Source organism: Tenrec ecaudatus, chromosome 15 (assembly GCF_050624435.1).
Source record: "Tenrec ecaudatus isolate mTenEca1 chromosome 15, mTenEca1.hap1, whole genome shotgun sequence".
In the NCBI taxonomy this organism is placed as follows: domain Eukaryota; kingdom Metazoa; phylum Chordata; class Mammalia; order Afrosoricida; family Tenrecidae; genus Tenrec; species Tenrec ecaudatus.
This window is the reverse complement of record NC_134544.1, coordinates 14,813,847-14,935,742: the sequence shown is the minus strand read 5'-3', so window position 1 is coordinate 14,935,742 and position 121,896 is coordinate 14,813,847. Positions and strand designations below refer to the sequence as shown.

Genomic DNA, 121,896 nt, shown 5'->3' with positions numbered 1-121,896 from the left:
TTGTGATTTGCAGCCCAATGCATAACCACTACACCTCCAGGGCACCTTCCTTTTCCCTTCAGGTCTAACTGCAGGAAATTTTGTTCGTACTGCCTTTCTGGTGTACTTTGTGTAAATGTTTAAGAAAGTCTTGTATGGTCCTACTCTCTGTAAGATCACGCCAATTGAAGAGCCTAGCAGTATACAAAGAAAAAAGACTTATTTTCTAATAGTATGTATGTAATTCCTTATGTTCAATGTTTTGAGGAATGTAAATTTTCTTTCCTCTAGAGTCTTCAGTAATATCTCGGACATTTTTTTGAAATAAACCTACACAGGACCATTTTATTGGAGTTTGTGTTTTCATATTTAAAGTTGAAAATACTTTAAATATCTTTATAACATTGATGCTTAGTATAATCTGAAAATTAACTTTATGACTCCATGGAAATTTTATATTCATTTAAAAAATTCATTTTATTGGGAGCTCGTACAACTCTTATAACAACAATCCATACATACATCCATTGTGTCAAGCACATTTGAACATTTGTTGCCATCATCATTCTCAAAACATTTGCTTTCTACTTGAGCCCTTGGTATCAGCTCATTTCTCCCCCTTCCTCCCTGGCCCCCTCACAAACCCTTCATAATTTATAAATTATTATTTTGTCATGTCTTACACTGTCCAACGTCTCCCTTCACCCACTTTTCTGTTATCCATCCCCCAGGGAGGGGGTTATCTGTAGATCCTTGTGATCGGTTCCCCCTTTCTATCCCACCTTCTCCTTACCCTCCTGGTATCGCTACTCTCATGATTGGTCCTGAGAGGTTTATCTGTTTTTGGATTCCCTGTGTTTCCAGTTCCTTTCTATACCAGTATACATACTCTGGTCTAGCTGGATTTGTAAGATAGAATTAGGATCATGATAGCTGGGGGAAAGGAAGCATTAAAGAACTAGAGGAAAGTTGTATGTTTCATCATTGCTATACTGCACCCTGACTGGCTTCTCTCCTCCCCACGACCCTTCTGTAAGGGGATGTCCAGTTGCCTACAGATGGGCTTCGGGTCTCCACTCCACACTCCCCCTCATTCACAATGATACAGTTTTTTGTTCTTTGATGCCTGCTACCTGATCCCATCGACACCTCGTGATCACACAGGCTGGTGTGCTTCTTCCACATGGGCTTTGTTGCTTCTGAGATAGATGGCCACTTGTTTACCTTAAAGCCTTTAAGACCCCAGATGCCATATCTTTTGATAGCAGGTCACCATCAGCTTTCTTCCCCACATTTGCTTATGCACCCACTTTGTCTTCAGTAATTGTGTTGGGAAGGTGAGTATCATGGAATGCCAGTTTAACACAGCAAAGTGTTCTTGCATTGAGGGAGTACTTGAGTAGAGGCCCAATGTCCATCTACTACCTTAATGCTAAACTTATAACTATATACACATAGATCTATTTCCCCATCATATATAAATATATTGTATCCTCATTTTTGATGATGACTTGACAGTTCTTTATATTTTTTAGTGTGTACACCTGATACATCTAAAAAAACTAAACTCCCTGCTTTTGAGTCTATGCAGACTCACAGCAACCTTATAGTGTAGCGTAGAGCTGCCTTTGTGAGTTTCCGACACTAACTCTTTACTGAAGTAGAAAGCCCTGTCTTTGTCCAGCGGAGTGTTAGCCTAACACATAACCCACTGCTCTTCCAGGGTCCCTCTGATAGCTCTCCTGTGCGCACTAAATGATGAACCTGGCAGTGGACACTTGCACAGTCACCTTGCATGAAATGGATAACTCTGGTCATCTTCCTAACAAATCTATCAGCCTGCCCTCAGACAGCATGAGAATTACGCTATTTTCTCTACTTCTTGGAAAACTTTATGGAAAGTACATTAGCGTGAGCTAGAGCACATTAGCATAGAAAGTATTATGAAAGTCAAAAGTTGAATTACAAGCTTAAAATCACTGGAGAACAGATGCACTGGTAACTGGATAGACTCTCCCATGTTCCAAATGCATTTGTTATTGTTGATGTTTTTGTTTCTAAGGTGCCTTTGAGGTTCAGAAGTTCTCAAGTTTACCAATCTTTCCCTCTACACTTTACCCAAGATCATGAAGCTACTCTCCCATGTTGCCTTCAGAAGTTCTGTTGTTCTTTCGATGAAAGAACCTACCCTCCTGGTATCACTACTCCCATTTCTGTTCCTGGGGGGTTATCTGTCTTGAGTCTGTATGTCATGAGCTCTTATATGTACCTGTGTACATGCTCCAGTCTAGCCAAAACTGACAGGCAGGACTGGGGTCATGATAGTGGGGTGTGAGAAGCTTCAAAGAACTAGAGGAATATTGTGTGTTTCATCAGTGCTATACTGCATCCTGTTTGACTCATCCTTTCCTTGTGATTCTTCTGGGAGGGGATGTCCTATTACCTACAGATGGGTTTGGGGTCTGCCATAGCCTCGTGGAAGGTTCTTCTCTTTGCTTCACAAGGACCCACACTGCTGGACCCCCTCATGCTGCATTGCCCACTTCTTCAAACCTTTCAAGAAGTGTTGATTCTAACTTTTATAGTTACAGGCCAATGGTTCACTAAAAAAAATTTTTAGGTAGCACCAGGAGCCAGTTATTTTCAAGAAATTTCAGCTCTTATTATTTTTCCATGAATAAATTTAATGACTAAAGAGCCTAAATATTCAAACTAAGTATCAAAGGCAGAGCTAGTTATTATAAAGATTAAATGTACATTAATAAACATTTAAGGATCCCTGGTGACCTAGTGGGTTAAGAGTTGGGCTGCTAAACACCAGGTCAGTAGTTCGAAACCATCGACCGCTCTGCAAGAGAAAGATGAGGCTCTCTACTCCCATCAGCATTTACAGCCTCTGAAACCCACAGGGACAGTCTTATAGAATCGACTCAATGGCAGTGAGAGCAGACACTTAAAAGCCTCCAAGGGTAAAATCTTTTTTCAAAAATGCATTATTTAATAGAAAATTTCTAAGCCGAACATGTGGTTTTGTCAGAAGTTTGGGTAGATCAAGAACTCTGACCATACAACGGGTGGGGCACTTAGCTGCTAACAGGAAGGTGTGCTGTTCAAGCCCCCCTGTGGCTCCTGAGGAAGACCGGAATCCACTCCCATGAAGATGACAGCTCAGGAGATCCAGGGGAGCAGTTCCGCTGTCATGGGGTGGCAGAGATCGATAGCCAACTCATGTCACCAAACCACCACCACAACATCGTCTCCTATGTTGGAAACTTGGGGGAGGCTGCAGTAGGTAAAAGCGACCATTGAAAAGCAGTTTCAGCTCTCCAACAATTTTAGATGTAAACTAAACCCATTGCTGTCAAATTGGCTCTAACACACAGTGAAGCCCCCTGGGGCTTGTGAGACTACATCTTATTGGGAGTGGAATATCTTCCTATGGTGTTCTACCCACGTCTCTAGCTCCCACCAGTGACTGGATGGGGTGATGCAAGCAGGACATGTAAACACTAAGAGAGAGGAATGGTCAGTTTTCGTTACCACCACCGGCGATAAGGATGAGCCATGTTTGAAGCAGCAGAGAGACGACAGCCAGATGCAGAGCTTCCAAGTGCATGTTCGAGATCTCTTGTTTGAAGTGACAGGCCATCGAGACCAGATGCCCCGCAGACGTGGCACAAAAACCCGGAGCATCGCTGATACGATGGGGTATCTTCTCCTGACCTGGCCGGAGACCATGGAACTGCGGGACAGAGCTACAGGTGAGCGGGCTTCCAGGCCCATGGAGGCAAAAGTAAGGAGACCACATGGTGGAGAGGCTGAGAACCAGAGAGGAGACCCATGACTTTATCCTTACTGTTTGCTGATCCTGACTTGTGGTAACCGATTAACTTCCCTACTAAACGCCCTTAATGATTGTTCTTTGAGTTCTCAGTAGCCCTTGCAACAGATGATCAATCCCAGCACAGACGCAGAGTGGTGTGGGGGGACCGGTTGGGGTCAGAAGAAGGAAAGGAGGAGGGGTCATGGAGGCCCTGTCTGGCCCTGCCTCGTGGCTCTAGGGAAGCCTCAGGGGGTCAGAAACAGCCCCTCCATTGCCGTTCATCACACAGTCTCCTCTTTCTCCCTAGGAGAGGTCTTCTTTGGTCGGTGGTTTTGTGTAATTAGTAGCACGGAACCCCCTTAAAGAGTAAAGCTCACCGTCTTCATGAGCTATTGCGGCTCTGGCAAAGGCCCCAAGTGGGTGGCTTGAATAAGCCTTCTGGAGGCTGGGAGTCATGATTCAGCATGCCAGGTCTAGGGAAGGCTTTCTCTCAATGTTGGCTTCTAGTGTAGAAAAAGGTTCTTATCTCTTTTCAGCATCTGGAGGCCAGGAATCCCTTGAAACCTTCATCAGTCCTACTCTAGGTCTAGGTGGTTCTCAACATAGAGACCCTGGGTCCAAAGATCTCTGCCTGTTCCTGGCTTTTTTTTTTTTTTTGGTGCTAGTAGGTCTTTCCCTCTCTGCTCCCTCCTCTCTCCATCTCTTGGTAGATAAAAGGTGATGCAGATCACACCTTAGGAAAACCCCCGTACAGAGGATCAGAGTTGTGAAACTGAATGAGGGATGATTGCATAGTTACGTAACCGCCACATCACATCATGACGTAACTGCCAACACCTGGAGAACCAAGTTCACATGAGGGGAACTGGGAGGGATAGAATTCAATCCATGACACAGAGCAGGAGAATATAAGGAATCATATCCACAGTCTGTAAAATAGTTCCTACAAATAAATAAAATGAAGAATTCCAATGGGAAAACAGGGGTGGGAAACCAGCACTTCACAGAACAGTTATATCCAAGTAGTCAATCGACATATAAAAGAAGTCCCCAGAAAATTTCAAAATGAAACTTTTATAGCAGTGGAAGAGGAGACCTTTGTGGACAGTGACCTGAGCCTACATGATATGTAACAGTGGACACGTGACGTTAGCATTTGTCACCTAGGACCACACAACACCAAGCGTGGATTCTAGTGTTAAAGCAGCCATGTTAGTTCATCAGCTGTAGCAGGACCCCAGGAAGGCAAGATTTTAACAGACGCAATGTACAGGAGGAGGAGCCGGCTACATGTCCATTAAACTGCTAACTGAAAGGTCAGCGATTCAACCCCACCCACCACTGTTCAAGAGGAAGCAGAGGCTGCCTGCTCCTGTAAAGGCTGAAAAGCCTTGGAAATGCGCCTCTGAGAGTCCCCGGGAGTCGCTGTGAGTCAGAAGGGGCAGTGAGTCTTACTGCACAGCAGGGAGGAGGGGTAAGCGAGCTCTGCCTTAGTTCAGCAAACTGCTCTAATAAAACACCATACACCCCAGGGACAATGTCTGATAAACTTAGAAAGAGAGGAATAAAGAGACCATCACACACCCACTAAAACCCACTTGTCACTTTATTCTCACTCACGGCAACCTTAGAGGACAGAGCAGAACCGCCCCATTGGGTTTCCAAGGCTGTGAGCCTCGATGGGAGTGACATGCTCACGTGGCTCCCACAGAGCAGCTAACCTTTCAGTTATCAGCCAGACGTTTCACCCATAGTGCCCCCCCCCCACCCCTGAGCGTCCCATCAGAACAACCCAGACATAAGGAGCTGACAACTCAAGCAACCAAGTGTTGGCATGGATGTAGAGCATTTGGGACGCTCCCTACACTGCTGATAGGCGTGACCCTGGTGTGTAGCCATTGTGCTCTTAGTTATCTAGAGCAAACCTGCTTAAACTGGGGGGTCCTGACCCCGTATGACGTCGCATAACTGGATGAGGGGGTCACAAAAAATTTGGCAACAATAAAAGTTTTCTGAACACACAATGGACCAACAATTAATTCAAAATCAAGTGCACACTGAACCCCAAGCGTTTCTGGAAGCACTTGCCCGTGTTGGAACCTTCTCATTCAAAAAGAGGTCTCAAGTGGAAAGGTTTAAGAATCCCTATTGCTGGACCCGAAGTATCACGAGTGGCTGACTGCGAAGAACAGAAACGCGTTTTCTCAGTTTGCGAAGCTGGAGGTCTGAATTCAGAGCGCCTGGCCTCTGTTCCCTACTCCCTGTAGCCCTTTGTGTGCTTCCTCCAAGTGGACTCCGTTTGCAGCTGGGAGGCGATTCGGTTTAGGCTACATCCTCCCCTGAAACGGCTTCATTAAGGGAACAAAGAAAGTCCTACACCCATACAGAACTACACCCACAGAGGTCCCCTCTCAGAGAGTAGACCAGCCCCACACGGCTCCCAAGATTGTACGGCTTTATGGAAGCAGACCGACACATTTTTCTCCTATGGAGGAACTGATGGATTTGCACTGTCAAGCTCTTTTAACTACTGCAACTCATTCTAATATGTATTTGGAGGGAGGATGCAATTCAATCCACAGGAGGCAAAACCCAAACCCAACTCAAGGCCTTTGAGTTGACACTGACTTGTAGTGACCCTGTAGGGCTGTAAAACTCTACAGAAGTAGAAAGCCCCATCCTTCTCCCAAGGAGCAGTTGGTGGTTTCAAACTGCTGGCTTTATAGTTAGCAAGTAACCACTACACCAGCAGGGCTCCTACCAGAGGCAGTAGTGTCTACTACAATTGAACCTAAGGATCCCGTGGGCCTTGCTGGTATGGCCCGCTGCATGTTGAGCTGTTAACTAAAGGTTTGAAACCACCAGCTGCTCAGAGGCAGAAAGGTGAGGCTTTCTTTTCCCGCCGAGAGATAAGTCTTAGAAGCCCACAGGGACCGTTTTTCTCTGCCCTAAAGGGTCTCTAATGAGTTCACATTGATCAAGGGAAGTGAGTTTGGTTTTTTGGATCCTAGTGACTTAGCAATTCCATTCCTAGGTACATACACAATTAACACATATAGATACTCACCCAAAGGCATACCTTTAATATTCATAGCTGCATTGTGTATCATAGCCCCAAACTGAAAAGAGCCCTAATATCTTTCATCAAAGCAACCTTGGTGGTGCTGTGTGTTAGGCATTGGACTATTAACTCAAAGGCTGGCAGTTCAAACCCACAGCTGCTCTTTAAAAGAAAGTTGAGGCTGTTGGCTCCCATTAAGATTTATAGAATTGGAAACCCTCGAAAGGGTTGCTATAAATCAGAAGCGGGAACCCTGGTATCATAATGTACAGGGTTATGCATTGGGCTGCTAACCACAAAGTCAGCAGTTCAAAACCACCAAGGGAGAAAGGTGAGGCTTCCTACTTCCTTAAAGAGTTAGAATCTTGGAAACCCACAGCATCAGTTCTTCTTGTGTCACTGTGGATCACAATTCACTCGAAGGCAGGGAATTTGGCTTGGTTTAGGTTTTTATGAGTCCCAATTGACTTGATGGTAGTGAGTTTTTTTCCTTTCATGAGTTAAGATGGTAAATAAATAGTGATCTATCCCTAGAGTGGAACGTATGCCATAAAATGGACGAATCTCACAACTACTGGACAAATGTCATCCAATAAGTGAGACTGTAATTTCATTTATATAAAGCGCAAAAGCAGACAAAATTAACCGATGGCATTAGAGTTTAATCGAGACAGATGAGGGGCAATGACCAGATGGGAGTGGCAGCAGAGTTCTGCTTCCTGACGGAGGTACATTACTGAGCTGTGCCTGTGCTGTTATTTTAGGATACTTCATACTCCTACATACTTTGTGTATGTTGTACTTCAAAAACACGGCTCAGCCATTCGAATGTACAGTCACTGGGTGAGTGTTCGTGGTGAGAGGCCTTGTGGCCACCCTATCCAGAAACTCCAAGCAAACTGACTGCCATCAAGTTGCTTCCAACTCATTTCGACCCTGCAAGATAGCGCAGGGTTTCCTGGGCTGTTCGTCTTGACAGGGGCAGGAAACAAACCCCCCCCTTCCTCTCCAGGAGCAGCTGGTCGGTCCCCAACTTATCACCCAGGGCCCCCACCCCTTTCCAGAAAACCAAGTCAAACTCACTACCATCGAGTCAAGGCCAACTCATAGCAGCCCCTTCAGAGAGAGTCGAACTGCCCCTGTGAATTTCTGAGACAGTAACTCTTGACAGGGGTAGAAGCCCCATCTTTCTTCCATGGAGTGGCTGGTGGTTTCAAACTGCCGACCTTGGGGCTAGCAGCCCAGCCCGTAACCACTGTGCCCAACCCCATGCAACGGTGGAAAAGAAGCTTCAGGAGGGATGTACAGGATGTTTTCCATCCCTGTCCCTCTTATTTCATTGCAGATAAAGTGATGTTTTACTGGTAAGGAAACTGCAGAAGAGTCGATGGTCCCTGCTAGTTGTCCTTGTGTCGTTCAGAACTGCATTTACTTTGACTACTGAATATGTTCACAGCTCAGTTTTCGTGTCATAGTTGGGCGGCCTGGCCTCGGACTTCGGGCTGAGTCAGCCACAATTTGCTTTTGTGGTTTAGAAGTCTCTTCTAGGAGAGAGGTGAGACGGAGCAAATCCTAGCGGGGTAGGAAATAAAACACACACGCGTGGATTGAGAAGCTTCCATTCTCAGACAGACCCACGGGCGGGAGGTTTAGTTAACAACCTCTGTCTTGATATTTTTCTCTTGAGCTCTGTGCCCAGGCGCGGTCACTGTTTCCACATCACCACTCCAAGAAGAGCACAGAGAAACACCGACCTGCTTGCTCTTGCTCAGATGAGAAAGCGTGTCCTTCATAACATGCTTTTATGCCTCAGTTTCCTGTGCCTGTGTCCCAGCTTGGGAGAAAGACGAGGTTTCCACCCCAGGACGGCGTGACGGGCTCAGAAACCCACAGAGGCGGTTCTAGCCCGTCCGAGAGGGCCGCTGTGCCTTGGCATCAACTGGAGGCCAGGAGCAGGGTTTGGGGATGCAACATAATACTTACTGGGAACAAAAGGGAGGGCCACATTTTGACGTTACCTTTTCAATTCTGAAAACTAGAGCATTTATGCAGAAGTGGGGAGATACGGGGATTTCCAGGGTGCGGAGCAATCCTATCCAAATAAATGAGTGTTCATATCAACCTGTGATTCCCGTGATGCAGAACCTGCTTGGGGTTTCTCCAGAAAATGCTCTGTGAGACAACTTGTAAAAAGAATATTTGCTTCCATCAACATCAATGCAGCTATAATTTAGAATCTACCTTTAGATTATTATATATACCCCAGATTTCATTGTACGTGTGTCTTTTTAAGCTTTGTTGGCATATAATTCACACAGCACATAAGTCAACAGTTCAATCATCTTAGCAAGCGAGTTGTCATCTGTGAATAGGAACCACGGTAGAGAGAGTGTACTTTCTTCACTGGAGAGAGAAGGACATGCTAGGGGCCGTCTCTATTTGGCAGAATCGCGCTGTTCAAATGGGAGAGTCCATCCTCCTGTCAGCGGTCATGGCTTTGATTAATCAGTGGGACTTCACATTACTGCTTAAAACGCATTTGAGTTGATTGAGGGGCAGTTCTGTGCATATACAAATAGAGTCGTTAAAAAACAATTCTTCGGTTGTTGGAAGTTCACCTTAACTGTTCAAAGGGTTTCCAAACCCAGCTCACTCGCCTCTGGGGCTTTCCAAACAGAAGTCTGACAGGCCCTGGTCTTTTTTGAAAATAGAAGGTGGGGGAGTCATGTTGTGGGGGAATTGTGCCAGGAATAAGCCTTGGTAGTTCTCAGGAAGTGCCACTGTGGCGGGGCCTCTGCCACAAGTCAGTTCCTTTTACAAAATCGTCCCCTCACCCTTCTTTCATGGCTGCCGCTTTTCCCAGAAAACCCGTGAGCTGAGCAATTTCTCTGACAAGAGTCAGCACCACGCTAGATCCCTGAGGCAGAGCTTCAAGATGTCTCACATGTTCCGACTTCTCCCAACTGCTGTCCCACTCCCTCCATCATCTCTCTGCCTCTCCCCTTGGGCTCTCCTGATGGTCATGGTCGGAAGGTTTGGAATCTGCTGTAGCATCTCACAGAACTTGCAGCTAACTAACTGGTTGATAAGGGAAGTCACAGTACCACTTAGGATCCCGATCCACTTAGATGTTCTTCTCGCTCTCTGCTGTCAGGCCTCAGCAAGCGTTACACAAGTCTCAGCTCTGTGGGTCAGCAAGCCCCTCCACAGCCCTTTGGCACGGGCCTTCTTGTTCCTGCCACCTGGCCCCACAGTCACTCTTGCTACTCCGCTCTTGCTGTGTCCCATGCTACAGCTCCCCAAACGATGATGGCTAGAAGGACCACGTTACGTAATTCACAACCCTACAGGCCACCCGTGTCTCTTGTAGTCATTGCCCCCATCATACTTGCGATGCAGTGCATCACGATAGAACATCTTATGACTCCCATCAAATGGTTGCATGGGACTACGCAAAGGAGGTACTTGGAGTCCAAAGAGACTGGATAGCTTGCTTATAATGCATGGCATCCTCATGGCAAACAAAGTATAGAGAGAGCACTAACCAGAGGATTGGTCAATTTTGCCAGCCTGGTAGAAATCACTCATTTCATAGGTGGAAAGTGGAGATTGACTACCCCCGACGAGTAGCGATAGAAGCAGAGAATTCCCTGTCTCCATGGGTTCCTCAAACTTCTTGAGCTGGCCTGACCTTCACCCAACTGTTATGAAGTTCTTTAGGTCAGCCAATAAGTGACCAGAGAGAACCCATCTACCCATAAGCCTTGGCACAAAGGAACCCATGGAGACATGGGCCAAGACGCTAAGGACCAGGGAGAGGTGTGCCTAAAGACACGGCTGAGAAGACTCTACCGAAGAATGGTATCTTGAGTCTTGTCTGGTCCTGAAGTGTAACCTGTGACTTGCCTAATAAGGCCCATAATTATGAACGCTGTCTGTGAATGTCTTGTGGCCGTTGCAACAAATGATCAAATCCAGCAGAGGAATAGAGAATATTGTGGGAAGGATTTTGGTGTCAGATTTGGTAAAAGGGTTGGAATACGGAGGCGTGTCCGATGCTTGCCTTTTAAGAGTTAGCTTTGAGCTGTTGGTTTTGGTAAAGTTAGAAGAGGAGTCATAATGCCCCCCCACCCCCCACACTGTTTTGTAGTTGATTTCAGAAGCTGGCTTTGTTGCACTGGTTGGTAGACTTATGGAAGCTTGTGGCTTTGTAAGCAAGAATGAATAGAGAAGTAAAACTTTTCATTCTTAGATGGTTACCTGTAATGGCTAAAGGGAAATGGAGAGCTGTTATGCTGGATTACAGAACACGACAGCAGAAAAAAAACAACGTTAGGGGAGGTGGCACCAGCCTCCTCCACTCCCCTCCTTTTCCTCAGTTCCCCCAGAGAAGTGTAGGAGTCTGTCCGATGGGGATTCTGCCTTTACCCTTTTCATGTTCAGTGTGAGCACACACTCATGAAATCAGGTAAGGCAGCTCTTCATGACTCTATCTTTCCCTATTTTATTTAATCAATTATTATTATTAGTTAGATATCTCCCCCTATTTTAGATAACCAATGTTTTCATTGCCCTTCCAATTCTCTAGCAAGTCATTCCTCTGAGGATAGTATGCAACGTGGTATGTTCTCCTGATACGATGTTTCTTGGTTTGCTGCAGCACTCTATGGGTTGTAAAGTGTGTTACTTTGTTGGATTAGAACTTGGTGACCTAAATTGGAACAAAAAATAAAAACAGTATCTTTTGTTCCAATTGAGCATGGAGTGTTTGCACCCACAAAGCTCAGTCCAATGCAAGCCACCAAACTGCAGTAATCCACACCAGCTCACAGTATCAAACAACTTCATTTGGTCAGGTTCTGGTCAGTTTATCCTCATTCACTGTGGACTCTGTGAATGGGGACCAGGAATCCATGCACCTCCTTGCACTTGAAACCAGGTAGCCCCTTCTTTTTCTGTCTCCCTTTGACTCTCTCTCTCTCTCATCTTCAACCCCCCTAAGCTAGGTCAATGGGCAGCATTTGTAGGCTCAGGAGTGAAAGTAAGTTTTCTCAGGTGGAAATACCTATGTCCTTGACTTAGCATGAGAGGGAATTCACACCAAAGCCTAGTTTGTGATCCAAGTGAGTTTTTATAAAGGACAAGAAGTTTCAGGTTTTACACAGGCACCCTCAGGTCACTTCACGCCTGCATGTGGACACCGAAGGCCAGAGGAGACCACTGCACTGCCAGCTGAGGGACAGCTGGTGGGTGTCTGGATAAGGGGGTCCAGAAGAGGGCCTCGGGTTTCGGATTCTGGCTTTTTCAGGCCCTCCACTAGGAGGCGTGGTCATCAGTACTGGTTGAACCCATTGGCTGCATTAAGCTCACCTGGCACCGATTGGGACCCACCCAGGTGTACCACCCACCCAGGTGACCACCCCTTCCTGGCTGGGGGGAGGGGCTGAATTTTGGAGCATGCCAGTGGACACCCTGGTCCCTGTTCTGAATACCTAACATCACCCCAAATGCCTGCACTTCAGACCTGCCAGTTTATTCTTTCTCTCACCCCTAGTCTAGGTCAACAGATGCCGAAGGAGCATGTTCACACTCAGCCTGTCTTTTCATTGCGATACCTCTCCTACCTTCACTCTTGGAATGGATTCAAGTGGTCAAGTGAGCATACCAAGTTGTCTTCTCCTTGGCTCCAGACTCAGAAGGGGGTTCCTCTGGTGGGCACTGACTTTTCCTGTCTAGATGCATACAACTATAAAGTTATTGTTTGTTCATAATTCAAAAAGCAAAGCAGTCTCCCCTCCCCCCTCAATCCTTGCCATTCAAATGCAAATGTCCTACTCTTGTAACAATTTTGGTTGACTCTGCAGACCTCGCATGCAAATTTCCTGACTGGAAAGACTAGGTGGGACTTAGGTTTTCAACCTCAGCCTCCAAAAGTCTATACAGAAAACTGCAGCCAAGTCTGACTCAGGGACCAATATAAAAAAGAGCGCCCTTATCCACAGAGCTTCAGTAGACACGTTTCTGCAGACGCAGACTGCCACCCTTTCCCTTTAAAAGCAGCCATGGGGTTCAGCTGAGTGCTTTAACCAAAGTGCCACAAGAACTAATGTATTCAAACCAAAAGTCTATGTTTCCTTCAGGTAAATCATAGTTCCCTTTTAGTATATCCAATCAATTAATGATAAGGTGACATTACACGCTCTCTGTAATCTATAAGACCCAACATTCATTACCATCTTTTAAGATTTGTTTTACAACAACCATTTCCATTCATTTAATTCTGAGTCATGGCAACCCATGGTTATGGAATAGATCTGTTCCCTAGGATTTTCCTGGCCCTCATCTGCACATAGGGGTTCACCTGGCCGTATTCCTAACCAGGGACATACTTGCAGATGTCAGGTGGATCTTGGCTGAAAGCAGAGAATACCAGAAAGATTTTTTATGCTTTATTGACTATGCAAAGGTATTTGACTATATGGATCACACAAATTATGCATAATATTGAAAAGGATGGGAATTCCAGAGCACTTCATTGTACTCAGGCAGACACCGTCTTTGAAATAAACAAATGTACAACGCATGGTTTAAATTCGGGGAAGGTGTGCAGTAGGATTGTATCTTTTCAAGATAATCATTTAGTCTGCAGGCTGAACAAATAATTTGAGAAGCTGGTCTATATGAAAACGAATATGGCATTAGGATTAGAAGGCTCATCAAGAACATGCAGGTGATACAACCTGGCTTGCAAAAAGGGAAGAGGCTGAAGATGCAACACTAAACTCTTCCATGTAGATACATCTGAGCATAAAACAATCTTCACAACTGGGTCAGTAAGCAGCTTTAGGATAAACAGAGAAAAGATGTAAGTTATCAAAGAGTTCATTTCTATTGAGTTTGCAATCAACACCCACGGAAGCAACAATTAAGAAATCAAGCACAATGTATTGCATTAGGCAAATCTTTTTGCAAAAGAGCGATTTAAAGAGTTCAAAAAGAATACACTTTGAGGATTAAGGTGCAGCCTGGCCCAAATGATGTGTTTTCAATGGCCTCTTTGCATGCAAAAGCTGGGCAGGAAATACAGAAAACCAAAGAAAAAGCAGTGCCCGAACACACCAGCCAAACTCACACTTGTGGAGCTGGTGAAATATAGTCACTGCACCTCGGGCTGCCCGAAGAACAAATAGATTGTCTTGGAAGAAGCACATAGCGCATGCTCAAAAAACTGTGGTGAGACTTTGTACCTTGGACATATTACCAAGAGGGACCAATCCTTGGAGGAGAACAGCAAGCTTAAAATAGAGGGTCAGCAAAAAAAAAGAGGAAGCTCCCACATAAGATGGATTGACACAGTGGCAGCAGCGAGGAGCTCACACATAGCAGTGATTCTGAGGCAGTGAGTTTAATCTGGTGTTCTTTGTTTTGATATGTTGTATGTTTTTTAGGCTTTATATGAACTTAGCTGGGTCAGAATTCCCAGTGCTCTGGAAGTTAGCACCTAGTACACCCCCATGATGCCACCAAAGACATTGTGATCACTTCTATAGTGGAATCCAAGGGCAGTCAATCGGTTGTAAAAAGATTGGGATGGGATGCAACACATTTTCTCAGCTCACAGCCCTGATGCAACCAATTAAAAGCTGTTTCCTCTGGGCTGTGGCCTGCTTCCAACATAAGTGGAGACTGTGGAAAAGCTTGCTTGCTTCTCACTGGGCCTGGATTCTGCATCTGGCCATCAATCTCCAGTTCTTTGGACCTGTCAATGACTTGCCATATTGCTTGTCTCCTGGGAGTCATTAGTGGCCTGCCAACTTGGGATTCATTCACCTCCACAACCACCAGCCTGCCATCTTCCAGCCAATAGTGGGTACATCAGTCCTTGCAGGTTCTTGAGTCAGGAGAAGCCTTTAACTTAACATATAACCCATGAACTTGGAATCTGCTTAGACTGAGACTTGTCCTCTTCTGAAACTCTGTGAGCCATTTGCTTGTTACACATTTCTCTCTCTTTTCTTCTTCTTCTTCTTCTTCTTCTTCTTCTTCTTCTTCTTCTTCTTCTTCTTCTTCTTCTTCTTCTTCTTCTTCTTCTTCTTCTTCTTCTTCTTCTTCTTCTTCTTCTTCTTCTTCCTTCTTCTTTCTCTCTCTCCCCCCCCCCACACACACGTATGTTTTGCTTCTCTAGAAAACCCAGCTCAGGACAACATGGAACAAATAGTTACTTATACAAAGGGGTACGAGGCAGAAGTGGCCTAGAGGGAAGACACTCTAAGGCACAAGTGACAAGTGTGCCTTGGGCAGGTGGCTACTTCTTTATCAGGAAGTGGGCAGAGGGGTGTGCCTGGTGCTGACCTGATGCTGAGGAAGTGAGGGCAGCTGTGGTGGCTAGCAACCTAGGTTCTGGAGGAGAAGCAAGATTGTGGCGGCTGTCTGTCCAAATAACTTTGAAGGTTTAGGACAGCGCTAATTAAAGGGGATTGTGTGGGTCCTCGAGAGAGTCGCCGGGATGGCAGTGGGCATGAGTTTGGGTTAGGAGGCAGTCTACTGTGGATTCTGCCAACAGCAGGCCAAGGAATCTCCAATAACAGATGCGGAGCTTGCCAATCCCGGGTGGCGTTGCTTCACCTTTGGAAGTCTCTGCCTAGAAAGGTTGAGCGCATGGGCTCCAGGTGGTCGCCTCCCGATCCAGGCCGCCTAGCTGCCTTCCTTCCCCTGGAAGCGGTCCAGAAGGCCTGGGGTGCAGACCGGGGCTGTCCCACAACCGTGAAACTAGGTCAGAGCGGCGGCAAAGCTGTCAGTAGTGGGTGCCCGCTGACGGCCGGAACCCGAAGAGCCAAGGTTTTAGCTCCAAGCCAACTCACACCCGGAGAGCTAGCAGGACCGAGGGTCGGAGGAACCAACCCTGTAGTGCGGTGCGCGCTGCCCACGTCTCTACCCGCGCAGTCCGCGGCCCCTTCGGCTCTGGGAAGCCCAGATGGCCGCAGAGCGCGCCACAGCGGGGCGAAGGCGGGGCGGGGGCGCGGGGCGGGGCATGTACCGGCAGGGCGGGGCGGGGGCGGGCCAGAGGTTGAAGGGCGGGGCGAAGCAGGTACCCACCGGGCAGAGCGGGGGCGGGCCAGGTGCCGGCAGGGCGGGACGGGGCGGGCAAGAGGGCGCGGGGCGGGGCAGGTGCCGGCGGGGTGGGGCGGGGCGGGGCAGGTGCCTGCGAGCCCAGAGGGACAGCGGCCGCGCGGCCAGAGAGGCGGCGGTGCCCAGCCCGCTGCACCACCATGGCTCCGCGCGCCCGCCGTCGCCTGCTGCTGGTGCTGCTGGCGCTCGGCGCGCTGCTCGCCCCTCTGCAGGTAAGAGCGAGTCCTGGGGTGCCAGCCGGCCCCTCCGCGGCCGTGAGCTCTCCGCGCGCACCCGGTGCGCACTCCTATCCGGCGCTTGGGGAGGGAAGAGCGGACGACCGGGCCCGCAGACACCTAGCTCTCCGCCTCCGGGACTGCACGAGTCTGGCGTTCGGCGCGCGGGAGCCGGTGGAACCCCGGGGAGGTGCAGGAGCTGGGCCGTGGCGGGCGGCGATGGAGCGTGGAGGGGTGTTGGGGCGCAGAAGGGAGAGGTTGGAGGGATCCCAACTCCGGGACACAGACTCTCCGGAAAGCTCCAGGCTCTGGACGTGCCATTTATCCTCCGGCCCTCTGCGCGCCACTATAAGCGAGGGAGAGAAATGGTGGGGCAGTGCCCAATCAGGTGGCCATGCCGAAGTTAGCTTTCTGCGCCGGTGCGCTCCCCTCCACCGCAGGCGCCCATGGGAGCCCGTGCTCAGTGCACGTCACTTGACTGCACAGCCTCTGCTTGACTCAGTTTCCTTCCTGCGCCGCCGAAGGGTGTTGAGCCTCGGTGAAACCCAAGGTGCTGGTTTATTCGGAAAATAGATAAGGTTGCTTTGCTGAGGTCTTGTGCTCCCTTCGCCCCTCACGGAGTTTTCAGCTCCTGTGCAGGTAAACCGTCCATGGTGGTGTCAGGGTGAAGCATCTCTTTCGTGTGATTGGCAAAGGCAAGGGGCTTGGAGGACAGTATGCTGAGTGCTGTCCATCAGAGAAGGACAAATATTGTGTGAGCCCACTGTCAGGAAAGAGAAAAATCAAGGAGAGGGTTTCATACCGACAGAATCAGACTGATGGTGAGCGGGTGGGGGTGGGGCGGGAGGGAAGGGGGAGTAACAGGGTAGAGGGAAGAGGGGGGTCAATACTCCACAAGCAGGAGAAAGGCAGACAAACCACCACGGGGAAGTTTGGTGAAGTGGTTTAAGCTGTTGAGCGCAGAAAGGATAAGCTTTGTAAAAACACAACAGAAACAACTCATTGCCTTCCAGAGCATTCTGACTCTGGGAAACCGAAGCACAGGGTGGAACTGCCCCCGTGGGTTTCCGAGGCTGTAAGTCTTTCCAGGAGTGGAAAGCCTCATCTTACTTCTGCAGACTAAGAGCTTGGTTCTCCATTGCTTTGGCCACTCAAGGACCCAGACGCTGCAGGGATTCCTGTCACTGCACCCAGCACCCTTCTGCACACTCGGAGCACGGCCCACCCAGAGCCAACTGCAGCCTTGAGGAGAGGCAAATCAATACTGCAGGGTTCCCTTCTTTGCCCGCCATGTTCCCATCCAGAAAGAGCCCAGTCCCTGCCTGCCCAGTTGGTGACCCTTGGCCCACAGTCCCACTGGGGAGCTTCACGTCTCGCTGGTACAAGGACTGGACTCAATGGGGTGTTCTAGGAATCTGGAGACTGTGCTGAACTGCTTCCCAGACACTCCTCGCTGCTGACTTCTCTCAGAACAGATTTCCTACCCAGCAGGCTCCTAACATCTCTCTAGAACCCTACTGTTAATGCGGATAACCACACATTGTAGAGCTGGGGGTTGTTGGTTAACCTACAGTCTTGGTTCCCTATGCAGGCTCTGCACTGGACTCATGCTGTCTACCTGGTAAGAGGAGTCAGTGGACAGTGTTACTGTTTTCGATGTTCCTGGAGGCCCAGCCAACAGTATCTCAATCACGTACACTGGGAAGTACCTCATTAGGAAACCTATTGTTGGTTGTCTGGGTTTCACTAGTTTCAGATGGACCTTCTCGGGTGGCATTGGTCTAGACTACACTCAGTTCACTTTAGCAGCAGGCCCAAAACCCCGTGGACACATGGGAGAAGCCCTGGAGAAGTTGTATAGGGTGTGGAGCCAAGCGGGGCAGGGGGAAGCAGACAGAGAAGGAAAACTTGGGCAAAAATATTGGGAAGATCCTGCCACTGGAGCAGACAATTCTAATGAAGATGTCATTCTTTCATCTCCAATTTTGTAAGTCTCTTAGAATCGCAGAAGCCTCATTGCCATGAGGTTGACAGGGTAGAAACGATCCTGTGGGTTTCCGAAATTATAATTCTTTACAAGAATAGAAAGCCCAGTCCCAGACTGGTGGTTTCGAACTTCTGACCTTGTGGATAGCAGCCCAATGTGCAACTACTATGCTACCAGGGATCTTAGAATAGTTGACAGTCAAGATGGGCGGGGAGTGGGGGGGGGCGCATGAACAAATGGAATTTTTCATTTTAGACACTTGAAGCGTCATTTCATGTGTTTGACAAGGTGCACAGGGTGTGGCTTTTTAAAAACGAATCGACCGGGGTGTCATGAACACCTAAGAAAAACCTGCCCAAGCACACCAATGAATCTTATCTTTTTGAGTGACACGAAAAGGCCTCTCCATTGCTGTTACACAAACTGCGTACGTACATACAGACTTGTGCACACATAAAAGCACGGCGATCTCCTTCACAGCAAGGGCCGTGGAAGCCAGTCTGTTTTTCAGAGAAGCTGTCCACCTGCCGTCTCCCTTCTCTTCTCTCACTGGCCATTTGAATCATGCGCACTATGAGTTGTGCCGACACAGGAAGCGGCCACACGGCTAGTTCCAATCAGACAGCGTTCAGGGGCTGCTCGTGTGGTTATCTGGTTTGCCTTTAGCCTCCCTAGTGGAAACCCAGCACTTCAAAACGCAGAGCTCGCTGCAGCCAGGGCTACAATGTTAGCCTCTAAAGAGATGGTTCGGAGCACCCTGGGGGTTCAATTCCTGCTGCTTTTGCCCACCTTGCCCATCGGTTCAGAAATGAGAAGCTGCATTGACAATTCTTTGATGGTCTTAACAATCACACTGTGAATAAGAACTGCCTGGAGGGCAGTGACTATGCAAAACAGCTGGCCGAGGCAGCTTCCTGAGGGTACCTCAAAACCTGTGACAGCAGGAACCTGTGTAAAGCAGAAACCTGTCAGAGCAGGAAAAAGCCATTATTTTACCCTAAGTGGAATGGATAGAAAAGTGGTCAGACTGTACCGTGAAAAAGGCGGGAACTTGGGAGGCCTGGAAAAATAAAGCAGCCCCGCCATGTTCCGGCACGCACAGGCTTCAGTGTATTAGTGGGTTGGGTGTTGGGCTGCTGACCACAAGATCAGCAGTTTGAAACCACCAGCCGCTCCTCAGGAGAAAGATGAGGCTTTCTGTTCCTGTCAAGATTGATACCATCTGAAACCCACAAGGGCAGTTCTATAGCATCGCCCCGAGTCAGAATTGACTTGATGGCAGTGATTTTTTTTCTGAGTATGCAAACAATGACGCTGCATTCACAGAGGTCACAGGCTGGAGAAGCGGAATATGAAGGTTGAGAGAGACTGTGATAAGAGAAGGCAGAGGGAGTGCTCATAGTTGAGGGAATTGGGAACCTGCCGAGGAAGGGGATTGTGGAATGGCTTTGAAGGGTGAGGAGAGGAATGGTCTTACAGGCTGAGGAGGAAACAGCTTGGTGGGTAGAGAGGAGGGCATGAAGGGTTTGGACCTTAAGGAATCTTGAACACACACACACACACACACACACACACACACACACACACACACACAGGAGGGCATACTTTTTATTTCTTTATGGCTACCACACAATGCTTCAGTCAGGAAACCCCAGCAGACCTGGGGCAGTAAACTTTTATAGATGGGAGATAACTCATGTAAGGCCCCATTGAGGTGGCAGAGGTAGACTAATCAGACAGAGATAGGCCTGGGGACCTGGAAAGGCCTTGGGGGGACCCCTGGAGGAAATCCCCGAGAGTGGAGGGCGGGGCTGCCGGGTAGGTGCTAGGCTCCGCTTCCCACCTGCCAGCCCACCCCAGGCTCTGAGGAAGCCCTGCTTGTGGGGAGACCATGGACAGTAGCAGCTGTGGGCTTGTCCACAAATATTTTCAACCGCTGCCCAGTTCCTTCCTTCCCAGCCCTCTCCCAGCGTATCCTGCTATCCTGCATGTTGATCAGGAAATGGGAGCTTGCCTTCGCCCTCATCTGCCAGCAGGGCTGGAGTTGAAGCAGCTGAAACAATGAGGAGGGTCAATAAGTCAGCGTGTGACGAGCCCAGGCCCAGGGGAGTTCCAGCCAGGCCTCCTCTTCAGTGTTATTTTAAGGAGGTAAAAATGCCCCCCATGGATGGCTCCTAAAGTGCCTGGGGAGGAAGTGCCCACGTTGGGCGCCTAGTGGCCTGTGAGGAGGACGTTCAGACAGGGTGGCTGACTTTGGCTTCTCAGACTATCTGCTGACCCCCTGCTGCCTCCTGACTCTTGGAGGTCAGCACCCTCACCCCACCTCCAGACAGCCCAGTGGAGCAGTCTCCAGTCGTGAATTTTATTTTCCCTGTAAGCACCTGGTCTTCTCTCTCTGAGGGTCTCCTTGAAGTCTCCCTGTGGCCTGCCTTTAGTCTCCACTTCCAGACACACAGTTGCAGCTCATCCTTTCTGACCCCACAGCACTGAGCTTGGAAACATGGAGAAGGAGACAGCGCGGAGACTGACTCCCTGCCAAGTGCTTTGCAGGCTTGGGAGGGTGGATGTTGAGCGGGGAGTGGGGGAGAGTGGGATTCTCCATGGTCCTTGGCTTCTGTCAGGCTGTTTCCTGCCAGAGGGCACCCCTCCTCGTCCCCCCTTAGGCTTGCCCTCTGTCTCAGTCACCCGAAGTGCCCAGCCCCCACCCCCGCCTGGGGCTGCTGTTCCCACAGCAGCAGGTTCCAATCACAAGGTGCTTTGCAGAGAAACCAGAATAGCGCCGTCAGCAGTTTGCAGGACATTCTTTATGACTGGCTGATGATAACTTTATACCTCTGTGTCCTGTGAGCCTTTTTGCCCTCTGCTTCTCAGGGTGGGCCCCGTCCAGGGGGCAGCACTCAATGCTGAGAGCTGCAATGGCATGTGTGGCATAGGTGTCCATGTATGCCCCCAAGTCCAGTACCTGCTCCCTGTGGATGCCCGGCAGCAGGCTAAGGAGACAAACCAGGAGTCCAACCCTGGCCTCTGAGCCCACCGTCCAGACACCTGGGGTGGTCCAGACGTAGGGTCCCTGCATCCTCTCTGGCCAACGTCAAGACAAAGAGTGCCGGCATCTGCCTGGATTGGCCGGAAGGCTGCCTCCGCTTCCTTCCCCTGCCCGGGGTGTCGAAGGCACCAAGTAAGAGGAACAAGCGAGGGGACAGCCAGGCAAGGCACTCACCACTGGCCGATGTAGGGTAATTGGTATTACATCTGGTTGTGGAGCAGGAAGTGTGGCCAAGGAATTGGCCACCCGGAACTCTAAGGTCGTGATTTTTGGACCATGCTGGTGTAGGACAGAGAACCAGGTGGCACAGATCTGCTAACCCAAAGTCTGGTGTTTCCAAGCTACCAGCAGCTCCGAGAAAGAAAGATCTTCATGATCCACTCCTATGAGGATTATAGCCCTGTAGAACCAGAGGGGTGGATCACCTTAGTGATGGGTCATTGTGAGTCAGAACAAGTGGTCAGCCCCTAACAATAGCAAGGCATAGGGTGTAGGGAGCCAGGAGCCCGCTCTCTGGCTGCAGCATGGTTTGGGAACTTTATCTTGATTCATTGTAAGCTGGGGAGGGACGTGATAAAAGGTGTGAATTTGGGGCTGTCTGGTAGGAGCCCTGGTGATGTAGTGGTTACATGTTGGACTTCTAACTACAAGGTCAGTAGTTTGAAACCACGAGCCACTTCTCAGGAGACAGAGCAGGCTTTCTACTCCTGTAAAGAGTTATGCAACATACTGGTGTGAAGCAGGGAACCAGTAGAGAGGTCTGAGGGGCTGGCCCCAATCCCAACTACGTGGACAGCCCCTTCCCCCCAGAATAATTCACTTCAGAGGACAGCACTAAACTACAGCTCACGGAGAGGGACATGTCTGATCAGAGCACACCGGAGCAAATGAAGAGGGAGGAAGAGAGAGTGGAGTACATCCTGGCCCACCAAGCCCTGAGGACGATATCCCTGCTCAGAGCAGCCAATGCACAGAGAGAACCATAGGGCTGACCCCACTACGAGATGCAATGTTCCTCACTGACCCATAGTGCTATGGGGTAATACTGGAGACACAGTGTGGGAGTTGTGGCCAATCAGACCCCACCATACTGAGGCAAAACACTAAGGGTGTGCAGCAGAACAAGGGGAACAGAGCAATGAAGTCCCCAGGGAATACCAAAAGTAGACTTTGGGGCCAGGGTGTGGCAACCCTGAGGATTCGACCAGAAAGCACTCCTAAAGGTCAACAAAGAGACCTTGAAATATTTATAGGCTTCTTTTTTGTCATTGTTGGTTTTTGTTGTTTTCTTGCTTGGCTTTGTCTTTGTGTGTGTGTGTGTGTGTGTGTGCATATCATTATCTCTGCATGTCTACCTAGATAAGATAGGTGGGATAAACAATCTGGAGAAGAAAACAATGGACTGAAGGTTCCAGGGGACATGGGAGAGGGGGAGGCGGGGGGAAAGGAAGTAGATGTTAACAAACCCAAGGGCAAGGGAACAACAAGTGATCTAAAATCAGTGGCAAGGATGGTGTAGGAGGCCTGTTAGGGCTTGATCAAGGGCAATGTAACTGAGAGGAATTACTGAAACCCAAGTGAAGGCTGAACATGATAGTGGGCCAAGAGGAAAGTAAAAGGAAATAGAGGGAAAAAATTAGGAGTCAAAGGGCATTTATAGAGGTCTAAATATAGGCATGTACATATGTAAATATATTTATATATGATGATGGGTAAATAGATCTATGTGCATATCTTTATAGGTTTAGTATTCAGGTAGCAGATGGACATTGGGCCTCTTACTCAAGTACTCCCTCAATGCAAGACCACTTTGTTCTATTAACCTGGCATTCCATGATGCTCAGTTCACCTTCCCAATGTGATCACTGAAGACAAACTGGGTTCATAAGCAAATGTGGTGAAGAAAGCTGATGGTGCCCGGCTATCAAAAGATATAGCATCTGCAGTCTTAAAGGTTTGAAGATAAAGAAGCGGCCATCTAGCTCAGAAGCAACAAAGCCCACATGGAAGAAGCACACCAGTCTGTGTGATCACGAGGTGTCGATGGGATCAGGTAGCAGGCATCAAAGAAGAAAAAACCTTATCATTGTGAATGAGGGAGGGTGTCGGGTGGAGACACAAAACCCACCTGTAGGCAACTGGACGTCCCCTTAAAGAAGGGTCTTGGGAAAGAGATGAGCCAGTTAGGGTGCAGTGTAGCAACGATGAAACACACAACTTTCCTCTAGTTCCTAAATGCTTCCTCCCTCCCAACTATCATGATCCCGATTCTACCTTACAAATCTGGGTAGACCAGAGCATGTAAATGGGTACAGATAAGAGCTGGAAACACAGGGAGTCCAGGACAGACAAAACCCTCAAGACCAGTATTGAGAGTAGCCATACCAGGAAGGCAAGGTGAAGATAGGGAACCGATCACAATAATCTATAACCCCTTCCCACGGAGGTGGACAACAGAAAAGTGGGTGAAGGGAGACATCGGTCAGTGTAAGATATGAAAAAATAGTAATAATTTATAAATTATCAAGGGTTCATGAGGGAGGCAAGTGGGGGAGGGAGAGGAAAAATGAGAAGCTGACACCAAGGACTCAAGTAGAAAGAAAATGTTTAGAAAATTATGATGGCAACAAATGTACAAAGGTGCTTGACACAATGGATGGATGGTTGCACTGTGATAAGAGTTGTACCAGCCCCCAATAAATGATTTTAAAAAAAGAGTTAGAGTCTCGGGAACCCACAGGGTCAGTTCTCTCCTGTCCTGTAGGGTTGCTTGTAGCAGTGGGTTTGGTTTTGGTTTTGTTGGGGGAGTTAAGGGGCCAGCCAGGAGGCCACTGCATGAGTTGAGGGAAGAGCTGGTGAAGGGTGGAAATGAGGAGCAGGTGTGGCGGCGGGGGGGGGGGGGCGGGGGGCAGTGGCAAAAGAAAGAAGCCAATTGCAGGAGCAATTTCGGAGACAGCAGGGCTGTTCCAGGTGTGGAAGATTCAGGGACAAAGAATGCAGATGAGTGGGGGTGGGGCAGTGGTAGAGGTCAGGACACATTAGCTGCTCAATGAGTTATATTATTCACAGCTCACCAAGAGAATTTCCAACTGTGTCTAAACAAGCCGGTGGCTCAGGTTCGCTTGAAGGAGGGTCCCCCTGCTCACTCCCAGCCCCACAAACACATCCACAAACAGGCAGCCTGAGCTTGTCCATCAGCTGGAAGGTCCCGAGCATTGATTTGTGGGAGGCAGAGACACCGCTCTCTAGACTGTGTGTGCTGGTAAACAGCCCTGGGCTCCAGGGTGAGCTGGAAACGGTGGGCCCTGGAATGTAGAGCGTCATTTCCTGGGAAGGGGCTGGGAATAGAAGGCCAGGATACGGGCAGCGGGCACACACTACTGGAGATAAGCAGCAGGTGTGACCTGACCCGAGTTGGAGAAGAGTTATTAGGAATGAAATCTGCCACCAGCCCAGAAGACCTGTCCACAACAACTGGAGTGAAAGCAACTCCCTGTTGTCAAATAACCCACGTCTGAGTTATCTGGGGGCTGCTGAAATAGAAATGCCACAGACAGGTGGCTTTGACAAACACATGCACTCACAGTTTAGGAGGCTAGAAGTCCAAATTCAGGGGGCCAGGTGTAGCCCCTCTCTCTCTGTGTCAGCCCTGAGGGAAGGGACTTCGTTCCGTGAGCATCTACTCCTGGCCGGTCTCCACGTGACTTGCTGGTGTCACCTCTCACGTCTCAAAAGAGATGAACTCAAGATACAGCCTACCACACTCATCTCAAAGGGATTCGACCCCTTGTACACTCATGAGTGGAGCCTAGACAGAGCAAGCACCATGCCGGAAGAAAGCAAAAGGTCATTTCAAAGACAGGAAAGAAAGAAACGACCATCATGGATGCCAGAAGACGCTCTGAAACTTGCTCACGCATGTAGAGAAGCCAAGTGAATGGAGGAGATGATGATGTAAAACCGCTGGACGAACTTCAGAAAGTGGTTGGAAAAGACCAAGTAAAATACTGTGATGAGAGGCCGAGAGGAGATGGCGTCAGAAAGCTAACAGGGAAGGACACACTTGGCAGTTCTCAAGCTGAAAGAACTGAAGAAGAGGGAAAAAATAATAGAAGCCTTGCAGTGCAATATGGAAGGATCCTTTGGGCAAAATGGAACGGTGAGCAGTGCAGGAAGCATCAAAGGCAGATGGAAGGAGTACACAGAGTCACTGCACTGAACATTATCCATCAGTGTTCAAGCATTTCAAGACAGTGCACGTCTGATCACGAGCCGAGGGCAACAAAGGAAGAAGTAGAAGCTGCTACACTGAAGCCCTTGACCAAAAAAATAGGCTCTATTTCTTAAAATTGGCAAACAACTGCATGGTTAACTCATCAGAAGAGATCAGTTTGTGTGTGTGTGTGTGTGTGTGTGTGTGTGTGTGTGTATGTGTGCCCATTTCAGAGAGGTGATCCAATGGAATTCAGAATTTATCAAGAAATAACTTGATTATCACATTCAAGCAGAAATTTGCTGGAGATAATTAAAAAGAGATTGAAGTACTTACATTGGCAGGGAACTAAGTGCTAGGAATCCAAGCCAGAGTCAGAAAGGGATGTGGAACAAGGGATACCATTGCTCATGTCAGATGGATCTTGGCTGAAAGCAGAGAATGCCAGAAAGAAATCTGTTTCATTGACTGTACAAGGCACGGTGTGGATCATAACAAACTACGGAGCACATTATGAAGAATGGGAATTCCAGAACATTTAATTGTGCTCCGGCAGACGCTGGACCTGGACCAAAAGGCAGTTGTGTGAACAAAATGAATGGCTGCTGTATGGTTTCAATTCCGAAAAAAACGTGTGTGTGTGTGTGTGTGTGTGTGTGTGTGTGGCCTTTCACCTTAGATTCAGTCTGTATGCTACAAAAAATAAATTGAGAAGCCGGACTGCCTGAAGAAGAACGTAGCCTCCAGATTGGGGAAGACTCATGAACAATTTTTCATATGCAGAGGAGACAACCTTGCTTACAGAAAGTGAAGAGATCCAAGGGGACAACCTTTGGTATAGGTCACACCTCAATATAAAGAAAAAAATGTTTACAACTGGACCGATAAGCAATATCATGATAAATGGAGAAAATGTTGACATTTTCAAGGATTTTATTTTACCCGGATCCGCAATCAATGACTATGGAAGCAGCAGTAAAGAAATCAAACAATGCATCACGTTGGGCGCATCTTTTTCAAAGGGTCTCTTGAAAGTATTGAAGAGCACACATGTCATGTTGAGAATGAAGGCATCCCTGGGTCTGTTCAAGTGTCTGTGTTGGGCTGGGTTGTTTCAAGTCCTGGCTCCAGTGCTAGTTTGATCCGTCTTCAGTCTCATATAGCTATGAGTTGATGATGCAGAAAGGTGAATCAGGAACCAGAGGGATCACAGGCCGGTGGGTTCAGAGTCGAGTGGATCCGAGGTTGGTGAACATGGCAGGGTGCTGGCAGCTCCCAGATTGACTCCCATGTGTAGAATACCAGCAGGCAGGGAGAGGCAGAGAGAAGTTCTCACTGTCTCTTGTGGAAAAGGCCTCACCCCCAAGGAGGCATCATCAGACTCAACTGATTCACTTTCACAAAGGTACAAGATGACATCAAATCTCACCACCACACTGCCTCATAAGGAACAAGGAAAACTGAAGAGGACTTGATGTCTTTGAGTTACAGGATTGACAAAGAATGCACTGCCAGAAGATGGTCTTTGAAAATTACAGCCAGAAGGTGTCATAGAAGCGAGTCTAGCCAGACTCCATCTCGCCTACTTTGGACATTGCCATCCATCAGTAGGGTCCCGCTCCTGGGAAAGTAGAGGGTCAAGAAAAGAGGAAGCTCTCAACAAGATGAATCAAATCAGTGCCTTCCACCGTGGGCTCCAAGCTCGCAATGATTGTAACTATGGTGGCAGGGAGCAGAATTTCTTTCTGTGATACTCAAGGTCACTGTATGCTGGAAGCAACTGGAAACCCACAACAAACCCGATATAGCAGTAAACCCTATACTAATCCCACCTCACGGCATACAGTGCACCCTACACGAATCCTGCCTCATCCTATACAGTACACGCTACACCAAGTACACCCTACACCAGGCCTTCCCCACTACAGACAGCGCCTCCTCCACTGAGCACACGCTACACTGATCTGGCTCATAGTACATGATGAGTGTACACTACATCCTACACCAATCCTGCCTCATTGCATGCAGTACACCCACACGGATCCTGCCTCATTAACATAACAAAGACCGCCTGCTCCCAAATAGGAGTTGGCCACAGGCATACAGGTGAGGCTTGGCAACACTTGTTTCTGGAGAACACGGTGCAGCCCACACAGCAAGCTGGAATCATGCAGGAAGTGACGGAAAGAGATGCAATCCTGGTCCTTCATGGTTCCCAGGTACTTGTTCATTTTCTCGGCTGGAGGTGGGGCTGGGCCTGAGTTTCTGCTGAGCTCCTTCCAGGAAACCAGGGCACTAGAGCAGGCCCTCTTGGGGTGGCCTCTCTGAAGTAGACTTTTCAGAGAGCAAGAATCCACAGTCACACGTTGTCCACAACCAATCCCCAAGAAAACAATGGAGGCAGGCAGCGCTGTCTTCAACAAGAGAATGCACACTCTTTTATTTCAGTTTGTATGGAGGTCTGCTCTAACCCCAAATTGTCAGTTCGAACCCACAAGCAACTCCATAGAAGAAAAGGCTGGTGGTCTCCCCCATTGCTGATGAGACGATGCCAATGCATAGCCCCTGACAGAACAGAGTCAACCTCCCCAAGAAGGGCCAACCTAGAACATCCCAGAGGGCAGCCCTACCCTGCTCCGTGGGGAGGCTGGGAGTCAGAATCAGTGGCACCCAACACCATTCGCATTTGTGCTTCGACAGGTCTGTCTGCCCACCCTGGTCTCCGAGTGTCGCCTGTCCCCTGCCCCTGAAAGAAACAGGGTTTCCTGTGGACTCTTGGCTCGTAAACATGGTTTATTGTTTTTGAGCATTTTTCCAGTGGGGTGCTGTTGCCCGAGACAATAGCTATTGCTCTCCCTTCCTCTCTGCCTACTGTCTCTTATGCACCCCCTCTCCCCCAGCTCAGGCTGTCCCCCAATCCCCAGACCAAATCTGAGAGCTTCCAGGTTTCCAAGTGGCAGGATGAACAGACTGCAAAATCGACCGTTTCCGCTCACCAGACTCACCAGAGTAATAATAACTTATTACATTTGCTGGGGAGTGTGGAGAGTTACACGAGCCACTTCCTCAAGTCTCCAGAAATGTGAAGGCTTTCCATTCGAAATGAGGAAGGAGCAGGCTCCTCAGCCTTTGGTGAGTGTGACCGCCACCCTGGCCAGTGGGGAAAGCGGACGTGGGGGCAGCAGCAAGGCCCCTCCATGCCACAGCTTGCTTGGGCTTGGGTTTCTCAGCACATCCTCCAATCCTCCAGCTGGCAAACAGACCCCCCCCCCCCGTCATGTCTCCCCTGACATTGCTGATTCTAAAAAAGAAAAAGAATCATCACTTTTCTCCACGTTAGCAACTAGCACTGCCAGCAGCTAAACTCACATCCTGTCCAAAAGGGAGACCTCCTTCCCTCAGAGGACCATCTGCTCCCCACAGCCTCTCAGCCTTCCACTCTGGTCATTGAGAACTTCCTCCGGGTATCAAGTTTGGTGCAGATGGCTCACATTGCTCTCCACGGCCCCTTTCATCGTGGACGCAGCTCTAGTGAGAGGAGAGCTGGTGGCGCAGTGGGTCAAGCACCGGGCTGCTGACCAAGAGGCCACCAACTGCTCCCAGGAAGACAGATGAGGCCGTCTGCTTCCGTAAACATCCACAGCTCTGGCAGCCTCCCAGGTCAGCCCTCCTCTGACCCAAAGGGTTACTGTGAGCTCGACTCTATGTCAGTGGGCTTGGGTTAATGTCAGGACTGACCTGTGCTTGAGAGGGGCCAGTCCCTAGAGAAGAACATCGTGCTTGGTAAAGTAGAAGGTCAGTGAACGAGAGGAAGACCCGCAAGGAGCTAGATTGACACCGTGGCTGCGACAGTGGCCTCAGATGTCACAATGATCGTGAGGATGGTGTGGGACAGGCGGTATTTCATTCTGTTGTACACAGGATCACTGTGAGTCGGAAGTGACTTGATGTCTCCTGACAACAGTGGTGGCCAAAAAGGGTCCCTGGCTGGTGCATGTGGCTACTTCCCTCAACTGCTAATTGATAGTCTAATTAGAGGTGCTTGGAAGAAAGGCCTGGCGACCTACTTCTGAACAGGCAGCTATGGAAAAGCCCTATAGGGCCCAGTCCTACCCCAATACACATGGGGTCTCCATGGGTCAGAATCGGCTCATGGGCTATAGAGTCTGGAGTGTCAAGCAAAGATGCCTACAGTAAACCTAAGTCCACTGAGCTACAAGTTGGCCCCATTTCCTCCTGTGTTGGGGAATGGGGGAAAAGGTAGGCTGGTCAGTGTCTTCATTTTAATGTGTCTATTGTTGAAGATTGCTCGCCCGCAACTTCCCCTTCCCTGGGTCATTCATTCCAGTTCCTTTAAACCTCTGGGCAAGCTTTTCCCCACCATCAGAAACCTCCTTGGCACCCACTGGTCCACCCCCACCCCCACCCCAATCCAAAATCCAGCCAGTGTTTCATTTGGAGAACCATTGTATTGAGCCTCATGCACTGCTGCTGAGTCTCTTCCGACACAGAGATCTTCTGGGACAGAGTAGAACTGAGACTGTACATCTTAATGGGAGCCTCGTCTTTCTCCCGAGGAGCAGCTGGTGATTTTGAGCTCCTGACCTTGTGGTTAGCAGGCCAATGTGTAACCACTACACCACCAGGGTTTCTACATTATACTTAGAAGGGGGCTTGGAAAAGTGTTTGAAAACAGATGACTTCCCCCTACAGAAGGGCCGCGGGGAGAAGACGAGCCAGTCAGGGTGCAGTATAGCAACGAAGAAACATACAACTTTCCTCGAGTTCTTTAATGCTTCCTCCCCCCACTATCATGACCCCAATTCTACCTTACACATCCTGCTAGACCAGAGCATGTACACAGGTACAGATAAGAGCTGGAAACACAGAGAATCCAGGACAGACAAACCCCTCAGGATCACTATTGAGAGTAGCCATACCAGGAGGGTAAGGATAAGGTGAGGGGATATAAGGGGAACCGATCACAATAGTCTATCTATAACCCCCTCCCAGGGGGATGGACAACAGAAAAGTGGGTGAAGGGAGACATAGGTCAGTGTAAGATATGAAAAAATAATAATTATAAATTATCAAGGGTTCATGAGGGAGGAATGAGAAAAAATGAGAAGCTGATACCAAGGGCTCAAGTAGAAAGAATATGTTTTGAGAATGATGATGGCAACAAATGTACAAAAATGCTTGACACAATGAATGGATGGATGGATGGATGGATACCCAATAAAATGATTTAGAAAGAAAAGAAATGAAAAACGGGATGACCCAATAATGGAATTTTTCCAGGAGGTGTGGGGTAGCGTGCTGTCTTGGAGGACAGACAGAAGCCATACTTTTTCTTCCTTGTATTGTATCTTGTGTGAAAGCACCACAGAGTGGGGCCGGAGACACCGGTGGTGAGCTGGGCAGATGGAGCTTGATTGGAGCATCTCAGTGCTGAGACTAGGAGCAGGAGAGGCCCAAGCAGCAGTAGGCTTGAAAAGACCAGGGAAGGAGGAGAAGGCAGGCTGGCTGGGGTGCATGGGGCTGAGCCTCAAAGGGCCCTGCGAACCAGCCTTGTGTAGAGCAGGGGCTCTCTGGAGCTCTGGACCCTGCAACAGCACCCCCTGGGCCCATATCCAAAGTGCCCATGCAGCAGCCCCGGGCCTCCTGCGTTAGAAACTTGGCGTGGTCTCTGCATGGGTGGAGCAGCCTCCTGTACACCAAGGCCGCAGCTCCGGGAGTCCACGGAGGAGCCGTGACAGCACAGTCCAGGAAGCACTGGATTGCTGGCCCACAAGGTGGTCTTTGGAAGAAAGACGAGGCTGTATGTTCCTGTCAAGATGTACAGCCTCAGAAAGCTGATGTGGCATCCACTCGGTGGCAGTCGGTTTGGTTTTGAATTAAATTCAGCTTTGTGCTTATAATACCTGCTGCCACCAAGTCGATTGCTACTTACAGGGACCCCGTAGGACGGAGGAGGAGAGTCTCCAAGGCAGTAGTCCTTATGGAACTGGACCGCTACATCTTTCCCACAGTAACCACAAACCACCCTCCCTGCTGCCGAGTCGGTACTCACTCATGGTGGCCCCAAAGCACAGGTAGGACTGCCCCTGTGAGTTTCCGAGGCTGTGACTCTTTACGGGAGCAGACAGCCTCCCCTTTCTCCTGAGGCTCGTGGGTTTGAACCGCTGACCCTAAGGTTAGCAGTCTAACGCTTACCCGACTGTGCCACCAGAGCTCCCTCAGTTTACCGACGTTCCCGCCATTTGTGTGCTGACGTGTGCAAGGGGTTTGTATGTGGCTGCTGTTGGATGCCCTGAGTCGGCTCGGACTCCCAGCGCCCTCTGTGTGATGGGAGACGTTGCCCGGTCAGCACATCCACGCAGGGCCGCGCCTTACACTGGTCATCGCTAGTCCTGGCCCCACCGTGCAGAGCAGAGGCACAGAGAGGCAGGCACCGTGCCCAGATTTGGACAGTTAGTGGCCGGGCTGGCCAGCTCTCCTAAGCATCCACTCTTCGATGGGGTAGGAAGGAAAGCAGACCTCCAGGAGCAGTGGGAGAGATGTGGCAGTCTGTCCACACGTGGTGGTGGTGGTGTTGGGGTGGGGGGGTGGGGGAATTGTGTCTTTCTAGCAGACAGGCAATGCTGCGTCTTCCAGGAGAACGGAGAGACGAGACCGTTGATCTCTGACTCAGGAGGAAGAGGAGTGTGACAAGTTGAATCATCGCTGCCACTTCCCAAAGCAAAGGCAGCTCCAACTCTCCAGCCCCCACCCCCACCCGCTCCCCTCCCCGTACACCAGATGAAGTGGTCACAGGGATGAGCCTTTGTGTTCCTCCCCCCAAGCCCTCCCCCTAGGGTCTGGCAGAATGTCTGAAGGGGAGGTGGACCAGGCCTCTGAACCATGGCAGGTGCTGTCAGCGGGTTCACGGCAAACCCTCCTGAAGGGAGTTGTTGTTTTGTTTTCAAAGTTGTTTGTGGCTTGTTGTCATTATTGGGTGTCCTGAAGTCAGCTCTTTCCCCAAGTCACTCCGTGTGACCTAGTAGAATGCCCCCCAGGGCTTTCTACACCCTCCTTTCTGCGGGAGCAGAGTGCCAGGGTTTCCTCTGCACAGCTGCTGGGAAAATGTGAAATGATGACCTTTCAGTGAGCAGCCCTTGCACACCCAGCCTCCTTCTGTGTGTCTAGTGTAGTAAAGGATCCTGTGGGTTAGGTGTTGCTAACCACAAGGTCGGCAGTTCAAACCCACCAGCCACTCCTCAGGAGAAAGTTAAGGCTGTCTGCTCCTGTGGGGACTGACCATCTGGGAAGCCCTGGACAGTCTCTGTCCATCTGAGTGGACTCAGCATCTTGGTCTCAGGGACACCAAGGTCTATTGGCATCAGCTTACGATGACAATGCTGTGCATCCTACTCTGGTGAGCAGCGACTGGGGTCTTAGAAATTCATTGAGTAGTCACATAAGATGCACCAATTGGTTGGTCTCTCCCCGTCCAATGGAAAGAAGACTGGTGAAAATTGAAAGACACGTGGAGACATTCGTCCACGAGATTCATAGACCACACGAACATGAGGTCCATAATCCCGAGACCAGATGAAGGAATCTGGTGCCCAGCCAGCCCTGCCAACCACTCTGAAAAGGATCACATTGGATGGTTCTGAATCGAGTGGGAGAAAAACGGGGGCCGGAAACTCAGAATCCTAAAAGAGCCCAGGTTGATTGGTCTGAAAGAGATGGGCAGGTCCTCCTAAGACTCTTCCCTGAGGCACTTTGCAGGTGCAGACCTGAACTACCCGCGGTGTCTGCATCATCATTTCCCATCAAAAGGGCAGCATTTCACCCCAGCAGCGATTTAGGAAAGAGGGAGGAGGGGAAGCAGGAAACTGAGGGAGGAAGTGGGATGAGCAGGCCCCCTGAGGGGCTTGCAATGGATGAGCTGAAACTGTGTGGACATGGCTGTGTGTGAAATGCATGATCCACTCTACGAAACCTTCCGCTAAATCGCAAGAAGCATTTTGGTTTTCGGTTTTAGAAGGAGCCAAGCAATTGGACACCACACAAAGAGGACAGGCAGATAAGCCTGGGGTGCACAGTGCTGCCTACCTCGCCATGAGCTGGAATGGTGGTTCACAGGAACTATCATGTCAGGGGGCTGGGGACCCCTTCTTGGCCTCAAGGAAACCCATTGGAGCAGTGGTTAAGTGCTCATCTGTTAACCAGCAGGTGGTCACCTGACCCTCCCGGCCACTCCAGGGCTAGAACACGTAGCTCTCTAGTGTAAAGGCCACAGCCTTGGAAACTCTAAAGGGAAGGCCTAGCCTGCCCTGAAAGATCATTCTGAATCAACTTGGCAGGAGTGGGTGTGTTTTGTTTTGCTTTTTGGCGCACGGGGCGGGGGGCTTTTCTTTGACTTAAATGACCTGGGCTACTTTTTTAAAAAATAGGAGGTAAAATATTAAGAGCAAGCGCTGTCATTTCAGCCACTGCAAAGCAAAAGGCAGTAGCAGTCATTCTCTTCCCAAGGGGTAGACCCATCACTGCCATCGATTCCCAAAACTTGGCCTTGGCCCCCAACAGAGAGTCTGCACACATTAAGAAGCCCCTTCCATTCCCCAGGCCCTCTCCCGAGCATCTGGGAACCACTGACCTGGTTCTGCGTCTGCATTTGGGCCCGGGCATCTGTGTGGATGTGCCTCCACTGTGGCACAGATTTGCATCTTTCCATTAAGATTGATCCCCAGCAAAGAGTGAATGACAAGGAGAGAGAGGAACTGACGTGGAACCCTGGGTCCCTGAGTCGGGTAGGGAGGTGCCGTTAGGGTTGGTCTGAGAAACAGCATTGTGTTTCTGGTACACAGTAGGAAGACATCTACAGGGACCTGAACCTGTGACAATGGGCGTAAGATCTACACACCCAACTGCCCAAGTCAGCGGTCACACACGCGAGCCCGTGTGTGTCAGGGAGACTGTTTTCCACAGGGTTCAATGAATGACTGGCTTAAAATATAAGCTTCTTAAGAGCATATCTCCAGGCCTTTCTGTCATGGCCCCTCTGGGTGAATCCTCCCTCCCACCTTTCTCGTCGCTGCCAGGGACGTTAACTATCCGCACTCTGAGCGATGCCTGTAAGATAGACAATACAGGTAAGCTCCGTGGGGACACAACTAGAATTTGCATCTTAAGCCTTTACCTGTGAATTTCCCATGGTCCCAGGGTTTGTTTGTTTCTTTGTTTTTTAAACAAAAACGAAATGCCCAAAGGCTCAAGTACAAACTGTTTGGGAAATGATGATGGTAACATATGTACAAATATGCTTCATACAATGGATGTATGGAATGATAAGAGCTGTAAAAGCCCCCAATAAAATGATTTTTTTAAATGAAAAGCAACCATAATCACAAAGTGGCCCCTTGGTTTTCCGTGCCGCCGTTGGGGGGTCGTTGAGGTCCTGAAGGTGTATAGAATGCCAGGTGACCGAGGCACAGGAGGATACAGCCACCTCTGAGCAGCACAGGGCCGCCCTTGCCCTCAGAAACAGGAGTGCCGAGTGCCACCAATGCCGCATGCCTGCTCCTCGGGGCATGGGGAGACCCGGGCAGCTGTGTTGTGTGTTACTTAAGAAGACGTGCTTCCTGTCCCTGTTGGAAAACAGATTCCAGATCTTGATGTCGCAACTCCCTGCCCCGAAGGTATCTCTAGTTTTCCTTCAAACTGGTGGAACCGTTCCAAGTCGGTGCTTGGGCGTGTGACTCAGACTTTGACTTTGATAGACTGTCTCCTGTGAAGGCGCACCGGGAGGAGGGTACAGTGGGCCTTCAGGAGATCCCGTCCCTTAATTTGAGGAAAATCTTCAGTATTCTTTTTTTCTGGCTGCCCAGCACTGTTCCACTCTACCGATACCCCCCCTCCTCCCGCTGAGTGGGTTGACCCATGACCCTGGTGTGCCTAAAGGGTGCAGTAGGATGAGGGACGATAAGTCCCCAGCCCCAGCACAACGTCAGTGATGGGAGGGGTGGTTCCCATGGCCCCACAATGTTGACCGACACGTGGACAGTGTTTAGGAATGTTACAAAGTTAGGAAACTCAGTCTTCCAGGTGATCTCTGACCTTGCCTCTCAGAGCACCAGCTTTGCCTGGGAACTGATTAGAAATGCAGACTACTGCCTGGGGACCTAACATTTATGCATGTTGCTTCATTTCACAGTACCATGATGTAAACACTGGCCTGGCAGGAAGGATCCCCAGTGGCACAGTGGCTAAAGTGGTCAGCTGCTAACCAAAAGGTCTACAGTACGAACCCACTCCACGCTCTTCAGGAGAAAGATGAGGCTTTTGTCTTCTGTAAAGATTTATGCCCCTGGGCACCCCCAAGGGGCAGTTCTGCTCTGGCCTGTAGGGTTGGTCTGCGCTGACATGGACCGAGGGGCAGTGGGTTTGGTTTGGGGCTATGAGGCCTGGCTAGAGTGGAAGTCTGAGTCCGAGGCCGGTGCTGAATAAACACTGGGTGATTTAGTTTATTAAAACAAAACAAAAACTAGGTCACCCGTGGCTCCAGCAAGAGAAGGTGAGGTCGGTTTTGATTAAAAGAAAAAGGAAGTTGGTAGGTAGGTCCGAGGCAGTCCAGGGATTGTGCTGCTGAAGGTGTTGAAAAGCAGAAGAGATGGACAGTAATTACTGGGGCCCACGGTGTCCCCTGCCCCACCTCAACCACAGTGGGAGGTGACCAGGTCATCCCCCAGCACTGGGCTGCCCGGGCCGGTGTCTGTGGTCTCCATTCAGGAAACAGCTCTGACTTAGTTCTTCAGCACATGGATGTAGCAGCTTCTCCTCCAGTGAAGAGCCTGGCTGGGGCCCCTTGGGCCCCCCAGGAAGGGAATCAGACCTGGTAGGCCCCTTGCCACCAGTGGCCTAGACAAGCAGTGGGCGGCTGATTTTGACTCCAGGAAAGAGGAGAGTGCTTTGCTTCTGCGCTGAAATGCGTGAAAACATTGAAGACAATGCTGCTCCCCGCTCCCCCCAAAGAAAGCAGGCACTCGGTGCAAGTTATGCTGAGTGGTACTGTGGGGATGAGTAGAAGCCACCCCTCTCACTGTGTTTAGGAAACAAACCCGACTTGCACTTTCATTTAGTGGAGCCCCCAGCTGCACTTAAAAAAAAAATCCAACAAAAAACTATTTATCTTATTTGGAGACAAAGAAACTTGCCATTGAAGTTTTGAAATGCAGTTATTTCTTCATTTTCCCTTGGGCCCTGTGTTTTCTCTTCAAGGAGGAGTGGGGATAATAAAGGCATTGTGGGGAGAGGGAAAAGGAGGGCTGAGAATCAATGGACCTTTGATGCCAGGCGCAGTGGGATTGCTTCTGCTCCGGAGCGCATACCCATCTGAGGTCCAGGTGGTCAGTGGGTTAACGCCCAAGGGTCCAGTGAGCAGTAACTTTCAGAACAGTTGTATTAGTCTGAGTAGACTAGAGAAACAAATTCATGAATGCTCATATGTGTTGAAGAAAGAGCTTTATATACAAAAACAATTGAATATTGAGAAAACATCCCAGCCCAGTCCAGATCAAGTCCATAGTTTAATGTTAGCCCATATGTCCAATACCAATCCATGAAGTCCTCAGTGATGACTAATGCACGAAGATCACAGGCCAGTGGGTAGAAAGTCTTGTGGATCCAGTGGTGGTAGAGGCATCTCAGTGCTGGCAGTAGTGTGTGTGGGGGGGTGGGGGGGAGGTCCCCACATGGCTCCTTCAGCTCCAGAGCTCTAGTGTGGTTCCATGTGTCTTGTCTGCAAGCATGTCTCAAATGAAGTGAACATGTGTCCCACCTCCAGTGAGCTATTTATCTCCTTCGTGCCTCCAAATGAAGTCGTCACGTTGCAACCTGATTGACAGGCTAACCTCCACCCCTTCACTCTTAAGTCTCAAATTGACAAGAGATTATGTAACTATGACAACAGTTTGTAAAGGTGATTGTTTCACAGTGGCTCAGTCCAAGCAGTGACCATGTCAAGATTTTTAATAGATCACAAAAATGCCCAACCAAACACACTGCCGTGGAGTGGATTCTGACTCATGGGGACCCTACAGGATAAAACTGCCCCTGTGGGTTTCCAAGGCTGTCACTCTTTATCTTTCGCCTGAGGAGCAGCTGGTGGTTTTAAACAACTGACCTTGTGGTAACCCACTGCACCACCAGGGTTCCTCTAGGGACCCCAGTGACCCTAATATGTAAAAATTCTTGCTTAACAAATCTCAATTAATTCAGTGGTTGTTCCCTCCCCCCACCCCTGGTCATGATAGCTATTTCAAAAAGAAAAGGAAAAAAAAAGACCTTTGTGTGTGTCAAATGTAAATTAGCCCCAGCCTGGCAATAAAGATAGCATGGAGTGCTCATTCTGTACGCTTTTATGGAAGAACAGCAGAGCCCAATAGGACCCTGAAGTCAGTACTCCTCCATGCTGACACTGGGAATGGGCTTGGTCAGGATCTGGATCAGTGATGTCATGAGTGTGGCATCTTATCTAAGGCCCTCCTCTCACCTTACTTGACCGCACAGGCTCTTGGATCTGCTGCTCAAGCTGTGCCCTTTTCCCTGAAGGCCTTCCCGGGAAGGCACTCTCCCTCCTGGGCCACCACCACCTGCAGTTGCCATGGAGTGAGTCACTTCCTGCTCATGGCAACCGCATGTGTGTGTCAGAGCGGAATTGGGGTTTCCAATGGCTGAGTGTGTTGGATGGGATCATGGGGCCTACATCGATAGTGGATCGACACAGTGACTGCAACAGTCACTAGGTGGATTTGAACCTCCAGCTTTCAGTAAACAGCTAAGTACATTAACTGTTTGTACCACCCAGGAGATGTTCTTGCCCATGGTCAAGGTCATTTCCGTCCAGTGGCTTCTGACTCATTGGCCAGTGGGACTGGGTAGAACTGTTCATAGGATTTCCAAAGCTGTCATCTTTGTGGAATGCAGCCCTGGTGGCACAGTGAGTTGAGCTCTGAGCTGCTAGCAGCAAGGAGTCCTGGTAATGCTGTGACTAAGCACTTGGCAGCTGTCTTGAAGGTTGCCAGTTCAAACCCACCAGTTGCTTTCTGCTCCTCTAAAGATTTCATTTTATTTGGATCCACATTCAATGCCCACGGAACAGCAGTCAAAAATCAAACGAGGTATTACATACACTACTCAAGCCTTCTGCAAAAAGGCCTCTGGACAGTGCTAGAAGGGAGGGAGACAGGGCTTTCTACTCCCATAAGGAGTTCTAGTCTTGGAAACTCACACGAGCAGTTCTACCTTTCTTATGGGTTTACTATGAGTATTTCTTCGACTCGATGGTAGTTGAGTGTCTTAGTCCAAGTAGGCTAGAGAAACAAATCCAGGGAGACGCATATGTGTGTAAGAAAGCGCTTCATATAAAAGAGCAATTGTATGTTGAGAAAAAAATCCAAGCCCAATACAAATCAAGTCCATAAGTCTGATATTAGCCTCTATGTCTGATACCAGTCTATAAATTCCTCTTCAGACTCACACAACACATGCAATGATGCAGAATGCAGGAAGATCACAGGCCAGTGAGTGCAAAGTCTTGTGGATCTAGTGACAGTGGAAGCATCTCATCTCATCCCTAGCGTGTGCCTCCATGTGGCTTGTCAGCAGGAATGTATCACAAAAAGAGTACATCCCATCTCCAGGGAGGAAGACAGGAGTTCCCAGAATTCTCAGGAGAAGGGCATGTCCACATAGAGGCCTCACTGGCTATGACCTAACTTACAGGCTAGACTCCACCCCTTCACTCAAGTTGACAGGAAATTATGTAGCTGCCACAGTAAGTGAGTGAGACCATGCTATAAGGGAAAGAAGTTACTTTGAGGACTAAGGTGTGCCTGCCTAACTTATAGTATTCTCAGTTGCCTCACCTGTATGGGAAAGCTAACCAATGAATAAGGAAGACTAGTAGAATTGATGGATTGGAATTAGAGTGTTGGCAAACAATATTAAATACCATGGACTGCCAGAAGAATGGATAAATGCTGTCTTAGAGGAAGAAGGACGGCCACAATATGCCTTTGAAATAGGAATGGTGAGACTTTGTCTTACATACTTTGGGCATGTCATCAGGAGAAGGACATCATGTGAGTCAAGATCCACTCAATGGCAACCACATCTTCACTGCGAGCCCCTGGGTAGTGCAAATGCTTCACAGACTTGGCTGTAACCCAAGACTGTCGAGGTGAAAGCCTATCCAAAAGCATCTTAGAAGCAAGGCCTACTTTTTACTTCCCAAACAATCACCCATTGAAATCTTCCTATTTGGATTCACTGTGATCATCACCATCAACCTTACAGGAACTGGAGGGGCCGTCAGCCACCATGTCTGACAGCATGAGACCCGGAGATTCGATTGGACAAACGAAAACCAAGTCGTAGGTTTTCTCTGTAAATCTGTAAACTTGAAATTCTACCTACTAGGTTTATTTGTCATCAGAGTGTCTGGATGGATATTCGGTCAAAACTCGGTCGTGTCCTATTTAAGAAAATCACTGGGAGATCTAATCTGGCCCCAGCTGTATCTGCAGACGCACTTCGTGAACCGCGCCTCCGCCTTCGCTGGACGTGGCTTATGTAACAGCCTCAGACTGCAAACCACCGAGTTGGCATGGTGCCGCCTGTTTCCAGCCCCATGAGAAGGCACTTCTTTTTCGGAAATCAAACTGGTCGTTTGCTTGTTTGCTGTTGCCGGCTCTTTAAGTTCCTTGAATTAAAACCCACTGCCATCGAGCTGATGCCGACTCATAGCAACCCTATAGGACAGAGTAGACCCGCCCCTGTGGGTTTCCAAGACTCACTCTTTACGGGAGTACACGTAGTAGTCCCCATCTTTCTCCCAGGGATCTGGCTGGTGGTTCTGAATTGCGGGCCTTGCAGTTAGCAGCCCACCTCCTCAGCACCACGCCGCTCGGCCTCCTTCCTTGAAGACGATGTTGCCCGGCTAACACTCCCTCCCTGGGCTGGGCAGCTTTGGTGGGAAGGTCCGGTAGAAACAAAGCTGGGGGTACTCAGTAAGATGACCAGGCTGTCTGCCTTTCGCTCTGCCCCAACCCACAGCCTCTCTTTCCCTCCCTCTTCCTCCTTCCTGGACACACTCCTTTCCTTTCGCCCCCACCTCAGGGAATGATCTGACCCACATCAGTGATCCTCGTTCTGCCCAGGTCTGTGGGTTCCTGGGGACAGTGGTGGTGCAGTGGTGGAAGTCTTGCCTTCCCTGTGGGAGACAGACAGACAGACAGACCCAGGTGCAAGTCCCAGGCAGGGCGCCTACCACTTGCCCATCAGGAGAGGCAGATGTGTTGTTCTGATGACGAACAGGTTTCAGTGGACCCGGAAGAAAGGCCTGGTGATCTAATGAAAACCAGCTGGTTGAAAACGCTGTGAGCCATGCAGTTCAGACCTGAGGCAGCCCAGGACCAGGCAACATCTGCTCTCTCGTGCGTGTGGTGTGGTCGTAGCCAATGACAATAGAAGCCGTCTGGGGCACGGCCAGCGATGGGCTCAGCCTCCCTCCCTTCCCCCAGGGCCCCTACAAGGCAGGCAGGACTGTCTGCTTTCACAGCCATGGAACCTGATGCGAACCAAGCCCACTGCCATCAAGGTGATTGACTCCTGCTGGCCCCGTTTCGGTTTCCGATCAGACAGCCGCCTCGTTCTCCCGTGGAGGAGCTAGTGTGTTTGAACCGCCGGCCTTGTGGTTAGCAGTCCAGTGCGTCCCGGAGCAGTTTTGTTCTGCCCATGCGGATGAGCAGGAGTTGGCATCGACTTGATGGCACCTGGCAGCAACGTGCATGCCCGTACTGAACACGTGACCGGGCGCAGGCTGTGTGAACCGTGGCACGTGTGGTGTAACTTGATTACGTCATGTAATTCTCCCAGCCGCCGTTAAGCGAGGCCACGCGTTTAACCGTGAGAAAGCGGAGCCTTTCTTTTTATTGGGTGCTGCGAGGAGTCCGGTCCTGTGCGCGGCCCCGTCCGTGAATTCTAACACTTGACCCCGATAGCGCCTGAGCCTCAGTTCTCCGGAGCGCGGAGGGTAGGGGGGATGTTCGAACACGATTCCCTGCATTTATAGCTGAGGAAAGAGTCGTAATGTCACCTTGCCCCCCTTCAACTTGCAGAACTGTGGGCGCTTTCGTAGAGGAAATGTCTCCGTCGAAACCCCAGCGTTCAGCTCTGCCGTAGCACTCGATACTTGATACCAGCCGTACTTACAGGACCGCGCACGGCGATGTTTCTAAAAGCAACCCTGTGGAAAACCCCTCCCTTGTTCTTCTCGGGCAGCTGCTTTCTTCCCCTTCATGCGTTGGCAGTCTGGGCCCAGCCTCCGTCGACGTTCTTGGATGTCAGCATGAATTTTCAGAAGAGCAAGAAAGTAATTTTAGCATCTGCAATGACTTCCACTACAATCAGGCTGATTAACAGCGCAGGGGGAAAAAATCCATATTTAACTCCACCTTTCTTAACAGGTTTCTAAATACAGATCCACTCGTCTCCCTACACCTCAGGCAGAAATAGGATACGTCTTCAGCTTCTGGGTTTTCATAATCAGACCCGAAGCGGCTCTGCCTAGGGAAACGCATTGAGGTTGCATTTGAAGAGAAAGGACCTCGATTTGCAGGAGCGGGCTCTGCCTCCCGTGCTCCGCAGTCTTTCCCAGACTGCAAGTGTGCCCCTTCTAGAACAGTCTGCAGCCATTAGGTCAACACCAGCCTGTGTGCCCCAAACAAACACACACAAGACACAGTAAGACGTGAGAAAGTCAGTCAAGGTAATGAAATACGTCCCTTCACGGTTTTAACTCCCCATTTCTTTAAGGCGAGTGGAGACCGGGTGGGATAGTGATTACCCGTGGGGCTAACTGCTAGGTCAGCAGTTTGAAACCACCAGCAGCTGCAAGGGAGAAAGAGGAGGCATCCTACTCTGTGAAGAGCCGTGGTCTAGGCACCAGAGGGGCAGTCCTACTCTGACCTGCAGGGTCGCAGTGAGTCTGTATTGACACGGTGGTAGTGGGTCTGAGTGGTCTCTCTTTCTTTCTTGAAGGGCTACAAAGCAATTTGCATGGAAGGATTTTTGTAGTTTATTGGCTAAGAACTGCAGTTGGATCTTGTCACTACATGGCTGTCCTTTACAAGACTTGTAAGAACTACCTGAAGTCAAATTACGGTTCCTAAGACACGGATGATACAGACAGAGCCGCTTCTTGCTTTGCCTCTGAGGTAGCAGCTATAAAGAAGAGTCCCAGGTATAGAATGGATCGCAGGCCGTCCCCTTCCCGACTCCAGCGAGACACACAAGAACACCCATCACTGGGACCACTGGTGACCTGAGGGGAGCGGGACCTGGAGGGAGGGAGGAAGACTTCCGAAACAGCCCGTTGTACCTCTTGGGCGCCATGTGACTATTCCCTATTCAGGAACCATACCTCTTAAAAGTGGTTCCACTGTGTTTGCTCTATTGTTTAAAGAAAATAAGCTAAACCAAACCCCAATGCTGTCCAGTCCATTCTGACGTGTAGTGACCCAGCAAGTGTGCCTTGGGATTGCCATGGCTGTAAATCTGTACAGACGCAGAGTGCCACATCTGTCTCCTACAGAACAGCTGGCGGGTTGGAACATGGACCTTTCAGTTAGCTGCCTAGTGCTTTAACCGCTGTGCCACCAGGACCCCTGCAGAAGAAAGTTAAGTCAGCCTCATAGGCGAGCTAAGAGAAAAATCTAGATAACTGAAAAAGGTTACATATCTCAATTCAACTACCAAAGGCTTTCCCTTGCATCCTGGAGGCTGGCAGGCCACCCAGGCAGGGGGACATTGACATAATGTACATCCAGCTCAGGCAGACAGGAAGCTGAGTACAACGGGAGTCTCAGAGACACAGGGTCTGTAGGTCAGGAGCAGGCCAAGAGCCAGCCTGGGACAGACCCAGGGGCAGGTCCCTAGACAGACACGCGTCTAAAGAAATGGATTTCCTCCTGAGTTCCAAATGCACGGGCTGACATGCACAGAGCAGACCAGGGACGCTTACCAGCTCTGGGGTCTGGAGTGAGGGAGACCAGCAAAAGGGCCTTTACGTGCTTGCTGAGGTCTGGGGCTCCCCCTAGGATTGGGTCTCATAAGTGGGGGGTGAAGAAAATTAGGGTGCAGAGTCAGGAAGGATGAGGAGGAGGGACAACCAAGGCACATTTCTCCTGGGTGTGCAGGCACCCCAAAGAGTTTTCCAGATGTTTATTTACCCCCAATCCACATTCCCTCAAATGTATATAGATGCTTCCTTGTAAGTTGTATATGCATTGCGAGAGGAAAGGTGTACTGAGGGGCACATACTAATGTAATTAGAAAATACAATAGAACTTCCTCTCTGGCCTTTCGCCTGCACTGGGACTCTGTGGCTGCTTTCTGGGGCGACCCCCTCTGGGGCACTGACCCTGGGCGCTGTAGCTCTGCCACTTTCCCAGCCATCTTGGATCCCTGCCACGCTGCACCACTGCCCCGGGTTCTCCTGCTTCCTGGTCTGCGTCATCAACCCACCTCCACATAGTATGGACACCAGGAGAGCTGCCATTGGCATGGTGGCACTCAGAGGAGTGGAAAGGGGATACTGTCTTGCCATGAACAAGGAAGGAAAACTACAAAAAGAAAGGAGGCCCTGAAGATGGCTCCTTCGAAAATGAATTGTGGGAAATCGTCACACCACGTGTCCATCAGCTACGTGGATACACCGGGAAGGAGGAACGTTGTTGCATTGAGTTGGAAGGGGTCCCTGTCTAGGGGGAACACAGAGAAAGTACAAATAGCCCCCTGCCTGCCTCTGGCGACAACCTCATTCCTATGGGATGTTAGAAACCAGTTCCAGCAGGGAGCTTGCTTTCAGTGGGCTGTTCTCTCTCTTTCCCTTTTTCTTTTAAGTTCCCAGGAAAAGTTGGAAAATGCCCGAAAAATGGATCTAGCTGGACTTACACATTTATGTTTACTCTCAGAGACTGCATAAAAGAGAGACTCAAAAGACATAACACACAAAACCAGGTTGAGTAACTAAAAGTTGTAAAACAAAAAAAAAATGGCAAAACTGGTTGTATAATCAAGGTGCTAGTGATTTTTTCCCTTTAAATTAATTTACAGCTTATAAAAGGGCTGCTATCATAATAATCATGCAGATTACTTTGTAGAAGATATTTCCAATCTAGGAGCTGCTGAAATTATATGTCAGATAATCAATTCATCTCTCACTATGGAAGATGAGCAGTATTTGAAATGCTTTCTCACCAAAAAAAAGTAACCCATGGAAACTACAAAAAGTGGAATAGTCACAAACATTTTATTATGAAATTGAATCATATAGGCAGTTTTTAGAGTAAGCGTATATCTGTTTAGGGAAACAAATTCTTCACTTTACTCAAATTGAAAGAGTATTGCTAAAAGGATGTTTTTAAATTTTTGTATATAAAAAGCAATAATGATGATGCACTTCATCTCACTTGCCACAAAATAATATTTTATGAACCCTACAAGTAAAATTCAGGAATCTTTAAGTTTTGTTCAGGTAATATAACCTATCTTTTGTATAATTCATATTTGACATGATAGCTTTTAACAGTGTTCTTCCCACAAACAATCATGCCTTTCCCCCTGTGGTGACAGCATTATTAAAGTCTATTTTAAGTTGTAAAAAGAAAGACTGTCTATTTCTATTTAAACTGTACCTTAAACTAGATTAAAGCCGTTATTTTCTGTCATGTCAAGGCAAATGTGTCCAATGACAAAATCCCCGCTTATGCTCCAAAACTCCGCTTGCTAGTTCTGTCGAGCAGACAGCAGTTTGGGGTCATGATTCTGCCCTGTCAATAGATAGTGGATATGGTTTCACAACTTTGTAAAATGTACCACCACCACCCCAAGCCAACGGTGTTACATACCTCCAGAGGCTGAGTTTTGTGGTATATGAATTCCATTTATAAAATAAAAAGTTATGTCGGGGAACCTAGATGCAGAAAGGATGGATTTAGGGAGAGAGAGATTATGTGGGATAATCTATAGGCATTGATCACTGAAAGCAGTGATGTACTTGTTTTTACTAGGAGATGTTGGATGCATGGATGATTGGATGGATGGATAAATAGATGGACGACTGGATGGATAGATGTATGGATGGATTAATGAATAGACAGATGGAGTGACTTAGCCAAACTCCCAACATGTCAACCACATGTGTCAGGCAGGTAATGTTCGACAGACATGCAATTTGGAGTCCAGGATACAACCTATGACAGTACATGATACTTTTAAACATTTGTTTCAAGGGTAACTCTTTAAAAAAAAATCAAATTCCCCTAAAAAGTACCCTCTTGTGTGTGCTTCTCATACAGAGACTGTTTAGATTTCTACTGGGTCAGAAGCCATGGATAGCCTTCATTGCCCGTAGTGTGGCCCCAGCCACATCTTGGTTTGCCTTTGTCATCAGTGGCCCAGGGGCTCACAGTTCATCAGGCTCAGCAGGATCTGTGTCTTCAACAGAGTCGGCATTGACCGCCTTCAGTCTTACCAGCCAGCCCTCCTGTGTCTTTCCCCGTGAACCAGACACAGAGAAGGGCAGTACCCGCTTCTGGAATATAGATTCCTGTGAAACCACAGGGAGACTGAGCAGGAGAGGGCTTCTGTGGAACCAGTCCAGTTATTTCCACTGGGCACAGAGGATGTCCTCAAGGCTCTGACATCTGGTGAAGGAATGTCACCACATATCCTCAGGGAAGATGAGCCAGGTCCAGGAAGCAAGTCCAGAATCTCAAACAAGTTCAAGTACAGCCTTCCTGGCACCTATGGCTTCAGCATCTCCAAATAACAGTTCATCCCTATCCCCATCCCTCCTGTGGAGCCCTGGTGGCATAGTGGTTATGCCTTCAGCTGCTAACCTCGAGGTCAACAGTTTGAAACCCCCAGTCCCATAAAGAGTTGTAGTCTTGGAAATTCATCAGGGTAATTCTTTTTCTACCCTGTCCTACTGGCCACCAGGAATCAGAATTGACTCAATGGAAGTGAGTTTTTAGTGAGGTCCCTCCGTGAACTCCTTGTTTTCAGGAGAGGGCCACACCGATCGTATTCTCCAGACACCACTCAGCTAGCCTGGGGTTTCTGGTTTGATGCTCGCTCTCCTGACAAAACACCCAACCTGATTGAGGTGCTTCTTCCAAGCCATGTTATCCCTTCTCCCTCAATCTAAGCTCTTTGATATGACAGATGACATCTGCTATGACCCTAGTGCTGGATACTTCTCTGTCTTGTCTCCACCACTCTGAGCCCAGCCACATTGGTCAGCATGCCCCACTGCCACCCGAAATGCCATTTCAGACCTCTTTGCCTCTGTTTGAACGGTGGGCTTTGTCTAAAACGTTGCCCATCTGTGGACATCTACCTGGCAGTTTCTGTTCTTCACCTGGCTAATTTCTCTGGATTCTGTAAGGCTGAGCTCACCTCTCCCCCTCCTTAGGGAACCTTCCCAGCCTTCTTTAGCTCCATCATGGTGCTCTCTAGAAGGCAGCTCTAGGAGAGGAAGATCCACGTGTTTTATGAAGTTACCTTCTGAGGATGATGTGCATAAGTCCAATTGTTCTGGGTCACTGTTGGATTTCTAACATGATTACTTTTTGACAGGAGTGGCTGTTTTCTTTTGCCCTTTCTTACACTGAGTTGATGAGGAAAAGAGCTCTTCTGTGGCAAACTGATAAGAATCGGTGACAGCCAGGGACTTGGTTTTTGTCTCGCTTTGTTTGGTTTTACTTAGATGGGCAGATTTGGAAATTAGTATTTGTATTATGATCATGCAATTGGGTATTTTTTTAAATGGCACTTGACTGTCTATTGTGAAGGTGTACGCAGCAGTTCAGATTCCTATTCCACAATTTCCACAAGTCGTCGAGAGACGCTGGTACCTTCTTCAAAAGGTCTGAGCCTTCTCAGTAGTTCCAGTCTGGCTGTTCCATTCATCCAGCTTCCCTTTACACACGCGTCTTTGTTTCAAAGTAAACGGGGGCCATTTGGTCTCATGTCGGTGGTTTTAGAGGTTGCTATTCTTGCCTTTTTTGAGCCAATTTGATATTTGGCTTCAAGGTGACCTCAGAGGTTAGTTTCAGCTCAAGGTTTGAAGAATATCTCAGAACAGAAATAGTCTCAGAGAGGCCTCTGGTCCCAGCAGTCTAGTTGATCTGTTTTGTTGCTGGTGCTGTTTTGTTTTCTTTTGAAGACGTTTGAGTTCTGCCCACATTTTTCTTCCATTCTTTTGGGGCCCGTCTATTGGGGGCCCCCCTCTAGATCAGTAGTGGTAGCTGGGCACCATCTCACGCTTTTGGTTTCAAGGTAGATGAGCCGTGGTTTGTGTGCACCATTTGTTCTGTAGACTAGTCTCTTTTCATGGTCTTTGTTTTGCTTCTTAATGTTTTGTTCCAGGGAATAGAGATCTTAGATGGCCGGTCCCGAGCTTTTAAGATCCCAGATACGACTCATTCCTCACCAGCTGGGGATATAGAACAGAACTTCATGAACGACAAGGGGGCTTTAAAAACGCCATTTTCTTTCTATTCCACTTTTCCACGAACTTTTGGACTCCTAGATATATTGTAGTTGACTGAGAGGTTCCATAAGACTAGATGGTCCCAATTCTTCACACCTAGAAATCTAATCCCTTAAGGTATTGGTTATGCTTCAAATGTAGAACGTTGTGTTTCTGAACTTTGTTATGCCAATTAATCGTGTTCCTCCTGTATGTATTATAAACACAAATATTATGTATATGAATATAGATTTTGAAGTCATTTAGTTTTGAACTAAAAGAAAATGAAGGCTCTGAAAGTTTACGCAGTTTGTCCAGGGTCCCTCAGCCAACAAATGGTTGGGACTTCTAGCTCCAAGGCCAGGCATTCCCTATAACACTTTGTAAAACCTCTACAGATTCCAAGGAAAAGTTAAGAAGGTAAACATTATTTTTTTTAAAAATATGGAACGCTTCACGAATTTGCGTGTCATCCTTGCGCAGGGGCCACGCTAATCTTCTCTGTATCGTTCCAATTTTAGCACATGTGTTGCCGAAGCAAACACGAAGGTAAACATTATTAAATGTCTTTTAAAATGTAGAGTCAATCTGTAAGTCAATAAGTGAAATCCCCGGGTATCACCACATTAAGGGAGTGTATATTCAACTATAATTTTGTGACTCAAGTTGATGTAGCATATTACCGACCAGATGACAACAAACAAATGAGACCTATTTAGTATGTGACTTATGAAAAGCGTTTTCAACCTTCTATGCACAATGTGTAAGTTTTCATTTAATGCATCAGGTGGCCATCAACATAATAACTGAAACATTTTTTAATGAGCAAGCCTGCCTTCAAAGAGCCCTGGGGTATAGCAGATTATGAATTGGGCTGCTCCCTATAAGATCAGCAGCTCAAAACCACAAGCTGCTCCATGGGGGAAAGATGAGGCTCTCTACATGAGTGCAGATTTCGTTTCAGAAGTTCAAAGGGCCGTGCTCCTGTCTTACAGGGTCGCTGTGAGACAGGCCTTATTTGATGGGTGTGGATAAACGTGCTTCCGTGTGGTTGGTTTTGTATATTCTTCAGGATAAATGGACTGGAATATTTTGGGGAGCAAGAGGGGCTGTGAGAGTACACATGTATAGTGACGTTTCAGGATACGCTTACTGGCTGAGGCAAGAAGACATTTAAAACTGTACTTCAGCAAAATATGAAGCACAGTTGAATCTAAAAATCCTTACTTTCTCAGAACACGGTATATATTGTCTTATGCTTTTCCAGCAGTGTAACTTAGCGGTTCAATTTTTATTTCAACCCGGGAGTGCTCATTTTCATCTGATATCAATTTCCCTTTCAGGTAACCTTTCAGATCACGCCTCTGTGCGCCAGTGAGCGGCATTATGAGCATTTTGGACGGTGCTGCAGCAAATGCCAACCAGGTATGTGGTTCGGAGCCAGCTTTCATCTTCCCTCAACAGTGCTGAGAGCGTGCTGTTTATTTTTTAACCTAAGGAATAATGTAGTGTCTTGCCAGATTTTTTTTTTAAAAAAATGAGTAGCGTCTCTGTGGAAGTGGCAGGTATCTGTCACTCTGAAGACAAAACCGTCTCAGAGAGGAAACCACTTGAAAGGCTAACGCAATTTCAGAAACGGGTCTTTAATTCACACGGGAAGACAATTTTCGAAAACACTCTTTCTTGAGAAGGCAAGGGGACGTTCAAAGCCATGTTTGAGCAATTCCAAAATAGGCAGCATAGGGCTAATCTCCAAATCACTATTTTCACTGTCTGTGGTTGTGGTGGTAGGTGTCCGCCACCCCCCACCCCATGCCTTTTCCCCACCTACCTGCTGAGGAGCAGAAGATATACTGGTCACCACAGTGCAGAGTTGTTCTGCGGGAAAAATGATCAGCTCTTTCTAGTCCCAGGCCCCCTGGGCTTCACTCTCGTTTGGCTTCTAGAGAAGGAATGCTATTTTTGAGGAAAGGCTACGTTACCTTACAATAAAACCCGGTGCACATTTCAGCTACAAATAGTTTTATGGATTAGTAGAACCAAGAACCGACGATTTTCAAGTGTGAGTGTGAGTGTAGGACTCTGGTCATGAGCCTATAGTGGCAAATGAAATTCCCTCTTCCGATTGTTCATAGAGGAGACTAAGGTGGGGGAAGATGAAGTTCATCCTGCTTAACTCCCTTCTCCCTTGAGGGGTTCCTAAGGACCACCTTCCGTTTTGCATGGTTCAGTGTGAAAACTGTCCTTCTACTCCTGCAGCAGACTGTTGGGTGTTAAGTCATCTTTTACTTGTTGTTGGTTGTGGTTGTGGTTAGTTGCCATGGGTCAGCCCAGCTCCCGGCGCCCTTGTGAATGACAGATGGCCTCCTTGTGGCACCCTCAAGACTGGTAGTGTGTTGCGGCCATCAGGCATCTCTCTCACTGAGGGTGTCCCTCATTGCCACTGACCCTCCGCGTTGTCGACCAGGATGTCCTGTTCTAGCAATTGACCTGCCTGCTGCGACTACAGTTGACACAAACCTAGGAGAGGTTGGGGGGGGGGGGTTGTTGGTTTTTTTTAACCTGCTGGGAGGCTGAGAGCCCAGGGCACAGCACCCCCCGTAGCCATCGCCTTGTTTTCTGTCATGACTTTCGAAGCCTGCTTGGCCTCACAGGCGTGTAAACCGGTCGAGTAAGTTGGTGCTTTCCTCCCCGCGTTTCGTTTAAGGGAAATACATGGCTTCTAAATGCACTGCGACCTCTGACAGCGCATGTCTGCCCTGTGGGCCCGATGAGTACCTGGACACCTGGAACGAGGAGGACAAATGTTTGCTGCACAAGGTCTGCGATGTGGGTGAGTGAGTCTGCGCGCCAGGGGGCCGTGGAGAGCAGTGTTCATGTGCCGTCCCGCAGAGCTACTCTGCGACACAAACGGGCTCTTCGATGCAGCCAGTGCTGTGTCTGGTTTTGTTTTGGTTTTTTTTGGCGGGGGGGGGGGCAGTACACGAGAGAAGTTATGACCATGGAACCTCTGGAAGGATGTACTTCAGATCCCCAAGATCCTGTGATCAAATCCTGCATTTAGATGGCTGCTCTAGAATAGGTTTATGTAGCCCTTTAACCAGGAAGGACGTCGGGCAGTTGACCAAATGTTTCTTCGTGTGCAGATAGCACCATGCAAGCTTCTAAAGTTCCTTTTAGGTAGCATGGTCACTCCATGTTAAAGCCTAAGTAGTGGAGACGCTGAGAAGTTGAATGACTTCGCCAAGATTAAAAAATGAGCCTTGAAACCAGGTCTTCAGAGTTTTACATCTGGGTCCTATGCTCTGTGTTTTACTCACACTACCATTCAAGCTTCTTATTGATATCTCACGTGCTTTGTTAATTGCAGATTATTTGTAGAAATTGATGTTAAAATGCCTCCTACGTCTCTTCCTTTCTCTTTCCCCCTTCTGTTTGTTGGATAAAACCTGTTGTTCGTCCAGTAGCATTTCCTCCCTCCAGATTTTGCCGGTTGTGTTGTCTAGGTAGCATTTAATGAGTCCCACCGGCTTTTATGCAGCATTGCCTATACCTTGGCTGCTGGATCCAGAAGGTGGATCAGATTGGCTTTCGCTTCTCATGCGACTCCCCAGTTGGTGGACGTACTGCATCTGGAGTTCTAGGAGAGCCCCGGCTCTCTCTCTTTGTGATATTAGCTCTGGTTTATGACTTTGGCTTAGATCCATTTTTATTTCCATCCTGTGCAGATGTTCTAAATGTGTGGCCCCTCCTCAACTATTACCTGGGGTGCTTTACAAGGAGACATTTCCCTCGTCAACTCTCTGCCTCCCAGAGGCTGAGCACACCTAGAGAAATCAAGACCCAAACTCAATGCCATCCAGTCAATGCTGACTCACAGAGACCCTATAGGACAGGGTAGAACTGCCCACTGTGAGCTTGCAAGGCTGTTACTCTTTATGGAGTTGAATGCCCACCTACGGATGGCTGGGTCAATCCTTGGTTCTTTAGCCTGGTGCACCACTCTTCAGAGTAATGCCTGGATCACCCAGCTTTCCCCAAAGCACTTGCGGTAATGTCATGAGGTCATAGATCCACCAGGATTTACAGTGCTCCCTTCTTTTGCAGTGGTGCTCCTTACTGCTGCTCAGATTCTCCCATTTGCAGCCAAGTGGAGCTTCTTCTAGAGGAGCTCTATTGGCGCAGTGGTTATGAGTTTGGCTGGTCAGCAGTTCAACCCCCTAGCGAGCTCTGCAGGAGAAAGATGAGCTTTCTACTCCGGAAAAGCGTTTCAGAGACTCCCAGGGACAGTTCTACCCTGTCCTGTAGGGTCGCCGTGAGTCAGTGTTGACTTGGTGGCAGTGAGTTTGGTAGTTGAGGAGCCTCTTTAGGAGACCAGTAACCCTGGATAGCGCACCCCTCATTAAGAGTTCCGGGGTCGCCAGGCCCAGCTGGGACAGTTCCTGACCCGCACCTGGAATGTGGAACTATTTCTGGACTGCAGTAGGGAAATATGCTACTTAGAGATCTCAACCTGGGTGCTCGGGAGCCTCATGGCTATTGGGTGGGTCCTTGTGTATAGGTTGTTGTTCCCAGTGGACAGGAAGCACTGTGAACCCAGGATTCTTTGTAAAATCACATTTACTCTGATGGCAGCGGAGCCCTGGTGGTGGAGTGGTTTAGGAATTGACTCGATGGCAGTGAGTTTTGGTTTATTCTAAAGGCAGAGTTAGGTTGGAGGAGGTTACGTGGAAACTTCACTGAGCAGAAGCAGCTGACCAAGCCACTTGTATTTCCTCCTGCCTAGTAATGACCTTGACTCACAGCTGTCTCTTGGAAAGAAAGATGCATCCTGTCTGCCTCCAAGCTAGATTAAAACCTAAAGCTTGGCAAACGAAGAAACTTTGAAACACCTCACAATTATTCATCACCAAACAGGCATTCATTCACCTACTTTGAGGGGGATCCTGGGAGTAATGAGAATTTTCCAGAGAAGTTGCCATTTGTCCGTGGGCACTGCTGAACATTAGGAAGCCCTGGCCTAGGTCTTGCAGTGTGGGGTCAGAGGGATCGGAGATTCCCAGGGCCACAGACCTGGGTCTGGAAAGAGGAGATTAGGAAATAGTCTCTCCCTATTGGCGGTAGGTTGGGAAAACGAAGGGGGAGAGCAGGTCTCTGGTTGGCTGGCTTGGTTTTATCCCTCGGGATGCCTGTAAATATGCAGGAATATGAACTCCCCAGCTACATGGACGATCCAGGTGAGTTGGCCCCCAAGGGGAAAAAGGTCTGTTTTAAATAATGTAAATCAGATTGTCATATGTGTGTGCATGTGTGTATACACACATATGAGGGGACTTCAACAAGTTTGTTGGGAAATCCCATTAGCTTTCAGTTCCATTTTTTCTCACAAACTTTTAGAAGCGCCCCCCCACTCCCACCCCCACCTCCACATATGCGCACTCATATGTATGTGTGCTGTTGTGGGCCGCACTCACTCAGGGCAGCCCCCCGCACAGTGGGATGCAGTGCTGCCCGGCCCTGTGCCATCCCCTCCTCGGTCAGCTGTCTATAGGGCCGCTGGGATCCACAGGGCCGGTTTTCAGAGACGCATCACCGGGCATTTCTTCCTAGTCCGCAAACTCCCCGCAGAAACCTGCTCTGAATCCTAGCAACGCGCAAGGCGCTGCTGACCGGAGGTGGGGATGCACGGGCGGGCCACTGGCAGGGAATCAAACTCTGGTCTTCCATACAGGAGGCAAGAATTCTCCCACTGACCCACCCATGCCTGTCCACACTCAGTGGATGCGTTCCCAGTTCCCGTATGGCTTAAGAACTGGGAGAAGACTAGGCGAGTGGGTAGGAGAAGATGAGCGTATTGTTGGGGTCTGTGACAAGAGTCAAAGCACCTGTGGAGTTTGGGGGGTGTACGTAGGGAGAGGTGGATTCTGAGAGCAAATAATCACACCCAGGCTGTCTTGTCGCCATATCACACAAGCAGCCTCCCCTACATAGAGTCCTTGGACTTCCGGAAACGCTGTTCTTGCAGGTCCCAGCACATTTGAGTTTTCTAAAAAAAAAACAAAAAAACGGTGCCTGTGCCTGCCTGACTAGTCTGGGTTCGCCCAAATACTCAGCTGTCACACAGGGCCCAGTCCATACCCTCCTGCCAGTGTAAAAGCAGACTTTAAAAATCCCACCAAACTGGATGGAGCTCCGGTGACACAGTAGCTGGGCTGCTAACAGCAAGGTCAGCAGCTCGAAACCACCAGCTACTCTGAGAGACAAAGACGAGGCTTTTGCCCAGGAGCTGGGGGTGGGGGGATGGGGTGGGGGTGGGAAAATGAGTTGCTGATACCAAGGGCTTAAGTGGAGAGCAAATGTTTTGAGAATGATGAGGCCAATGAATGTACAAATGTGCTTGACACAAGGGATGGATGTATGGATTGTGATAAGAGTTGTATGAGCCCCAATAAAATGATTTTTTAAAAAGAGAGAGTTAGTCCCAGAAACCCACAGTCACAGTTGGACCCTCACCTGTGTTGCTCAGAGGCAAATGTTTGGAGAGAAATCTGAGGAGATGGCCAGGTATCTTCAGGGGAAGAACTTGGCGTGGCCCCTCTTTGGATGGTGTGGGGCTTTTGGGGTGGCACACTCACTGGGGTGCGTCCTGGCCAAGTGGCCCACCCTTCTCCTCTCTCCCGCAGGCAAGGCCCTGGTGGCGGTGGAGCCCGGCAACCGCACGGCCCCGCGGCGCTGCGCCTGCACCGCTGGTTACCACTGGAGCGATGACTGCGCCTGCTGCCGCCGCAACTCCGAGTGCGCGCCCGGCTTCGGCGCCCGGCACCCGTGTACGCAGTTGGGTTTGTGAGTCTGTCGGTTAAGCCAAGAGGCTGGACGGAGGACAGGGAGAGCTGTGACTAGGTGGCTCGGGAGGGGACTGAGGGGGACAGACAGGGCTCCGCCATTTAGGGAGTTCTCTGGGAATGTAAATAGCCTTCCATCTGTGTCCATCCTCTCCAGGAGCCCCTGTCCGCCCCGTTGGTTCTTTGGTGATGGATTCTCGTGTGGCATCTGCTCGTTTATGCCCGGGTGTGTCTGGGTGTCTGAGGATGGAATTTGCCCTTTTTGGAAGGATTCCCCCTTCCGCTTGTAGAACCTCAACATGGCGTTAGATTAAACTGCATCCCCAGAGCTGACTCGGAGGGGTGGGGCACAGTTCGGTCTGCACGTGTGTGTTGCACGCGCCACGTGCCACAGAGCTCATACCGTTGCTAATGCTGGCAGTCAGAGCCCCGCCAGTGTTGCATGTCTGCTTCTCTGGTCCTAAGTGCTGCCAAACTCCACCCATCCTTCCTGATGGTTTCCCCTGACTCTCTCCCTTCCCGGTCTCCATGTGCTTGTCCTAGGGCCACTGTGGCCTGGAGCAGGGTGGGCATGGGGGCCACTGGACCTGTTTCATCTTTGACTCCTTCAGATTCCCGCTGAGATGGGGAAGGGGTCATGCAAAACTGTCACTGCCATCCAGTTGGTGCCGACTCACAGCTACTCAGTAGGACGGTGGGGTTCTAAGGAGGGCATCTTTGTAGCAGCAGATGGGGTGTCCTCCTCCACGGAGCAGCTGGGGGTCTAGTTAGTGGCCCAGCACTACCCCCCCCCCCCCGAGCATGTTGGTGGGGTCGGTGCCGAGAGACAAAGCCGCAGGCGAGTAGAATTCTGAGAGCAAGTCATCAGGCCCCGGCTCCGGCTCCATGCCGCACTTAGTCACAAGGATGTGAGCATCCCGCAAGATGCTCCTTGGAGAGAGTGCAAGGGCCACTCGGACGGTTTTCTTTTGTGGCCCTTCAGAGAATTTTGAAACACGTATCCTCCCAAGTTCATTTCTAAGTGGGTGTCTAGATTTAAAAAAAGCATCATTCATATAATGCTGCTCAGAATGTTGTTTCCAAGAAATTCTAACCACGTAACCCTTTTGGACACACTCCATGAAATCTCAACCCACACCCATCTTTCTTCACCGCCGGCAGTTCACAGAATTCTATTCTCAGATAGTTTTATGCTCATGAGGCTTTTATTAATCATCACATTCCTTTGCATGATAAGTGTGCATCCATTTGAATCTTAATTTAAAAAAATTTTTTATGACTTAAGCGTCCAGAGTTGAAAACATTGGACTTAGCTGGCATTATAGTGATAGCTACACAATTGATTGAAAATGGCTCTATTGTATCTTGCTACATGGAAGTTAAAAGAGCTTTTGAACATCATAACTAGTGACATTTTCCCAATAAATTCATATATTCATGACTAAATGTTGTTTACTGTTACAATTCAGTATCAGATCTGTTTCCTCTTTTTGTTTTCATGTGTGTAAGGGAGTTCTGGTGGCATAGTGGGTTATACCTTGTGCCTGTTAACCACAAGGTCAGGTGTTCAAAACCACTAGCTACTCCTTGGGAGAACGATGAGGGTCTCTACTCCCATAAAGATGTATAGGTTTGGAAACCCACAAGGGTAGTTCTATTCTGTAATCTAGGGGTGTTATCGGTTGATATTGACTCAGTCAGTGGTAGTGGGTTGAGTGCTGAGAAATCTGCTTAGGTAAATAATAAACTAGCTCACAAAGCAATGCCATTCCATCCTTCCCATTTTATATGCATATATGCATAATGAATTATATGCATAATGCTGCACCCCCGGCAGCTGTCCTTCCTGGTCTCTCTCTGGAGAACTACACTGGGTCCTGCACTTTTGCTGAAAGCCAAGAAACTGAAGCCACCCACCTTGCAAAAAACATTTTTCTTGTACACAATGATTTTCCCACCTTCTAGGAAATGTATCAGAGCAGTTTATTCAAGACTTAGCAAGTGATCATTAGACATGTCCGCCACCCTGTCACTTAGCAGCATCCTGTGTTAGCCCACTATGCTTGGGCAGGGTTGGGGGAGAAGAGATCTTATTTGTTTTGATTTATGTGGGGGAAATGTCCATCCCACAGTATGAATGGACATCAGTCCTTCTTGTCAAATGCATTAACAATCAGACGGGCCTTCTCTGGGAAAACATATTATTGGATTTTTCAGTGATTAGAATTATTTCCCCAGGAGGGCATCTTCCTTTCTGACTTCTGCTCCTCAGCTAGAAGCCCGGAGCCCTCCATCACTTTTGCCTTCTGGAGGAAATCCCAGGCTGTTCGTGGGAAAGGCTCCTCCCACCCCAGGTCTGCAGGCAGCTTCCTTCAGGGGTGATGCAGTGTGTGGAAATGGGTGCAGGAGAGCGCAGGTGAGCTAGACGAAGCAAAGCCATCCTCTTGTGGGTTCAGAACAAGTCAACAGGGCCCAAAGCCCCCGTTCCAGACCACACAGTGCCCTTCCTGGACAGGGACAGACAGACGCCATTGTGGGGTCTTGCCATGGCCAGGTCCTCAACTTGCTGCTTTGCTAGGTGGGCATCCTTAGGGTGAGGCACCCTGCAGCCTCGGGGTGTACCAGAGGGGTGATTTCTGCTTCTGAGAGTGAGGAGAGTGCGGTGGGGAGGAGGAGGGGGGGAGAGAGCATGCTTGGCAGTCTCTGGAAGGCCCATCTCATGGAGGGGCAGAAGAGGAGGCCCTGTCAGACCTGTCTCCATGGCAGTTTTGAGGTGGGCCCCTCTCCTAGGTTGGGTTCTTCTTTCAAGGGACTGCTTAAGTTACACGGGAGACTGGCCATCACTGCTTCTGTTGATATTGTTGCCAGTCAAATGCAAACCTCTGGCCACACGGGGACAGCCTGTTTCCCCAGTGATGTTGCGGAAACCCAGGATGACCTTCCTACCTGGCTTTGGGTCCTGAAATCTTAGTTCTTTACTGGTGGGTGTTTCACTCCTGAAAACACATCACAGAAGTGCTACTAATTTCAGGAGTAATTTGCGGTTTGGGCACCAGCCAGCTGACGGATGATGATGTCACTGGTCTCCAGGGCTATTCCTTGGAATTGCCGAAAAGGTCATTGTGTGGCAGCTCCGGTCAGTGCAGTAGGCGGGCGCCCACAAGGGCTCTCTTCCCACCATCGTGTAGTTTATGAAGAATATGGGAGAGGTGACGAAAGGGTGCTTGCCCCTGCCCACTTCTGCTTTCAGCTCGGCGCTTTAAGGCCGGACTCCGCGTCTAGCCGGTGCACCTGTGCTGTAAGTAGAGCTTATGGGAGCATGGCTCTCTCCTTCACGGATCTCCAGCTCGGATGGCTCGCGGCCTGAAGCCAGAAACCCCACAGAATCTAAACTACCGACTGCATGAAGGCATTTAGAACTTTTCAGAAACACGTTTAATGTAAATGGAGAAGACTTTGTCGTCACTCCAACAAATGTGAGATGAAGCTGCCAGAACAAGCCGTGTCCCTTCAAAGAAGTACTCAGGCAGGAAGGGAATCACAGGCAGGAGCCTGGCTAGGCAAGAGTCTGAGAACTGTACCAACAGCTGGGCATCCAGGAGGCAGCCTCCATGGCAGGACTGAGAGCCTGCACCTGCCCAGCAGATCATGGGGGGAGAAGCCTACTGTGGAGCCAGTGAGCTGCTGAACTTAGTTCCTGAACTCATGGTGGGGACCAGCCGTGATATTTGTTACACTTGAGTGAGAGACGGGGACAGGGAGAGAAGAGGCCCGGAGCATGACATCTGGTGCGAGGACCAGCTTCCTGACCGATCTCTAAGTGTCCCTTGTTTGTTCTCTGCTTGTTCTTTTTGCCGGTCATCTTTTGGACAGTGCAGCTCAACAAAGACACGGTCTGCGAGCCTTGCCTTGCAGGCTTCTTCTCGGATGCCTTTTCTTCCTTGGATAAGTGCAGACCCTGGACCAAGTAAGTGACCGCAGAGGTTCTTGGGCTGATGTTGAACAATGTGACCTCCCTTGACTTGTCTGAGTTGAAAACAGGCAGGTTGGGTTTGGAGAGGTGTCCTCTTTAAGCTTTGTTCAAAATGGATCACTTCTGGGGGTTCAATATGGCTGGAGATTAAGTCAGTCAGATGACCTTAACTCCATTGAATAGGAACTTTGTGTTGCTTTTTAGATTCAGTCTTCTGAGACCCATGGCTTCTACTTGGAAGCCCCTCCCCCCTCTCCACCCCTTTTAGCTTTATTTAGTGGGAAATGATTTCCGACTTTCATTATCATTCCCTCTCCAGGTGGTGTGTGTGGTGTGCATCTGGGAGCCTCCGTTTATATGAGTATTTGCATACTGTAGACTCCTTGGATTTCAAAAATATCTTTCGCAGCTCCTTCCATGCTGATTGATGGAGACTGTTGTTGTTTCGTTGGATAGCCGGATCATAATTGGTTGGACAAGTTCCATATTGGTAGTCACTTTGGTTCTGTCCAGGCTTTGTGGCAATAGACACTTTTGTAGTGAAAAATCTTACACAAACATCATTTATCCCAACAGTGGAATCCCTGGGCGCTTTCACGGCACATGCTTGGTACAGTCGGACAGCTGAGTACTAACAAGCAATGCCAGGATTCTTTCCGTTCTCAATATATTTGTTCCTATTAGATATTTATTCTCTAGCCTTCTTAGTTTTATGTCAAAATCGTTTTCTGTATTTTGAGTTCAAAAGAACAGTCATCAGTGAGTGCTGGACATCTTTAGGCCAAAGGGTGGTGAGAGCACTGGAGCCAGGGCCGGGACCTGTGATGGAGGGGGACGCACTGGACACGCTAGAGGCACTGGGGCCCCTTGTCAAAGCATCAGAGAGTGGACTGTCGTCACCTGAATTTCAGAGCTTTGTATTTGGCTCAGCACTCAGATAAAATCATTATGCAACTTGGGAGAAAGTATCACTTCAGCTGCAAGAGGTGATCTAGAAAGCTCCCAGGTGAGATGGTGATTTCTTAAAAGAAATGGCATATCCTGCACACAGATCAGGGGATATTCAAGACTGTTTGCAAAAGGATGACTGACACTCCTGTTATTTTAAAGTACAAAGTTTCAAGCTTTACAGATATTACAGAACAAGAAACTTAAAAAGATCTCAACTAGATGAAAATCGTGAAATGCATTAAGAAGTTCAAGTAATTTGTGATACCCTTGCTGTACCCAAGTCAACAACTTCTGACATTCTACTTATGCTAAGCCAAATGGCAGCAAAGGTGAAGGATCTTCTCACAAAAGTCCAGAGAAACTATGAGATGAGGGGAAACCACTGTTGAATTGGATTTAAATCAGGAAGAGGCGGAACAGCTAGAAAGAATCCACGATGCTCTTTCTCTGAACATGATTGTTGCAGGTGCACGCCAGTGAAGCATTTAGATGTGACTGGGCAGTCCTGTGGGTGGCCTGATAGAACAGAGGTCAACACAGATGACAGAGCAAGAATTTACCAACCTGTCATATGCTCAGTCACCCACCCAAGACAACTATTACATCAGCACATTTCCTGGCTGCTCGTGAAGATCTAGCCAAGCTCATCGGGACCAGCAGTATCACCAGTCTGGAGAAAATGGCTTGTGCCAATAATCTGGTGCTGATGGGCCAAGTGCCTGACCATGGAGGAAGTCCCAATGAAATCGAAGCACCACCCCTTGACATGCCCTGACAGAAAAAGAGACTAGACAGCAGTGGGAGGGTGGTCGGGGTGGTGGCAGAGGAAGGGGTTTCCAAGGCAGGGGAGAGGAAGGTGGCTGGGGGGCTGTGGAGGAAGAGGAGGGAGATCCATATGGGGGAAGTGGTCATGGTGGAGCTAGAAGACACTCAGAGCGATAGATATTGGGTAGCAGCGCTCACTGCTCATAGATACATTAGGCATCCTGTTCTCAGTAACATTTGAATATCATCTTTGCAGTAAACATAGCAGATTGAATTTAGATTGTTAACCTGTTTTTTATTCAGGTTTGAGACAAAAAAGACCCCATCTGAACTGGAAAGGAATTTAGATGGTCGTTTTCCTCGGGGAAGAAAACAAAAAGAACAGTCATCAAAAGTGCATCCCTTGGTCCCGGTCATTCAAGCCCTTAGAACCCCCTGGACTGGAGGCACCACACTGACCATCCTCTTGGGGGGCGGGGCGGGGCGGGGCTTGTCTATTCATCCATCCGCTTTGATGACATCCCGTTCCTGATGTGGAGGGCACAGGGATTCAAACATCCAAGAAGACTTGGGTTCCTCTCTTGAAGAGTCAAGCAATCTAGTGGAGTTGACCCATCTGGTGCTCCTGCTGCTTTTTTAAAGCAGATGTAAAATCAGAACATTTGTGTGTATGTGTGTGTGTGTGTGTGTGTGTGTGTGTGTGTGTGTGTGTGTTTGTGTTGGAACATCATCCTACACACCCACTCACTCGAGCACACACCCATGAGATCGCTGTGAGTTGGAGCTGACTGGCAGCAACTGGTAGTAGGAAACCTTATATCTCTATTTAATGCCCTTTACTCACTTTCCGTTTTAAAAAATGTTGTTGTCGTTGTTAAGAATACCCAAACAAACCATACAGCAATTGAGCTGTTTCTATATGCACACTTCTGTAGCCTTGACGAAGTTCTGTGAGGAGCATGACTGTTGTCATCCTCCTCTTCCAAATTGGCCCTCTCCTATTACCTCATTGTCTCCAGAGCTCTTATCTAACCTTTTGAGTTGCTCTTGGCAACTTGATCCCATAGAGAATGGTCTTAAAAGAGTGTACTGCTCGAGGCAGACATATTTTACTAGTTAGGCTCAACCATTGTTTGGTTTCCAGAAGACTTCAGCTTAACTCTTTGTCCTCTACAGCTGTACCATTCTTGGAATGACAGAAAAGCATCCTGGGACAGAGAAATCAGATGTGGTCTGCAATTCTTCTGTGCTACCTACACACGTACCCAATGGTATGTTTGCAAAGAGCAGTGGTTGGTAGATGTACCCCATGTCCTTTTCTCCTTTTTATTCTTTCCATGGTCAGTTCCGTTTATCACTTGTATCAGTATTTGAATCCCAGCTTTACTGTTTAATTGATAATTGTCTGCTTTGGAATGTATGACTACTAATGTACTCCTATGCACAAAAAGGGAAACCAAGGCTGCAAACATACATTGTAATGCCCAGGCGTGGTAAAATGGTTATCACAGTTATCACACAGTCAGGTGATAATCTCTTTTAGAGAAATGTTCATTGTCAACGGGAGTTAACACATTGTTGGACTGTCGCTTTAACTATCTGTGGAGCATTTTCGTCGATAAGCTTAGTCTGAAGGACCATTTCAGACACGGTGAACGGGGAGGCTGGCGACTTCAGGTCAGTGAGTAGTGAGGAGGTGGGTCCAGACATCAGCGGAGAGATCCAGATAGCCGTCCCGCAGTGGTGAGGAGACCTTCCTGTCGAGGCTGAAGAGCATGTGCAGCAGAGATATGGCGTCACCAAGCCTTGACTAAGACAACTTGAGGTTTTGATTTGACGTGGCGGCTGGCGGGCAGGGGGCGGGGAGGGGGGCTTTATAGGATTCTGGATTCACAATCATAGCAGAGCTTCAGAAAGACCATTTGGAAGGTAGCGTCAAAAATGACTGCGAGGAGAGCAAGTTATGTTGCAAAGAGGAAGAGGAAAGATGGGAGACCAGGAAAACAGATCAAATCCATCAAGAGCCCATGTGGAAATGTTGCCACAATGTCCTGATCGAAAGTGGGGTGAGGAAAATGAATGAGTGTGGCTGGTGTTGTAGGTGAAATTCTGGAAATACTTTCCAATTGGTCTGTGGCTCTTTCTGGTCTCGTGAGCAGGAAAACCCTGGTGGCATGCTACTATTGGAAAGAGCTGTGATAAGGGGCTGCCTTTTGTCGGCAGAGCTTGGCCTTCTACAGATGCCGAGGGCTTCGAGAAGGAAGCCGCGGTGAGACCAGAGGGTGTACTGAGCACGCTTAGCGTTCTCCCATGGTGGAAACATGCAGCGAGGCTTGTGTGTGGCAATGAGGCTGTGTGGTGGCCTTGGCAGGGCTGGCGAGTGTCTGACTGATGCCGAGTGGGAGGAGCTAGAGGGCTTCACATGTTTGCTCCTGCAGTCCAACACCCTCGATTCTGAATTTTGATACGGAGGGGTTGCTCTCAAATGCAGAGCGTATACTTGACCTCTGATCCTGCTCTCACTTTCTTCCAATACAGAACCCCAGATTTACTTGCCCAGCCTAATCGTCTTGCTCCTCGTCGTCTCCGGGGCATTCATCGCTGCTGTCATCTGTGGTGTTTACTACCAGAAAGAAGGGAAGACACTGACAGGTATTGTGTCCGTGGTGGTTTCCCAGGGCCCACCTCACGGGAACACGCATGCGTTTCTAGATGGGGCGTTGGGAAATGGGCGGACTCTCCGGTGACTGGCTTCAGCCAGGGTTGTTTCAAATAAGTGAGGTGACTGTGATCCGACAGGCTGAAACACTCCGGGTGTCTGATTCGTTGTTCTCCGGCACAAACGAACGGTGCATAAACAAACAAACAAAAGTATTCCCACATCCAGGAAAGGGATGTCCCAAGAGCTGTGCGCTCACATTGGGTCAGTGAGGCAGCAGCAGATACACAGGGCATTGCATTGATCCTTGAATCCTCCCACTTCCCGAGTGCTCATATCAACAAGAGACAAAACGTCCAGGTACGTGGTGGAGGGGCAATTCTGGTAGGGACTGTCACTGGGACACAGCTGAAAGTGTGAAAGTTACTGTCTCTGCGCAGTTAGGTGCTCTTTCTCAGGACGAGCAAGCAGCTGGTTCTGGGTGACCCCGTTCCCGAGTGCTGCTGCGACAGAACAAGCGGGTGGCTCTCGTAGCACATTTATTTTCTCCTCGTTGAGGTAGCTGGAAATCCGAATTCAGGGCGCTGGCTCCAGGGAAAGGCTTTCTCTCTGTTGGCATTGAGGGGCGGCCCTGGTCTCTTTCAGTCTCCAGTGCTTGCCCATCATGGTGGTCTTCAGGTAGCATGGCATCTTCCTTCCCTCAACAGCTGTTTAATCTGCTCTTTTCCATTTCCAAAGAGCTGAATTCCAGACCCATCATCTTCAGATGCTGCCTCATTAGCATGGCAAAGGACCCATTCTCAAATGGCCTTTTAACCATGGGGAGAGGTGTTAGTATGTACAAGCTCTGTATTGGGGGACACAGTTCAACTCCTAATACTTTCCACCAAACAATTGTTTGATAATGTCTTAAGATGTCCTACCATGCTTGACTTTTGTACTTTGCAAAACTAACAAAAGTGTAACTTTGAGGAAGGGGCCGCATCATCATCAGGTTTCCTAAAATTTGTCATAGTCCATGGAGAGTCACACCACTCTCTTCTGAAGAGCTCCTTACTCCCCCATCCTTTCCATGGTCCTCCTTCCTTCCCCTTTGTGTTCGGCTGGGTTCTCTGGGGATGCAAAACCAGTGAGTATATTATACATAGAATTTATTTATATGTGTATAATCATGATATAGAGAGGGAGAAATTATATCAATTCTATATCAAGAAGATGACTCAGACAGTTGTAGAAGCAGACACGTCCAGGCTGAGTTCCGTGGGTCCGATGTCATGCTTGGAGCTTCTCCTGACTCCTGTAATTTTGGAGGGTGATATCAGGCTGTAATCGTGTGTGAATCCAGGGTCAGCAAGTCATACTTGTGACTGGAGAGAATGAATCCAAGATCAACAGGGCAGATGGCAGGATGCTGATGGCTCCCAGGGTCGGCAGGCAATATGGCAGGCAGTTGTGGCAGATGCAGGATCTGGACCCAGTAGAAAGCAAGCAAGCTTTCCTACAGTTTTTACTTATAAAGGAAGTAGGCCACACCCCCGAGGAAGCTTCCTTTCAATTGCATCAGGGCTGTGTACAGAGGAAGGTGCTGTACTCGACTATAATCTTCCCACAGCTGCTTGGCTGTTTACAGCAGATCCTGTTATGGAGTTGATTATATTATATTAGGGTCACATCATGGAGGATGACTGGACTTCAACTGCTAACCAACCGAGAATCAGGCTCAGCCAAGTTGACACAAAATCCCAATGACACAACCTTGTACTGCCATTTTCCATCCTTCCGCCTTCCTTTCCCATGTTCAGTTCCTCCGTGTTGTGTTCCTGGTCCCTACCATGCACTGAAACCTGCCAGGCGCTGTGCTGGCCAGTCTGCATGCATACTGTGCACAGTATAGATTCTGTTATGTGACTTTTCAGTGTGTATATAAACTCTCTAAGCCTCAGATTCCTCCTTGTAAGCTGTGCATGCTTCATAGTGCTGTTGTAAAGATCTGGCTGCCAAACTAAACCCGCCGCCGTTGAGTCACTTCCAACTCATAGTGACCCTATAGAACAGAGTAGAACGGCCCCTTTGGGTTTCTTTACAGGAAAAAGCCTCATCTTTCACCCGAGGAGTGCCTGTTGGGTTTGAACCACCAACCTTGTGGTTAGCAGCTCACTGTGTCACTAGGGCTCCTTGAAGACCTGGTTCATGTGTGTGAAATGCATATGGCAGTGCTAGCATGCTATTATCATCATCACTGTTGTTCTATTTTTCAAAAATTTAAATTATATCCAAATAAAGTGGCTGACAATCAAAGGGAGTGTGTAGCTCTTTCCTCGGAAGACGCCATCCTCGGCAATCAGGAGCGACCCTCAAGTATTTGTCCACGGCGGTCTTGCTACTTACTTAGTGTCACAGAATTGAAGTGCTCAGCTGTGAACTGAAAGGCAGGGATTCAAAGCTACCACCAGCTGCCCTGCGGTAGGAAGACGTGGCGGCTGATTCCCGGCAGATGGCAGCCCTGGGAACCCTGGGGGCAATTCCACTCTGACCTATTTGATCCGTGAGTCCTAACCGACTTGAGGGCTCACCACGTCATTAGTGCCGTGAGTCTCTCCACCCTGGAGATTTCAGAGACCCTCACTGGGGTCCCTACGCCCACCCACGTGTGTTCGCTACGTAATTTTACACAGAACCGAGCCGAGAGTAAGACGCCATCATCCGCTTTCAGAGCAATCAGTGGACTGCCTGACTTTCACCTGCTTTCCCGACAGGTGTTCTCACTGGGAGGCGCTTCCAGAGAACAGTGCACTGCTGGGTGGTCCATCGAGTGCCTCCCAGTGCAGGGCAGCATGCGGACAGTCTGGGTTTGCTTGGAGCCACCGTCTGACAGCCTTCTTTTTGCTTTGTGTTTCTAGCTAACCTGTGGCACTGGCTCAACGCGGCCTGCAGCCGCCTCACTGGAAACAAGGTAAAGTGCTCGCTCTGTGCGCCAACAGCCCGGCTGACACAGCTGTTGCTAGTCCTAGATCCAGGGCCCCTGGCGGGCCCGTGAGTTCAACATTGTGTGGGAGAAAGAGAGGGCAATCTGCTTCCGTAACGATTTACAGCCGCAGAAGCCCTGCGGAGCCATAGTCTGTGCATGGGGTCGTAGTCTGGATAGCCACGGCGGCAGTGGGGAGTCCAATAGTAGAGCCCCTTGTGTCGGAGATGTAGCTGCCCAAGGGGCTCCTGCCACCCGCACCAGCATTGGTCTGTCCGGAGCCATCGGAAGCCCAAGCCAGGCCACCCAAATGCCTTTTTTTGTTTCCTGCATGTTACTCCACTCCGTTCATCTCTGTGGACAAACGTGATGCTGTTCGTGCCCGTCTGGATGGTCTAGTAGATTCTAAGAAGGACAGCCCCGCAATTTTCCTTCCCTCTGTCCTTATTTCAATAACTGCATTTAACATAGCTGCAGTGTCTTACGTCGCAAGAACAGTGCAAAGAGCCTCTCTCTGCCCTCCACACCCCTCAGCCACCAGGCCTGCGCCTTTTCTCTCGCGCTGCCTTTCGTCTCTGGACCCCGTTTAGAGGAAACGGTCGCCCTGTGCTCCTGTAGCCTTCGCTACATCACTGTGTATTTATTCTTCAGGGCAGTGTTCTCGGATCTGTGCAGTGCCCCCAAGTTCATTCAGATCCATAGCGACCTTGTAGCTCAGTGGACCTGCTCCATGGGGTGTCCTCACTGCAGCCTCAGACTTTGCTCTGCAGAGCTGCTGGTGGGTTTGAACCGCCCACTTTCTAGTCAGTAGCAGAATGCTTCATTGTGCCGCCACGCCTCTGTATAACCATTGCTCATTTATCACACACACAACTAGCAGTGGTGTGATACTGTTAATCGAATCTGTGTGTGATATCAAAGTATCTCTAATGATCCCCATGATGCTTATGACCTATGTTCCTAGACATAGCCCCTTTCTACAGCGCCAGCCTCAGTACTGCGGGGTCCCCTGCAGTCTTCCCCTTTCCCTCCTCTGCCAGGCAGAAACCCAGTCTTCTCGGGACTCTCACTTTCTCTCTCAGTTGTAGAACATGCAGACGCTCCTTTGAGGAGGACTGAACCATCCCACAGTGAGAAATCTGCTAACTAAAAATTCGCTGCCATCGAGTCGATGCTGACTCATCTCGACCCTGTAGGATCCCCCTAGGACACTCCAGATTTTCCGAGACTGTAACTCTTACTGGAGTGGAAAGCCCTGCCTTTCTCCCTCAGAGCAGGGGGTGGTTCCGAAATGCTGATCTTTTACATCACAGTCCTGCAAGTAACCACTAAGCCACCAAGGCTCCCACACTGAAACGTCTGCTAACTAGACTTCAGGATTCGTTTACATGCATTGAGATTGAGGGCTTATAGTCAAACGCCCCATTCACGTTCACTTAGTGCATGCTACCCTAGGGTTTTCCCCACCACCATGCGGAGTTTGTTTTCTTTTTCTTCTCCTGGTGTCCTTGTGGTGGTGAAAATCATTAGCATGGCGCCATCGTGGGAGTGTTGAGCAGAGCCATGTTCTAATAGCTGCGGGTACTCATAGCGCTGCCTCTGGATTTCAATCAGCAGGGCTCTGCAGGCGACAGCGTTGTCGGCGCTCACATGGCGACCTCAGGCCCCCGCCAAGTGTGTGAAGGAGTACTACTGCTGACCCTGGAAGAGAAGGCCTTTTCTGAAGACCTGAGCTATCCTGACGGGAGCGTGTGTGCGGCTGAAGATACCACCTTGCTCACCCTGGTCAGCGAGATCGAGGGGGACCCCCTGAGGCAGGGGCCCACGGAAGACGAGTATGTGGACCGGCCCTCTCCGGCCGCGGACTGTCCCCCAGTCCTGACTCAGCCTGGGAGCAAATGCCCAGCCCCTTTCTCTGAGCCCCTGGAGGTGGGGGAGAATGACAGTCTCAGCCAGTGTTTCACTGGCACCGAGAGCCTGGTGGACTCTGGGGGTTGTCACCTGGCCGAGTTGCCGGGAAGGACTGACTGGGCTCCCGTGGCCTCTGAGAAGTACTTGCAAAGAGAGGTGGGAGGTGGTGCCTGCCCCCACTGGGCGGCCAGCTCCCCATCGGCAGACAGCTGCACAGGCTGCACTGACTCCCCTGGGGAGCATGGGGAACCCATTGCGGGGTTCCCCCAAAGTGGACCTTTGCCTCAGTGCGCCTATGGCATGGGCCTGCCCCCGGAAGAGGCCACCGACCAGGCGGAGGGAGGAGGCCCTGGCTCGGGAAACCCCTCCTGTGACCACCCACCTGCCACTGGTAAGTCACTGTCTAGGTCTCTTGCTTTGGGACTGTTGGGGATTATGTTTGGTGGGCAGGCCATTTATGGAGAGGGAAAGCCAGCCGGGAAGAATTCAGCAGCATGACCACTCTCTGTTGATGGATTTTGATTGGGTACCTGTGGCCACGCCCACTCATCTTCTAACCCCTGGACAGTTTGTGTTTGTGTGTGTGTGCCCCTCTCCAGCTGTGGTCACACTCTGGATAGGATTAGACCTCAAATCCCAGCACCTCCCCGGACAGACAAAGCAGGACTGGCTACGCTTCCTAGGTTGTTTGGGGTTTTGTTTGTAAAGTACCCTGGGCCCCTTTGGTCCCCTAAAGGAAGTGCATGTAAATCTCAGGATGCCCAATACAATGGCTTAGGAAATTCTTAATTGATTACGATGCTCCAGTGATACCAGGGGTTAATTGCTGGACTGGGAACAACCTAAGGGTGGCAGTTCAAGTCCACCAGCTGCTCCAGGAGAAAGAAGGCGCTGTCGGCTTCTGTGGCGATTTCCAGTCCTAGAAACGCTATTGGGCCGTTCTACTGTGGCCTGCAAGAGTTGCGCTGCGTTGGAAACAACTAGATGGCCGCGGGCTTGCGTGAGCAGCATGCAGGGTCTTTGCCAGCAGAAAGATGCAGTGGACGGTCCTTTAACACTACGCGTGAGAAGCCCCTTCTGACCACTGTGGACAATGTCTGTATGAAACCGGAAGAGCATCTCACCATTTGAACTCATCCCTAAGGCTTTCTGCTACAAACCTGCTGGAGCATGGACAACCCACCAGTGATTGCATCAGGATTCTCCCCCCACCCTCGCCACCCCCCACTAGTGCCATCTGCTTTATAATGTGGTTACAAGGAACTTTGCAGCTAACAGGGCTTCCTCTAGCTTGGGATGCTGTACCACCTGGAGGGGGCAAATGTAGCTGAGACTTGTGCTAGCTATAGCCGCTCTCTTCACAAAAATGGATGTGTCGAGGCACATGCAAATTGTTTTCTTCCCACGATGGGCTCGAACGTGATCGTACTTGTGAGAGGGGTGCTGCGCTGGGTGGTGATGTGTTCTGTTGTACAGTCACAATGAGCCGGCACTGACTTCAGGAGCTTCCCAGGACACCGCCCCCCCCCCCCCATACACCCCATCCTCAAAAACAAAAACCCGAAAGCCATGCCTTCAAATGACAGTGTGTAAGGGGGAAGCCTGCCAGAGAAGGAAAACACGTATTTTCCACTCACAGAGCGTCGGAGTCAAGTGGTGAGATGATGCCTGGTGTAAGACGGGAAACTTTGGGGACGGGTGAACCTGCCTGTTCTGTTGAGCCCGGGCTCGCACAGGCTTGCTTCCCTGGTCGTATAACCCTGAGGTAGCTAGTTCCAGGCCCTCACTGTGGGCTCCATGTTCCTGATGGTGCATGTACGGAGCTGTGGTGCTTCTTCTCCTGCCCGAGCTGTGTGGCTTTACGGCAGGACGCAGATGTACTTGCGGCACACATTATTCTGCCTCCTCAGTACTCGAACTGCAAAGAGGAGAGATTTTCTTGGGATATTTTTTCAAGGCACCTCTGTTGTTTTCTTTCAGACGACATTAGAGTTTTGGGTTTGGTTTTGAACATTAAGATGTTGTGGCATTTCCATGACTGCACATCTGGGTCCATTGCTTGTAGCTGTTTGGTTTGCTCCCTCTCTCGTCTGGTTTTCATGGTGAAGGTGAGCGGCTGGGCTGTGGGGAGCAGGGAGGCCAACCCTGGGCCACGGTGGCTCTTGGTCAGGTCTTAGCAGTCAGGCCTGGGGCAGGATGGGTGTTTCAGATGGTGAAGACCAAGACCCAGAAGGTCTGGGGAAACTTAGCCTTTCTTGGATGTGTTGGCCAAAGGTTAAAGAGATCAGCCCCTCCAGCCCCCACCCCCTCCTTAGTTTCCTGGAACAAAAAGTCAAATCTGTGCTTTCCTATAAAGGGTTAACTGTGGCTTCGCCTGGTTTCCATTGTCTCCAGCCCTCAGCATCCAGGCCTGGAGGAGAGAAAAAGGGAAAGGAGGGTGGGGGAGAAAGAGAAAGTGTGTCACCAACTAAGTGGTGTTAATTTACAGAACTTTTACACTGCTTTTTCTGTCTCCTCTGGTGCTTAGCCACGCAAAACTTCCATTGGGCGGCAGGCGGCGGACGCTGGCAAGTGGGCCAAAAGAATCGCCCAAGGAGGAGCCACCGCAGCTAGATTAACTTTAAAGGCTGGGTGATTCTCTCCGTAATGACTTCTACACGAGCAGGCCTTCTGGTTTCTGTTCAAAATAGCACCTTTTTGTTATTGCTATCAATTTTTTTTAATTTCTGTGCTTTATGTTCTATAAAATATGTTTTCAAGAGAAATGGAGAAGAGCCAGTTCCCAGATAATCTCCTCAAAGTCAGGACTTAAGGCAGTCAGGATTTCTTTTTTTTTTTTTGGGGGGGGGGGCGGGCAGAAAGCGGGTAGTTTTGTGTGTGTGTGTTGCTGCTGTTTTCTTTATTTCCTTCTTTCTTTTTTGTTAACTTACAAGCAAATCAAGTGGCTTCTGGAGAGGTGGCAGTGATGGGGGTGCCCTCAGTAGGGAAAGAGTAGCCCCCTTGGGGCCAAGATCCTTTTGAAGAGAGTGCTGGGTCTTTCGGTAGCTCCACAGGAGTAGGCTCCTTTGGAAACCCTGCCCTGTGGTGTTGCGGTGATTGGAGTCATGAGGTCATTCTTAAAGATTAGAGACGATTGTTAGCAAAGAGCGATGAAGGAGGCATGCTTGTGGCTAGGTCTTAGTGAACTTGCTTTAATGCATGTCTCCTCTGATGCTGAAGGAGCCCTGGTGACATTGTGTTATGTGTTAAGCTGCTAACCACAAGGTCGGCAGGTCAAAGCCAACAGCTGCTACTTGGGAGAAAGACGGGGTTTTCTAATTGGTAAATAGTGAGTCTCAGAATGCTCAAGAATCACAGTGGCGGCCAGTCTGTTCTGCGTTCAGCTGTATTTGGTAACCTACTCTATCAAAAACTATAAAATATTATGCACAGCCATAAACCTGACCATTAGTTACGATGATTTGAATGGAAAACTTACATAATGCAATAAAAAAAGCATTTTCCTGCACCCCCCCCACCCAACCAAAAAAAGGTCTCAGAAATCCTCAGGGGCAGTTCTACCCTATCCTGTCCTACAGGGTTAATAGACCATCAATTTGATGGCAGTGAGTTTGGTGTGATTTTGGGGAGATGCCTAATTCTGATGACATGATGGTGGTTATCTGGATTTCAACACCTCTCACCTGGAGTTTGGAAAATTCCCATTGTGTTATCTCAAGAACTGTTATTTTGTGAGACAGAAATGACAGCTGCTTGTCATTAGTGAGTCTGTGGCTGGCCAACGACTTGTGCTCAGTTTCCAAAGTCACTCACTTGACTCAGACACTTCTGAGCTGGGGAGAGTTATTTATTGACTGGTCCATAGCAATTCTTATTGGGTACCAGCTCTATATTGACTTTGTATCAAACTTCGGCTGAGGTTCCACTGAGCTAGGGAGACTTGGAAAAGCTTGGAAAGCAAGGAGAGCTTGATCCTTGTAAATGCACAACATGAAAATAAGTAATAATCTGAGACATCAAGGCCACCCACAGCCTGCTCCTCTCTATCTGTGGCCTGCTAGTCCCCTTCACTGGGAACCTACGTTTTGGCACAAACTGACCCCTTAGCATTGAATACCTCTCACCCCATTCCACTGCTGTTCATGTGCTTCCCTTTCTCTCCTGGGCCTTCTTTTCCACCTCACGTGGTCTTTCCTGTCCTTGAGGTATAAGCACCAAGGCTATCTTGAAGCTAGGAAGGGCGAGAGGCTCTGTACTGCACTCGCCTCTGCTGCGTCCACGGCAGCCATTCATAAAGACAACTCACACTCTATCAACACGGTTTCAAGGCAGCCAAGCAGTAGGAATCTTCATGAGCGTGCAAAACCTCATCTTTCTAGTACCTCCCAAGGTGGCATGGTCACAGCATGTCTGTGGACTCGTGCATTCATCCATCCACTCGTGAATAAATGCAAGCGGCCATCGTTCCCTGTTTGTGTCTCTGTTCGTCCATAGCCTCCTGCATTTCCAGTGTGCTTTGGGCAGCTAGGGGAGAAGGAGCGAATGTAAAGATTGTCATTAGCTGTCTTGCAGACAAGGCAGAAAAGACAGCGAACTGGTGAACCAGTTCACCCAAGTGGCAGATACTTTAGAGCCTTGGGGACCAGCGGATGAAGGACTTGCCTGACTCCTGTTTCTCTTCATCCCTTTGTCTGTCACCTCTGGGTCCCAGTTTCTCTTGAAATGACTTGGTTTTGGCCATCTCTTTTCATCTGGTTAACTCTTGTTAATGGTTTCCATCTCAGAAACTCACAGGGGCAGTTCTACCGTGTCTTATAGTGTTGCTATGAGTCAACATGGAATCAATGGCAGTGACTTGAGTTTTTCATCCTGAAAGAATGTAAGAAGGATGTCCCACTCAATTTCCCTCCACCCCACTCTCAATGGACAGTCCTCCCTCCCTCCTTCCTTCCTTCCTTCCTTCCTTCCTTCCTTCCTTCCTTCCTTTTCCTTCCTTCCTTCATTTTCCTTCCTTCCTTCCTAACTAGTTCACTCTATAGTACTTGGCCTATAAGCTCTTCTGTTTTAAAATAAATAAATAATATTATTGGCAGCTCATTCACACCCAGTTCTCTATTTCTGGCTTTATTAACTTGCTGTGAGAAGGCCCCTCTACTCACTAATGTGTGCTTCACATTTAGCTAAGTACTGAAAGAGCAGCTATTCTTTCCTTGGTCCTGAATCGTGATGGTCAAGGTGGCGTTTCGTAATTCGGTTATTTGGAGCTAATACTCAGCATTCTAGTACTAAGGGCCCAGGCGTGGTTTCAAAAGGAAAGAGAAAGCGGTTGACTCTAGACCTCGTTTAATTTTGTCCTGCACCCTTTTTGTACTAATTAGGCTCCTTTGGAAGGGCTTGGTTCATAAACCTTTCTAAGTAATTTTCAAGTATGAGTCAAAGTGGAACGATTTAGATCCTGCTTCTAGGCGCGCCTTCCCTTACCATCATCTACTCAGTTTCTTCCAAATGCCCAAAACAGGGCCTGCGTTTCTGCAGAAAGGAAAAAAAAATCACATGATAGGGGTATGGGTTAAATATAAATTAAAAAAAAAAAACACTGAAAAAGAACCCAATGTAGCCTGGATAATTTGAGTGTACTTGTGTGTATTTTTAGTTCTGCTCCTTGGGAAGAAAATCTACATGACAATTTGGTGGTATTATTTGCCATCCTTCTTTCGATTTAATATTCACATAAATTATGCATTTAAAACAACATAATGAGCTTTAGGGGGAAAAAAGCAAGCGTTACCTTGCTCAAAAATGCTAATTCTGTTGAGGATTGTGAGTTCTCCAAATTAAGCTTATTCTCTCGGCCTGAAAAAAATGCCAGTGCTATAGAACCTCCCTGTAACTCATGGGCTTCGCAAGGTCTGAACATCTATCTGCACCGATGGCCCTTCCAGTACTCATTTGTCTCTTCAAGACTGTTTTCCACTCATCCCAGTTGTTTGCAAATGTCCCTAATGTAGTCTCATTGAACAGTAAGTCGGCTAATCTAAAGGTAAGAAACCCTTCAAGCGTCCTGTAAAAATCCTCCTGTGTCATTCTGGTGTTTCACGCTCCCTTGTGGGTAGTCTTCAAATGCAGCTCTGTCTGTATCACAGCGTTGCCTTAGAGGTGACAGTTTTGTCCGTGGGAGCCTACATGTTGGTAGCCAGATGCTGGCTAAGTGCCGTGTGTGGCTTCTCTTCCTAAGGCCTCACAGAAGTATCGGGCAGGTGCCTCACTCCAGAGCACACAGGTAACAGGTGATACAGTCATGGTTTGAGTGTCTGCTGGTGAATCCTGTGCCTTTACCAGACACCCCAACTCCCCTAAAACTGTGCCATCGAGTATCACCTGTGTACCACAGAGTAAGGAAAAACACTGACCTGTCCCTGCCAATGGCTGCTCTGGGTGAGCTTGGGCATACGATGGACTGATGGCACCCATGAAAAAAGGTAAGCCTTTCGAAGCCATCTTGGCTAGGCTTCCTCCACACATGCCTCCCTTTATACCTGCCTCCCTTACCCACAGCCAACAAGGGAGCATGCCCCCTAGCAGCAGAGTGTCCTAAGAGTATCAGGTCCTCAGTGGAGGGAGTTACCACCTTCAGAGGCATGTGCAACTGTGGAAAGCAGACAATTGTGGTGCCACTTTCCAACATGGCAGTCCAGGATGTCACCATTCCTGGCGCAGTGCTTGCCCCACTCGGGTCGACCCATGTGACCTTGTTAAAAACCTTCTGGTCTGAAATGAAGAGAACAAATGTCAAGGAATGCTCACTCTGGGTAAGGAAGGGCAAGTCAGAACTCCAGTATACAAGAAGGCTACAGCAAGTTCATGGATAAATGGAATGAAAACATAATGGAATGTTCCCATGAACTTTTTGATGCCCCCCTTGAAATTGCCAACTCACCCTAAATCTTGAGTTAGTCCAGTGCCGCATTCCCTCACAGCTGACCAGCCTAGTGGGAGGTGCCGTCTCGGAGTTGGTGTAGAAGCCTGTGAATGGGTGTTCTGACCAGAGACAGTCATAGTGCTTGTTGATTTCAGGAAAGAAAGCACAAGTAGGTTAGATCGGAGGAAAGGGCCTCTCAGTCTCCAAGACATATGCAGTTCTTCCAACAGGACAAGCATGAGAGGGAATGTAACTCAGCGGTTCTCAGCCTGTGGGTCTCGACCCCTTTGGGGGTTGAAAGACCCTTTGGCAGGGGTCGCCTAATTCAAAACAGTAGCAAAATGACAGTGATGAAGTAGCAATGAAAATAACTTATGGTTGGGGTTGGGAGGGGGGGGTCACCACAACATGAGGAACTGTGTGAAAGGGTCATGGCATTTAGGAAGGTTGAGAACCACTGATATAAATACTCAGTTCATTTCCAGAATCTCTCTTTCCTGGCGGGTTTCACAAGCACTGACGTTACACTCGAGAGGTGCTAATGCTGTCCTTGCGTCTGTGACTAAATATTAAAAGCCAGAACACCTTCACAAGGAGTCCAAAGGGGGATCAAATGACCAAGTTTTGCATTTTTAAGCCGATTACAGCTGCCCTAAGTGATTTTACAGTGTTTTCCATCAGATGGCGAGGTTAGTCACATCCTAGAACTCTGGTCAGAGGGCATTCACCAGGGAGTTAATCCAGATGGGGACCCTGCAAATGAGTTTTGGGCTCCCATTGTCATGCACAGCCTTCTGCAAATTGGGTGTTTATATTTTAAGCAGTTGGGTGTTCATGATACCATTCCCTCCCTCAGCTCTTATTAGTTATCATTCTGGATTATACAGGCTGGAGTGCTTCTTCCATGTGAACTTAGTCGGAACCTCACTTCGAATTTGCCAAGCATTTTACATTTGAATGCCCCACTTGATCCCTATGCCAGTGTGCCAGGTAATGGTCATTCATCCACCCATTCATTCACCCACTCACCCATCCATCCATCCAAAAATTAAGTGTGCCAGCTCTGTGCCTGGCAGGCACCTACCCAGACTCAAAGGTCTTGATGATTGATACCCACTTTACGGATGACAAAACTGACATCTGGAGACTTAAGTGGCTCGTTTCAAATCTTCACAGCCAGTAAAGCACCAGGCAGGACGAGACCAGAGAATATTCTGACCCATGCTCTCTCCCCTCTGTCCGAACCTCCTGTTCCCAGGTAGCCCCTAAAGTCCTAGTCCCCTCAATCACCACGTATGCACCTAGGGACCCTCACTGATGTCACTAGGTGACTTTGAGGTGAGTCTGCATTAGGGCACACCATGGGCAAAAATGGTTGTTAGCCAGTCTTCATCCTGGAAACCATGCCAGTCAGCCATCTCACTGCTGTGAAGTTGATTCTGACTTGTGGTGGCCCTATAGGACCGAGTAGAACTGCCCCTATGGCTTTCTGAGAGTCTTCCCGGGAGTAGAAAGCCTCATCTTTCTCCTGCAGAGCAGCTGATGGGTTTGATGTGCTGACCTCGTGGTTAGCAGCCCAGCACCTAATCCAGTAAACCAGCAGCCAGCAGAAGAGGGAAAACAGCAGCGGCTCTGTGAATGCGCATGTGCGAAGCAGCATCTAGCTGGTGTCTGCCGTGTAGCCAGCCTGGCCCGCTCAGCACCGAGGGCCGCTTTTGGACTTGGCTACTCTTACCCTGATGACTGGACCAGAGGCCCTGCATTCATCTCAGCCCGCACTAGCCTACACCCCTGCTCCCATGTGAAAGAAGCGGTCTGATCTCACTACTGGTGCTTCCTTCGACAAGCCCTGGCTCCCACCGCTGTCGCCATCCTGTGAATGAGGGCAGACGGTCCTGTGGTGTACAACCGTGTTCTATGAACTGGTTTAAAACAAAACAACCAACAACAAAAATCCCCACCGAGTCTGATGAGCGTGGGCATTGCATCTACGAAAACTGTTGAGTGTTTGGGGACAATGCAAAGAAAGAGCTGCTGAAACAATTGCGGTGAAGCCCGAGGTGGCTGAGACGTCTCTGAAAAACTGTGCTTAGACTGCATGGCGACTGCTGTTTAAATGCTCATTCCACTTTTATGTAAGAAACCCACCCTGGAAATGGTGCAGGCAGAGCATTCAAGGCGCATGTAAATGAGACAGCCGGGAGGCCCGCTCTCTATGCAAAGGCCTCGGCCCTACATCAGAAAAGCATGGTTGGAAATTGTAGAGCGGGGACAGGTGGTTTGAACATCAGGAAAGCACACAAGAGAGATCTGCATTTCGGAGCCCTCGGCGTTCCCCAGAAACGTGAGTCGCCCGCCGTGGAGAAGATCTGAGTGGCAAACACCCTGGAGTGGTGAAGCACCTCTTAATTAGAGGCTGTTGCCACCACCAACAGTGCCACTGAATCAGAACAGCAGGGGGGACCCCCCAAGGCCACCTTGCCAATCAAATCCAGCTACAGAGCTGGTAGAGTGAAAATGGTCATGCCCCAAATATTAATAAGCATCTCACGATGAAGGCAGCATTCAGTCCATTCAACAAAACGTGAGGCCCTTGTGAGCACCCGGCGCGGGACACCTGCACATGCCACACACCCATGAAGGCAGGCCTGCTGCCACCTGCCCGGCGCCACACTGTGCAACTGGCGCATCAGTCGGCATGGGGCGTAGGCCCCGGAGTTAGGTTTTCCTTGTCAGTGGTACTTCTGATAAAGAAAACACTTGACAAGTAAACTTGTCTGAGGGGCTGTTACTCTTCTGAGATGCCTTTTCTTTATACCCCAATTGTTAGGGAGTTCTTATGCCTTCTCGCCCTTGACCCATTGAGCCAAAGGTTATGATGAGTTCCATTTGGGGAAAGCATAGAAATCAGAGTTCGGTTGCTCTTGGGTGCTGTCCAGTCAGCTCTTGGGTAGAACAGAATCAAGCACTGCTCGGCCCTCTGCCACCCTTACAGTCATTGGAATTGTTGAGCCCATAATTTCAGCCACGGTGTCAATCCTTCGTTTCGAGGGTCTTCTTCGTTGCTGTGTTTTAACTTTCCCAAACATGTCCTTTTCCGGGGACTGGTCTCTCCTGATAGCATGTCCGAAGTACATTAGGCAAAGTCTCGCCAGCCTTGCTTCTAAGGCACCTTCTGGTTGTACTTCTTCCTGAGTTAGACCCACTGCCATCAAGCTGACTATGAGTCGTTGCGACCCTATGGGACAGAGAAGAACTGCCTCTGTGTTTCCAAGACTCTGAATCTTGATGGGAATAGGAAGCCGCCTCGTGTTTCTCCCACAGAGCAGTTGGCTAGGGGTTCCGGTGGTTTAGTGGTCAGTAACCCATGATGTGTAATCCACGAGGCCACCCAGACTCCTTCCCACAGTTATTGGTTCAATACCAAAATGTTAAAATCCCAACACCAAAGATACTGTTTGCCACCAGGCACTGGTGGGGGATAAAAGTCTTCCTACGGAGATGTGATAGTGAAAAATACAAGTTGTTAACTGAACCGCAGACGAACTGGCGATCTCAATGGATTCATGATGAGGGTTTCCTGGAAAATGCAATAAAAATGATGTCGAAATCATGGGGAGCCATACCACAAGCAGAAATCCAAGTATGATGAGGATGAGAAGAGATGAGAATGAATCTCAAACCCCTAGAACAGCAGTCCTCCACCTTCCTCATGCCGTGACCCTTTCATCCAGTTCCTCAGGTGGTGGTGACCCTCAAACCATAACATCATTTTCGTTGCTACTTCATCACTGTCATCTTGCTACTGTGATGAATCGGGTGACCCCTGGGAAAGGGGCAGGGCTGTGACCCGCAGGTTGAGAGCCGCTGCTCTCGTGGTTAGAGGGGTTCTGCTGACAAACCGGAACCAGCAGTTGATGGTGTGGTAACAAAGTGGGGAGGAACTGTACTGAGAAGACAGCCAGGCAACTGGAGAGTACTGATTTCATGAAGTGCAGCCGGTGTGTTCTGAAGGGGCCCTGGTGGCACAGTGGATAAAGCACTCCACTGCCGAAAGAATGCACAGTGGTTGGAACCAACCGGCTGCCCCACGAGAGAAAGATAGACCATAAAGCTTCACAGTCTCGGAAACCCTAGAGGGCAGTTGGCCTTCGCCCTGCAGAGTCAGTATGAGTCCGAACAGACCCGGTGGGAGTGGGTTTTTAAATGAGAGTGGAACATTTATGATACAGAGTGTTTCTGATCCCTTGCGTTGATGTTTTCTACTAACCAGTGATGTCCTCATTTAGAAAAACTCTGGACTACCAGGCCCCCTCCTGCTGCTGCAGCTATAGGAGGCGCTGCTCGAACTAGCCCTTGAAAGCAGAGGATTATATTTATAGTTCATATCTTAAGCACTCTTTAAACTTAACCTTATCACTTGCATTCACACACTGATTGCATTTTAAATACGGGGCCATATTTATTGGCTGATTATAATTTCCTAAACTTTTTCATTTTAATTTTTGTTATCAACCATGCTGTCTACATGTCCAGTTTCCCTTCTTTAGTGTGGCCTGTGGTCACACACATTTGCAAAAACCATCCGTGGTTCAGCCTCATTCTGGATGCTTCGTGTTTGCGTCTTGCCCTTTGGAGGACTTGCCGCACAGGCCAGCGGTGGGCTGGTTCCTCTTAGTGACCTAGTTTCACTTGGGTTCTTGCAAAGCATTGGCTTTAGTTTTCATAGAAATATTCCCCTTCGCCCCCTTTTTTCTGCATTTATATGTCATCACTTTACATAATATGCACTTAATTAAATTTCCGACTGAGGCCAATTGGGAGAAACAGCCTTGGGAACCCACACGGCAGCTGGTAGGAACAGGAGGGTTAGGGGAGAGTCCTGGTTTAGGGAACACCGGGTGCTACGGGCTCCTGATGGCATGTTTCGGAGGGACTGGAGAGCCAGGTCAGTCTGCCTAGTTGGTAGGTGCCGCCCCCCATGCTGCATGGGGCTTTTCACACACATCTTAGTGTAGATCCCATATTAGGGGAGACCCCAGCCCCTTGGAGGAACCCAGGTTTCCCACTGACTTTGAATTTGTTGCTGACATTTGAAATCCTTATTTTTCCCCAGGCTTTTCAATGTGTCTTGGTTTGGGCTTCTCAGTGGGGGGTGGGGGTAAATGAGAGGCAAGAGTCCCCAAAAGGAATGGTCTGTATGCCCACGGCATTTTCCTCAAACTGTCCAAACCACATTGTCCAAATTTGAGGAGGATTTCTTCCTGAAGCATGGTGACAGAAACCTAATTTATTTGTCTACTGATTACTCAGCTAGGCCGCCATACCCACTGCCGTTAGTATGATTCCAACTCCTACTGAGCCTCTACAGCAGCGGCTCTCTACCCCGGGCTCGGACGACCCTTTCACAGGGGTTGCCTGAGACCACCGGAAAACACCTATTTCCCCTGGTTTTAGGAACTAAGACACCGCTCCGCTATCCGTCTCCAGGCAGGTAGGCCCACATGCAGATACGCCCACCTATGAGTACCCAGCATGAAATCTGTTACCCATGCTACACCATGCTTCAAAGACAAAATGTCATTTATTTGTAATTAGAAATAAATATTTCACAATATATAATTACATATTATTTCGGTAATTAATCACTATGCTTTAATTATGTTCAATTTGTGACAATGAATATACATCCTGCATATCAGAAACTTACATGACAATTCACAACAGTCACAACATGACAGTTATGAAGTAGCAGCGAAAATAATGTTATGGTTGGGGGTCACCACAACATGAGGAGCAGTATTGAAGTGTTGTGGCAGTAGGAAGGGTGAGAACCCCTGCTCTACAGGGTTTCTGACTCTTTGTGAATCTTTATGGGGATGGCCAGCCTCATCTTTCTTTCGTGGATTGGCTGGTGGGCTTGAACTGCTGACTTTGAGGTTAGTAGTCCAATGCTTACTGGACAGCGGCCACAGGGCTCTTTCTGGGCTGGCTACCAGGGAGGAGAAAAAAAGATGAGTAGTGTGACTAGTGGGAGGGACGGGGAGGAAAGCATTTTGAAACAAATATGGTCGCATCTGCAGGTCGGGCTGGAAGATTCTGCTCATGATGCTGAGTGTAGGGCGTTCTGGGTTTGCTTGGTTTGGGGCATTCCTTTAGTCAGAGAAATTTCTGGAGCTTTGTCTCTGATACAGAAGAATGATGAGGCAAGCAGGTGTCCTAATATTTGTTGGTCTGTTTGTTTTTTTAAAGACCTATTCATCAAAGACTGGTGAAACCCGGTCACACAGAGAGAAATTCTAGAACCCGTAAGGGCAAAATTCCCAGAGGAATCAGAAGGAAAGTGGGATTAACAGGATTTGTTTCCCATTTTAGTTTTTAAAATCTTTTTCCTAAAAGTTAAAAAAAATCTATTATGGAAATGTACCAATTGCCCTTGAATGGGTTCTGGTTCATGGCGACCCCGTGTGTTTCAGAGAAGAACTGCGCACCCGGGTTTGCCTGGGTGGCTACTCTCTCAGTAGTCCGCCAGGAGTCCTTTCTTCCCAGGAACTAGGGAGCGGACTCGACCCTCTGATGTGTGTGGCAATGCTTAAACCACGTGACCATTTTTTAGGCATTATTCACCTCTGCCTAGACCCCTTGGCCTGTGGCCCACCAGGAATGGGCTCTGGATGCTTCCTAGGAGCTAGGATCCTAGGTTACCCTAGCTGTCACCTAGCTGGGTGACAAAGGCCTCACATGCCCAGGGCCCCAGTCAGAGAGGAGGTGGCATGGAGACAGGCTCCTCCTCCGGTGTCTCTGTGAGGCCTGGACGCCCTGACCCCTCGCTTGGTTGTCATGAGAAACGCGGAGTCACCTTCTCCCTGTTGTCTCCCTCTCGCCCTGTAGGCAATGTGACCGGAAACAGTAACTCCACGTTCATTTCCAGCGGGCAGGTCATGAATTTCAAGGGCGACATCATCGTGGTCTACGTCAGCCAGACGTCGCAGGAAGGCGCTGCGGCAGGCGGCGGAGGGGAGCCTTCGGAGCCCGGGGAGCCGGGGCGCCCGGTGCAGGAGGAGAGCTCGGCGCGCTGTGACACCTTCGCCGGCAGCGGTGCGCGCCTGGCTGACCAGGGCGACAAGGGCGAAGGCAAGGAGGCAGCGGCTGCACCCGTGCAGGAGCAGGGGGTGCAGGAGCCCGTGCCTCGCGCTCCCCGGGCCTGGCGCTGACCGCCTCTTGGGCCGCACAGCCAGCAGCGCGTCCCTGCAGAGCCCGGCTTTCCCACCTCTTGGAACTGGAAGTGGGACCCCATTACTCCTGGGCTCCCCAGAACCCCCCAGCCAACCTTCCATGTGTCCAGTGGAAATAAGCTCATGGCCCAGGATTGGGGACAGAGGAACGGCCCAGGATTGGGGACAGAGGAACAGGGTGGGTGGACCCGAACTTGCAATAGATGGGTGGGCCCGAACTTGCAATGGGATATCCACCTGACACCTCAGCTCTGAGTTCAGAATTTCCAGGGCAGTGCCTTTTCGTTCCTCATGAAGCCTTTCAAGGGCTTCCACTTGGCTGGTTCCAAACCTGGTACCTTTGTTCAAAATTACATGACCACCTCTACCCACCCTTCACCTCACATAGAAACAGGACTGTCCCGTAACCAGGCATTCACAGAGGGCCAGGCGGTCCCCCATTCCTAAGCCTGTCTTGAAAGCAGATTTGTAGGCAGAATTTGTATGTAAGTTGGAACCGTTAGGTATTGGTATCTAATGTCACTTAGACAAATATTTGTCTTCGTTTATCATATATAGGATACCATCCTCTGTGTGATTTTAAATAAAGGCTTCCAGATACACTAAGGCATCTTTAACATAACAATGCAGTGTAGAGTCATAATGTTTTGATATGTGTCCCGAAGTAGTGCCTACTTGTTATTACAACCATTGTATGTATCTTGAATTTTTTAGTGTAAGAAGGTTTACAGCAGTTCCTCATTGCAAGTTGTATGCAGTTCACACGTCTGTAACCCAGGCTCCTCTTAGGTCATCCATGTTTTAGCTTCTTTTAGGAGTTTTCTCTCCTGCCCCAACATAATTTCATCAGTAAATTCTCTCTATGACATTTCGGGGGGCGGGTTAGTGAAAACATACACAGTCGTGCACCATTTCAGTAATTTCAATGAGTCCCAGTCAACTCACTGGCATTGATGACATTCTGATTTTTTCCTCTAGTTTTTAATTTTTAAATAATTTTATTGGGGGCTCGTACAATTCTTATCACAATCCATACATACATCCATTGTGTCAAGAACATATAGACATTTGTTGCCATCATCATTCTCAAAACATTTGCTTTCTACTTGAGTCCTTAATATCTGCTGCTCATTTCCCCCCCTCCTTCTCCACTCCCCCTACCTCATGAACCCTTCATCATTCATATATTGTTATTATTATTTTGTCATATATTACACTGTCTGACATCTCCCCCCACCTTTTTCTCTGCTGTCCCTTCCCCAGGGAGGAGGCTATACGTAGATTCCTGTAATCAGTTCCCCCTTTCTACCCCACATTCTCTCCAACCTCCAGGCATCGCCCCTCTCATCACTGGCCCTGGAGGAGTTTGATGACATTCTTCAAGGTTTGCCCCCCCCCCCACGTTGGCTTACAGTCACTGTCCCCTGAGCCTCTCATCTAACCTTTCCAGTTGCTGTTGTCAAGGTGACCTGACCTAGATCATTTTTTGAAAGAGCACCTTGCTGCAGGCTGATATGCTTACGCAGATCCACTGTGGTTTCTGACTCAGAGCAGAGCCCAGGGGACAGTTGAAAGATTTCCTCAGGGCAATCGTTCTGGGGGTTCATGCGGCCTCACTGGCTCTAGAACGTGACATCTAGTTTCATCAAATTTCCTGTTTTATTTGGATCTGTGCTTTCATTTATATCTGTATTTCACTTTCTCAGAATATTTTGGGGGGTATTTTCCCCCTCATCCTGTTGAGATCATCTGAAACTTGTCATGAGCATCCTCCTAAGCGCGACCACCTTCTTCAGTGCCCATGTTTTGCCTTTGGCTTTGTGGAGTGGGGGTTGATGCAGCGCTTTTGAGGGAAGGCCAGAAATGCGAAAACCCGGAGGGAAGAGCTTTTGTCTTCTGAAAAAAATTTCTTGTGTTTTCAATTTTCTAAGAGGAGGGGAGAGGGGACTCCTTTTTTCTTCTGTTTGTGGCAATCCATAAGCAGAACCGAGATGCAGGGGTTCTCTTTGCTGCACCCCACCATCCCGAGAGAAAGCTTGAATGAGATTCATTTATTTATTCGCTCGGGCAGAGGCAATTGGGTGCCTGGTTAATAAAATCTCCGCATTGCTGCAGCCTGCCATTCTTATTCTGGGTTCCTCTCTGGAAACGATGTGGGAAATTAATAAGACGTGCACACAAAGGGACAGGAGGCGCCGGGGCAGTTCAAGAATGAAAGGATAAAAAGCCGAACTATTTATTTATATTTTCTCTTCCTAGCTAAGAACGGCCGCCATGTATTCAGGCGACTGCCCCGCTTTCTTCCCGAGTAATTGCACGTCTGAGATTCCGCCTTGTAGAAATGGAAAATGTGATTGCCGTTTCCCAGTGCATTTAAATTAAAAACCAGCTGGCTTCCTATTGTGAGTGTGAGCGATGTTATTGGAGAGACATGTCTTCTCTTGTCCTCAGTCCTCTGGGGAGGATCAGAGAGAGGGTGAGGCAGGTGGAGAGGAAGGAGTCCTCAGGGTGGTCTCACCTGTGGTGGCCAGGGAGTGCTTGGCCTCAGATCCTGTGGGGAAAAGCTAAAATACTTGAGCTAGTTAAAAGAAGGTTGCGCTTCTGGCAGGCTAGGAGAGCGCAACTCACAGCTACTGTCCAGGGCTCTAGTGGCCCCCAACGCCAGATGCCCGGCATGGCCACTGGTCGTTGTTTCTCTCAACTGGTGGTAGTTCTGGAAATGCTCCGATGGTGGTTGGCTTTCAATGCAGAAACAGAGGCTGACTCTAGGCGATAGGCCCTTGAGCCACATGAAAAACCACAGGAAATAACAGATGACCTGCTCTGCCCGTTTATTCCTATCCATCCATCCAAAGACAGGTTCTAAAGATGGGAGAAATCACGATATCTTTTACCTTGTGATATTTAAACAAAAGGTAGTACACGAAGTAGAATGCTGAGCTGGGAAACCAGATTGCTACCCTTGATCCCTTCATCATCAGAACAAGGGGACTGTACAAAGTTCCTGGGAAAATGGAAGGGAAAGATCATGGGATTTTCCCACACACTTTTTGAAGACTCCTACTTCACCAGTATCCCGTTTACTTGTAGGGTGACCCGGTTTTATGGTGCTTTGCTGTTTCTCCTGTAAGTCAGTAACAAGGATTTTTACCAGCGCCTAGCCAGTGCTGTTAAAAGGACGCCCGAGTGGGTACTAGGAAAAGTGCTGTGGGTTCCTTACATAAAAGATGCCCTAGAAATCCACACGAGTCTGTCTAACTTCCGGGAAAGGTTGTATTCTGTTCCACGCTGATCCCAACTCATTCGGTATTGATCCCAAAATAATGGCATGAGGGATGGGATGTGAACAGCTGTCTGCGTGGCGCATGTAAAGAGGGTGGAATGAAGAGAAACATAAAAATGGGTTGGGAGACGTGATCAAGGATTACAAAGACATTTATTTGATCCTAAAAAACTTTATTATGTTTCTTGCTCAAGCCGTGGTCTTTCTAAAATAGTGGCCAGATGTATTCCTGACCTCTGTGGTGTGTGTGGCACCGAACCTTGGAGCTGTTGGTCCAGAGTGTTTCTTCTGAGACGTGAGCACAGCAGATTCCTTGCTCTGACGATCTATCTATCTCCCTGCCCTCGAGTTGATGCCGACTCACGGCGACCCTCTAGGACCAGGTAGCACTGCCCCTGTGGGTTTCTGAGACTGTACCTCGTTAGGGAGCAGGAAGTCCCCCTCTCTCTCAAGGAGTAGCTGGTGGTTTCAAACAGAAAGGGATGCATCTCATTTGGATGGGTGCGTCTTTGCCACATCTCCTTGAGCTACTCGAGGGCAGAAAGAGTGCTCCCTTTCCCACACCTTAGGAGTCCCTGAATGAGGCGAACTGTAAGTGTTTGATGAAGACAAGCCAGAACATTGGCAGCTCAGACCTGCCCAGAGGTGCCTTGGATGACAGGTCTGTGGCTCTGTTTCTGAGAACCCCGTGTGCAGTCCTGTTCTGCACCCACGGGGTCACCGGGAGATGGCATGGGCAGCTGCTGTCAACCCACATGCTCAAAGAGCAATCTGAGTGTGATGTAGCAGAACCTTCTGTGGGGCTGGGAGCTCTTGTATACAAGCCACACTAACCATTTATTTAGGTTACAGTTCTGTGACTTGACCCAACTCAGGTCTGGCCTGAGCCCACCTGGACTGACCCACCCCTGTGCCATTGGCTGGCTGGTTGGTTGGTAGAGCTGTGTTGGGCTTTCTGTACATGGTAGGCACCTTGTGGGCTGTGCTTGTGAACATGCTGCCTTTCAACTATTAAAGCCTGGACCCTCACAAAAGTGGGGACCTCACATTGGTCACTGGCGGGGCCAGCAATGGGCACAGAATCCTGGTGGCTCTCTGAAGTCAAGCCCACAGGTGCAGGAAAGAACCACAAGGCCCTGAAGGTAGGGCCTCCAGTGAGAGAATGGCATGCCCCACGAGGTTTGACCAAGGAGGCGCCCCAACTACATGTCCAGATGAGGGGACACCTTAGTGACTTCTGACTTTGCTTCCCACTCCACAGTTCTCTTGACCCCAGGAGGAGCTAGAAAGCCCACCTGGTGCCATGTCTGCCTTCAACTCCCTTTAGTAAAACTGACGTGCAGGGCCGCTTTCAGAGAATCCTCATCTTAGAATGAAATTACAAATTGCTGAAAAGAAAAAGTTTCCGGTCTCTTACAGTGACTTCATTTTGGTCACAAGGGGCTGGGAGAGTGGCTCTGTTTCCTTGTGCTCTGGAACACACAAACATGTCCACCTCCGACCTTGATTTAACTTATTCCTGCCACTCATGGCATACTTTGGGCAGCTACTTCATCATTTAGCTTATTTTCCACAAGTGTGCCTAGATTTAGTTCCTACGGCTGGTGCAGGGACTGAAGGGGACAATGTATTGCCAAGCATCAGCAGAACTCTTAGGAGTTACCAGTAGAAACAGAATTATTAGATATCATTTCCCCTCTCTGTTGTCTGTCCCTTCCTACCTGTGTCCAGCGGGTGGGGACCTTTCCATTCCTGGACACAGAAGCCATCTCTAGACCTCATTTTCATGTGTCAAAGGATGCGACTATAACCTACATCTGTTAGCCACCTAGGACCTCTCTGTCTTACTAAATTAGGCCCAATGGACACACCTTTCCCACAAGCAGTTGACAAGGCTGGCGATTGACCCCTGCTGCCATCACATACTGAGAAAGTGGAGCCTCTCAATCTGATCTCACACACGGTCTTGACAATTAGCATGGCGCTGTTGAGAAGACGTGATTAGATGCCATCTGAACCATGCCATTCCAGGGCAATGCATTGAAACGCGCCTATATATACATGGATATTCACAATCGTAAAATAATAAATGATTGAATCGTGTAATAAAGGGAGGAGTCTGGGGAACCTCTTTTTGTAGCCAATGGCTTTTAGGGAAAATGTAGGATCCTGGTATGTGTAGGGGGAGGGCTGGGTTTGGTTCTCCCCCCACCACCCCTCTTTTAGTGTCCCTGGTGTCTCTCCCCAATTGGGGATGACCCCCCCGTGCTGGGAGGAAGTGACAGCAGAGATCCAAATTCCTTCAGGAGGGAATTGGGGTGGAGTAAAAGCTTTCCCTGTAAGTCAAGCTCTAGATTTCTAAGGATCAGGGAAAGCCCAGAAACAGACTAGGTGATCCTTAAGGTCACCGTGATTCTGCCATGAGCCTCTCAGAGGCTCCCTTTGATTTAGGCAGTACAGCACACCCTCCCCCAGATGAAAGGCAGACTCGTCTTTATTGAGTGCTTAGCGTGTCTTTTCAAGTGGCAAGGAAACCATGAAACCATGCGTATTTAAGGCTCTTTCAAGAGATTTACTGTAACAGTGACATAATTAAGACTATAATTTTTTTACCTCAGACTTAGTGTGTTTATAATTTATATACAGTAAAATCCAGGCTTTTTAAGTAAACGGTTTTATGAGCTTTGACAAAAATCTCTAGTTAAGTAGGCATCACCACTACAAGGAAGACGGACTCTTTCTAGCCCCTCAGAGAGTTCCCTTGTTTCCTTTTGTAGTCAGCTCCCCACCTCCCAGCCTACCCCGGCCTCTGGGGTTATTCTCAGTGCCCGTCTTTCTGCCTTTTCCACAGTGTCAGGCACATGGAATCGTCATACACATGGAGTCAGACACATGGAGTCAGACACATGGAGTCAGACACATGGAGTCAGACACATGGAGTCAGACACATGGAATCACACACATGGAATCACACACATGGAATCACACACATGGAATCACACACATGGAATCACACACATGGAACCACACACATGGAACCACACACATGGAATCATACACATGGAATCACACACATGGAATCACACACATGGACTCATCACACCCATGGAATCATACAGGAGGTAGCTACCCGAGTTCCGAGGCTTGCAGCATCGTGCCCTTGAGAGCCATCCAAGTGACCGTGTAGCTCCCCTTTGTTCGTCCCCTGGGTCTTGCTGAATCCTGTGCCCTGGCATGGATGCATCGCAGTGGACCTACCTACCAACATTTGCATTCTCCTAGTCTGGGGCGATGGTAAATAAAGGCGATATCAAAACGTGGTGACATGTGTTTTCATTTCCCTTGACTGGGATTGTGGAGTCTTATGGTAAATACATGTTTCACTTTGTAAGAAACTATCAAACGGCCTTTCCCCACATGGCTGTATTGTTTTACACCTTCATCCACCATGGAAGATTGGTGCTTTGGATCCTCACAGTCACCTGATACTAGCTTTTCTCCCCAGGATGGTGGGTGTGTCGTGACATCTGTGTTTGGGGCCAGTCCACCACATGTTGACTCTCCCAGGATCCCAGAGAGCCAAAGGCTACAAAGAAGCAGAGCATGAGGGCCGTCTAGCTTTTCCCATCTTCTCTGAAGTGTTTGGAAGGAGAACGTGACCCCTTGGGACCGAGTAAGACCCGAAGCTTCTTGGCTACCTGCAGGGAGAAGCTTCCACATGTCGGGCTCCAGCATCACTACCTAAAAAAAAACAAGTGGCTGCGTGAGGGGGTGTCAAAAAGTCCGTGGGAAAATTCCATTGTCTTTTAATTCCATTTGCCCACACACTTTGAATCGCCCTTGGATTTTTACTTTTAGTGAGGGACGCACAGCATGCTGGGAATGGACAGGTGATGAGGTGAGTGGGAAAAGAAAAATCAACACGTTATCCATTCGGCTGTGACTTCAATGTGACCCATTTGATCAACCAAAGTCCCTCCCACGAGCATGTACTTAATCACATCCTCCTTGGCTGACCACTCCACGGCTCCCCATAGCTCTTGACGTAGATCAAAGGCTTTCTCATGGACTCACGTCCCTGTGTGTTCAGGCTGGCCCCACTCCCCAGCCCCATCTCCCATCATCCCCCCCACTCTAGTTCTACACCATACTTGGTCCATTGAGTTCGGATGTATACTGGTAAGATGGCTTTCCACAGACAGGGGCGCCCTAAGTGTGGAACCTTAAAGTAGGTGGGGCACAGTGAAAAATGGAGAAGACAAACAGGAATATGTTCATCTTAGAGCTAGTCAGCACCCTCGGTTAGGAGTGACAGAAACTCAACCTAAGCCACAGTCAACAGAAAAGTGAAGTCCCAGAAGTCCAACTAGAACGCTCCTTCGAAGCGGGGATGATGACTTCAGCTCACTGAACCGTGGACACCACATCAAAGACCAATTGCTGGATTAGGACGCCCTGCTTGGTCAAGCAGACGGGCAGTTGAAACCAGGGAAGCCCTGCATGCAATGGAGCGACCCAATGGCCACCCAACGGTGGACTCAAACGGCCCCCCCTTCATGAAAATGGCATGCGCACAGGCAACATTTCCTTCTGCTGTACACAGGCCCCCCTGAGTCCGAGGACACTCAGCAACAGCGAAAAGCAACAATAAATGAAGAGCAAGAATTGAGATTGTTTCAACACAGTTGTATTTGGGGGTGGAGCCCTGGCGGCATAGTGGTTCCATGTTGGGCTGCTAACGGCAAGGTCAGCGGTTGGAAATCACTCCATACTTGGGAAAGAAAGATGGAGGTTTTCTACACCTAGTCAAGAGTTCCAGCCTCGGAAACTCACAGGGGCAGTTCTCATCTTTCCTAGAGGGCCACTATGAGTCGGAAAGAAACTCAAGGAAGTGAGTTAGGTTTGGGTTTGGTATTTCCTTCTCCCTCTTTGACCAGCCCTCCATGACACATCCCTTCATGTTCAGCATTCCCTCTCTGGCACAGGACCTCCACCACAACTTAGATGGACAGGCTCTTATCCTTCTTCGGTGCAAACTTTCCTATAAAGCACTCTTGCTTTCTTCCCGCAGAGACCCCACTTTCAGAGGGGTTTGCAAGCCAGTGATGGTTAGGAACTACCTCTCTTCCAGGAGGAATAGTGGAGGCACATTATGATAGTTATAATTTAGGCTTGAGGTTTTAATAGAGCCAGGCATTGTAAATGATATATTGGCCTTATCAGGAACTTCCAAGATGGTTAATCTCAGAAGTTTCAGTTACCTGTGTTGTAAAACTGGGACCATTTGGCAAAATCTAATTATGATTTCAATAACTTCACCTTTACAAGCTACCTCACGAGTGTTCTTATTTTCCCCAAACAATCTCAGAAGGTACTTTGAAAGGTGCTCACCACCGTAAACCACGTACATTGTACATAGTCGGTGGTTTCCTTGCAGTTTGAAAAAAAAAAATCATAAAATCCTCTTCCCCACTCTCAAGTCCTTTAGCACTTCCCTGCTGCATACATCAAACACACTGCCATCGAGTCAATGCTGACTCATAGCGACCCCTGTGGGTTTCCAAAATGGTATCTGTTCATGGGAATAGAAAGCCCAGTCTTTTTTCCGGAGGAGCTGATAGTGGTTTTGAACTACCAACGATGAGACTGGCAGCCACGATCCCACCAGGCTCCCTTACACATCACAACAGAAGGGACATTTCACAAGAGAGTAAAAGAAGAGTGGGTTCCTTTTTAGTGCTGAGTCGTGTTCTTGATGTGTCACCGTTAGTTCATCCACTCGCTAGTTGAGTGACACTGGGGAGCAATTAGGGATGAAATTACCATCTGCATTCACAAAGAGGCTTTTTGTGTGGACACACATATTCATTTCTCTTGGCTCAATACCCCAGGAGTGGAATTTCTGATTTGTATGGTAGCTGGGGGTCTACAATCTAAGTGGCCACACCATTTGCATTTTGCTCCAGCGACCCAGTAGCTAGGAGTTCCCGCCAGCACTTGATGTCGGCCCCACACTAACTCTTCAAAGCACTTAGCAGTGCCCTGTAACTGCTGGTAGTGGGCAGAGTTGTTTGTTGTGTTTCCTGAACGCAAGATTGTGAATGACTTTCAATCCCAGCCATAGACGTTAATCCTGAGAGAATTACACTCTTAAATGATGGCTTCCCCTCCCCCTCTCTTATTAGTTAATGAAAAGTCTTACAATCTGAGTCCTTGGAAGCCAAGCAATAGGTAAAATAAGCAATTTTCCCTGTGCTCAAAAGGTATTTTTAAACGTTCAAAGGATGATTGCGTTTTCATTAAAAGGAAGCTTTCGACTTCCTTAGTGCTGTTTTGAAAAGAATGTGAAGATTCCTGTGCTCTGGGGAAAGCCAAAACCATAACTGGAGCAATAGCAACCTTGGACTGGTCTCATTTCTCTTCCAGGAAATAGCTCGGCTTCTTAAATGTTTTTGTTTTTTAAGTTAGCTGTTCATACGATACATGTGGATCATCTCCTTTCAGAATTATGGACCACCCACTACTGGGTTGCCCCAAATTTTCCTTGAACTCCCCGCCTGCCCAAGTCAACTGATCTTTTTTCTTTCTGTTCCATCTGTCTAGGCAGGCTACAGATGAATTCTAAATGAGTATCATTAGTTCAAATAGAACATAATTAGAAAATGAACTCTAATGAAAATAATTACAGAAACCATTATAAAGACAAAAACTCCCAGCTTGAAATAGTCACCATCTTTGGAGGCTCCATTTGTATGGCTCTTCTTCACCAGCCTGGGAAATTGGAAGAGGGAATAAAAATGTGTCCGCCCCAGGCTGACGGAGAATGACTTGGGGAAGCCATCTGAGACCAGACTCTTCCTCCTCCCTGTTTTCCTGATAAAGCACCAAACCCAAGTGGGCGTTCCTGATAAAGTCACTACTTTCCAAAGAACATACAGAGCTTCTTTGATGATGGCAGTTCATTGGCTCTGGTAAACTTGAATGCTTGAATTACTAGCTGATCAAGGAGCCCTGGTAGTACGGTGGGTATGGGCTCTCTGCTGCCAAATGGAAGGTTGGTGGTTCGAATCCATAAGTGGCTCCTTGGGAGAAGGATTTGATGAGCTGTTGCCATTGAGATGACAGCCTGAAAAACATTCTGGTGCAGTTCTTTCTCCTCTGCCACATGCAGTCGCCTCGGGCCAGAGCCAACTTAATGGCAACTAACAACAATGACAGGAAGCGCTATTGTGTTGTCCAAGTTCAATCTAGCAATGTCTCTACTAGGTCAAGGGCTGCTGGTTTGATTTTGCTTGAGTGATTTCTATCTCTTGAAGTCTTCAGGTCTTGAAGGGGCTGTGCAGGTACGAATGAGAGCCAAATGTCAGCCAAGCCCTTGCCCCTAAACTATGGGAGCATCGCGGAAGGTGAAAGTGTTACACGTGACTGTATTGTTCACGGTATCCTTCCCAGTTCCAGTAAAAGTATTTGTGTCCTCAGCTATTAACCCCAAAGAAAAGAAAATATTATGAGGAGATGGTGGAACTAATATTATGGAAGCAACGACTATGTACCTTTTCATATGTAATCACAAATTCAACACCCACATTTTGAAAGAGGTATTACTTCCCACAATTATTCAAAACTGGGGAAGCGGAGGCTCAGATTCAAAGTAAATGGTCAAACTCAAAGTCTCACCCACACCCACCTGACTCCCAAGACTCTTCTCCAAAGCCCACTCCCTAACAGTCTCCTCGGAGATCTGATACCAAGCTCATCGCCAGCAAGCCTACTCTAACTCATAGTGACCCTATAGATGAGAGTGGAACTGTGCCATAGGGTTTCCAAGGGTATAAGTCTTTATGGTAACAGACTACCTAGTCTTTCACCCATGGAGTGACTGGTGGGCTCAAACTGCTGACCTTTTGGTTAGCAGCAGAGTGCTGTTAGCACCTCAGTGCCACCAGAGCTCCTAAAGACCTGAGAGCAACGCTTAAAAAGCGCTACTCATTAGGGCTTCCAGATAAATGAAGGACGCCCAAATGAAAATTTAGATGAACAACAAATATATACTTTTAAAACATTTTATTGGGAGCTCTTGCGTATATTATTATAATCCATAGTTCCATTAGATCTGGCATAGTTGTACAATTGTTGCCATCATCATTTACAATTTGTTTTCTTTTTTCTTGAACTCCTTGATGTCAGCTCCCCTTTATCTCCTCCCTTTCCCAACCTGCCACCCCCCGACCACTGAAAATATTTTTATTGTTGTTGTTGTTGTTTGCTATAACTTACACCATCCAATGAAACCACACACCTAAAATTCTGATGTTGTTCCCCTCCAGTGGGGTTATACAGTCATCATTGCTATCAGTTCTCCCTTCCCCTCTTCCTCCCCTCTCTTCCCCTACCTTCATGGAATCATTACACCCATTACTGTTTCTAATGGGTTTATCTATTTTGGATTTCATGCATAGAAAGATCTTACTAGTGCCAATGTGCATACACAGGTCTAACAAGATTAGTGAGGTAAAACTAAGGCCATACTAGTAGTGGGAGGAGGAAATTTTAAAGAACAAGAGGATAGTTGCTAGATATAGTGCTCTACTGTACGCTGGATGTATCATCCCGTCCATGTGGCCCTGTCCAATTATCATACAGGTGGGCTTCGTGTCTCTACTTTGCCTCTGGTCCTTCACATCAATTTTATTACTTGGTTTTGAACTTGTATCAACACCACATGATCACACAGGCTGGCATGTTTCTTCCATGTGGGCTTTGTTGTTTCTCTGCTAGGTGACCACTTGTTTAACTTCAAGCCTTGAAGACCCCAGATGCTATATCAGTCAATAACCGGGCACCGTCAGCTTTCACGTTTGCTTATGTACCCATTTTGTCTTCAGTGGTCATTGACATATTATTAGAACAAACCATTCATGTACTGAGGTGGGATTTAAATAGAGGTCCAAAGTCCACCTGCTTCCTAGTTGTATTTACAAATATATATATATATATATATACATAGATAAATACATCTATCTTTATTTCTTTATATATATTCATATCTATATTTATACTTCTATCTATTATTTTTGCTTCCTTGTTGTTGCATCTGTTTCTTTTTTTCCATTTCCTCCTACCCCACTGTCATGTTCACCCTTCATTCTCTCAGCAATTCCTCTTGGGTACATCTCAATTGATCAGATATTACCAGGGACCCTACACCCTTCTTGCCATCCATTTTAGATCCCTTGCTATTCCCCTGTCCTTGCTATATTGGCTCACTGCTTCCCTTCCCCATCTCCTCCTCACCCATGCTCCCCTGGAACCATCGCTCCCATTCCTGTCTCCTTGAGATTGCTTATCCTCTCTATCTTATATAGATAGACATCGAAAGAGAAAAGAAAAAAAACACATATAAATAGTCCAGGTCGAGCTGCTGACCTTAAACAACTAATTTTTAAGAATGTGTGCACTCTAAATAGTTCGTGGCCATATGGATACTAAAAATTATTCACTGTTTTTCTGAAATTCAAATTTAGCCTCTGGGTAGCCTCTGTCTTGATTTCCTGAAATCTAGGAAACACCTCTCTTTTCCATGCTTGTGGTAGTTATATAATTGTTTGTCCACTTGAGAGGATTAAGAGTGAAGGGATGGAGTCCAGCCTGTCACAGGTCATAGCCAATGAGGCCTCTGTGTGGGCATCGCCTTCTCCTGAGGATTCTGGACACTCCAGTGTTCTTCCTTGGAGGTGGGAGATTCTCTCTCTCTCATCACTCCTGCGAGACATCTCTGTGGAGAAGATACATGGAGAGAGGCTGATGGAGCCAGACCTCTGGAGCCAGAGAAGCCACATGGAGACCCCTGCCAGCACTGAGATGCTTACAATGCCACTGGATCCACAAGACTTCCCATCCACTCTCCTGTGATGGTCCTGCATTTGGCATCATAGCATGTGTTTCGTGAGTCTCAAGTGGATTTTATAGATTGGTATTGGATATATGGGCTAATATTGGACTTATGGACTTGATCTAGACTGGGCTGGAATGTTTTCTTAATGTACAGTTACTCTCTGATATAGAACTCTCTCTTAAACACATGAATCTCTATGAATTTGCTTCTATAGTCAACCCAGACTAACACAATGCTCACTAATCATAAGATAAAGATGCCAGTATTCTGTAATTTGCTCTTTGCAAAGACAATTTTTCCCTCAGACTTTCCGGGTGGGGTAGGTTGATGAGGATATTCTGCTCAGGGAAGACTCCACTAAGGCACAGTCACATGTGGGAAAATAACCAGCACTTTCTCCTTTAAGGATGACGGAACTGGAACCAGAATTGGAAAGCACTAGCTGCCCAAGTAGATTTCCATATGCCCAGGTGTGAAGTCAGGAACTTTCCGGGGTTTGTTCTGTGGATTCCTAGCTCATAGACAGGAGCCCTGGTGGTTAAAGGGCTCACCTGCCAATCAGAAGTTCCGTGGTTTGAACCTGTCAGCCACTCCATGGAAGAAAGAGGTGACAGATGGTTTCCATAAGGATTTACAGCCTTGGAAACAAACCCTAAGGAGGCCTCTCTACTTAAACAAGCATGATGCCTTCTCCAGGGACTGGTTTCTCTTAACAGCATGTCCAGAGTATGTGAGATGAAGTCTCACCATCCTTGCTTCTAAGGAGCATTCTGACTGTGCTGTCCAGGAAGACTTGTTTGTTCTCGTGGCAATCTATGGTACTTTTAATATTCTTTGTGAGTACTATAATTCAAAAGCATCAATTCTCTCTTCCTTACTTAATGTCTAACTTTCACGTGCATCTAAGGCAACTGAAAAGCCCATGACTTCAGTCAGGCACGTCTTAGTCCTCAAAGTAACATCCTTGCTTTTCAGCAATTTGAAGAGGACTGTGTAGATTTCCCCAGTATGACGTGTCCTTGGGGTCTCAGCTGCTGCCTCCATGATCACTGATTATGTATCCAAACAAAAATTAAATTCTTGACAACTTCAGTATCTTCTCCGTTTATTATGATGTTACCTGTTGGTCCAGCTATGAGGATTTCGGTTTTCTTTGCATTAAGTTGTAATCTCTACTGAAGGCTGCAATCCTTGATCTTCATCAACAAGTGCTTCAAGTCCTCCGTACTTTCAGCAAGCAAAGTTGTGTCATCTACATAAAGCAGGTTGTTAATAAGCTTTACTCCAATCCTGATGCCCACTTCTTCTTCATATAATCCAGCTTCTCTGAATATTTGCTTAGCATCCAGATTGAATAACTACAGTGAGAGGCTGTAACCCTGATAGACACCTTTCCAGATCGTGCAGTGTTCCCTTATTCTCTTCACACAACTGCCTCTTGATCCATGCACAAGTTCCGAAAGAGCACATGGGACTGAGAAGAAAGGAATTCTCATTGTTCTCAATGCTGCCCATAGTTTGCTATGCCCCACAGAGGCCAATGCCTTGCACTGTCAATAAAACACAAGTAAACATTTTCTGGTATGTTCTGCTTTCAGCAACAATTAATCTGACATCAGCAAGAATGTCCCTTGTTTCACGTCCTCTTCTGAATCTAGCCTGGAACTCTGACAACACCCTGTCAAAGTACTGTTGCAACCATTGTTGGATCATTTTCGGCAAAACTTCACTTGCGCGTGATCTCAATGATGTTGTTGTGGGAGAGGGAGGAAGGTGGAAGCACTCTCTCGGGATGAGACACTTGTTACTTTTGGTAGTGGGAAAGGTAATCCCAATTGTGGGTGAAGTTTGCACAACATGACCAGGTGGATGTTGTTACTAAGAATGATATAAAAATAAGGGATGTTTTGGGTACATGCTCTAGCATATAACTTTGGGACAACAACCCAAAAAGAATATGTGTGGTTATATAGGTAAGTATTCATGCATATAGATAGGTATATGCATGTATATGTATAGGTATATATATGTGCTGGTAGGCATATGCATTTATATGAATGTGTGTCTTGCATATATAATCTGCCCTCCAGATCTACAGGCTCTGCATCTGAAGATTTAATCAACCATAGATCAGAAATATTCTTTAAAACAGTAATTAAGAGTTCAGTACAGTCCTCTAAGGCTATGAGGAAGGATCAAGTGGTATCTACTTAGCATTTCATTTGTATTCGGCATTATAAATCATCTCGAGATGAGTTAAAGTATACTGGAGTATGTGCATATGTTGGATGCAGATACTATGACATTTTGAAGGACTTGAACATCCACAGATTTGGGTATCTATGGGTGTGGGGCCTGTAGTGACCCTATGAACAACAGAGACATGACTGTATTCATATAAAAAGAGCACACAGGTGATACAGCTACAAATCCTTTTTGGACATAACAAATCCTTTGTGGGATTTTCTGAGTATGAAAACTTAAGACTCTCATCCTATAGCACTCAGTCAATTGGCATAATACAGCTCAGAAAGTTTACATTCTACATCCTCGTTTGGTGATTTGTGTCCAGGGTCTTCAAAGCTTGTTATCAGCCATCCACGATGAAATGATTGGTGTCTATTCCTCAGGAACAACACAGAAAGAAGGAAATCCAAGACTCAAAGAAGAAACTCATCTACAGGAGTAATAGCCTACATAAACCATAGCCTCATCTACTTCCCTGAGACCAGAATAACTAGATGATGCCGTCTGCCACTATTGACCATGCTGGTGAGCAGCACAATAGATGTAACTTGATAGACTGGGAGAGAAAAGGTATACTGCTCACCTTCGAACCATGTCCAGACTAGGATGAGGGATACTAGGAGAACCTCCCAACTTTGATCTGAAACTCCTCCTGAAGGTCACCTTTCTGCTAAATAACAAATTGGGAGATAATAAAAACAATATCACCTATGAGTTCTGTGTTCTTTTAAAAATATCAAACTGTCAACATTTTGCCAAAGCAAAGATGAAAAAAAGGAATGGTAATGAAGGAAAAATAAAATGGAAAATAACTCCAGTTCTTTTGTTACACATATGCTAGTTTCAAACAAACAAAAACAAACAATTTCACCTATGAATATGGTGGCTTAAATATATATATATACGATACCAAACTGTCAATATTTTCTCCAAAGCAATGAGTAGGAGGTAAGGAATGGGGGTGGGGAAGGAAACTCAGATGAATGGAAACAGAACAATCAGAATGGAAATAATGAGAGTATCAGTTAATCCAAGTGGAGCCCCGGTGGCATACTGATTATGGTTGTGTGGCTAACGACAAGATTGGCAGTTCAAAACCACCAGTCGCTCAATTGCAGAAAGACAGGGCTTTCTAATCTCATAAAGAGTTACAGTCTTGGAAACTCACAGGGGCAATTCTACTCTTTCCTATAGGGTCACTATGTGTTGGAATTAACTTGATGGGAGAGTGTTTGGTTTTTTGGTAGTAAAACCAAACAAAAATCAAACTCACCACCACTGAGCTGATTTGGCTTTATAACAACCCTTATACAAAATATAGCCAGTGTCACTGAACAAACCATATAAAAATAATGAAACCTAATTTAGGGGGTAAATTTTCACTGAAAACACAATCAAATATTGATTTTTTTTTTCAAAAGACAACGATTCCATCATGGTGGCCGAGCACTGCTTAATTCTTCTGGTCTCCTGGCAAAGAAAGCAGTTGTTCACAGAAGTAGTCAGTCACACATTCTAGTTCTGCCTTCTCTTCCTGGTGCTCCTCCCTCCTCCTCCGTTGCTCCTGGCCAATGGAGACTAAGGATACCTTGGACAGCAACATACAAGCTTTTGGGACCGGAGGCATCCGCACGGTACTGGCAGACAGAACAGAAGCAGGAAGCACAAAATCAAGCCAATTAACTGGGATGTCCCATGAAACCATGACCCGAAACCTCCAACCTGGGGACCAAACCTCATGAGGTATGTGGTTGCACGTGAGCTGTCTCAGCAGCTGTTCTTTTTCGCGGCTGTAAATATATCTATCACCCAGCTCTTGCCAAGCCAACTTCTAATAGGTGCACAACTTAATGGCAGCAATTACTTCAATTGGCTGTGGAATTCTCACCTTAATCAATGTGATTTTCCCATAACCATAAACCAATACTTAGTGCTTCATAAGCAATACACACACACACACACACACACACACACACACACACGTTTGCTCTCTTTCCTGCCCCTGGTAACCAATATATAACTTTGGTCTATACATTTACCTGCTCTTGTCTTTTAATGTAAGTGGGGTAGTTATATAATCATTTGTCAATTTGAGGATTAAGAATGTAGGGGTGGAATCTAGCCTGTCAATCAGATCATAGCCAATGAGGTCTCTGTGTGGGCGTGACCTCCTGAGAATTCTGGGAACTCCGGGATCTTCCTCCTTGGAGGCAGGAGACACTTCTTTCTCTCTGCTCACACCCTGGGAGACATAGCAGCTGACAAGACACGTGGACCCACCCTGATGCAGCCCTGGGAATCCATGCAGAGACCCCTGCCAGCGCTGAGATGTTTCCAATGCCACTGGATCCAAAGACTTTCTACCCACTGGCCTGTGATCATCTACATTCGGCATCATTGCATGTGTTTCATGAGTCTAAAGAGGATTTTATAGATTGATATCAGACATATGGACTAATACTGGACTTATGGACTTGATCTGGACTGAGCTGGGATGTTTTCTCAATGTTCAATTGCTCTTGTATATAAGTCTCTTTCTTATACACATATGTGTGTCCATGGATTTGTTTCTCTAGTCTACCCAGACTAACACAGTAAGTGAGGTCACACACTCTTTGTGACTTTTTGATCGACGTATTTGACTTGGCACAATGTCTCTCAGTTCCATCCATTCAGCATGTATTAGGACTGCAATTCTCTTTCTAGCTGAGTATTCCAATGTATGTGTGTACCACACTTTGTATACCCATTCATCTGTTGATGGCCATTCTCATAGGGTCTTCAATGGCTGGATTTTCAGAACTAGATTGCCAGACCTTTCTTCCCAGGCACTTCTGGGTGGACTCAAAGCTCCAAGCTTTCAATGACCAATTCAGTACTTAAGTAGCTTAGACCACCCAGGGACTCCCCTTTGGCCTCTATCACAGCTCAGCAAATGCTGGCTATCGAGCCATGTGCAGCTCTTCTGGTATGTACATGTAGCTCTGAAGTAAACTTGAAAATGAAATTCTCAAAAAATTTAGAGAATAATATTCTTTCATTTGTTTGTAAAAACATATTTATGGCTCTTGCATATTTTTCACTTGTTGTGAGGGACAGGATTGGCATTTCTATCTCAAAAGGTAAGGCCTCCATTGTACATTAAATAATACCCCCACTAAGATTCCTGAACCTTGTGAATGCTACCTTATATGGCAAAAGAGACTTGGTTGTTGTGATTAAATTTAAGGATCTGAAACGAGAGGGATTATCCTAAATTCATAGTGTGGGAACATAATCCCAAATGTCCTGGCAAGGAAGAGCAGAGGGAGCTCTGACCACAGAAGAGAAGGCAATGCAAAGACAGCAGCCTGTGCTGGTCTCGCTGTGTCTCTCTACACTTCTGTGTCTAGTTCTACAGCTGGGAAGATCCTGGAGGACGTGGTGCTTCGTGGATCTAGCAGGAGCGGCAGGAGAAAATTGTATTCCATTCTAAACTTTAAACGTTCTGTCCCCTGTGCTTGAATTCAGAAAATGAGTTAAAACTTTTGCTTGAAATGGGAAAAGCACTGGCCAGGCCTCAAGCAGTCTCCCGTTAATTCTCTAAGAACTCAAATGCATGTTGTAAGTTGAGAAAATGAAAACAGGACGATAACACAGAGCTTTTGTGATGCTGTTATTGCTCAGTGCTGTCGAAGTCAGTCCCGACACATCACGGCCCCATGCACAACAGAACGAAATGCTGCCTGTCCTGGGCCATCCTCACAATAGAGCCACGAAGACATGGAGTTCATTCGGAAATCGATATGAGGGGAGAAAGAAACTGCTAAGAAGAGAGCACCTGCTTTTCTCCGCCAGACCTCCTGACTGGCCCCCCACCATGGGCTGCTCTCCTGCCAGTGTCATGATTCAAGAGCCTCCCCTTTCAGAGACACTATCAGCCCTCAGAGGCAGTTGCTGGAGATGGTCTCCTGGTGACGTTTAAAACACCCAACAAGGTAGAATTCACAATTTCTGGCGTCCAACTAAAAATGATCAGCCATTCAAAGAAATAAGAAAATCTGACCTTCGCAAAGGCCCCACGGCCTGGGGCTGAACATTTCCTCAGGAGCCCTCTGCCCTGCCCTGCAGGGGTCTGCAGGGCCAGCAAGAAAGGTTTATATCACCAACCGATCAGAAACACCCCTGGCTTTCAGATTTCCCCCTCAGGCTCCTCTCTTTCAGAGGCTCCGCCTAAGGCTCTGGAGAGCAAACTTTCTCTCTCTAGCCTCCCTCTCTCCTGGCCCGCTCCCCACAGGGCCCCTGGGCCCATTCTTCCTGCCCTCTCCTCTCCAGGAAGTGCCCAGCTATATTCTGCCCTGCTATTCTGCTCAGGATGAGTCATAAGAATTTCAGATTCCTCCGAGCCAAAACAGGAACAAGTCAAACAAGTCTTGCTCACTAACATTGACCATGGATATCTATTCGCTTGTTAACTTTGGTGCTAGTAAAAAATCAAATAAAATTGCATCTACATACCGTGAACTGCTAGGTCGATGCATAAATCTGTCTCGGAGCGGGTGCAGCCAGAATGCTCCTTCGAAGCGAGGGCGATGAGACTTTGGTTTACTTTGGACATGTTAGCATGTCTACTTTCTCCTGGAGAAGAAGTCGAGGGCAGTGAAAATGAGGAAGGCCTTCAACAAGGTGGATTGACCCAGTGGCTTCGAACATTCCTTCTCCTGCGAGGCTGGTGCAGGGCCCGACGATGGCATTTCTTCCTGGTGACTCAGACAGCGAGTACTAGGAGGGACAGGCAGTTTGAGGCACCGACCAACACTGTCTTGTGGAAAACGTCTGCCTATCTTGGAGGTCTTTCCAGTCCCATCTCCTTACTCGCTAGGAGAAGAAGAAAGAAATGTTCTTCAAGGGAGAGAAGTCTCATTCTCCCGCAAACAAATCATTGATTGAACAGAACAAATAATTGAATGAGTGAGTTCATGAATCAGCGATTGACCAAGTGCCTTTACCCTCCTGCTTTTCATCCTCCGTTGGCCTGAAGAGCTTGTCTTCTCCACAAAGGTCAGCCGGTAGCCATATCTGCATGCCCCCCCTCCCACTTTGTTTTTTGCCTTGTCTCTGGATTTCTTGAGGGCCAATTGAGGGGTAAAGGTGACTCCTACTACTTCTGTTGGCATGCTGAAGAAGACGAGATTCCCAAAACATCAAACTGAAATTTTGTTTTATAATTGGTGTCCTAGCCAGCTGAGTATTTCTTTGCTCAGTTGTAATTATCGAGGGCTCTGCAATTATCTGGGCCAAAATCTTTCCATTACCACCCGAGCCATATTTCTGAATATCAATTTAAATTCACGAAGCATGCCAGCACCGTCCTGTATTTGATGATGTGTAATAACTATTCGTTCGCTGGGCAGGCACGTGCTGGGTTGTCACATCCGTGCCGGGAATATTCTCTTGTGACCTTTCAGGAAATTCCAGGTCTCTGAGCAAAAATGTTAAGAGTTCCCTCTTAAAGGGGAAGAACTGTGCAGCACACTCAGTGGGGGCTCCTTGGGGAGCGGCTTGAGCAGAAACTACACCTCTGTTTGATGAAAGAAATACATTTCAGGGAGACATTGGACAGTGTGAGACATGAAAATAATAATAATTTATAAATTATCAAGGGGGAGGGAGGGAGGCGAGAGGAGCTGATACCAAGGGCTCAAGTAGAAAGAAAATGTTTCGATAATGATGGTGGCAACAAATGTACACATGTGCTTGAGCCAAGGATTGTGATAAGAGTTGTACAAGCGCCCAACAAAATGATTTTAAAAGAAGGACTTAATTGAAGAAACAAATGTAGTATCTTTTTACTGCTAAGTATATTTATGCTGCCCTCCCCCCCAAAAAAGAAGGAAAGCAGGGCTTCAAGCAGATACTTGATCCTGTTGTTCATTGCATTTTAATTCACAGAAGCCAGAAAAGGGGAAATAGCCCAAGGGCCCATCAACAGATGAATGGATAAACAAAAAATGTGGTACATTCACGCAATGGAATATATTATTCAGCCATAAAGAGAAAGACAATTCTGGCAGATGTATTCAGATGAATCTTGAAAGCATTATGCTGAATGAAATAAGTCAGAGACGAAAAGACAGAGTGTGTATGACCCCACATAAAAATATGTAGACTGGGCACATGTACAGCCCATGAGACAGAGCCGAGGAGCAGTGGTAAGACTGTGGGACAGGGTGGTGGGCTCCCCGGCGCACTGAAGCAGAGGCCAAGGGATCACCTGGCTGAGAGGCTGAGGATCAGAGAAACATGCCTGTCAGCATGGCTGGGAAGAGGCCCTGGAGACAAAAGAACTGTATCCACGACATGTTGTAACTGATTAGCTTCCTTAATAAGCGCTGTAATTGTGAGTATCTTCCGTGAGCTCTGTGTGGCCCTTGCAGTGAGTATCCAAACCCCGACGAGAAGTAGAGTGTCGTGGGAGGGACACTGGTGGCCCAATGTAGGAAACAAGCATGGAAGGAGGGGCCACGCCTGACCCCTGCTTTGTGGCAATTAGCCTTTGGCTGGTATGGAGAGGGATTCTGCTTCTCCTTTGTAAACTCAGAGCAATTCAGACATGCCCTCACACCATCTCCTCGGTCAGCTCCCCCCCAAAGGCGGCGAATAGGCCTTCCTCCAAACCTGATGCCATGTTCTTCGTACAGACCAGCTTCTCGGATCGTTTGCGGAGTATACCGATGGAATGAATACAGCCCTGACGCACACCTCTCCTGATTTTGAGCCAGCTTTGTTCCTCTTGGTCTATGTAGGGGCTCCACGTGAATACAGTGAACTATTCTGGAACACCCATTCTTCGAAATGATGTTCTTTTTGGCAATGAATGCAGTGCCTTTGCTCTTCAATCTTGTTCTGGTATGACATGATTGGCTCACTCAAAATGGCCAGTACCAAGCCACTTCAGCTCATGAAGGCCAGGATAGCAATCTGGATGTCTTTCATTTTGGTTTTACCATTTTCCTAGCGTCTTTGTACATTCCATGTTTCTATTTTTTATGTTGTATTTACTTATTTCATTTTTGTATTGTTTGTAGATACATGGGGAAAAGATCCATACCCCTTAAGTAGTAGATAATTTTCATACCTTCTACTCAGTTATTGCTGACCATCAGCAATCTTCATAAACTGAGAGATACTGGGATTGTTTGGTCATTTTTTGTTTAAGAAGGAAACATGGGCTATCAGTCGCAACATGAAGTTTGAGGAAGGGGCCAGCATAAGATTTTGGCCTCCAGGAGAGCCTCCATTAATTTGTCAAAATTCCAGGATGAGACTAACTTTACTGTTCTTACCATTTTAAAGCTCGAAGGCAGTGGTTCTCAACCTTCCTAATGGCGTGAAGCTTTAATACAGTTCCTCATGTTGCGTTGACTCCCCAGCCATAAATTATTTTTGTTGCTACTTCATAACTGTCAATTTGCTACTGTTATGATTCAGGTGGCCCCTGGCAAAGGGTTGTTTAACCCCCAAAGGGGTCGTGACCCACAGGTTGAGAACCGCTGCTCTAATGGCCTACATATCTGGCTATGGTTCTTTACACTTACCTGTCTCCACATTACAACCTCAGGTCTTTGAAGAGTTAAAAAAAGCCAACAGTGATTATATACATACACCCACATATACAACTTGCTATTGTGAATTAGGTGGGAGACCATGTTTCTATGATAATGGATGTCTGCAGCTGTCTATTCTCAGTGGAGTCTTGTCCCATGAGCAAATGAAACCTCTCCTCCATCCACAGCATTGAGGTTCTGTCTACTTTAAAGAGACACCTCTTCCCAGTCACGTTTTGAGAGTCTTCTCCCCTGAGAGGGTCGTCTTCAGTCATATAGCTGACAATTTCTGCTGCCATTTATAAGGTTTTCCATGGCTAATCACTCAGAGGTAGATATCCTACTCCTGCTTTCTTGTCTCCTCATCGTCTGGCAACGCCACTGGGACCATGGGAGACCTTGCTGCCACAGGAAATACTGGTGGCACAGCTTCCAGCCTCATAGCAACACCGAAACCACCCCAGTAAGACAAACCGACAGGCGATTGGTGGATAGAAAGATTATGCAAATACTAATTTCCTTTCTTTTTGTCATAATTTGAAAATCCTAGATATTTCATACTAAAAATTGGAAATTAAGTCATGCCATCCAAAGCCTTTAGTGACTGGCTTAGTTGACATGAACATCGTGCCATCAGTGTTGCAGCGTGCATCTTCTCGAATGGTACGCCACTGCCGTTTGCTCCTCTTTTCCCTGGGGGGATGTTTCTATGCAGTGAAATGCACAAATCTTAAGTGTGGGTAGAGCGAGTTTTATTTAGACATTCATCCGTTGATGAACACTTGGGTTGTTTCCACATGATGGCTGTTAAGAATAATGCTGCTATGAATATTTATGTACAAATTTTTGCGTGGACACCTCGGTGCGGAATTGCTGATCTGAACCTTTTGAGAAATGCGTTCCCTCAGCCACAGGGCACATCTCTGGAATCCCAGAATCAAGTCACTGAAACAGAGTGAGTTATCAACATCTTGCTCTGAATTCCCCATTATTCCCCTGCATTTGAAAATTGGAGGGATGTAGGGAGGAGTTCTACTCTGTCCTACATGATCGCTGGGTAGAATTCTACTAAATGGCAGTGAACTTCAGGTGTGAGCTATCCGTTGATCCATGCTCTTGGTCACAACCCGTAGTTGTGATATGATATTACCCAATGCACATTGGTCCATTTCCTTCACATGGTCGTGCGAGGTCATATTCACAGCAAGAACGCTATGGGCGTCGCTCGGTTTGCTAATCTGGTGGGAAGCCTATCAGAAGGGGTGGTGTGATTAGTTTGATGGCACCTGTCCCAGGGCACGTGCCCTTGTCAGAAAATTGGTCACGTAAAAATCTGTGCTAATCTTTAGCCAAGAATGAATGCTTTCTTGTCTGTACATCCCAGGATCCACCTTCCCCTCTTTTTCTTGGCTGTGACCCTGGACTCTTTGGGGATTTGACATTTCCTCACTGGCCTGGTGCTCCAAGTGACGCTCCCGCACCAGCTCCCAGCACCTTCCTTCTTGTTCTCCTGAGCTTATTGTCCCTCGCTCTCAGCTGTTTCGATTTGAGGCACCTCCTCTCTGGGTTTCACATCTCTCTAAGCTTATTTGTACTTTCGACTTCCCAATACAAAGTTGATTCTTCATGAGATCGAACAAAGGGGTTATTGAGCAGTCAGCCCTGAGCACTTCCCCATTCTGTCCGACAGGTGCTTACACTAAAGTCTCCCTCCAGTCCCAGCCCCTTCCTTGTTCCCCTGGGTCTGCGAACTCAGCAAAGCGCTCAGCGTCAGTGACGCCATTTCCAACAAGCTCTCGTTAATGCTGTCTTTGGAAATTCCTAACACAGTGGGCTGATGGTTTTTAAAACTTCTTATTACAAATTGGGTGAAGGTCTACCAGAGCAGCTCATCAGTTTTATACCCAGCAATTCATAGACCTTCTGTTTGATCTCATTCCTGGCAGCTCCCTCAATGTGTGACATCACCCACCCCACTTCCCCCTTGTGGCTCCTGTCTCGTTCCTCCTTCCCTCACCCTTCGACCTCTGCCCCGGGGTAACTGCTGCCCGCTGTTCCCCAATGCAGGCCTCACTAGTGTTAGTGTTCCCCTTACAGGCCTGTCAATTGTTAGGCTGAAAATTGAGCCACAGGGGCGAGGTCAAGGCCAGACCTGAATGATGGTCCCCAAGTTTTCTCCATTCTCTATCTGATCAGTAAGCCTAGTCTTTTTAAATTAAATTTTTTTATATTATGAAGTACATAAGAATTTACAGAATAAATCCCCATTTTTGTATTCACCAACTTATCAAATTCCCAATGTATTGCCTGTTTCCATGATTTTTTGCCTATTTTTTCCTCACTGAATATTATGTTTCCCCTCACCAAAGTAATACCTGTCTACCATTGAGCCTATGACATCGCCTCTCTCCCTCCCCCTTCCACCCCCGTCCACCCATACCCATCAAAGTCTGTTTCTTTGAGTGTAAGAATCCTTTCTTTCTAATAACGGTGGCCTCACACAAGGGTTGCTCTTTTGTGATGGGCTAACTTCCGCCAGCATAATGTCTGTCATGTCCTGAGGAGTTTGGCAGATTCATCGCTGTTCTTGAATGTCGCAGAGTATTTCATTGTGTGTAGGGGTTGCTAGGTGCCGCAGGGCTGGATCAGACTCATATCGATGGCTTGTTTATCCATTACACAATTTAGGTTGTTTCTATCTTCTTGCTATTGTGAGCGGTGCTGGGATGAACCTGGCTGTACACACACCTGTTCGTGCTATATCCCTTATTTCTCTAGGGTCTAATACTACGTAGATGGATTGTTGAGTCATATTCTCTTTCCAGTTCTTTGAGGAAGCACCAGGCCAATTTCTATAGTGGTTGGACTGTTGTATAGTCCCACATTTTTGCTCTCCCTGCACACAGGTTCTTCTCATGCGATCCGTATCGGACAGGGGTAGTGGTAACGAGCAGGACCCTGGTCTGTCCCGTCTCCTGGAGACAGATGTTCTCGCGGAGCTTCGCTCACCCCTGCCACTAATTGTTTCCATGTGTCTGTCTGTTTTCACCGTCCTTCCTTCCCACGACAGGGCCAAACCAAGGGTTGCCATGTAGATAGCCACTCAAGAGCCCTGAAGACCCCAGAATATTGTCTTCCTTTGTGGACTGCGTTATGTCACTCGGCCTTGGTGTCCACCTGAGACGTTAGTCCTGAGCTCCCAGGCCCAGTGCCTCATTACCTCAAGATATTTGGTCATGTCTAAGAAAATGCCCTAGCTTTCCCCCCATATATATCCCACTGCACCTATGGATGGATGTGCAGTAAAGATAAACCTTTTCGATGCAATAACAGTAGCGGATGCAATCGGTTATCGGGAATGGGGAGTGGGAGGGGGAGGCCAGGAGGGGGAGGGGATTTGAGAGGCAAACCATGAGTGCAGGAGGGGAGAAGAAGACTAGAGCTGAATACGATGATGCATATGCGACTTATTTTAAAAGCAATTTAACCATGGAAGCGTACGATATGTGAATATTATATCAAGAAAACTACTGAAAAAAAGAAGAGGAAAAAAACCGAACTTGACTAACTGTTGCCATGGATGACGGAGGACATTGAACTTATGTTAATGGTAGTGGGATAATTTGGAATAGGGTATCAATAAGATATCAATAGGGCATCATGTTGGTTGTACAACACAAACAGTATAGTCAATGGCATGGAATTAGACATGTAGAAGTTGTGGTGTTTTGTCACCATTAGAAACAAGGCATTCCATGAATAACAATGAGTACAAGAAAGAACATGCCTTTTGATATGACTGAATTGTTGACTTGTATGACATGTGGATGAAGGGCTAATAAAACTGTTCTAATAAGACATACACTCCTGACAGTGCTTACAGGTGCTCCGCCACCACCAGCTGCCCTCTAGGAGACCCCGTGTGCGTCCAGGAGAACCATGCTCCAGAGTGCTTTTAATGAGGGAAGGGGAAAAATATAGATGGCCAGGCTCTCTTCCAAGACACATTTGGGGGTTCTTAAGCTCCAACCTTGCCCACAGAAATGGAACACTTTCTTCACTGTTTACACCAGCCAGGGACTCCGGCTCCCCATTTGTGGATGCCTTTGGGTGATTGGATGTAAGGGAGTCATCTGGGACCCTTCACCTGTGGACACAGTCTTACAATAATGTCTGTGTCCATGTTTCTCTTGGCCATCTGCTCTCCTCAATTGCCACCATCAACTTGCCCCCAGGTTTTTGCCCCTCTCAGTCACTGCCTAAGGAACCCAGCCCAGGCGCCCCTCCAATTCCAAAGAAGAGTGATAATCGCTTTCAAGTTACTTGAGGCGATTTAATGCCTGTAAGAAAAGGGCCTGGGTAACCCAAATGTTTGGTGCTCAGCTGCTAACTGAAAGGTGGGTGGTTTGAACCCACCTGGCAGTACCACGGAAGAAAGGCCTGAGCACCTGCTCTCATTAGGGCTGCAGCCAAGAAAACCCTACGAAGCAGCTCTACTGTATGAAATCACTTGTTCGCAATGGGTCGGGTTTTGGTTTAATAACAGGAAAACAATCGAGGGGTTCATGATAACAGAAAAGGATAAGGAATCTACAACACCCATCTTAGTCCTCCCTGGCTCTTTCATAAGGGAGTCTTGGTGACGTATTTGGTGCACATGGGGCTGCTCACCACAAGGGCAGCGATTTGAAAGCCCCAGACATTCCGCAGGGGGAAGAGGAGGCTTGCTGCCCCCTAAAGAGTTGTAGCTTTGGAAACCCAAGGGCGCGGGCCTACTCTGCCCTCTGCAGTCAGCAGGAGTCAGAATGGTGTGAGGGGATGTCCAATTGTCTACAGATGGGCATTGGGTTTCCACTCCATTCCCTCCCCACCCCCATTCACCTTTGGTATGGTTTTACTCTGGGTTTTAGATGCCTGATACCTGATCCCATGAATACCTCATGATCACACAGGCTGGTGTGCTTCTTCCATGTGGGCTTTGTTACTTCTGAGCTAGATGGCCGCTTGTTTATCTTCAAGCCTTTAAGACCCCAGACACTATATCTTTTGATAGCCAGGCACCATCAGCTTTCTTCACCACATTTTGTCTTCAGCGATCATGTCGGGAAGGTGGACCTGCTCTTTTTCAATACCTCCATGGGTTTACAAGTTAGCGCTCCCCAGTTCTTCTGTCTCTTTGTTATCTCCTGGTATTCATGAACATCAGCAAGGTAAGCGCAGCCTAATTTGTGCTTACTTACTAATCCGTAGCCAACAGTTTTATATGCGTTTACCATCTCAGTAAGCACTCTGTTTTCATCTGGGCTTACTTTGAAAAGAGGCTTTGATTCTGCAGGAAGGCACTGTGGGGTTGGGAGAGAGACAGATGCCAACCCTAGCTAGCAGAGAAAAATGTGTTCACTATGGAAAAAGAAAACACACGTCTGCCTGTGCTTACCTTGCTTATTGGGTAATCCTGCACTGCGTATGCATCTTCCTATCTGCTCTCACCTTTTTAAAAAAAATCTGAGATGAAAGATGTAAATCTACTGGGATTTGGCCCACAATTCAGAAGTCATCTCTAATCCAGTAGGACTTTCATGGCCTCCTGTAGCTACCTTCATCCCTCCTTCCACCTGTGGGCATGAACTTCTCTGAGAAGCAGGGTTCGAGAGTTTCCACTCAGCAGCCATCTGGTTTGGGTTCTAGCTGCTCCGGCTTCTGGCAGGGAGCCAGGGAGGGGAGAGAGGAGAGGGTTCATTACTGCTCTGGATGAAGAGTTCAAGAGCTTTAGGGGGGCACATCTCCACCTAGTGGTCGGAAGCAAACTGTGGGCATGCTCAAATGCGTTTGGATCAGTGGGCGAGGCCTGGCTTAGGTACCTAAACCTGGCCTGGCTCTCTGGCTGTCTTTGGAAACAAACTTGCAGGTCACAAAAGAATCCGAGTCTGTTTCAGTTTTCCTTCTCCCACTTTTATGGCCACTCAGACCCACGTGCAGATCCAATGGACAAGGAATGTGAAGGGTTAAGACTGCGACACTCACTCTTTTTTAAAAATTTGCGTATATTTATACGCTTGTGGGATATAAAACTTACAATCCATGAGGTTACACAGCCCATCTCACCCAATCAAATCGTAAAGGACATCCCATTCAATGCCCTGTGTGGGGCGGGGGGAGGGGTATCTGTTTTGTTTTTTTGTGTTCCTCTCTTCCTTTACCACCTTCTCTCCCTGTCCCTGCCTCTGCCCCCCCCCCTGCCACCCCTAACCCTGGCCTCACCTTAGTCTTTGAAGTCTTATCATTAGATGTGAAAATCAGTTTTCTTTTTCTGTATAATAATAATGTTATGAAATATTTATCTTTATGAGATTGGCTAACTTTGCTAAGGATAATTTTCTCTAATTTTGACCATGGCTTAAGATATTTGACAGACTCCTCATTGTTTTTTAAGGATGCATAATATTCCATTGTATGAATGTACTGGAGTGTGTTTAGACATTCCTTTAGAGTTGGAGGGTTTTGTTTCCATCTTTCTGCAATTGCAGAAACTGCTGCGATTAACATAGGTGTGCATATGCTTGTCTGTGTTTAGTTCTTTACTTCTTAAGGGTATATAATAAGTGAGAGATTTCAGGCTCATAAGGTGTTTCCATGCTGTCTTCCATAGTGCTTTGTACAAGTCTATAATCCCCCCAGTACTGTCTGAGCATTCCAATCTCGGCATATCTTCCCCAGCAGTTAGTATTTTCTGTTTTTCAAACCTTTGTTGAGCATATCAGTGTGAGGTGGTATCTCCTCATTGTAATTTGTACTTCTCTTATTGCTAATGAACACAGGACATTTCTTCATTTGATTGTTGACTGCCTGGGTGTCATCCTTAGTAAGTTGTCTATTCATGTCTTACGTCCATTTTTTAATTGGGTTATCTTTCTTATTAAGGCATAGTAGTTTTCTATAGATTTTTAAAATTAGTCCTTTAGCTGATATATCATTGCTAAATATTTTCCCCAGTCTGAGGTTAATCTTGTAACTCTTTCAACAAAATCTCTTGATATGCATGAATGTTCTTTTTTGAGGAGGTCTCAATCTCTATTTTGTCTTCTGCAGCGCGGATAGTTTTCATTATGTTCAATAGTGTATGTATGTCTTGTATTAGGGCTCTTCACTTTGTCCCTTTTTTTCCCACTGATGATCTTTGGGGTTCTAGGATTTACATCTGGGTCTTTGGTCCACGGTGAGTTTGTTTTTTGCACATGCTCTGAGGTAGGCTCCAGGTTCATTCTTTTTCAGGCGGAGCTCTAATTTTTCCAGCACTCTTAGTTGAAAAGGTTGCGTCTCCCCACTTACTGTGTTTTAATCCTCTATCAAAGAGCAGGTGTCTGTGGACACATTTCTGGGGCCTCACTCCGAACCCTGGTCTTGATGTCCAGCATTGTCCCAATACCACCCTGCTGTGATGACTCTGGTTACATTGTAGCTACTAAAACCTACTTACAAGCTGATGTGTTTGGACCACCCACCTTGTGGCTAGCGGTCCTAATCAGGGGAGGGTTAGAGAGATGGAAACCGCCTTCAGAAACTTGTGGACCTAGTGGGTGGGTACATGGAGAACAACAGATGAGCATTTTGGTATTGTTGTTTAATAAAGGTCTCTGTGATTTTGTTATAGCACATACACAACTGAGAGGTTTCCTAGAGAAGTTGCCAGATTACCGTGAGACAGGATTTAAAACAAAAGAAATAATTTAAGATGCAGTCACTGGTCCACAGCAGCACCTCTCCCTCAGCCAGCAGTCTCTATTTCTACATAAGAAGAACCTGACTCACCATGAAAATCAGTTAATTTAAACATTTTAAAAGGATGTTTTATTTTGAATTCGGTGGGGAGTTTACATTTCAGACCATCAACTCTGCACTCAACAGCTCAAACCACTCCTCAGCCCACCCCCCACCCTGATTGCTCCCCTCCCTCTTGTGGACCTCATCCGCCCTTTCCTCTGATATCCCTACCCTCCAACATTGGATCCCTTTGGTATGCAAGTCAGTCTTGGTTCCTAGCCTTACAGCCAGGCTCTCATACAGCCAGGCTCTCATACAATACGTATCCTTTTGTGACTTACTGGCTTCTCTCAGCCCAAGGTTCTCCGGTTTACTCCATGTCATGAGGTGCTTCGGGGTTTCATCCTCGTTTTTAAATTCCTGCATAGGGTTTCTTTGTGTACACGGACCCAAGTTTCTGACCCATTCTTCCACTGGTGGACATTTGGGCTGTTTCCGACTCTTTGCTGTTGTGAACAGTGCTGCAATGAACACGGGGGTGCTGGCGCTTTTACTTCTTTACGGCCTGTGCCCTGCAGCGGGGTTGCTGGAAACACGGGATTTCTGTTCCTCGATGTTTGAGGTCGGGCCATAGCACTTGCCATCAATAGTGCATGGGGACCAACCTCTCCTCACTCGCGCTGGCATTTCTTTCCTGGTCGCTTGAACGGCTGCCTTTGTCTGTGTAAGGTGAATGCTCATCTTTGGTTTGGTTTGCAGCTTCCAATGGCTAATGATTGGAGCATCTTTCCAAATGTGTGTTAGGCATTTTTATGTCGTTTTTGGTCAACTGTCCGTTCATGTCCTTTTCCCACTTTTTAATTGGGGTTTTCCCTTTGTTTTTCCTATTGAGGTATTGCGGTGTTCTATAGAGTTTAGAGATTAGCTCCTGTCCATTGTGTTATTGCCAAAGATTTTTTCCCCACTCAATTGGTTCTCTTTTTACTCTTTTGAGGAAGGCTTTGGGTCACATCAGTGTCTTATTTTTAGTGGGTCCCAGTCATCTATTTTGTCTTCTACGGTGTGCTGCCTTTGTTGTGTTTGAGAGTGTGTCTGTGCCCTTCAATGGGGCCCTTAATTTTGTCCCAATTTCCTCACTGATGATCTTTATAGCTCTCGGATTTACATTGAGGTCTTTTATCCATCCTGAGTTTGTTTTTGAAGACGGGGTGAGGTAGGGGTCCTGTTTCATTCTTCTGCAGATTGAGGTGCAGTTTTGCCAGCACCATTTGTTGAAGAGACAATCTCTTCCCCATTTAATGATTTTTCTCCCTTTGTCAAAGATCAGTTGTCTGTAGGTAGATGTGCAACACATTCTGAGTTACCCAAGTATGAAAGCAACCCAACATGGCCTTGGGAATAAGATAAATCTGGATTTAAACTCCAGCTCCACGACTAAAGAGCTTTGTGGTTTAGGGCAAGATCCTTAGATATCCTAGTCCCAGTTGCGACACCTATTTAATGGGAATAGTAATGCTGACAATATAAACATGCCTTAGGGCTTACATACAATATTGCTTATAATACAATCAGCACAGAATCTGGTACACATAGAGTCAAGTATGCTCTAGAAGGTTGGCACACGTGTGCACACATGTTTGTTTGGGGCAGCAGATTGCAAACAGTTTAAAAAGGCAAAACTTTGTGTGCTATGGTACAACAGCATCAATTGGTTTTCCTGTTAAATTAATAGATCTAAAATAGGCGGAGTTTTGGGTAAAATGACAGAGAGGTGTGTTTCTGTATATTTCAGTTTGACTCCATTGTCATGGACCTGCCCAGAGAGTTCCGCAGGCCCTAGGAACTGTTGCTAGCACAAGGTGTAACTGTAAACAGTTCCTAGCTGTCAATGTGCCTCTGAGCCAGGGTGATGCCAAGGACAACAGAACAAAATGTCACCCCATGCTCTCTCAGCTTTGTGGTCATCAGTAAGGTCCAGCACCATGTCAGACCATAGTCCATTGGGATCCATCAGGTGTCATTGGCTAATCTCCCGAAGCAGACCTCCAAGCCTTTCTTCCTAGCCTGTCTCCTCCTGAAGGCTCTCCTGAAACCCGTCTACCATGGGTGAATCCCCTGGCATATGAAATACGAGCGGCAAAACTTCCAGAATCATAGCAACATGCAAGTTACCGCAGTAGGACCAACTGACGGATGAGTGTGGCCATGAGACTCCTTCCACCCACATAACGAACCTCAGTGCCCATTGGAGGAAACATCACATCCTTAAGACCCGTTTCCTGAACCTCTATGGTTTACACACAGCTTTCTGCAATGGGGGTTTGGGCAGCTGGGTGGGTGTGAGCTCAGAAAGCAACCAGAGAGCAGGCCTGGGGAGTCCCTGCTTCAATCTTCTCATCTTCGTGGCTAGCGTGGATTTGGGGGCTTTCTGTTGGTTCCTCACAAAGGAGGTACAGGTGGTGAGTGTGAGAATGGTGTTTCATTCTCTGAAATTCTAACCTTATAAAACCACGGTAAGTTTTGCCTCCAGACAGGAGGGGCGAGGGGAATGAAATCATTTGGGTTACGGCCACACTGGGGAGCAGGTGATGTGGGGAAAAGTTTAGACGGTTAGGATCTCTGTACAAAGCTGGCCCCGCCTGAGTGGGGGAAGAAACAGGGATTTTCCTCCCTCCATGGCCGAGAGCCAGCTTCTGAAGCCAAGTCATCTGCTTCTGTTTCCACGAGGAGGGCATTTGCTGAGATGGCCACTGCTTGATCTTCTATGGAAACTTCCAGAGCACTCGCCTTGTTCTCTCCGCTCTTTCAAGGACACTGCCAGCTGCTGAGACCTTGTAACAGATCCAATCTTTTCTATCCAGTCAAGAGTTAACTGGAGCAAGAGCTACTGGCACTGAAATACCTTACTCGATTAGGATAATTGAGTTTACATCCGTGACACTTTCCCGGGGCTTATTTGGCTTTAGGTAATGTCCAATCATCCCGTTGACAAGAACCTGAAATAAAGAGGCCCATTACGCAAAAGGGACGTCCTTGGCCACATAGTGCGTGCAGTTAAGAACAGCCCCACTAGATGGCGCCCCATTTAAGGTTGGACCAAGAGGACTAGCCCTTCCCAGTTGGCATCTAATAATGACCAGAGCAACCCTGAAGAAACCCGCGGAGGTGCTGAAGAAGGCAGACCCAATTGCTCCGACAGACTTAGATGACAACGTTGTTAATCCTTAGAGTTTGACTTTAACTTCAGACGAGATGTCCTAACTTATTAATAGCTTCATCAATGATCAAGTTCATGCTCCCTCCCTCACGTAAGGTAAATACAAACACAACCAAACCATAAAACTGGGTGGAAACGAGTGAATGAAGTGTTGACTTGGAGACTCTCAGGGCTGGGGGGCTTAATATGGGTGCCAACTCTCAGCTCTCACCTGTCAGTTTGTTCTGACTGTGGTGGCTTGTATTTTGTTGTCATGTTGGCAGCTAGGCCTCCCATCTTTCTATGACCAGCAGGCTTACTCACAGTGGACAGGTTTCGGCAGAACTGCCAGACTAAGAATAGACTAGGAAAAAGGAATAATCTCTTCACTTCTGAGGGATTAGCTGCTGAGCACCTCATCAACACCAGCAGAACATTGTCTGATCTCATGCCTGAAGAAGAGACCGTCAGATTGAAAGGCACCCAAAATACGACTGGGGAAGAGCTGCCTCCTCAAAAGAGAGCCAACCTTAATGGTGTGGATGGAGCAAAGCTTTGGGGGATTTTCAGTGATGGGTTGGGGCAGGACTCAAAATGAGAAGAGACAGCTATAAACATCCTTGAATAATCTGTGTGTGGAACGTACAAAGAATGGGTCCAGGAAAACTGGAAGTTGCCAGAAATGAAATGGAATGCATAGAGATTGATAACATAGACATTATTGAGCAGAAATGAACTAGTATTGGCCATTTTGGATCAGACAATTCTATGCTGGGGATGACAAATTCAAGAGGAATGACTTCACATTTGTCATAAAAAAAAGAACATTTCAAGACATATCTTTTTAAAAATGGTTTTATTGGCACATAATCCATATATCACACAATTCAATTGTTCAGTTACATCAAGAAGCGCTGTACAATTGCATCACCATCATCAATGTCAGGACATGTTCTTCTTTCTTGTACTCTGGGTTCTTAGCAGCCCATTTCCCCCCGACCTCCCCTGCCATAGCTCCAAGAAACCATTCGTCCAGTTACTGTCGCTGTAGAGTTACCTATCCTGGATCTCACATCCAGTAAAGAATAACTGAACCACAATAACAGGGAAACAGAGAAAACCCTCAGTAGAAAATAAAGTAGGAAAGACTAAACACTAGAACAAATTTAAGCTAGATCAGAGGGAGAGCCAATGATAAGGTGTTGAATTTTAACCTGACCACATCTGTGTTAATGCACTTTCCAATGCACTCTGCATGGTAGCCAGGCTCTTCACAGCCCTGGTCTGTGGTCAGAGGGATTCACAAGAGGTTTACCCCATGGGCATTTTCTCCTTACATTTTTTTTAAAAAACTGAATCAACTTTCAAATAGGTCAAAAGGGAGGTTACATTTTTAACCTACCATAATTATAATTATACCTATAATTATATATATATGTATACATATATACATATAATTATACCTACCATAATGGATTTTACCATCCTCTGTCTGATAGCAAGACTCTTCATACCCCTCAACTATGTTTGGAGGGGGTTCGCCAGAGGCTCAATTTATGTGTGGCCCCTGAAAATGGATTTTGGGCTTCCACTGTCATCCATAGCCTCCTGCAAACCAGGCGTTCACAATTTAAATTCTGATATCATTCCTTCCTCTGGATTTGGATTTTATTAATTACAATCCTCGGATCACACAGGTTGGTGTTCTTCTTCCATGTGGATTTGACACCTCACTTAGATGACTGTTTGTTTGAAGACAAGCCTTTAAGACCCAAGATGCTTTTCCTTCTAAGAGCCAGGCACCATTTAGTTTCCTTGTCACACTCTACTAGAGAACCCATATCTTCAGTGATTTCTTCATGAGGGCAAGCGTCGAGATCTATCTTTAAGTACAATGCTGTTTGTGATAGGATACTGAGGTAGTTAGTTTTTTTGGTACCAACCTGGCCGATAAACACATGTGAGTTTAATTGAAGGGCAGAGAGATAAATGGCTCAGTGAGCCTCACCTTTCTAGCTCTCAGGTCTCTTGCTTTCTGATGGTTGGACCAGAGTGCAGCTGCCTTAGCCAGTTCCCTGCTTTAGCTGGCAAGGCTCACTTCCTGCAAGACATCCCTGAGGAGAAGCCGCATGGACCTACTTCGATGCAGCCCTGGGTGCTGGAGCACCCGTGTGGAGACCCCTGCCAGCACTGAGATACTTACACATTCACTGACTTGGCTTTCCCCCTGCAGTCAGCATCATTGCGTGTGTTTTGTGAGATGGAGGAGGACTTTGTGGATTGCTGTCGGACATATGGGTTAATGTTGGACTCGTGGGCTTGGTCAGCACTGGGTTGGGATGTTTTCTTGATGTGCATTTACCCTTTATATAAAACTCTTTCTTATACATGAGTTTCTGTGGATTTGTTTCTCTAAAGTATCCAGACTAACACAGATACTATCTATACGTTTACAAGGAAGTCTGTTAATATGACTATTGTTCAAATTTGCCCACCAACCAATAAAACTGATGATGTGGAAATTAAAGAATTTTGCCAACTTCTTTAGCTTGAAATTGATCAAACAAGGAATGAAGAGCCACTAATAATTATTGGGTTTTGGAATGAGAAAATTGGAAACAAGAAAGATCAGCAGTTGGAAAATATGCCGTTGGTGATAAAAATGAAGCTGGAGAATGCATGAGAGGATTTTGCAAGACCAACAACCTTTTTGTTGAAAATACCTTCCCTCTCCCCAACAACATAAATGTCAACTGTACAGATGGAATACACAGGGTCCGATTGACTACATCTGTAGAAGAGATGATGGGGAAGCTGGGTATCATCAATTACTCATGTAAATTGAAGTTGAAGCTGAAGAATAAAAAGACATGTCCACAAGAACAAAAGCCAAAATTTGACCTTGAAACAGTCCATCTTGATTTAGAGACCATTTTAGAGATCATGTCAAGATCACATGTGACACATTGAACACTAATGACTGAAAACTAAACACATTGCGGAATAACATCAAGAATGCCATACATGAAGAAAGAAACAGGTCACCAAAAAAGAAAGAAAGAAGTCATAGCAGATGTCAGAAGAAACTCTGAAACTTGCTCACTAGCTAAAGTGAATGGGAGAAATGATTAAGTAAAAAAGTCGGACAGAAAAATTAAAAGGCATCTTGAAAGGGCCAAGCAAACCATTATAGTGAATTTTGCTACGACCCTGGGCTAGAAAACGAAGTGGGAAGAACACAGGCAGCATATTTCAAGCTGACAGAATTGAAGAAAAATCCTTTGGACAAAATATTGAAGGATGCAAGAACCATCAGTAGAAACTAGAAAGAATACTGTGCCCCAAAGAATTGTCGGACGCTCAACCACTTCAAGAGGTAGCACGTGGATGGTGTTGAGGGATGAAGTTCAAGCAGCCCTTCTTGAAAGCACTAGTGAAAAGCAAGACTCCGGGAGCAGGTAAAGCTTGTTCTGTTGCACATCAAGCCCCTAGAATTGCAACCAACCTGATGGCTCTGGAGAGCGACAGCAACCCTCAGTGGGGTTACCCCGGTGCCTAACTTCTCCGAGTGGTTGTTGGAAGCATGGCAGAGTTTCAGGCAGGACTTCTAATGGGTTCATCTCAGTTGGGTCATGTAAGGAGAATTGGCCTTTCCACCCCAGAGAGGTTAAAACTGAATCTGCATTTTAACAATACATCTATAGTAACAACGATTCCACAGTAATCTTGGTAAAATGCAAACTTGGATTCAATATATCTGGGGTCAAGATGCAAATTTCCAAAGGGAGTGGAAATTCTGGTTTCAGAAGTCCTTCCCCTGTGATTGGGAAGAGAGTTGGAATAGTTAGGTGCTCGGTCCTGCAAATGCTGAAAATTTTTAGCAAATAATTGGTGATAAGCCCTGGAAGTGTCATAAAGAGCGTTCAGCAATTAACATCCTTTTCAAACATTGTTTACCAAATTCTTTCCTCTTTGCCAATTATTATTCCTGCCAAATGGATCTTTAAGATTTAGCTGTCCCCGCCTCTTAAATTATAACCCTGGCACAAGGAAAACATTATCTGAACACAAACGATCCAAGTTTATATTTGTGCTTACTTATGAATCCAAAATTTATCCCGTACCTCTGTTAAGCACATAGTGACAGGGCAGGCTTGGCTTTGACAACTGAGAGTCAAATGCAGGGATAGCAAGGGGGGCCACTGTTCTCCACTCCCTCCACAGCAAGCCTTGCTAATCGACCCCAGCTCTCATCCTCAAGGATCATGGGTAGACCCTCATAACCCTTTGCAGTGTAGCTCTCCTAGAGCAGCACTTTTATATTGGGCAATGAAATGGGAGACTGACTAGAGTGTAATGTGTATCCCTAGTGGGAGAACCAAAGCCATATGCCAACTGCTAAATTCTTGAAGGCAGTGTGAAATAGGCCATCCAGGAGACATAACTGCCTTGTAAATTCTTCCCAACACCACAGTTGATTAATGTTCAAAATTATTTCATTATAAAAATAATAATAATAATTTATAAATTATCAACGGTTCATGGGGAAGGGGGAAGTGGAGAGGGAGGGGAAAAAACAAGGAGCCGATACCAGGGGCTCAAGTAGAAAGCAAATGTTTTGAGAATGATGAGGGAAGCAAATGTACAGGAGTGCTTGACACAATGGATTGTGATAAGAGTTGTACGAGCAAAAAAAAAAAAGAGTTGTACGAGCCCCCAATAAAATTATTTCATTAAAAAACATTTTAAAAATTCTGTCATTAGAACACTCATGGTGGCCTTCGTCCCTTAAAAAGACAACACTGGACTAATCCCCCTATATATGTTTACACATTTAACTTGCACAAAATGCTATCACAGACTCTGGGTTATGAATATCCTACTTACAGACAACTCATACTCAGACCCACTCATTAAGATTATGTAAAATTGCCTTCATTTTGTAACCATTGAACTGACCCCTACTTCCAACAGACTCTTCATCACAGTTACCGTCACGTCCTGCTTGTGTCACTTTCAAACCATTGAAAAGTCTTTGAGCTTTTTCTTGCACGAAAAAGTAAGGCTGAACAAAAACCGCATGTACCTGTTCTGGCTTACCTACAAATGTTTAAAGACGTGGCTAGGAACAGATCTTGTCTTTAAGTAACTCGGGGGAGTATGTGTTCTCCCTATTGTACAGATGAACATTTTGAGGCTGAGGGTGCATTTCAGACCTAATGATTGGCAGCTGACGCCTAACCCACAGTGAAACCAGAGACCCCTCATAAATACACATCCACACAAAAACAGAACCTCAAGCTCACTGTCACTGAGTTGATTTCAACTCACAGTGGCCCTGGATGGGGTTTCAAGACTGTAGATTTTGATGGGAGCAAAAAGCTTTGCCTTTCTCTCCTAGAAAGGCCGGTGAGTTTGAACTCCTGACCTTGCAGTTAGCAGCCCAACCCCTACCTCACAGCATCACCCGAGCAGAAAGCCTCATCTTTCTTCCCCAGGGTGTCTCTCAGGTTCATTCTGCTGACTTTGCAGGTAGTAGCCCTCTCACTAACCCACTATATTCAGAGCTCCTTAACAAATAAACAGTACACTTCAATGGGTGTCTTGTATACTAATAAACTAGTTTAAATAAGCAAACAGCACCCAAAGAGGAAAAAGAACCATTAC

The 121,896-nt window shown here is 47.6% G+C and overlaps 1 protein-coding gene, 1 non-coding gene and 1 pseudogene across 2 annotated transcripts; 2 read left to right on the top strand and 1 right to left on the bottom strand.

The window, feature by feature from the left end:
• The first annotated feature begins 16,132 nt into the window (after positions 1-16,132).
• TNFRSF11A (TNF receptor superfamily member 11a) lies at positions 16,133-82,253 on the top strand. The gene is made up of 10 exons (XM_075533213.1): positions 16,133-16,204; positions 49,385-49,466; positions 50,749-50,874; positions 54,725-54,868; positions 58,757-58,850; positions 61,749-61,843; positions 63,111-63,224; positions 66,132-66,184; positions 67,811-68,498; positions 81,918-82,253. Exons 1-10 carry the CDS (start codon positions 16,133-16,135, stop codon positions 82,238-82,240), a joined length of 1,791 nt encoding a protein of 596 aa, XP_075389328.1. The 3' UTR covers positions 82,241-82,253.
• On the bottom strand, positions 48,480-48,586 carry LOC142428307 (U6 spliceosomal RNA). Its single transcript, XR_012780230.1, has one exon. It is a non-coding gene; the product is annotated as a U6 spliceosomal RNA (small nuclear RNA).
• LOC142428026 (protein FAM98B pseudogene) lies at positions 59,460-60,881 on the top strand (annotated as a pseudogene).
• Positions 82,254-121,896: the final 39,643 nt, after the last annotated feature.

What these genes read in the sequence shown, in the direction of transcription:
- TNFRSF11A (XM_075533213.1), top strand. Translation starts at nt 16,133, where the DNA reads ATGGCTCCGCGCGCCCGCCGTCGCCTGCTGCTGGTGCTGCTGGCGCTC. An exon ending in GCACAAGGTCTGCGATGTGG is followed by an intron (nt 50,875 to 54,724) that starts GTGAGTGAGTCT and finishes TCTCTCCCGCAG; the next exon opens with GCAAGGCCCTGGTGGCGGTG. An exon ending in CTTCGGCGCCCGGCACCCGT is followed by an intron (nt 54,869 to 58,756) that starts GTACGCAGTTGG and finishes TCTTTTGGACAG; the next exon opens with TGCAGCTCAACAAAGACACG.